The 144,179-nt window shown below is 40.0% G+C and overlaps 1 long non-coding RNA gene across 2 annotated transcripts; it reads right to left on the bottom strand.

Annotated features, from left to right (window-relative positions):
* Positions 1-55,730: 55,730 nt before the first annotated feature.
* LOC122554268 (uncharacterized) lies at positions 55,731-131,775 on the bottom strand. 2 transcript variants are annotated; one of them, XR_006312952.2, is made up of 6 exons: positions 131,641-131,775; positions 97,466-97,588; positions 77,163-77,273; positions 67,108-67,215; positions 65,091-65,258; positions 55,731-55,965 (listed from the first exon to the last, which is right to left on the bottom strand). It is a non-coding gene; the product is annotated as an uncharacterized LOC122554268 (long non-coding RNA). The 2 variants fall into 2 exon arrangements; XR_006312953.2 differs by having other exon boundaries at positions 131,601-131,692.
* Positions 131,776-144,179: the final 12,404 nt, after the last annotated feature.

The following is a 144,179-nucleotide window of genomic DNA, read 5'->3' as shown; positions in this document are numbered from 1 at the left end:
AAGCCCCACTCTCTGCAACTGGATCCTCAGTTTCCTGACCCACAGGACACTATCAGTGAAGATTGGGGACAATAGTTCATCGTCACTAACACTCAACACTGGAGTCCCCCCAGGGATGCGTACTCAGCCCCCTATTGTACTCACTGTATACACATGACTGCGTTGCCAAATACCAGACTAATGCCATTTACAAGTTTGTTGATGACACCATCATTGTTGGTCGAAGCCCAGATGGCGATGAAACTACAGACAGGAGGTGGAAGACCTGGAAAAATGGTACACTGAGAACAATGTCAGCAAAACCAAGGAACACATTATTGATTTTCGGCGGGATGTTACTCATGCCCCCCCCTACATATTAACAGCACAGAGGTGGAACGAGTGGAGAATGTCAAACTCCTGGAAGTGGTTATCCACAACAAGATTTCTTGGACTCTTCATGTGGACGCACTGGTTACAAAGGCCCAACAACATCTCTTCTTCCTCAGGCAGCTGAGGAAATATGGCATGACGGCGAATACTCTTGAAAACCTTTATAGCTGTGCCAGCGAGAGCATTCTGCCTGGATGTATCAGTATCTAGTATGGCAACTGTACCAGTCAAGATCGGAAACAGTTACAGAGAGTGGTGAACTCAGCCCAGACAATCAGAAAGGCCAACATCTCATCTATAGAATCCACCTACCAGGCCCGCTGTCAAGGAAAGGCCATCAGCATTCTCAAAGATCCATCTCACCCTGGCAATGTTTTTCTACAACCTCGACTGTTGGGAGAAGGTACAGAAGCCTGAACACACGCACCAGCCGGTTTTGTAACAGTTTCTACCCTTACTATTGTTAGAATACTGAATGGACTCAAAAATTCTTAACATTCGCCTGTACCTGTGTTTTTGTTTTTGCCGCTGTTTACCTATTATTTATTTATCTATGCTGCTTAACCCTGTGATCTGCCTGTATTGCTCGCAAGACAAAGCTTTTCACTGTGTCTCAGTACACGTGACAATAAATTTAATTCAATTCAATGTTTGTTTCCCCACATACTATTGCACAGAACTGAACTGCTTTAGGGACTATGTGTGTATATAAGGATATTTTATGAATAATGCATATATTTGACAAAAAAAAACTAGACATACAATCTGAGCAATTCAAGGCTAATTTCCTGGGCACGACAGTGTAGTGCTGGAAAAGCACAGCAGGTCAGGAGTTCCTGATAAAGGGCTGATGCCAAAAACATTGATTCTGCTGCTCCTCGGATGCTGCCTGAACTGCTGTGCTTTTCCAGCACCACATTCTCGACTCTGATCTCCAGCATCTGCAGTCCTCACTTTCTACTAATTTTCTGGGCATGTGGGTTCAAATCCTACAATATTGAAATTTGAATTTCAGAAAAATTTGAAATAAAAGATGCATTAATGGCTACCATGTAATAATTGTTGTAAAGGGCTGCACTTACAGACAACCAACAGCAGATGTATTATCAGCAATATCTTTCATAAATATATTAAAGCAAGAGTGATTAATACCTAATAATACAAAAATGTAAATAATGAGTATGTTGGATAAGAGAAATAAAGTGTTAAATGACGTAGATTTTTTTTATGATTTAAAAATTGCACAGTTGAAAATAATCAGTTGTGAGTGTATACAGTTGGCAATCATCATCTATCATCTGTGTCGGCAAGCATCTTGACTTACATCTTGACATACGAGGGAGGAGAATGAAGCAACAATGGTTGACAAGTGAAGTCAGGGACAACATAAAAGCAAAAGAAAATGTATATAATGTGGTGAAATCAGTGGGATGCTCGAAGATTGGGATTAAAAACCAGCAGAGGATAACTAAAAAAAGCAATAAGGGGAAGAAGATGAAATATGAGGATATGCTTGCGAGTAATATGACGAAGTTTGCGACAGTTTTGTTTAAAGATGTGTAAAAGGTAAGAGAGAAGGGAGTGGACATTGGACTGCTGGAAAATAAGGCTGGGGAAAGAGCAATGGGGAACAAAGAAATGACGGAAGAACTGAATAGGTACTTTGCATCAGTCTCCATAGTGGAAGATACCAGTAACACACCAGAACTTCGAGAGTCAGGGGACTCTCAAGTAGAGGTGAGCGTAGTGGCCATCACTAAGGAGAAGGTGTTGGGGAAGCTGGAAGAGCTGTAGGAATATATATCACCTGGACCAGATAGACTACACCCCAGAGTTCTGAAGGAAATAGCTGAGGAGCTAATGGAGGCATTAGCGATTATCTTTCAAGATCACCGGAGTTGGGGGTGGGTCTCAGAAGACTGGAAAATGACTAATATAACACCCCTAATTAAGAAGGGAGGGAGGCAGTAAAAAGGAAATTATGGACTTGTTAGCCTGATCTCAATAGTAAGAAAGATTTTAGAGTCCATTCTTAAGGATGAGATTGCAGAGTACTCGGAAGTGCATAGTAAAATAGGGCTGAGTCAGCATGGCTTTGTCAAGGGAAGCACATGCCTGACAAGTCTGTTAGAATTCTTTGAGGAGGTAATAAGTAAGTTAGACAAAGACGAGTCAGGTGGACATGGCTATTCCAGATGGTCTTTGACAAGGTGCCTCATAGGAGGCTACTAAATAAGATAAGGGTCCATGGTGTTAAGGGCAAGGTACTAGATGGATAGAGGATTGGCAGACTGGCAAAGGGCAGACAGTGAGGATCTTTTTCAGGATAGTAGCAGGTGGCTAGTGGGGGTTAGAAGGAGTCAAAGTTGGAACCACAACTAATTGCCTTCTGCATTAGTAATCTGGACAAAGTAACTGAGGGCATTGTTCCAATATTTGTAGATAACGCAAAGATAGGTGGAGGCATAAGTAGTGCTGAGGATGCCGGAAGGCTGCAGAAAGACTTGGATAAGCTGTGAGAGTTGGAAAAGAAGTGGTAGATGGCATACAGAGTGTGAAAGTATAAAGTTATGCACTTTGATAGGAAGATTAGAGGTTTACACTAATTTCTAAGTAGGAAAAGGAATCCAAAATTAAAAGCACAAAGGGGCTTAGGAGTTCTAGTTGAGGATACTCTTAAGGTTAGCATGCAGGTTGAGTTGGCAGTTAGGAAGGCAAATGCAATGTTAGCGCTCATTTCAAGAGGGCTAGAAGACAAGAACAGGGATGTATTGCTGAGGCTGTATCAGGCTCTGATCAGACTACATTTGGAATATTGTGAGCAGCTATGGGCCCTGTATCTAAGGATGTGCTGGCCTTGGAAGCTGTCTAAAGGAGGCTTGCAAGAATGATCCCAGGGATGAAGGGCTTGTCATTATGAGGAGTAGTTGAGGACTCTCGGTTTGTCCTGGATGGAGTTTAGAAGGAAGAGGTGGGATCTCATTGAACCTTGAAGAATTCTGAGAGACCTGAATAGAGCAGATATGAAGAAAATATTTCCACCAGTAGGAGAGAAAATGACCCAAGGGCATAGTCTCAGTGTGGAGGTGCAACCCTTTAGATCATGTCCTTTTGATATGTGGTGACCAGAACAACACACAATATGCCATCTATGGCCTGATCAATGTTTTATAAAATTGTAACAAGACTTCCTTGCTCCAATATTCTACGTACCAGCTAATGAAGTTAAATATTCCATATGCAGCCTTCACCACCCTGTCTATCTGTGCTGACACCTTAAGGGATCTGTGCATGTACACCAAGATCACCTTCTTTCTCAATACCCTCGAGGGATCTACCATTCATTGTGGATATTCTCCCTTTTTAGACTTCACAAAATTAAATTCCATCTGCCACTGCTTTGCCCAATTTACCAATTGAACAATATCAGACTGTAACCTAAGACCATCTCCTCAACAACAACTCCAGTTCATAAGGGGATCAAAGGTTACAGGGAGAAGGCAGGAAAATGAGGTTGAGAAATATATCAGCCATGATCGAATGGCAGGATAGACTCAATGTGCCAAGTGACCCAGTTCTGGTCCTATATCTGATGGTCATGTGGAATTTGAGCTTATTTACGGCATAGGCTGCTGGCACATAGTGCAGGTATGTGATTGAGTAGCACAAAGTCATTCAGGCCTCTATTAGATACCACCTTATACCTGAGATATATCTTATATACATTTCCATGTTAATTATCAGTTATAATCATTTATTGCACTTCTTTTAAGCAGTGGAGTGTTATTTTTTAATAACTCTCAATTACAGAGAGCTATATTCTGTGTTTAAAGTACTTTTTATATCCTACTTGTTAATTAGATAAATATTGTCCATGTATGTCATCATCTATGTTTTCTTTTTAGCATCCAAAAAAACCCTCTTGTATCATAAAATGTACTTTTACTGCCTTCTATATTTACTTATTTCCTTGCGGTTCCCCCACATTTCAAATTTCCTCATCTAAGGGGATGGGAGATATCCTGCTCCCAAACCACTGGAATCTAACTTTGTAACGTCAAACTTTGCAGAGAAGAGGAGGGGAATTCATAACATTGCGAACTGTGAGACGGAAATATCGTTTATGAGCATAAGACCAGAGTCTGGGCCGAACAAAAACTAATGTTTATAACCCATTCTAATTATTATTCTTTTGCTGTTCTTTTTTTTCCTTTTGTTCCCTTATTTGATCGCTACTACTGAGCATAATTATATGCTGTAGCACAGGGAACTAAAAGTTAAAGGAAATTCAACTACAGTACTATCCTAACTCAGCTGGCTAGTTGAATACCTTTTGCAGAGTTCTCACAGTAAACTCAGATGAGCAGCCCCGGAACTCCAGCCTTTCTAAAATGTTAGCCTCCCAAAAGCTTCCTTGCACCAGCTTTGAACCAAGAATAAAACAATTGTGAGCCCTTTAGTACAGGACATCATTTGTGCAAAAGTTATGTCAGCTTTTGCCTTGTAGTTTAGATTGCTTCCATTTTAGTGTGGATTAGAATGTGTGAAGACCCTTGTAGAGAGTCTCAGCAATCCAATAGTCTGTCTTCCAATAGATTACTAGAATTGCTGAGGTATTGGAACAGGGGACACACAGTGACTCCATTGAGCATGAACTTGCATTCCTTTTTCTAGGAGATATGCCCATGCTTCTTATGTCCTTATGTCACACAAGCCTTCCTTCACTATGTATTTATTCCTCCCCGTCAACCTTCCTAAATGATCACCTAGCTCTTCTTTCTTGGTATGCTTCTGTTCTTCCATAAGTCACTTACATCTGTTGTGTGGGTTAGTTAGCTTAGTTGACTGGACAGCTGGATTGCACTGTAGAGTAATTCCCATGCCAGCTGAGATCACTCAATGGTTCCTTCTTCTTGACCTCATCGCTGATCTGAGGCGTGGTGACCCTCATGTTAAACCCACCAGCAGTCATCTCTCTCTACTGAGGGAGCTATGGTGACTTTTACATCTTTGCTATTTCAATGTTTCCATTTTTTCTCCTCCTGATTGCTTCTATCTTAAAGTTTAAGACATTCACTGGAATCTGAGACATGGCCTTCCCGTTCTCCTTCACACTCAGAAACCAGTGTATTACCTGTGATTAGAATAAGCCTGGCTTCAGAATGTGAACTGGTTAAGACAACTCAGTTTCACCGAGAATCTCTCTTGTTGTGAGGGCTGAACAGAAAGCCACAATGTCTAATGAGGTAAGTTATACCAGAGAAGGCAGGGTAGGCACATAAAATTAGAAGTGACATATTCAGGCTTCTGTACAGTTTCAATTATAGTTAGGCTATGATCTCTGGTCTGGATTGCAGGAGGATCAGTCAGTCGTCTCGTTTGCATTTACTATAAATTATATTTGCTACAATAATGTAACTGTGTTTACTACAAAGCTGTACTGCAGCCAGTATTTTCAACACAGTCTAGCCAAACTTTGCAACAACTAATGTACTGGAGCCTTGACTTAACCACGAAAGTATTGCTGCAAACATTATGTTTTTTTTTGTCATATTAGATTCTATCTTAGTTGATTTTTTATAATGAATAACAGACTCTAGACTTGAAGTTTCTGAAGGAACTTCCTTCCTTATACTTTCAGCCTAGAACAGAGTCAACCCTAAGCTCTAACCTTTCTTGGATCTGGCCAATATTAGTAACTAGAGTCTTGACTGCCTTCACATTTAATTTGTTTTATTATTTTTCAAAGAGATATTGCATTCCTCATTTCTCCATGACGTTCGAGAGCCTGTTACTGGCTGTAGTGAGGAATCTGAAAGCTATATAGTGTTTTAATTAATTGTGACATGCGTTCATGTTAAAGTTGAGAGCCTCTTCAAGGATATTTGAAACATAACTAACAGTGTGAGATTGCCACCAAATAGTAACATATGTCTGTTATTGTTCATTTAGCGTGTGTGTTTTTCAGACAAGTGAGGTAATGGTAATAGCATATAGGCAATTACTTCCCTGTTTAAAGAATAATCTTTGCTGCATTAGATAGTTTCACATATTTCACAGTCTACTTTGAAAACTACCTTTAGTTGTGTATCACCTAAGTAATCCTAGCTGCGTACTCACTACTCTAAAATTTATATCTACTCTTTTAAAAAAAAATTGTTCTTGTGGTGTGAGTGTTGTTGCTGAAAATCTGTTGCTGGTAAAGCACAGCAGGTCAGGCAGCATCCAGGGAACAGGAGAATCGACGTTTCAGGCATAAGCCCTTCATCAGGAATGAGGAAAGTGTGTTCAGCAGGCTAAGATAAAAGGTAGGGAGGAGGGACTTGGGGGAGGGGCGTTGGAAATGTGATAGGTGGAAAGAGGTCAAGGTGAGGGTGATAGGTTAGAGTGGGGTGGGGGCGGAGAGGTCAGGAAGAAGATTGTAGGTTAGGAGGGCGGTGCTGAGTTCGAGGGATTTGACTGAGACAAGGTGGGGGGAGGGGAAATGAGGAAACTGATGAAATCCGAGTTCATCCCTTGTGGTTGGAGGGTTCCCAGGCAGAAGATGAGGCGCTCTTCCTCCAACCGTCGTGTTGTTGTGGTCTGGCGGTGGAGGAGTCCAAAGACCTGCATATCCTTGGTGGAGTGGGAGGGGGAGTTGAAGTGTTGGGCCACAGGGTGGTTGGGTTGGTTGGTCCGGTCCATCTCTAGTTAGTCTTGAAGAGGAGGTGGCGAGCTGTCTTCTTGAACTGCTACAATCCTTTTGATGTAAGTTGTATCAGAGAGAGAGGCCCGGCATTTTGACCCAGCAACGGAAAGTGATATAGTTCCAAATCAGGATAACATGTGACTTGCAGGGAGACATGCAGATGCTGATATTCCCATGCGCCTAATGCCCTGTCTTTCTTAGTGGTAGAGGTTGTGGATTTGGAAACTGCTGTAGAAGGAGAAAAAGTTACTGCATTGCATCTCGTAGATCATATACACTTGTGCTGCGCACTGCAGATGGAGGAAGTGACCATTTAAAATGATAGAGCAACGCCTTGATTGACACCCTATCATGGATTCTACAGAGTGTTGTTAGAGCTGCAATTGTCCAGGCATGGAGAGTGTTCCATTGTATTAGTGCTTTGTAGATGATTTGAGGTGTCAGAAGGTCAATTGCACATTGTAGAATTCCCAGCTTTTAAATTGCTGTTTTAGAAATAGCAAGGTCCATTAAGTTTCTGAATAATGGTAACCTATAGAATGTTGATGCCTTTTCTGTCATTGTAGGCCTAGTACAAATGAACAAACAGAATGCTTTCCTGACTTAAGAAGAATGGATACCATGCTATTTTAATGTAAATCTCTTCTAATAACTTCCCACCAGTTTTAGGAGACAGAACTTTAGATCATCCTAAAAAATGCTGAATGCAAGCTGTAGGTGTGGAATTGGGTCTACATTCAATTTCTCGTCTTTGATCACTCCTATTACCTGTTTCTCACTGATGGTGAGTATGCACTAGTGTTTTTTCACTGTCGATCTGAAACAAACTTGCAGAGGAGGATTAAATTAAACAAGGTCAGTGCAACAATGACTTACCTAACATCAAAAACATGAGACTGCTCATAATGCAGAGAAGCAGTAAGGATAGGAGCAGAGAAACAGGAATGTGGTATTTCCAAGTCTTTTCCACCATTCAATAACACTGTGACTGAATGAGATCACTTGCATGTACTGGAATAGGAATATGATTTGTGAAACTTCAGACACAATATCATGCTTTTAATACGTGCCGTATCTAGGAGTACTCAGATGGATAATACTCCATTTCCTCACACTGACATTCCCTACACAAACTTAATCTTGAAAGACAAATTAGTGAAAGGTTTGGACCTTTTCTTGGCATGACAGACTAGATTTTCAGTAGTTTATAGTCAGTGGGTGGAAAGTCTAGCACAACAGTGTCGAAAACAGGGACGGTGAGGTGAAATGAAAAGCATTTGTTTTCATGCAATGTTTGAGCCAAAGAATGTTTCTGTTGGCAAATAAACATATTAGAAGCCATCTGTACAGCTTACTCTTTGGCATAGTTGTGAATATGTTATATTAATTTTGCATTTTTCATTTTTAATCTCCTTCCCTTGTACATCAGCTAAACTTACTTGGAGATATTTTTTCATTACATCAAAATGAAATAAAATCACATCTTCCATGCTCTAAATAAATACAAGACATTTCTGACTATAAAGCATGGAGTTTAAACTGCAGCAGTGTAGTAGTATATGCTATGGAACTGTGCTTTATTCTTGCTGATATTTATTAATGTTGAGGGTTTTGTGGGGACTTGACTTATTATTTGCAGGTACTGTATTTGTTCCTTGATAGTAACATGAGAGAAAATCAATGTGCGCATCACTGAGATATCAACTGGCAGCACTTTTTTTCTGGTGTAACACTGGCATAAGTTATTAACATGTCAGAGACTTTTCGCACTTAATCTGCAGATACATTGTTACAGTTGTAAATTTGCAAGGTCCTTCTTTTAGACATTGCTGCACCTAAATTTGAACAGCCAAATATATAACTATCCTGAAAGATGTCATGGCACCCTTTGAATTAGCAATTGTTCAGTGGAGGAAAAAAAATTAAACTTTTAAAGAAAATGTTGCGTTAGGGCTAAGAGCTGCAGTGGATTGCTAAATTGTTTAGACCTGTGACTGATTTCTTCATTTCAATGTGACAAAAGTGCTGACAAGATTTGAGGCCCAATTTGATTTGATTTATTATTGTCAAACTGTAGGTACAGTAAAAGGTTTTGTTTTGCGTGCAGTCCAGGCAGATCATACCATACAAAGATCATAAGATGAATGAACAAAGCAAGGATTACAATGTTATGTCTGCAAAGAAGTAGCACAAAAAGCAAGATCAACATTAGATTTAAAATTTGAGAGGTCCATTTAGAAGTCTAACATGAGTGGGTAACAAGCTGTTCTTGAACCTGTTGTTACATGTGTTTAAGCTTTTGTACCTTCTGCCTGACAGAAGAGGTCCAAAGAGATTATAACTGGGGTGGGAGGAGTCCTTGATAATGTTGCATGCTTTTTCGCAGGAATACGAAGTGTAGTTGGAGTCAATGGATGGCAGGCTTCCATTAACCTTCATCAGTCTATGGCCCTTGGTTGGATGTACACTGGCTGCAGAACTGCATGTGCCATATGCAGAGCCCAAAATTGTCCCCTGCTCCAGAGCTGCCTTAGTGCACTTCCCTCGTGACCGAGATCATTTTTTGACAAAAGGTTGCCTGTTCACTGTCTCCATTGGATAAAGGATGAAGTTTTTTTTCAAAATAGCAACCATCTTTATAATGGCCCAGTAGATTACTGCACTGCCAGCATCACTATTGAATTAATTTTGAAAATAGGAAGTAGAAGCAGGAATAGGCTGCACAGTTCCTTGAGCCTGCTCCACCTCTCAATAAGATCATGGCTGATCTGATGACCCACAATAACCTTTCATGCTCTTGGTATTCCCTGCTTCCATCAACTTTAGAGAAGAGAGTTTGAAAGACTCATGATTATCTGAGAAAGAGTTTCTCCTCATTTTTGTGTTAAACGGAAAGCGTCTTTTTAAACGGTTCTAGATTCTCCTCCAAGAGGGAACAGCTGTTTCACATCCACCCTGTCAAGGCCTTGGGAATCTTAAATATTTCAGTCAAATCACCTCTTACTCTACAGAAACCAGCAGTTACAAACCTGGCCAAACTCGCCTTTCCTCATAAGAGAACGTGGAGAAAGTGAGAACTGCAAATGCTAGAGATCAGAGTTAAGAGTGTGGTGCTGGAAAAGCACAGCAGGTCAGGCAGCATCCGAGGAGCAGGAGAATCGATGTTTCAGGCATAAGCCCTTCATCATGAGGGCTACGAAAGATTCCTGACGAAGGGCTTCTGCCTGAAACGCCGATTCTCCTGCTCTTCGGATGCTGTCTGACCTGCAGTGCTTTTCCACCACCACACTCTTGACTGATAAGACAACATGCCCATTTCATGAATTCACCTGGGAGCCTTATGTGCAATGCTTGCAATGAATTGATGTACTGTACTTTCTTGAACAACCAACCTAGTACTGTACACATACTTCAGAAGTAGTCTCATCAATGCCTGATATAATTAAAGCAAAACTCCCTACTTTTGTATTCCATTCTCCTTGCAATAAATGGTAATATTAGAGTCATAGAGTCATAGAGATGTACAGCATGGAAACAGACCCTTCGGTCCAACCCGTCCATGCCGACCAGATATCCCAACCCAATGTAGTCCCACCTGCCAGTGCCCGGCCCATATCCCTCCAAACCCTTCCTATTCATATACCCAGCTGAAAATGTGTTGCTGGAAAAGCGCAGCAAGTCAGGCAGCATCCAGGGAACAGGAGAATCGACGTTTCGGGCATAAGCCCTTCTTCCTGAAGAAGGGCTTATGCCCGAAACGTCGATTCTCCTGTTCCCTGGATGCTGCCTGACCTGCTGCGCTTTTCCAGCAACACATTTTCAGTTCTGATCTCCAGCATCTGCAGATCTCACTTTCTCCTCTATTCATATACCCATCCAAATGCCTCTTAAATGTTGCAATTGTACCAGCCTCCACCACATCCTCTGGCAGCTCATTCCATATACATACCACCTTCTGCGTGAAAAAGTTACCCCTTAGGTCTCTTTATTATCTTTCCCCTCTTACCCTAAACCTATGCCCTCTAGTTCTGGACTCCCCGACCCCAGGGAAAAGACTTTGCCTATTTATTCTATTAACTTTCCTAATAACTTGCTGCACTCTATACTAATTGTCTGTGATTCACACACTAGAACATACTAATCCCTCTGCAACTCAGAACTCGGCAATATCACATCATTTAGACAAAATGTTTCTTTTTTATTCTTCCTTCCCATATCCCTTGAATGAAAACATAAGAAGACATTACAATGGTCTCAGCTTCACTCTAGTTTTCCATATTGTTCCATTTGAGGTCAAGTAAAAAGTTATGAAGACAATATAAGGAGACTACAAAAGACAAAGATCAGTAAGTGAGCAGGCAAGGATCTAGTAAATGGAGTATAAGTTGGGACAAATGGTTAGTATAGAGTTCAGCTAGTAATTAGGGAAGTTAATAGAATATTCGGGAGACTAGAACTAGGAGTAAGGATGGGCCATTTAAGAATGAGATAAGGAGAAATTTCTTCACCCAGAGAGTGGTGAGCCTGTGAAATTCTGCCACTGAAAGCAGTTCAAGCCACATCATTGAGTGTTTTCAGGAAGGAATTGGGTTTGTTAGAGCTAAAGTGATCACAGGATATGGGAGAAAGCGGGAACAGGTACCAAACTGAATGTTCAGACATGATCATCTTGAATGGTAGAGCAGCTTTGAAGGGCTGAATGGCCTACTCCTGCTCCTATTTTCTCTGTATCTATGACAAATTCAGGACAAAGCAACTTACTTGATTGGCAACCCCTATAACACTTTCAACATTCACTCTCTGTACTAGAGATGTGCTCTTCTACCACTTTTTAAATTCAGTCATTGGATATGGATGTCACTAGTTGGATCAGCATTTGTTGTCTGTCCCTATTGTCTTGAGAAGGTGGGGGTGACTGTTGGCTTGATTCACTGCAGTCCATGTGCTGTAGGTAGACCCACAATGCCATTAGGGAGGAAGTTCCAGAATTTTGACCAAGCAATACTGAAGTAACAGCGATATATTTCCAAATCAGGACAGTGACTGGCTTGGAGTGGGACTTGCGGTGGTAGTGTTCCCATATATGCACTATCTTTGTCCTACATAGAAGTGGTTGTGGGTTTAGAAGGTGCTTTCTAAAGATTTTTGGTGAATTTCCGCAGTGCATTTTGTCGATAATACACACTGCTGCAATTGAGAGTTGGCGGTAGAGGGGATGGATATTGGTAGAATTAAGTGGGCCGCTTTGTTCTGGATGGCATCAAACTTCTTGGGTGTTGTTGGAGTTATACCGATCCAGGCAAGTGGGAAGATATCACACTCCTAACTTGTGCCTTGTAGATGATGGACTGAGTTTGGGGAGTCAGGAGGTGAATTACTCACTGTAATGTTCCTACCCTTTCTCCTGCTTTTGTAGCCATTGTATTTATATGGCTAGACCAGTTGACTTTCTGGTCAATTGTAACCCCAGGATGTTGATAGTGAGTAATGGTAACTGCATTGAATATCAAGGCACAATAGCTGGTTGTCTGTTGTTGGAGATGGTCATTATCTGACATTTATATGGAATAGATGTTATTTGCCAGTTTTCAGCCCACACCTGGATATTGTCCAGATCTTGCTGCATTTGGATACAGACTGCTTCAGCATCTGAGGAGTTGTGAATGGTGCTGAACATTGTGAAATCTTCAGTGTGCACTTCAATTTCTGACCTTGTTTTGTGGGGAAGATCATTAATGTAATAAATGAAGAGGTCAAGGATGCATTGAAAGGCAAGGGCAGCAGATACATGTGGAATTTGGACTATGTGTATGAGGGGGTTTAATGAGTAACTTGTCAGTCTTTTTGGGATCATTTATTTTAAACCAGTATGAGAGGGACACCTTTGGTGCTTATGTTTCAGTGATGAACATCTCGTTAAATATAAAAAAAAGTATGATCTATGAAGCCAGATCTGAATCTGAGGTCTGACTTGTCCAGTAGAGTCATCATCTGGGATATTAACAATGAGAATACCAATATCTACAAGATCACCTCCAATCGATATGCAAGCCCAACTTGGAACAATATCACTTTTCCTTCACCATCACTAGGTTAAGATTCTGGAACTACCTCTCTAACAGCACCGTGCTCCTAATTCCCCTGGACTGCAGTGATTCAATAAGGTAGCTCACCATCTACCTTCTCAAGGGCAATGAGTGAAGGACCAGTGACACCCAAACTCCACGAATGGAAAAAAAGTTCTTAGGCAAGGCAGAGACTAAGATGTATCACAATAATGCAGGAGACCATACAATCTAAGGTAACGCTCTCTTAGCAGTGCAGTTGAAACCTCAAATCCCCAACCCAATGTCAGCCTAAGTCATGAGAACTGGCTGACTAAGTATTCCAGAGTATTGGTGAAAGCAGATCAAAATGTTCACAAGCTAAGGTGACAATCCACTTAGGATTTCTGCTTCTAATTCTTATGATTTAAAGACTGATCGAGTGAGGACAAGAACCTGCACAATTATAATGATCTTCCATGGCTGAATAACATAAATGTTTCACAAATGGCCACTTAAGCAAATGACAGGATGTTTATAGACACTTGTAGAACTGGGATAGCATTAACTGAATTTGTCTGCCAACTTTACATCTCACTCAAGTTTCCCTTGATTTCTTGTATTTCTTGATAGAATCATAGAATCCCTACAGTGTGGAAACAGCCCATTAAGCCCACATCGCCCCTCTGAACGGAATCCTACCCAGACCCACCCCATCCCTGTAACCATATATTTTCCATAGCTAATCCATCTAACCAGCACACCCTGGACACTATGGGCAATTTAGCATGGCCAATCCACCTAACCTGCACATCTTGGATTGTGGGAGGAAACCAGAGCACCCGAGGGAAACCCACACAGACATGGGGAGAATGTGCAAACTCCACACAGATAGTTGTCTGAGGGTGGAATTTAACTAGGGACCCTGGCACTGTGAAGCAGCAGTGCTAACCATTGCTGTGAAAGTGTGGGAAAATGTAAGATTTTGCACTTTGTTTGAAAGAATGGAGGCATAGATTTTTTTTCTAAATAGGGAAAGGCTTTGGAAATCTGAAGTGCAAAGGGACTTAGGAGTTCAATTTAGGATTCTCTCAAGTTGACATGCAGGTTCATTTGACAGGTAGAAAGGCAAATGCAGTATTAGAATTCATTTGGTGACGGCTAGGATCCAAGATTAGGGATGTACTACTGAGGCAGTATGAAACTCTGGTCAGACCAAATTTGCAGTATTGTGAACAGTTTTGTGCCCTGTATCTAAGGACTTATGTGCTGGTGTTGGAAGGAATCCAGAGGAGGTTGACATGAACGATCCTGAGGATGAAGAGCTTGTCATTTGAGGAGCGGTTGAGGACTCTGGATCTGTACTTGATGGAGTTTAGAAGGCTAGGGTGGGAGCTGATTGTAACTTACAGAATACTGAGAGGCCTGGATAGAGTGAAAGTGGAGAATGTGTTTCCAGTAGTAGCAGAGATAAGGACCTGAGGGCACAGTCTCAGAGTAAAGGGACAACAATTTAGAACTGGGATAAGAAGGAATTTCTTCAGCCAGAGTGTGGTGAGTCTGTGGAAGTCATTGCCGCAAAAGGTTTTGGAGGCCAAGTCACTGAGTGTATTTAAGCCAGGGATAGGTAAGTTCTTGATTTAATAAAAGGATCAGGCTTTGGGGAGAAGGTAGGAGAATGGAGTATAGAAACATATCAGCTATGATCAAACAGTGGAGCAGATTCAACGGGCTGACTGGCTTATTTCTGCTCCTACATCTTATGGTCTTATTGTCTTGATTTTGAACTAAGAGTTGTAAAAATAACTAGCAAGTTGCTGTCTCCCATTATCACATATAGTCAAAATATATTCCAATGGAATCATGTGAGAAGGGAGAGAGGGGGTGAAATTGGAAAGATAACTACAAGAAAACCCTTTACTGTAATACATTTTAAAAGTAATGCAGATGCAAGGAATCAGCTGCTTAGAATGACCATCTGTGTGAATTATAAGATATTCAAGTGTTCTGCCAGTGCTGTGAGTCACTCCGTAATTTAATAGGAAACTAGAAGTAAAAGGCTGCTTTATCTACAGCACTACAAGTAAATCCTTGAACTTGATGACAGTGTTCCTCCTTACATTTCAGAAATGTCTACAATTTCTTTTGTTAACAGAAAACACTCTAACAAAAGCTTAAAGACCAATTATCCAAATGTGCACGATTACTGGAGAGCATTGGGTCCAGGCTGAGACCGTGGGCATGTTGCCCATGCTTTTATGGGCATTTAATTGGCAGAAGACCATGGCTACAAAACATGTTATCCCTTCTATGAATGGATGGTGGGTGATACACCCTGCCAATCGCATATTTTCAGAAAACTAGCTCTTTAATATAAATTTTGTGTAATTCAATACTTAATGGGAAGTTTTGCATGCAAGTTTAGTTCCTATGAAATATGATTATGGATTTATTCTGTTTTAAAAGAAATTCATATCTGTTATTAATTCTCATACTTTATGACAAAGACCCAATCTAGGCAAATAAAATACTGTCTCCTCATTACTCAGTCATTGGTGAAACAAAGTCAGTATATATGTGTGTCAAAAATGTTTGTAACTTTGTCACCAGCTACTTGCAAGCTTCCAGTCTTTCCTTCTATGGGTGAGAGAGTTACAGATATACCACTCATCTTCAAGGTCTCCCCTTTTATGAGCTGCTCCAGTCATGGCCACCTCCAGTCTTGTTTCTTGTGTTTGCACTCTGTTCACTTACAAGGCAAATCTGGGCTGTAAGTCAAGGTTCAACAGATTGGTATAGGTGACTATCCAATACATGAATTAAATTGCATAAGAAGTGGCAATAAAGGAATTGTAAAAGGGGAGACCTGAAACACATGAGAGTGAAAGCTGAATAATTCTGAAAGTTAAATGGGTTTGAGTAATGATGTGATTCAGAATGATTATCAGGATCATGTTGTGGGATCATTTTAAGAAAAAGACAGTAGAGTCATTAAAGGAAGTATTGGCATGTTTCGTGTAATTTGGGAGTTGTGGCTGTTGGCTAACAAAGTAAGATGTGAGTAAACATGTTCCTGCATTCATGGTGTGCACATGTGTTGCGGTATAAATAACAAAAAGAACCCATACATTTGATGTTTCTGTTGGTATTCCTGTGGTTCCTATATCACTTACAGTCTAAAGGAACAAACAAAAATACAGCTGCTAAGTCATCACCTCTAACCTATTGATCCAGAAGTTGCATCTTGCATCAAAACAGGATCATCTCAAAGTAGTATAATACACCTCAGGTGAAGCCCGAGTCCAGGCCTCCTAGTTCAGAGGCAGGGCCACTACTGTTGCATTTTTGCTGTTCTTGTGCATACTTAAGGTTGAGACAGATTCTTGAGCAGCAGGGGAATCAATGATTATGGGGAAAAAGCGAAGAATGAGCCTGACCAATGTCGGGCCAATCATGATCCTATTGAATAATGGAACAGTCTCGAGAGGCTGAACAACCTATTCCTGTTGCTATTTCTTATATCTTACTACAAACGTCCTCATAACTGGGATTCCGTGTTTGCAGAAAACCGCTTCTATAAGATCAAACTCAAAATGAGATCAAAATGATATAGTAAGTAATTAAGGTGAGAATGGACATAGATGATAGCTGGATAGTTGTTAATGTCTGAATATATACATTTGGTGGGGAGAGCAGGCTCCTGTGATACAGTGGACCCAAGGCCCATGTTCAAGTCTCACCCAGAGTATATAATAACATCTCTGAAGCGGTTGATTAGAACATATCTATAAAGTGAGGGAGAACAAACTCGTTGTACGGTGGTTTCATTTTAATATCAGTAGACTGGTAATCATAAGCAAATGAATAATACCCCTGGAATGGTGAACTCTTCTGTTCTGTAGAAGGGTTACTGGACTCAAAGCTTTAACTCTGTTTTCTCTCCACAGATGCTGACAGACCTGCTGAGTTTTTCCAGCAATTTCTGTTTCAGTTTTTGATTCCCAGCATCCGCAGTTTTTTTACCAAAAAATCTTGATTGACTTAGTTTCCTTTTAGCGCAAACTGTTAATTACAGTCCAAAAGTCATTTTTATCTTGCAGGTTCCTAGTTCACAGCTCCAAACCAAAATTGATTAAAAAAATTAAAAATAATGAAAAATCAACTAGGGTTCCAACATTTGTGGTATGCAGGTGCTGTGCTACTTTGAAATGCAAAATCCACAAGTGAAAACTAAGTGGTTCAAATAATTTGAGATTCCAGAGCCTGGGTTGGTCAGTTGACCTCTGTGTTTGCTTATGCAATTTTAGCAAAACACCACCACCCTACCACACCCTGGCCAAGAGATTAATATCAAAGACAAACACCAATCCTTAGTCTTATTGCTTTATTGCAGTGTAATGGTCTTGTTGAATGTTAACTCATAGCAATGCAAATTCACTACAAAACAAAATTATAGCAGCTAAATATAACTCCCTTTCTGCTGTACACCTCCAGCAAGACCTGCTAAATAGATGGAAAATAATGAGGAATTGGCATTATTATAATAACCAGAGCAGAACGAACCATGAGAATTCAATATATGTTATATTTGCATACTTAAATTTATGCTGTGATAGATATATCCAACATGAAATCACTGACAAATATATACTTCATGCTCTAATGTAAATTGGTAGTTTTGCCTATAATATTCTTGGTCTCAGCATTCTACTAAAAAATGTTTGCAGTGTCCTTTCTGGTGTAGAATAAATTAACCTTTTTGAACAACCATTGCTGTGGTGGTTTCACAACCTTCTGTTCTCTGTTCTCAATTCCTTTGGAAGAGTTTGAAAATTTAAGCCTTGGACTCTTGGGTTCTGCTATGTTGAAGTAGAATTGATAGCTTACTCCACTTCAGCAATCAGACTGTCACTTGGATCTCTCATGAAAACAGTGTCTCTGGTCTGTTTGATTGTACTGAAGGTTATCTGAGTATGTAGAGGGTTGCCCATGTGTATATACTAGTGCATATTTATTCTGTTTCCCTTCACAATTTTCAGTCTTAATGAAGTAGGACCAAACATGTTCCTCCACTTGTCCATAATGATGTGAGTACAAACTGTCTTTCTTGATCAGAGATCTGGTAGGTTATGTGCTTTGTGATACTTGGCATAGTTCTACATCTGACTGGAATGAAATTCATCCTCCTTCTTCACTTTTACCAAGTGATTATCTTGTAAATATAACATGAGTGTATGTTGAAGAGTCCTCAGTCATGTTAGTCATCAAAAGTTCACATGGAGTGAAACTAGTTTTGGCTGGAATTTGATGATAGCTCAGAAGTACAAGTTGTACACCATTGTTCTTTTCCAGCAATGCTTTCATTGTATGCACTGATCTTTTTCTGTTTTATCATTGCTTGGTGGGTATCATAGGTGGTAAGAATGGATCCATATAATATTATGAACTCTTTAAAGTAATAATTGACAAATTGTGGTCCATTGTTTAAGATATCAGATTCCTTGTCTTGCAAAAAATGTGTTTAGTGATATATTCACTGCTTCAAACATGTAACATTGTAGTTGCTTGACTGCTATTCATCTGTAGTAGTGGTCTGCTACTATTAATAACTTTTTGCCTTACCTACCAACTGTTGTAGTGACTTGTTAATGACACTTACCTGAGCAAGAACTTTCTGATTTTGATTCCCTGGAACTCAGTCATGTTCTGATCATTTAGAAACTCCTTGATTACTCATGTCTTCTGTGGATCAACACTGACTCTCAACGTGAATACAATATCCCCTAGGAATGTGAAGTTGGCTTTGAGAATTACACATTCCTTGGAGATATTGTATTCACATCAAGAGCATTCATTGTTAATGGAAATCCCTGCTTTTTTGTAGGCATTGTAATGCACTGTTGATGTTCTACCTGAGTGGATCCTTGGTTAGAACAGTATCCATGTGATATATGACTCCATCCAATCCTTCAAGGATGCATGACATTGTGCTTTGGAAGATTTATTGCACAATTGTGTTGCTGAAGTGTAATTAGTTGAAAGAAAATGTTCCAAATCACATACATAGACTCTTCTTCATGAGGTATTTGCCTACCATCCTCCAAGGCGGACTTTAGGACAGGCAACAATGCAAAGTGGCCGAGCAGAGAATGATAGGAGGTAAAAACAATGACTGCAGATGCTGGAAACCAGATTCTGGATCAGTGGTGCTGGAAGAGCACAGCAATTCAGGCAGCATCCGAGGACAGGCAAAATCGACGTTTCGGGCAAAAGCCCTTCATCAGGAATAATGTGGATTTCAACAGTTTCCTCATTTCCCCTTCCCCCACCTCATCCTAGCTTCTAACCTCCAGCAACTTGATCCCCTGACCTGTCCGGACTTGTCCGACCTGCCCAGCTCCTTTTCCACCTATCCACTCCACCCTCTCCTCCCTGACCTATCACCTTCATCTCCTTCCCCACTGACCTATTGTACTCTATGCCACTCTCTCCCCACCCCCACCCTCCTCTAGCTTATCTCTCCATGCTTCAGGCTCTCTGCCTTTATTCCTGATGAAGGGCTTTTGCCCGAAACGTCGATTTTGCCTGTCCTCGGATGCTGCCTGAATTGCTGTGCTCTTCCAGCACCACTGATCCAGAGCAGAGAATGATAGCCAAGTTTGGTATCCATGGGGATGGCCTCAACCGGGACCTTGGGTTCATGTCACACTACAGGTGACCCCACTGCATTTTACACATGCGTGCATGCACAACACTCACACACAGACACACACACGCACACGCACACACACACTCCTACAGATCCATACACTCACGCAGAGCCTCTCTCATGCACAAGCTCTCTCTCATATGCTCACACATACACTCCCACACTCACACATGCACCTCCTCACAGACTTATACCCCTTTACACTTACACTCACACACATACATATACTCACACTCTCTCACAGACACTCATACCTCCTTGCATGCACACACCCACATGACCACGCATACATCTAAGTTTGTGAGGTGAATTTGTACTTGGAGAATTATATTTTATTTTGCTCAAAAACTGCATGAATCCATGCAAGATTCTGTAAATCCCTTTTTTAGAAATAGAATCAGTCTGAATATTGGGGCACAGACAGCCTCACACAGGGCACCTCACACTTTCAATGCATTATCTGGGCTGACGTGGCACCTATTGTTAACGTTCACTTGAGAATGTAACTTTAAGAAAGTTCTGGAATTTACATATGAAAGAACTGAAACCAACATGCCCATTCAAAAGATGAGAGACTTAACAGACAAGCCAGGTCATTTTCAATATATAATTTCAGTTATATCACACTGTAAATTTTTGCGATAAATTCTGTGTCCTATGATCTTATACTGTACTCCAGAACCACCTGATGAAGGAACGGCACTCTGAAAGCTGGTGCTTCCAAATAAACCTGTTGGACTATAACCTGGTGCTGAGTGATTTTTTAACTTTTTACATTCCAGAAACACTGGCACCTCCAAATCATAAAAAGACATTATTTGCTTTCTGAAGATTCAACTCTGTCTTGATTTGCTATCCATGCACAGCATAGGAGAACATTTCCCTTATCTAAGGGAAATCACACTAGTATATTGGAGGCAGTCCAGAGAAGACTCACTAGTTTTGACTGTGGGTATGGAGGGTGTCTTATGTATACAAGATTCTCAGGGGACTTGACAGGGTGGATGTGGAGAGGTGGTTTCCCTTTGTGGGAGACTCTTGGGCATAATCTTAGAATAAGAGTTCACACGTTTAACAGGGAGGAATTTCTTCTCTCTTTGCCAGAGGGCTGTCAAGGCTGGGCCATTAACAATATTCAAAGCTGAGATAGGTTTTTTAATCAGCAAGGTTTTCAACCTAGAAGCAAGTTTCCTTCTTTCCCTGTGACTAGAGTGATTGTTGCAAATGTTCTGGACATAAACAATAGACTGGCTTTTTATTTCAGGATGTACAGTGATGTGAGATGCTGCTTTCAGTTTTCCTAGTCTTGTGAATAGCTACACAGATTCAGCTCTGAAACACTTAAATTGATTGTCTTGGTTTTCCAGTGATAGGTACCTGCATGACAGATCAGGTTTAAAGTGAGAAAGCTTTCTTACGTAAGCATGAACAACTCTGGCTTATGATGACACATAAAATTTCAGTGATTTTCTCTCTTTTAAAGGAATGAATTTGATTGTCTTATAACCTTGAATTCTATACTTCTTGGTCCATGCAATTTTATGCATGACAGCTGAAGTGAACCCAACCATGGTTCAGCAACAGAAAGAACTGACACTGTAACATGTGTATCTAACTTAAAACTTCTCCCATTTCCCTATGAGGAAATCAACTCCAGTAACTTCCACTTGGTTCTTTGATTTTTTTCCACAGAAACATCACTCCACACCTTTTGACACCTTCTGTTTCACAGACCTTGCAATCTTTTGAGAGCTTCTCTTTTGGCTTATTGAATAAAAGCTTCCTGTAGCAAATCATAACTTGGAAATGACCCTTCACCTGGCAAAAATGGCTATCCCTATCAAAATTCACATGGTGACAATTGGGACAATATTCACATGTCTTTTTTCATCTCTACCGATAGCAATTAGCTTGGGTGATTGATGCACACCCACCACACATCCCCAACTTCTTTTCATAACTGTTCGTGAACAATGACTCCTTTTTTTTAAGCTTAACATGCTCAACTGAATTGGTCAATTTTGAAATGTTGTTCTCCCTGTCATCCTATATCATGATCAACATTGCCTCCTGACCTCAGTTTGTTTGCTAAGTTAAATTGTCTTTATTAATCTTTATTAAATGCAAATGGACCGATAATATTGTATTTAAGGTTGTCACAGATTACTTACAGTGTGGCAACAGGCACTTCGGCCCAACAAGTCCACACCAACCCTCCAACGAGCAACCCACCCAGACCCATTCCCCTTCACCTAACACTACGGGCAGTTTAGCGTGGTCAATTCACCTAACCTGCACATTTTTGGACTGTGGGAGGAAACCCATGCAGACACTGGGAAAATGTGCAAACTCCACACAAGCAGTTGCCTGAGGCAGGAATTGAACCCAGGTCTCTGGCGCTGTGAGACAGCAGTGATAACCACTATGCCACCGTGCCATGAAAGGGGAAATGGGTTTGAATTTAAATTATCATTTATTTTCCTCTTTCAAACCTGAGACAGTGAGGTATTGTTTATTTAATCAGTTCCTTTTTTGCTCCCATCTCTTATAGAGATAGACCGAAGCATGTTCGCCAAACCCCAGATTTTGGGTTCAAAATTTTTGAAATGTCACTGGAAACATAGGAACAGACATAGGCAGATCAGAACTTCAGGCCTATTCCACCATTCAATGACATCATGGCTGATCTGTGTCACTAACAATATACATGCCTTTGGCCCATATCTTTGCTTAACAAAAATGTATCTATCTCAGATTTAAAATTAACAACTGATCAGCATTCACTAACATTTGTGGAAGCAGGTTCCACATATCTGCCACCCTTTGTATGTAGAAGTGCTTCCTAACATCTCTCCTGAATTATCTTTCCTAATTCTCAGGTTATGCCCCCTTAGAATCCCCAAATAGTGGGAATAATTCATCTCCCCGTCTTTTTCTGTTAATATCTTAAAGAATTTAATCAGGTCACCCCTTAATCATCTAACTTCTAGAGAAAACAGACTTAATTTGTGTACTCTCTCCTCATAAATCCTTGAAAGTTGCCACCCAGGTTGACAGGGTTGTTAAGAAGGCATACAGTGTTTTAGCTTTTATTAATAGAGGGATCGGGTTCCGGAACCATGAGGTTATGCTGCAGCTGTACAAAACTCTGGTGTGGCCACACTTGGAGCATTGTGTACAGTTCTGGTCACTGCATTATAAGAAGGACGAGGAAGGTTTGGAAAGGGTGCAGAGGAGATTTACTAGGATGTTGCTTGGTATGGAGGGGAGGTCTTACGAGGAAAGGCTGAGGGACTTGACATTGTTTTCATTAGAGAGAAGAAGGTTGAAAGATGACTTAATAGAGACATATAAGATAATCAGAGGGTTAGATAGGATGGAGAGGGAGAGCCTTTTTCCAAGTATGGTGATGGCGAGCACGAGGGGGCATAGCTTTAAATTGAGGGGTGATAGATAGATGCCAGAGGTAGTTTTTTTACTCAGAGAGTAGTAAGGGTATGGAATGCTTTGCCTGCAATGGTAGTAGATTCGCCAACTTTAAGTACATTTAAGTTGTCATTGGACAAGCATATGGATGTATGTGGAATAGTGTAGGTTAGATAGGCTTCAGATTGGTATGACAAGTTGGTGAAACATCGAGGGCCGAAGGGCCTGTACTGCTCTGTAATGTTCTATGTTCTATAACTTAACCCCTGATGTTTGGGTATCATTCCTGTAAACCTACGATGTGCTCTCTCCAAGGCCAATATATCCTTCTTGAGGTGTTGTACCCACAGGAAATGCCTTTAAGACTAAATCAAAGATAGTCTTTATTGACAAAACATTCAAAATGGGGCAGGAGAATTGTTTCGCAATTCTATTCACACAGATAAGAACTCAGGGAATTAAGGAAGGGCAGTACCGGAGAGCAGATAAGTTATAACTTACATTTTGGATAATTCCAGAGTACTGAAAAAACATCAGGTAACATGAGTTATGATTTCCCAGAGGTCAATATCCAATAATAATTTCCTCAATGAACTGGGTCCATTAGTTTTCCTAATGGAAGATAAAGTGTAGGCTTCTTTCTGCCCAGCAACTTGGAGACAGGGGTGGAGGATCAGATCCAATCTGCCAACTCCTGCTATCTCTCTCTTTCTGTCTGGGCGTCAAACTGCAACTAATTTAGAAAGTTGGAATTATGCATGTGAACCATTCAATAAACTCCGATTGTATTCTTGTGACAAAAAAGCATTTCACATGCCGATGACCCATCTCTAGAGGCCGACTGAAATGTCATTAACCATGTAACTTTACTTCCCTATCATAGTTTCCATTGCAAGGTGTAGAGTTGACTAAAAGCATGAACACCTGATTTAACATAACGGGTTTTGATGTTTTTCTTTGTTCAGAGCTGGCTTCAAGCTGATAGCTCATCTCCAAGCCATTGGGTCAGCTTTAACTGGAATGTTCCAGATTGTCTCACAAGAGAAAACATCCTTTCCAGATTTACCTGATTAAGTCCTCTCACGATCTTTTGTGTTTCAATTATGTCACCCATGACTCTACTAAACTCCATATAACACAGGCCGAGCCTGTCTAGCCTTTTCACATAAGGTAATCCACTCATTCCAGATTTTAGTCCAGTAAACATTCTCTGAACAGCTTCCAACACATCAATATCCATCCATAAGTATAGTGATTAGTACTGTTCACAGTATTCGAGGTGTGCTGTTATCAATGCCCCTTATAACCCCTCTAGTCTTGCCTTCAATTCCTCTTGCAATAAAACATAACATTGTATGAGCTTTCCTGATAACTTGCTTTATCCACACACTAGGAGAAAGTGAGGACTGCAGATGCTGGAGATCAGAGCTGAAAATGTGTTGCCCTGAAAAGCGCAGCAGGTCAGGCAAGGAGCAGGAGAATCGACGTTTCGGGTATGAGCCCTTCTTCAGGAATTCCTGAAGAAGGGCTTATCCACACACTAACCATCTACATTTAATGCATTCAGAAACCCAGATCTCTCTACTTCTCAGAGTTCTGTAACCTCTCATCATTTAGGTAAGGTGGTGTAGAATCACAGAATCCCTATAGTGCGGAAGGAACTCATCAAGTCTCGCCAGCCCTCCAAAGAGCATTTCACCCAGATCCAGCCCCCCAACCATATCCTGTAACCCCATATTTCCCATGGCTAATCTGCCTAGCCTAACACATCCATGAACACAATGGCCAATCCATCCAATCTGTGCATATATGGATTGCTGAAGGAAACTGGAGCATCTGGACGAAACCCATGCAGACAGAGGGTGAATGCGCAAACTCTCTGTACAGAGAGTTGCCCAAGGCTGGAATCGAACGCAGGTCCCTGGCACTGTGAAGTTGCAGTGCTAACCACTGTGCCATCTTATCTTTATTCTTCCTGTCAAAATGGACAGTTTTGCACTTAACCACATTGTACTCCATTTGCAGATCTTTGCCTGCTCACTTAATTCTTCTATATCCCTCCATAGGCTCCTCACTTTCCTTCTTATCTTTATGTCATCAGTGAATTTAGCTACCATACCTTTGGTCACTTCATCCAAATTATTTGTATAAATTGTAAAGACTTAAGTCTCCAGCCCCTGCAGCACACCATATGTGACATCCTGACAGCCTGAAATCAATTTATCCGAGTATGAAATTGGAAATTGCTGTAAAATCTCAGCAGGTCTGGCAGCATCTGTAAAGAGAAAGCAGAATTTTGGGTTGTGTAACCCCTTTTCAGAATCATTTATTGTGGTTGTGAAGAAGTTATGCGATTATGATTTATTCCTAGTCTCTGCTTCCTATTAGTCAACCAAACGTCAATCAACAGGCAGCACAGTAGCTCAGTGGTAAGCATTGCTCCCTCACAGCGCCAGGGACCTGGGTTCCATTCCACCCTCAGGCAACTGTCGTCTGGCGTTTGCACATTCTCCCTGTGTCTGTGTGGGTTTCCTCAGGGTGCTCTGGTTTCCTCCCACAATCCAAAAGATGCGTACGTTTGGTGAATTGGCCATGCTAAATTGCCCATAGTGTAAGTTATTAGGCAGGGGGGAATGGGTCTGGGTGGGTTACTCTTCGGAGGCTTGGTGTGGACTTTTTGGGCCAAAGGACCTGTTTCCACACTGTAGGGATTCTAATTCAATGCTGTTGTAGGAAAAACAATCAACGAGGTTTCATAGTACAATATGTTACAACCAATACATATACTTTTGATTTCCACAATAACTTTTGGTGTGGCACCTTCTCAAATACCTTCTGGAAGTCTATGTACAATATATCCACTAGTTCCCCTTTATCTACAGTGCAACTTACTTCTTCAAAGAACTCGAAAAATTAGTTAAACATAATTTCAAGTTGATGAAATCATGTTGGCTCTAACTGATTACCTTGAACTTATTTAAATGCCCTGTAATAATGCCTTTAATCATTATTTCTAATATATTCCCAAAGACAGATATTGAGCTAATTGGACTGTAGTTTCCTGCTTTCTGTCTCACACCCTGAATAAAGGAGTTGTAATAGTTACTTTCCAATCTAAAGGAACCTCCCCAAAATCTAATGAATTTTGGAAAATGAAAACCAATGCATGAACTATCTCACTAGCTATGTTTTTTAAGACCCTAGAATGAAATTCATCAGTTCTTAGGGACTTGTCAACTCATAGTTCTAACAATTTATTCAGTGCTATTCCTTGATTATTGCAATTTTCTTGAGATTTTCCCTTCATTTCAATTCCTGATGTACAGCTATTTCTTGTTCCCTTTTCCAGCAAAATTATCAATTTTTAAAAGAAACAGAAATTTAAAATGAAAATTATAGAAGAGAATACAGTTTTTTTTTTAGTGATTTCTCTTCACAATTTCTGGCCATAATGATTCCGGCAACAATTCTGTCATTGATTTGATTAATTTTTGAGCTGCCATTGTCACAGCTTTCTGAAGGTTTGTACAGAACGTTGATAAAAGTATCATTGTTGTGGTGCCCTTATTAAATTTTGCCCACTCAACAATGGTATTTTTCACAGATTGAAGGAAACATCAAGTGTTTTATTATTGTCCCATACATAGCTTTTTCTTTTGTCAATCACTTGCCTGGCTGGAATATCGTCTGCACAGCTAACTGTTATGTTCGATAGCGTACTGACCCGCTTACTGCTTGACTTCACAGCCAGGCCAAATGCAGTGCAATACCTTCACTGCCAATTCAGCCAAACATCTGCTTGATTGGATCCTGTGAGCTGTTCAAAGCTTCTTGTAATGACAGAATCTTCCATATTTGTCTTTCACTTGCTCCCATAATATAATATTCTTGGTCTCATTGTGCAGACACAGAGTATTGATGGAGTTTGCTGAGGGGTATGAAAACCATTCACTTTGTCAAGGTGATCTTGCTGCAGTTTCATCTTGAGGCTGTAAGAGAGTGCTCTATCATGAGACCTTGTTTCATTATGCATGTAAATGAGCTCGCTGAGCTTGAAAGATTGTTTTCAGATGTTTTGTCACCATTACTAGGTAACATCATCAGTGAGAGTCTCCGGTGAAGCGCTGGTGGTATGTACTGCCTCTCTATTTATTGGTCTTTGTTTCTTAAGGTGGGTGATGTAATTTCCTGTTCCTTTTTTCGGGGAAGGTAGATAGGATCTAAATCAATGTCTTTATTGATGGAGTTCTGGTTAGAATGCCACGCCTCTATGAATGCTCGTGCGTGTCTTTGGTTCACCTGAGCTAGGATGTGTGTGTTGTCCCAGTCAAAGTGGTGTCCTTCTTTGTCTGTATATATAGAAACTAGTGATAGTGGGTCATGTCTTTTTGTGGCCAATTGGTGTTCATGTATCCTGGTGGCAAGTTTCCTGCTAGTTTGTCTGATGTAGTGTTTGTTACAGTTCTTGCGTAGTATCTTGTAAATGATGTTAGTTTTGCAGGTAGTATCTAACGGATTGTTCAGATTAATTAGTCGCTGTTTAACTATGTTGATAGGTTTGTGGGCTACCATAATACCAAGAGTAGTCTGGAAGTCATTTCTGCTATGTCTTTGAAGTAAGGTAATGTGGCTATAGTTTTTGGTTGTGTTGTATCTGCTTATTTGGGTTTGTTTCTGAGGAATCGGCAGATTGTGTTTATTGGGTACCTGTTTTTCTTGAAAACATTGTATAGATATTTTTCTTCTGCTTGTTGTAGTTCTTGGCTGCTGCAGTGTGATGTAGCTCATTGATATAACGTCTTGATGCTGTTCTGTTTGTGGATGTTGGGATGATTGCTTCTGAAGTTAAATATTTGGTCTGTGTTTGTTGTTTTTCTGTAGATACTGGTGTGAAGCTCTCTTTTAACTGTACGTTCAACTGTCACATCTAGGAATGGGAGTCTGTTGTTGTTCTCCTCCTCTTTTGTGAACTTTATGCCTGTCAGGATATTGTTAATGGTGTTGTATGTTTCTTCTAATTTGTTCCGTTTTATGATGACAAAGGTGTCATCTACGAAGTGGACCCAAAGTTTGGGTTGGATAGATGGGAGGGGAGCTTGTTCAAGTCTCTGTATTACTATTTCCACTATGAGCCCTGATATTAGTGATCCCATGGATGTTCATTTGACTTGTTATTGAATTTGAAGTGGGTGGTGATAGTTGGTCATACCTTTTGGTGGCTAGTTGGTGCTCATGTATCCTGGTGGCTAGTTTCCTGCCTGTCTGTCCAATGTAATGTTTGTTGCACTAATGTCACTAGTATCCATACACGGATGAAGAGGGACACCAGTTCGACTGGGACAACGCATCCTTCCTGGGACAGGCTAAACAAAGACACGCACGGGAATTCCTAGAGGCCTAGCGTTCAAACCATTACTCCATTAACAAACATATGAATTTGGACCCCATTTACCAACCTCTCAGAAAAAGAACCTGAAGTGATATCACGCACCACAACAGATCAAGACAGATAAATAGCAAGCGGGACAGAACACCAGCACTTCATTGGAGGCTTACTGATGATGTTACCTAGCTTAGTGACGAAATGTCTGAGAAGAAACCTACCAGCTCAGCGAGCAAACTTACAACCTGATCCACATCCTGAGCTACAAATCTTCTCCAAAATCGCAAATATCCAGGCCTGCACTGATAAGTGGCAAGTAATATTCATATCACACAAATGCTGGAGAATGACCATCTCCAATACGAGACAGTCTAACCACCACATCTTGATATTCAATGCTGTTTCCATCACTGAATCCCCTATTACCAATGCCCTGGGTGTTACCATTAACCAGAAACTCATATGTCCCCACATAAACACAATGGCAGGTCAGAGGCTAGGAATGTTGCGGCGAATAACTCATCTCCTGACTCACCAAGACCTATCTATCATCTACAAGGCATAAGTCATGAATGTGATGGAGTAATCCCCACTTGCCTGGATGAGTGCAGCTCCACAAACATTCAGGAAGCTTAACACCCATGCAGGACAAAGCAACCAAGCATTGACTCCCTCCACCTCCAACGCTCAGTAGCAGCAGTATGTACTATCCATAAGATGCACTGCAGAGATTCACCAAAAATCCATAGACAGCATTGTGGGTCTACCTACAATGGACTGAAATAGTTCAAGAAAACAGCTCGTCACCACCTTCTAAGCCCACAACCACTTCTAGCTAGAAGGAAAATGAGCAGCATATGTATGGGAACACCACCATCCCTGCAAGTTCCTTTTCAAGCTGCTCACTACCTTGACTTGGAAATTTATCATCATTTCTTCATTGTTGTTAGGTTGAAATGCTGGAATCCCCTTTCTCAGGGCATTGTGGGCTGATCTGCAGTACATGGACTGCAGCGCTTCAAGAAGGATAGTCACCATCACCTTCTCAAGGACAACTAGAGATGGACAATAAATGCTGGCCAGCCAGTGTCATTGAAGTCTTGCAAGTGAAGAAAAGAAAAGGCTGATGTACCTAAGCATTCTTTTAAATGGTCTTTATGATTTTATTTCAGTGGGTAGGCTGGTCATGATCTATCAAAGTCCACCTTAAACTAAATTGATCACCGAACAAATTCTTTGTTCAAATCATAATGTTACAGCCCACCTTGATGTTGTTTGTGCACCTTTCTAAAAGCTTTTTTTCCTTGTGATGTATTCCAGGGCCATCAAGAATGCAGTCCTTCCATTATTGACTCCTTGCAAGTTGTTGCCTGTTGAATTTAAAACAGAGTAAACCTGATTCAACATTTTAAAATATGTGCTTTTGAAGTTGGTTTCTCTAGATTTCAAAAGATGACAAACTTGACAAATATTGACGTCAATCAAACTGTGTCAGCTCCCACCAGTGTCTTTCAAATTCCAAATAAACTTTACACCATTTCAATTAATTTAATTTCTGTGGCTGTGTTTTATAATATGCCCAGATCAGACATGCTGACTCCATGTTCTTTGTATCTGGTTTCAAAACATGAAGTTTCACCAATATTTAGCTCTTCATCAAAAGCTTTTAAATATGACTGTTGGTTTCAGCCTCCTTTAATGATCTTTAGAACTATTAGTTAGATTTGCCATAGTCTGAAGTGCTGTTTTTTACATTAGTCCAGTGACGACTTACCTGTAAAAACAATTTCTGCAGATTTTTGAGACATTAAAAATTTAAAAAACCTTTTGCTGTTTGAGACGCAGACTAAGACAATTCTGACAATTTTGTAGATTTGTTTATTTTTTGGACGATAGCGTATGGTAAATAGCAATCCATTATTCACTTAAAGCACCAATGCATCTGTGTTGGATTGCTTCACTATCTCTACTCCAAATAGAGTTATAGAACCATACGGATGTACAGCATGGAAACAGACCCTTCGGTCCAACCCCTCCTTGCCGACCAGATATCCCAACCCAATCTAGACCAACCTGCCAGCACCCGGCCCATATCCCTCTAAACCCTTCCTATTCATATACCCATCTAAATGCCTCCTAAATGTTGCAATTGTACCAGCTTCCACCACTTCCTCTGGCAGCTCATTCCACCCTCTGTGAAAAGGTTGCCCTGTAGGTCTCTTTAATATCTTTCCCCTCTCATCCTAAACCTATGCCCTCTAGCTCTGGACTCCCCGACCCCAGGGAAAAGACTTTGCCTATTTACCCTATCCATGCCCCTCATAATTTTGTAAACCTCTATAAGGTCAGCCCTCAGCTTCTGACGCTCCAGGGAAAACAGCCCCAACCTGTTCAGCCTCTTCCTACAGCTCAAATCCTCCAACCCTGGCAGCATCCTTGAAAATCTTTTCTGAACCCTTTCAAGTATCACAACATCTTTCTGATGGGAAGGAGATCAGAATTGCATGCAATATTCCAACAGTGGCCTAACCAATGTCCTGTACAGCCGCAACATGACCTCACAACTCCTGTACTCAATACTCTGACCAATAAAGGAAAGCACACTAAACGCCTTCTTCACTATCCTATCTAACTGCGACTCCACTTTCAAGGAGCTATGAACCTGCACTCCAAGGTCTCTTTGTTCAGCAACACTCCCTAGGACCTTACCATTAAGTGTCTAAGTCCTGCTAAGATTTGCTTTCCCAAAATGCAGCATCTTGCATTTATTTGAATTAAACTCCATTTGCCACTTCTCAGCCCATTGACCCATCTGGTCCAGATCCTGTTGTAATCTGAGGTAACCCTCTTCGCTGTCCACTACACTTCCAATTTTGGTGTCATCTGCAAACTTACTAACTGTACCTCTTATGCTCACATCCAAATCATTTATGTAAATGAGAAAAAGTAGAGGACCCAGCACCGATCCTTGTGGCACTCTACTGGTCACAGGCCTTCAGTCTGAAAAACAACCCTCCACCACCACCCTCTGTCTTCTACCTTTGAGCCAGTTCTGCATCCAAATGGCTAGTTCTCCTTGTATTCTGAGAGATCTAACCTTGCCTCACAGTGCCAGAGACCCGAGTTCAATTCCCGCCTCAAGCAACTGTCTGTGTGGAGTTTGTACATTCTCCCTGTGTCTGCGTGGGTTTCCTCCGGGTGCTCTGGTTTCCTCCCACAGTCCAAAAAAAAAGTGCAGGATAGGTGAATTGGCCATGCTAAATTGCCCTTAGTGTTAGGTGAGGGGGTAAATTTGGGGAATGAGTCTGGGTGGGTTGCTCTTCGGAGGGTCGGTGTGGACTTGTTGGACCGAAGGGCCTGTTTCCACACTGTAAGTAATCTAATCTAATATCTAAAATAAAAACAGAAATTGCTGGAGAATCTCAGCAGATTTGGCAGCATTTGTGGAGAAAAATCAGAATCAATGTTTCAAGTCCAATGAACCTTCATCAGAGTATATGTATATGTATGTTTAGAAATTTATATTTAAAAATGTACAACAACATAGCTATAAGTATAAATTAGCACATAATTAATCACACAGGGAGGGGAATGTGACTGGTGTGAGTGGGGCAGTTATTCAAAATGCTTCAGCTTACAAGTAAAACAGAAGCTTTAAGTATTTGGCTGTGAATGTTGTAATGGCAAGAAACGGGCTGTAAATTGCAAGAACATTAGTATTGACTTTGGGGGTTACTAGCCCGCGGAGAGTGTGAGAACAAATAGCTCAGAAAGCAAGCATAATTCACTATTGAAGAAACTAAGGTTGTGATAAAAATAGATTTCCTTTATACCCAGATAACATAAGGGACAGATAAATCAACATAACACTTGTGATAGTGGCAGAATAGTGAATGAGCTGAAAGATAAAATGTTTGAGAGGCTTTCTTTGCCCTCATGTAGTGAAGAATGTATCTCTAATTGCCAAGTAGAAAACAGGGCTTAAATAATAACTGTAAAAACACTAAAAGATGTTTGGAAGGGAATGTGGAGAGTATGTCATTGCATGGAACTGCTTCTCTCATCATCAATTTGCCGATGCAAAAGGGGAAGATGATAATTTCAAGCTCCTGTTCTACCCGGGCCAATATTTTCAGTGTTGGCTGGATTAATCAGACTGCAGCTGCATGTTCCGAACCATTTCCAGCTTGATTTGATTTCCTCGGCAGCACCCTCTGTTGCTGTTGCCACTCCAGCTGAGCTGAAAGCTTGGTGCGGCCAGCTGTTGCCTTAAGCTGATTATGGAAGAATGAAAATAATAGTCAAAGATTCAACATTGAAGAACGAGAAGCTCTATGCATATCTGAAGCCATTGAGGGAGGGATTGGGGGAATGATGGAAGTGGTGAACATTGGTGTTTGAGAGGGGAAATGAAGCTTTGTGATGTACCACATGTAACTGAGTTATTAGCTACTTGTAAAGAACATCTTTATGATATTAATTTCCATTTCTTATGAAAAAAATCAGAAAAGCTGTTTTACTAGCTGTGATTGCTTTTTACAGCAAAGCTGCCAGTGTGAATTGTGAATGTCATCTGGTGTCACAGTATGTTTTAACAATAATTTAAAAATTAATTTAATTAATTTACATAAAAATGTGAATGAAATGCTAATTTTCCCTCTGAACATCATTTTTAATCCTTGTGAGTGTAGTTATGAGAGTCTCTGAAAGGAATAGAGATGGAAATGTGTTGCTGGAAAAGCGCAGCAGGTCAGGCAGCATCTAGGGAACAGGAGAATCGACGTTTCGGCCATTAGCCCTTCTTCAGCCTTTCCTGAAGAAGGGCTAATGCCCGAAACGTCGATTCTCCTGTTCCCTAGATGCTGCCTGACCTGCTGCGCTTTTCCAGCAACACATTTCCATCTCTGATCTCCAGCATCTGCAGACCTCACTTTCTCCTCTGAAAGGATTAGCTCAATACCAAAGTACCTTTAGTGTTATAAAAATAAAATACCGTGGATGCTGGAAACCTGAAAAATGCACAGCAGGATCTGGCAGCATCTGTGGAGAGAGAAATAGTTAACATTTCAAGTCCAACAGTTGGGATTTCCCCTCCGTAGATCTGAATGACATTTTACAAGGAAGGGTACTTCCCAATTATTTTATTTAAGTAGTTAGTTGGTGGATTATTTTACACTTGCATCTATTTTCATGTTTCTGTTGGTATTAGCTCAGTAGTGATTGAAGTAATTGGGGACCTCTTAGCTATTCCAGAGGAGTGAGAGAGTGGAAATCAGGTCAATTAGCTGTTTGGGCCACTATTTTAGTACATGCTGGATTTATATCTCATCTAAAATTTGACTTGAATTCATATTGGTAAAGGGCAGTGGGAAGTCTTTTGGTCATTTCCCCCCTAAACCAACCATCGCTTTTGAGACATGGCACAGCAGTTTCTAGATGCCTCTGGGAATTCTACTAATTACACTCTCTTTAGCTCTGACAACACATGATAGCTAACAGCTTGTGCTCTAAAATGAAGATTTTGCGTGCCATAAGCGGATTATCACTTCTTAGATTTCTACTGTCAGTGCCATGGTTGGGTTTGGCTTGAGCTTCTAGACGTTATTTACAGATACCTTTCCTCTGCTGTCATCATTTTATTTTCCATCAAAACTCACTGATGATAAAGGTAATCTTACTTTTGAGCATAAGAATGTATTTGATTCCCAGGCAATTTTGCAGAGCCATGACTCACAGTTAAAGGAATCTAGAATGGAATAAAATCCAAGTGATGCAGGTCTGTTTTACATTCCTAAGTTTGGGAAGGCCTACTACATCACATGCCAGTCTGGCAATTGGTGGCTGGCAGGGCTGTTGGGCAGTCAGAAGCTGGAAGCTCCTTATCTCCATCAGTGTCACCAGGGGGATGGTGGTAGCTGTGAGCAACACATCCAGCAGAAACCCAGGATCAGAGAGGGTCACGGGTCACATCTGAGGGAGGGCAAGTTGGGGATCATAGGTTGGTTTGAGGAGGAGGGATAACTAGGGCTCACAGAGAATTATTGTGTCTTTTAATCAGGTACTGAATGCCTTTGAATCGGGGAGCCCTCTGGGGAGACCAAAGGGGTTTCTGCATGGTGACTGTGCCACCCACCTGTGCTTGAAAACCAGGAGAGGTTAAATGAGTTCCTTCAGTGGACATTCATTGCCAACAAAAGGGTCTCAACTGAGGTTTTGAGTCCAACAACCCTTCTTTAGAACTCTGAAATCTTTGCACTCAAATATTGAGTTGTATCTTACGTTTGTTTTTGGCAAATTGTGAGTTCTGTCGAGTTCTTTGGTTTTTCTTTTGCTGCAAGGCCGAGCAGATTCTGGGTAATCCAAGATGGAGGATGGGTAAAATTTCTGGCTGGAACAAGCTGCTCCTTTTTTGAGCTATTTTAGATTTTGGAGGTGATTTCCTCCAACTCCAGTAGCAGCAATTACTGTTTTATATGCTGTTCATTGTTTTGGATCTTTAGACAAATAAAATCAAAACAACAGCACTTTTAAAAAGGAGAGGAACAGATAAAGAAAGCACATGGTCTGTGCAGGAGAGAGAAAGAAACCATACTGCTAACTGACAGAGCAGTGAACCTGCACAGTTACTGCCTTTGCTGTTGAATTCATGTATCGCCGGACATTGGGGTGCATCTGGGAAAATTAACAAACAGTGAAATTCACAACTGATCTTGGAGGAACCTATCTGGAGAGGTCACAGCACAGAAATAAATAAATAGCTTTAAGTGTGGTCTTGCTGTAAGTCTGCAGTAGTGAGTAGAGTGGGTTCTTTCTTGGTTGTATGTTTTATTGAGTTATGTCTCTTTATTAAACTTAAAAATATAACACACAAGTATTAAGTTAGCCTCAAACAGTGTTTTGTAGAGGAATACGATGGTGCTATTTTCTGGGTCTGCAGCTGGTAGACTGATATGCTCTTCTTGTCAAATGTGGGAGTTTAGGGAGAGTTTACGTGTTGCAGAGGATAATACCTGCAAAAAATATCATTGGTTGCGAATCCTATCAGATTGAATGTATCGGTTGGAGTGACAGTTAGAGGCAATGAGGAATTTACAAGAGCAATGGGGGTGTGATGGATAGCAGTTATAGGAAGGAAGAAAAGTTGCAGATACAGTCACATAGATGGGTTAACTCCAGAAAAGCTAAGAGATGTAGGCAGTTAGTGCAGGAGTGTTCCATGGCTATCCCCATTTCAAACAAGTATGCTGAATTCGGAAAATGAAGAGGGTGATGGATTCTCAGGGGAATGTAACATGAACAGCCAAGTTTCTGGTATTGAGACTGACTCTAATGCAATGAAGGGTACCTCGAGTTCCAAGAGATTGATTGTGTCAGGAGACTCGCTAGTCTGAGGCACAGATAGGCATTTCTGTGGCCAGCAGTGAAATATCAGAATGGTGTGTTGTCTCCCTGGTGCCAGGATCAAGGATGTCTCAGACAGAGTGTAGAATGTTCTCAAGGGGGAGAGGGACCAGCAGGAGGTCATTGTACACATTGGAACCAATTATATAGGAAGGGAAAAGGATGAGATTCTGAAGGGAGAATATAGCGAGTTGGATGGGAATTTTAAAAGGAGGTCCTCGAGAGTAGTAATATCTAGATTACTCCCAGTGCTAGTGAGGGTAGGAATAGGAGGATAGAGTAGATGAATGCGTGGCTGAGGAGCTAGTGTATGGGAGAAGAATTCACATTTTTGGATCATTGGAATCTCTTCTGGAGTAGAAGTGACTCGTACAAGAAGGACGGATTGCACCTGAATTGGAAGGGGACTAATATACTGGCAGGGAAATTTGCCAGAGCTGCTTGGGAGGATTTAAACTAGTAAGGTGGGAGACAGGGGTGGTGGTGGGGCAGGGAGATAGTGAGGAAAGAGATCAATCTGAGACTGGTCCAGTTGAGAAAACAAGTGAGTCAAACAGTCAGGGCAGGCAGGGACTAAGCAGAGAACAAGGTAGGACTGATAAATTAAATTGCATTTATTTCAATGCAAGAGGCCTAAAAGGGAAGGCAGATGAGCTCAGGGCATGGTTAGGAACATGGGACTGGGATATCATAGCAATAACAGAAGCATGGCTCAGAGATGGACAGAACTGGCAGCTTAATGTTCCAGGATACAAATGCTACAGGAAGGACAGAAAGGGAGGCAAGACAGAAGGGAGAATGGGGTTTTTGATTAGGGATAGCATTACAGCTGTACTGAGGGAGGATATTCCTGCAAATACATCTAAGGAAGTTATTTGGATGGAACTGAGAAATAAGAAATGGATGATTATCTTATTGGGATTGTATTATAGCCCCCTAATAGTCAGCGGGAAATTGAGAAACCAACTTGTAAGGAGGCTTGTAAGAATAATAGGGTGGTTATTGTTGGAGATTTTAACTTGCCAAACATAGACTGGGATTGTCATAGTGTTAGAGTTTATTAGAGTTATTAGAGTCATACAGCATGGAAACAGACCATTCGGTCCGACTAGTCTATGCAGAAAATAATCCCAAACTAAAGTAGTCCCATCTGCCTACTCCTTGCGCCATATCCTATCAAATCTTTCCCATTCACGTACTTGTCCAAATGTCTTTTAAACTACAGAGCTCCTTGCTCAAATGCCACATTCAGTCAAAAGTGGTCCTGGTATCAAGGGCAATCATTCACCTCTGGAATTCTGCTTTTTGGTCCATGTTTGAACCAAGGCTGTAATGAGGTCAGGAGCTGAGTGGCCCTGACAGCACCCATCTGGGCATCACTGAGCAAATTATTGCTGAGTTGATGCTGCTTGGTAGAATTGTTAATTACACCTTCCATCACTTTACTGATGTTTGAGAGTAGACTGATGGGGCGGTAATTGACTGGGTTGGATTTGTCATGCTTTATGTGTACAGGATATACCTGGGCAATTTTCGACATTGTCAGATAGATAGCAGCATTGCAGTTGTACTGGAACAGCTTGGTTTTGGTGCAGTAGGTTCTGGTGCACAAGTCTTCTCTTCCTTTGCTGGAATGTTGTGGATCCAGACCCTTTGCGATAACCAGTGTCTCTAACCATTTCTTGATATTACGTGGAGTGATCTGAATTAGCTGAAGACCAGCACAGATGGAAATGAATTTGTTAAGTATGCACAAGAAAATTTTCTGAATCATTATGTGGATGTACCAACTAGAAAAGGTGCAACACTTGACTTACTCTTGGGAAATAAGGCAGAGCAGGTGACTGAGGTGTCAGTGGGGCAGGACTTTGGGGCTAGTGACCATAATCCTATTAGTTTTAAAATAGTGATGGAAAAGGATAGATCACATCTAAAAATTGAAGTTCTAAGATGGTGACATCTTAAAAAATGTCCATATTACAGAGGAGGAAATACTGGATATCTTGAAATGCATAAAAGTGGATAAATCCCCAGGACCTGATCAGGTATACCTAGAACTCTATGGGAAGCTAGAGAAGTGATTGCTGGGCCTCTTGCTGAGATATTTGTATCATCGATAGTCATAGGTGAGGTGCCGGAAGACTGGAGGTTGGCTAACGTGGTGCCACTGTTTAAGAAGGGTGGTAAGGACAAGCCAAGGAACTATAGACCAGTGAGCCTAACGTCGGTGGTGGGCAAGTTGCTGGAGGGAATCCTGACGGACAGGATATACATGTATTTGGAAAAGCAAGGACTGATTAAGGATAGTCAACATGGCTTTGTGCATGGGAAATCATGTCTCACAAACTTGATTGAGATTTTTGAGGAAGTAACAAAGTAGATTGATGAGGGCAGAGCAGTAGATGTGATCTATATGAATTTCAGTAAGGCATTTGACAAGGATCCCCATGGGAGACTGGTTAGCAAGGTTAAATCTCATGGAATACAGGGAGAACTAGCCATTTGCATACAGAACTGACTCAAAGAAAGAAGACAGAAGGTGGTGGTGGAAGGTTGTTTCTCAGACTGGAGGCTTGTAACAAGGATCAGTGCTGGGTCCACTACTTTTTGTCATTTATATAAATGATTTGGATGTGAGCAGACGAGGTTTAAGTTAATAAGTTTGCAGATGACACCAAAATTGGAGGTGTAGTGGACAGCAAACAAGGCTACCTCAGATTACAACAGGATCTGGATCAAATGGGCCAATGGGCTGAGGAGTGGCAGATGGAGTTTAATTCAGATAAGTGTGAGGTGCTGCATTTTGGGAAAGCAAGTCTTAATGGTAAGGTCCTAGAGAGTGTTGCTGAACAAAGAGACCATGAAGTGCAGGTTCATAGCTCCATAAAAGTTGAGTCGCAGGTAGATAGTATAGTGAAGAAGGTGTTTGGTATGCTTTCCTTTATTGGTCAGAATATTGAATACAGGAATTGGGAGGTCACATTGCGGCTGTAAAGGACATTGGTTAGGCCACTTTTGGAATATTGGATGCAATTCTGGTTTCCTTCCTATTGGAAGGATGTTGTGAAACTTGAAAGGGTTCAGAAAAGATTTACAAGGATGTTGCCAGGGTTGGAGGATTTGAGCTACAGGGAGAGGTTGAATGGGCCTAGGGCTGTTTTCTCTGGAGCATCAGAGGCTGAGGGGTGACATTATAGAGATTTTCAAAATTATGAGGGGCATGGATAGGATAACTAAACAAGGTGTTTTCCCTGGGGTGGGGGAGTCCAGAACTAGAGGGCATAGGTTTAGAGTGAGAGAGGAAAGATATAAAAGAGACCTAAGGGGCAACTTTTTCACACAGAAGGTGGTGCGTGTGTGGGTTGCCAGAGGAAGTGGTGGAGGCTAGTGGAATTGCAATATTTAAAAGGCATCTGGATGGGTATATGAACAGGAAGGGTTTGGAGGGATATGGGCCGAGTGATGACAGGTGGGACTAGATTGGGTTGAGATATCTGGTCAGCGTGGGTAAGTTGGACCAATGGGTCTGTTTCTGTGCTGTACATCTCTATGACTCTATTATATCTTAACAAAGTCGCCTAATTAAGTGTCTTCTCCACTTCTATGGCAACCCTCACGTCTAATTCTATCCTAATCTAGCCACAGGTCATTCTGTAGCAACCCATCTCTCACCGGATATCCGCTGAAAGACCTACTTTTCTTGGTGCCTGTGCAATCTTTAAAAGCCCATCGTGCACCCAGGCAACACTGTCAGTTTGGAGCTGCTCTGCATGGTTCCTGACATGGCAGACAAGGGGAAATTCTTGCACTGTTTTATGAACAGAGACTTATAAGTTATGCTGGGTGGGATGATGTAGACACAAGAGGTCCTCTTCCCAAGGATGTGCATTGGAGGCCTTGACACCAGACCATGCCAGCTTGGTCCCAAGTTGCCACCCAGCTCAATACAGTCTCAGCCATCTAGGGGAAGGCACAGAAATGTAGGAAGAAGGTTTCTGTCCTTCTCCACTCTACCAGTGTAAATGTCACTATCATCTCTTGAAACCTCACACTATATCCACCTCTCACCAAGGCTCATGCTCTACCACACTCTGTCTATTGGCTACTAAATCAACTCTACATGCTCTCAACCACCCAAATCCTAATACCATTAGCCCTGCACACTCTTTGTGCTGCCTACTCACTCACTCAGGACACCTCCCCACTTACACCAACAGTAACAGCTGTGCTACCCACTTTCATATCCTGTAATATCAGTCTTTCTCTCAATCGAGGAGGAAAGCAGCCCAAAGTAGATCTGAAAGAACCAAGATGGGTGTTGGACTCATGGACATTTGGTTCTTCATTTCTTAAACACAGAAAGTCCTGTCTCAGATCAATTCTGAGTGGCTGACTTATTCTGTCCAAGCTCTGGACTGGTATTGGAGACTGCCCTTGATTGACTGAGCTGGGACTCCCCGAATAAATGCTATTAGCCATGACTTGACTGAAGATTGCTGACAATCATGACAAGCTTCCTGACTCTGTGTCTGAACTCAACAACATTGTAATATAGCATTCTTTCTAGTTTGGTATCTCTGGTTGAGGGGCTAGGCACAAAAAAGCAAGACAAGGCTATGAGCATCCAGCTAGGCTCTGAGTGAGTGAACAGTATAACAGCAAATAAACAGACTGGAGATGCAGCCTGATCCAATCTAGAAGTTGGAGGACCAAAGTGCAGAAGCATTCTATAAGTGGATCAGAAATGTGCCATGAATGTTTTTAGATGATGGCACATGTCAGATGTCAATGTCCATGGACACGGGTTGTATATGGAGACTGCCCTGCATTTTTGTTGCATGACATTCAACACGGAGGTCCTTTGGAGCAAGTCGAGAACTAAGTCAGCAGGTACATGCTCTGACTTCCATGTTGAGAATTCTCACCATCCAGCTTGTTTTGGAATGTTTGGTAAGATAGAAAGCTGAATATTATTGAGGCATGTTTGGCTGTTAATAGGGCATTTAACAAGCAATAATTCCTTTTAATTGGTAACTCACCACTGCCTAGAAAAAAACTCTTCTCCTTAGTGAGCAAAAATATAAAAGATGCAGTGAAATGCTCCCAACATCGACATGGGCCCTGCTAGATTCTCAACTGATTCTTCCCCAAGTCTCATCATAGCCCACCTTGCTGAGACTGCCATAAGATTCCACCCAATTATTCTGTTTCTCTCTCTAGAGATGCTGCTAGACCTAGCTGAGCTTCTCCATTATTTTCTGTTTTTATTTTGTGTTTCCAACATCTGCAATATTTTGCTTTTACTTGAGATCTCAGTTAGGGTTGAGGTACAGAGCCATTGACATTCAAAGGTGCTGCCATCACTGAATCTTCCACTATCAACACTCTGGGGTAACCATTGACCAGAAACTCAACTGGACTCACCACATACACACAATGGCTACAAGAGCAGGTCAGAGGTAGGAATACTGTGCTGAGTAACTCACCTCTTGACTCCCCAAAGCCATCTACAAGGCACTGGTCAGGACTACAAGAATACTCCCCACTTTCCAGGATGGGTGCAGTTCCAACATTACTCAGGAATGGTGACACCATCCAGAGATAAGCTTTTTCCTATGGTGATGGATTCAATAACGAGAGATCATGCTTTCAAGCTGAGAGGTGGAAAGTTTAAGGGGGATACACGTGGCAAGTACTTCACACAGAGGGTGGTGGGCATTTGGAACGTGTTGCCAGCAGAGGAGGTAGAGGCAGGCACGGTAGATTCATTTAAGGTGCATCTGGACAGATGCATGAGTAGGTGGGGAGCAGAGGGATACAGATGCTTAGGAATTGACCCACAGGTTTAGACAGTACATTTGGATCGGCTCAGGCTTGGAGGGCTGAAGGGCCTATTCCTGGGCTGTAAATTTTCTTTATTCTCTTTGTTCTAACAAAGCAGCCTGCTTGATTGATGTAAAATCCACAAACACCTGTTCCCTGCACAGCAGATGCTCAGTAGCACCGAAATGTATTATCTACAGGAGGCTGGTAGCATTTCCAGCCAGCACCTCCGTCACATTAAATATAATTTGCCCCCAACATTGAATGCCTACTTTGACTTTCTGCAAAGTAATGCAAGTCTTAGATTGCTGCTATGAAACAAATGGAACTGCTAGGGTTACACATTGCACTGCTCAGAGAAATTAAATGTTCAATGTATCAAATTTTTTAGAGGGCGGTGGTTCATATCAATTAATCAAATCAATTGGAGATTAGAGTTTGTCAATGAAGCAGATTGGTTGTAGGGCTGACTTTGTGATATTTAATATGTTGGAATGCTCTCTACAAAGGGCTGGTCCGATGCAGTGGATACCTCTGGGTTCAAGTCCCATCTACTGCTGAGGGGTGTCATAACATCTCCAAAAAGATTGATGTTTAACATAAATTGACTGAACATGAGAGGGACAAGAAGGATAGTTAGGGTTGGAAGAGGAATTAAAATTTCTTTGAGATGACCAAGATTAAGAAAATGGTTTGAACATACTCTGTCTCCAAACCATTTGCGCGGACTTTACTCTGCCTTACATATATAGTTCATGCTTGATTGTCATGATTGATAGTGATACAAGGAATAAACAATTGTAAAATGTTTTATTCTTCACTGGCAATTTCTTGGCTGCAGTGAGCACAGAATTAATCAAAAACACATAAAATTGAAGTAAGATGTTGTGATAGAGTACACAGAAACCGAGGTGCTTTTTGAGATATAAGATTGATTAAATAATAATATTTAGAGATTCAAGTGAAGAAAAGTTTTGTGAAAGCTATGAATTGGCATTAATTTTTACTTCAGCAGATGGAGTTTAATTTAGATAAGTGTGTGGTGTTGCATTTTGGTGAGGCAAATCAGGGCAGGACTTGTACAATTAATGGTAGGATGCTGGGGAGTGTCGCTGAACAAAGAGACCTAGGAGTGCAGATCATTGTTCCTTGAAGGTAGAGTCGTAGTAGACAGGGTAGTGAAGAAAACGTTTGCATACTTACCTTTATTGGTCACTGCATTGAGTAAAGGAACTGGGATGTCATGTTATGGCTTGAAAGGATATTGATGAAGCCACTTTTGGAATACTGTGTTCAGTTCTGGGCTCACTGTTATAGGAAAGATGTTATTAAATTTGAAATGGTTCAGAAAAGATTTACAAGGATGTTGCTTGTGTTGGAGCGTTTGAGGTATTGGGAGAGGCTGAGTAGGCTCGGGGTTTTCTACCCGGAGTATTGGAAGCTGAGGGTTGACCTGAAAGAGGTTAATAAAATCATGAGGGGCATGGATAGAATGAATAGCCAACGTCTTTTTCCCAGGGTAGGACAGTCTAAAATTAGATGGCATAAGTTTATGGTGAGAGGGGTAAGATTTTAAAAAGACCTAAGAGGCAAATTTTTCACACAGAGGGTGGTGTGTGTCTTGAACGAGCTGCCAGAGGAAGTGGTGGCGGCTGGTACAATTACAACACTTAAAAGACATCTGGATGTGTCCGTGAATAGAGTCATAGAGTCATAAATGGGAAGGTTTTAGAAGGATGTGGACCACATGCTGGCAAATGGAACTAGATCAGTTTAGGATATCTGGCCAGCACGGATGAGTAGGACTGATGAGTCTGTTTCTGTGCTGTATAACTCTGAATCAATTTTCATATCTATATTATACAACCAGAATCCCTGGTATCACTGCAGTTGCTGCTAGTGGCCCTCACACAAATCTTCCTCAGGAATGGATTTACCCAAAATTATTAAAGGTTGCTCTTAACGGAGAATTTTTAAATGTGCAGGTTTCAGCCTTTCTGTCAAACTGTGCTGAAATTAAGCCAAATGTACTTCATTGACCCTTTTGTAAGGTGCTTGTGGAAGATAGCTGGTGTTATCAGCACTCTGGAAAGGAAGTCTGTCTTGAGAAAGGAGGAAGGTTTTGTGGATCTGCAACAATTGAAAGGGCCAAGCTGTGCTTCTGCATCCATCATGTAGTTCTGTATCTAGAGTCGTGTTACACTGTAATATCTGAGGGCATCAAGGTCACACATTTAAATTCACGCCTGCTGAATAGACTATCTGTAATTTGGTGAATGGAGTTGGCTTTTTGACACAGATGGAAGAAAGGGAAGGAAAGGAAATGAGATGATCCTTATCAAAAAGACAGTGGCTGTGGCATTAAGTCAACCATTCACAATTATTCAAAGTTGGACCAAGTCCTGAAGAAGGGTTACACCCGAAACGCCAACTTCTCCACCTCCTGATGCTGTCTGGCTTGCTGTGTTCTTCCAGCCTCCTGCCTGTCTATTTTGGAATCCAGCATCTGCAGTTTTTTTGTCTCAGACCAAGGTCATTCAAGCATTACAAATACACATCATTCCCAATGGTCACTTGTCATTGACGCATCAAATATTATCAGGAATTTATCACCTACATGCAAGAAATGCAATAGTAGCCTTCATATCTCTTTAGACCATATGCCATATGTCATGAAGTGGGCCACTCAGCCCATCAATGCTGCTCCATCATTTAATGAGATCATGGATGCTCTGATAATCTGCAGCTCCACTTTCTTGCCTTATCCCCATGACTCTTGAATCTGTTACTGATTAAAAATCTGTCTAGGTCAACCTTGAATATGCTTGATGAGTCAGCCTCTTGGAAGTGTCCCTTTATTCATAATTTAAAATGGAGGGAAAAGGTTATATATCCACATAGAAGACAAAATGTATTTATCTCTCATGGGCAGGTTCAGTGGTTAGAAGGGCTATATGATCAAATCTGCTCAAATTCAAAGTGAAAAGGTCAACTGGGGTCCTTAAGCAATCCCTTAACAACCACTTAAAGGCCTCATCTGGCTTCTGCTAGTATTCGACTGGCTGCAGGTAAGGAACTAGGTATGCAGAGTGACCCCTGTCATATTCTGGCTTTCTGGTGGTGATTGGGGAATGAAAGGGGATGGTAAGCACATTCACAGACACTCAGACAATCCAGGTCTTGTCCTTGTTACTGAGTTTTCCATCCTCACTCATGATTTCACTCTTGGCAACCCACACACACAGTGTGGGGATCCATTGGAGAGCATTGTGCTAGATTCCCATGTGATAAATGCAGTGTTCACCATTCTTGTTGGGGAGCAGTCAGCCTCTGATTGAACAGCAGATCTCATAGACAGAATTTCAGCTCTATTATGTTTTTGACTGATATCCCCTTCATTTACTTGTGCACAGTACACTGGCTGGAGTCAGTCACTTGACCTGAGGGGTTTCCAATCTCCTGGTTAAAAAAAAATTTTCCCCAGCCCCCATGTTGTGTGTGTGCAGGTGTGAGACACAGGGAAAGACAACCGGTGCATGAATCTTTATTCAGTTTCCACCACCAGGAAGAAAGGAAACACCCGAGAGGGCCATTGACAAGCAGTGTCCTTCACATCACAGGGCAATGCTGCGTGATCAAAAAAGTGAAGGGGGGGGGGGGGCGCAGGGATTAAATCAAAATAGACTTGGAGGGGGAAATAAAACATTCCACTCCCTGCGGTGCCCACCTCTCTCTGAAAACCTCGAGGGTATTGGTAGATACCGCATGCCCCTTCTCAAGGGGCATCCGGGCTCTGATAAGGATTTCAGCTCTACTGGGGCTGAATTGACTAGGAAGACTGACATAATCCAGTTAAGTGCCTGATTGGAATGAAATACGTCAGGCCACCTGGTGAAAAGTGACTTACGGGCTCTCAGTAGTTCATGGGTGAGAATGCCTTCACGCATGTTAATTCCTGGTCAGTCAGTATTTTAGTCCCATTACACCAATTAAGAAATGAAATGCAGAAACTCTTAATGTTTTTCTCTGCTTTTTGTTTGAAATGAGAAACTGCCTAAATGCATGACACTGAATAACTAGCTCAATCCTCTTGATTTTTGCTGTTGTATGAGCAGTCAAATGCAGTTAAAAAAAACCATTAATATACTTAATTGCCTTCAAAATTTTTAATTGTATTCAAAATTCATATTTTTTAAAACTCATTTTACAAAAATTGAAAGCTATTCAATGTAACCTTTTATTATACTGCTGAAACTGCTTTGGGTTTTTTAAATCTTTATTTCTGGAGTATTGAGCTGTTTTCTTGAAAGATTTTTCAATAGGTTAATAGAAGCTGCAGAGCTGGGAAAGTGCGGTAGACAGGAATGGACAGTGTCCTGCAATTATTGACAGTGAGTAGTTGATGAAATGCACCGTAAGTGAGGAGGAAAGCGAGGTGAATATACAGCATTGGAGCTGTCCATCCGATTTCCTCTAGGATAACCTTAGGAACTGCTTAATAGTGGGAGGCTGAGGGGGTGATAAAGAGGAGTTATAGGGAGGTAGTCACACCTAAGTTACAGGATACAGGTAGCTGGGTGACTGTCAGGAGAGGAAAACGGAATAGGCAGACAGTGCAGGGAGCCTCTGTCTCTGTTCCCCTCAATAATAAGTATACCATTTTGGATACTGTTGGGGGTGGGGTGGGGAATGACCTACCAGGGGAAAGCTTCAACGGTCAGGTTTCTGGCACTGAACCTGGATCTGTGGCTCACGAGGGAACGGGAAGAATAGAGAACGATAGTGATAGGTGATTCATTGGTGAGAGGGACAGACAGGACATTTTGTGCTCGCGAACGAGATTCCTGGATGATATGGTGCCACTGTCAGGGATGTCTCGGATCAAATCTACAGGATTTTAAGGGGTAGACCTTGTGGTGGTACACATCAGTACCAATGACATAGGTAGGGAAAGGAATGAGGACCTGAAAAGTGAATATAAGGCATTATCTTGAAAGCTAGAAGGCAGGAAGAGTCGAGTAATAATCTCAAGATTACTACCAGTGCCAAGTGCAAGTGAGGCTAGGAACAGAGAGCAAGTGCAGATGAGCAGGGCTTCAGATATGTGGGTCATTGGGATAGCTCTTGGGGAAGGTGGTACCTCTACAAGAAGGGCAGGTTGCACCTGACCTGGAGGGGTACTAATATTCTGGATGGGAGGTTTGCTAGAGCTCTTCGAGAGAGTTTAAACTAATTTGGCAGGGGGGTGGGGTGGGAACTGGAGCTATGGATCAGAGGACGGAATAGCTGGTGAACAGCCAGATACAGCATGTAGAGAGTCTGTGAGGAAGGATAGAAAGTTGATAGAGCAAAGGTGCAGTCAGTGTGATGGGTTAAAGTGTGTCTATTTTAACACAAAAAGTATCAGGAATAAGAGTGACGAACTTTAACCATGAATCAGTATGTGGAACTATGATGTTGTGGCCATTATCACCAGGCAGAAATGGTTGTTGGATGTTCCAGAGTTTAGATGTTTCAAAAGTAATGGGGAAGTAGGTAAAAGAGGTGGGGGAGTGGCATTGCTAATCAGGGATAGTATCTACAGAGTCAGTATAGGTGGAAGTCAGAAACAGGAAAGAAGCAGTCACTTTATTGGGAGTTTTCTACAGACCTCCCCCCCCTCCCCAGTAGCAACAGAGGAGGAGCAGATTGGGAGGCAGATTTTGGAAAGGTGCAGAAGTACAGGGTTGTTGTCATGGGTGACTTAAACTTCCCTAATATTGATTGGAACCTCCTTAGTTCAAATACTTTGGATGGAGCAGTTTTTGTCAGGTGTGTCTAGGAAGGGTTCCTGACTCAATATGTAGGTAGGCAGACTTGAGGGGAGGCCATATTGGAATTGATGCTTGGCAACGAACCATATCAGGTTTCCAGTCTCTTGGTGGGAGACCATTTCGGTGATAGTGATCACAACTCCATGGCCTTTACTAACCTCATGGAGAGGGATAGGAGCAGACAGTATGGGAAAGTGTTTAATTGGGGGAGGGGGAATTACAATGCTGTTAGGCCGGAACTGGGGCACCTAAATTAGGAACAAATGTTCTCAGGGAAATGCATGACAGAAATGTGGAGGTTGTTCAGGGAGCACTTGCTGTTAGTGCTGGACAGGTTTGTCCCACTGAGGCAAGGAAGGGATGGTAGGTTGAAAAAACCATGGGAGATAAGGGGTGTGGAACAGCTAGTCAAGAGGAAGAAGGAAGCTTTTTAAGATTGAGGAGGCAAGGAACAGACAGGACTCTAGAGGGTGGCACAGTGGTTAGCACTGCTGCCTCACAGCGCCAGAGACCCGGGTTCAGTTCCCGACTCAGGCGACTGACTGTGTGGAGTTTGCACATTCTCCCCGTGTCTGCGTGGGTTTCCTCCGGGTGCTCCAGTTTCCTCCCACAGTCACAAAGATGTGCGGGTTAGGTGAATTGGCCATGCTAAATTGCCCGTAGTGTTAGTTATAAGGGATAAATGTAGGGATATGGGTGGGTTGCGCTTCGGCGGGTCGGTGTGGACTTGTTGGGCCGAAGGGCCTGTTTCCACACTGTAAGTAATCTAAAGTAATCTAAATCTAAATCTAAAATCTAAAGGTTCCAAGTTAGCCAGGAAGGAACCGAAGAATGAGGAGAGCTAGAAGGGGGCATGTGAAAGCTTTAGCGGGTAGAGGTAAAGAAAACCCTTATGTATTCTACACTTATGTGAAGAACAGAGAATGGCCAGAGTGAGATTAGGGCTGATCAGGGATAGTGGAGGGAACTTGTGCCTGGAGTCATAGGAGGTTGAGGAGGTCCTGACCGAATATTTTGCTTCAGTATTCATTACTGACAGGGAACTTGACATTCATGAGGACAGCATAAAAAAGACTGACATGCTCAAACAGGCTGATGTTAAGAAGGAGAATGTGCTGAAAATTTTTAAAATCATAATGATAGATAAGTCCCCTGGGCCAGATGGGATATACCCAAGGTTGCTACAGGAGATGAGGGAAGAGATTACTGCATCGTTGGTGATGATTTTGAATCCTCACTGTCCACTGGAGTAGGGCCAGATGATTGGAGGGTGGCAAATGTTATTCCCTTGTTCAGGAAAGGGAATGGGGTAATCCTGGGAACTACAGACCAGTCAGTCTTACATCCGTGGTGGGCAAATGTTTGGAGAGTATTTTGAGAGACAGGATTTATGATTACTTGGAAAACTATAGCTTTATTAGAGATAGTCAGCATGGCTTTGTGAGGAGCAGATCATGCCTCACATATCTTATTGAATTCTTTGAGGAAGTAACAAAACACATTGATTAAGGTAGAGCAGTGGATGTGGTGTACATGGGTTTTAGCAAGACGTTGATAAGGTTCCCCATGGTAGGCTCATTCAGAAAGTAAGGAGGCATGGGATCCAGGGAAATCTGGCTGTCTGGATACAGAATTGGCTGGCCCATAGAAGACAGAGAGTGGTAGTAGATGGAAAGTATTCAGCCTAGAGCTTGGTGACAAGTGATGTCCCATAGGGATTGGTTCAGGGACCTTTGCTCTTTTTGACTTTAATAAATGACTTGGATGAGGAAGTGGAAGCGTAGATTAGTAAGTTTGTAGCTGACACAAAGATTGGTGGAGTTGTGGATAGTGTGCAGGGCTATTGTAGGTTGCAACAGGACATTGACAGGATGCTGAACTGGGCTGATAAGTGGCAGTTGGATTTCAACCTGGAAATGTGTGAAGTGATTAATTTTGGAAAGTCAAATTTGAATGCATAATGCAAGGTAAAAGGCAGGATTCTTGGCAATGTAGAGGAACAGAGGGATCTTTGGGGTCCATGTTCATCGATCCTCAAAGTTGCCACCCAAGTTGATAAAGTTGTTAAAAAAGTGTACAGTGTGTTGGTTTTCATTAGCAGGTAGAATGAGTTGAAGAATTGCAAGGTTATGCTGCAGATCTATATAGCCCTGATTAAACCACATTTGGAATATTGTGTTCAGTTCTGGTTGCCTCATTATAGGAAGCATGTGGATACTTTACAGAGGGTGCAGAGAAGATTTATAGGATGTTGCCTGGATTGGAGGGTATGCCTTATGAGGTAAGGTTGAGGGAGCTAGGACTTTTCTCATTGGAGTGAAGGAGGATCAGTGGTGACTTGATAGAGGTGTACAAGAAGATGAGAGGCAAAGATAGGATGGATAGCCAGAGACTTCTTCCGAGTGCGGAAATGGCTATCACAAAGGGGAGTAATTTTAAGGTGATTGGAGGAAGGTTTAGGGGAGACCTCAGAGGTAGGTACTTTACACAGAGAGTGGTGGGTCCATGGAATGCACTGACAGTGATGGTAGTTGAGTCAGATACATTAGGGACAGTTAAGCAACTCTTGGATAGGCACATGGAAGCTAGTACAATTAAGGGTATGTAGATTAGCTTGATCTTAGAGTGAAATAAAAGGTCGGCACAACATTGACAGCCAAAGGTCCTGTCCTGTGCTGGGCTGTGCTGTGCTGTTCTATGTTCTATGAAAGTAAACAGGTATACAAAGGAAAATCCAGGCACAAGATGTCACATGAATCAAAGAGGTATGACTGCCCTCTAAATCCTTCACAAGTGCATGCACAGAAAAGCATCAAGTGCATTTAATGCGTAAATGAGATCTCCACATTTACAGCAAATACAACAATAATAACTTGCTTTTATACATCAATGACAATATGATAACATTCCCAAAGTGCTTTGCAGGGCATTATCAAATTACATTTGACATTGAGCCACTTTAATAATAGGCCAATTGACCAAACCTTAGTGAAAGAAGTAGATTTAAAGCAATGTCATCAAGGAATAAAGCAGAGTAGAGGGGCAGAGAGAATTTCAAAGCTCATGGACTGGTTAGGTGAAGACATGGCATAATAATGAAGTGATTAATACTGAAAATGCTCCACATTGGAGAAGTTCAGATGTCACAGAGGCTTGAAGGGCTGGAGCAGACCTGAGAAATAGGGGGCAGGGTGAGGCCGTGGAAGGAGTTGAGAACAAAGATGACAAATTAAAAATTCAGACATTACTCAACCAGAATTCGATGTTAGTCAGTGAGTACAGCCATGATGGATGAATGAAATGTGGTGGGAGTTAGGACGTTGTCAATAAATGGAGGTAAACTACTACAGTGACTAGAAAGCAGGGGACTAACCATTTTACATATCAAGCAACTCCTAGATCAAATCAGCAGCTACATGTAAAGGATGAAGGAAGTCAAGAAATTATTTAGCTGAATCTCCTCTTCAGTAATTACTTCTTCAAGAGTCATTGTTAACACAATTATTCTCCTTGTAGAAAATCTAATGGAAAAACACTGCTGCCATTGTGTAATACATTGTCAGATATCACAAGGGACAGTGACAGTGTCCCTCCAAATGTCTGGGAAAAGATTCTTGACAGAGTCGGAGAAAGGCAATTCCTGGATTCTGTGACCAATTCTTGGCTTCAATTTCAAACCTTAAATCTTTAGCATTTGGAGTACATTAACTGTTAAATTGATCCTAGGTTTAGCATTATGCTAGCACGCTCAGTGAAAGCCTTGACTGTTGACTTTATATTTCAGTTATAAGAAAAGGTTCTGCATCATGTATTTGCCGTGGATAAACAGAGTTCCCCATTAACACTGTGATTTTGCAAAATGATACATAATGCATTCACACCATCATGTTTAAAATCCTCAAAATACATCCTTGATCAAACTGTTATCAGTATCTTCTCTTCTTTCTGGCTATTTCACCAAGGATATCATGAACTAAACATTAGATTGACAGATGTTCCTGTAATTGAAAGGCTATGTTCAACTGGGTTTCAGCTTGAAGGCAAATTTAGCCTTGAGTGTGAGGGACATGTTTAAAGATATGCTGATATACAAGAGTTGATTTTGTAGTTGATAGTAAGGAAAAAAGATGGAGATTGCAAACGAGTATCAGCTCATTGGGCAAATAAGCCGATGGGAATTCAATCCAGAAAACTGTAAAATAATGCATTTTTGGAGAACAAGCAACTCATATGAATACACAATAAATTGTAGGATACTGAGAAGTGTAGAGGAGAAGAAAGACTTTGAAATGCATGCCTGCAGATCTCTTAACACAAGAGGACAAGAGGTTAAGGAAGTTTTTTTTTGTTTATTGGAACATGAGTACACTGAGGTAACACTAGGATTCACAAAACACAGGTTTGACTAAAGTATAAGTACTGTGTACATTATAAGGTGTAATTGCAGTACGATGGGTACAGAGGAGATTTCTGAAAATGTTGCCAGGATTCAAAAATGTTAGCCATGAGGAAAGATTGCATAGGCTGGAGTTGTTTTCTTTGAAACAGAGGTGTCTGAGAGGAGTTTTAAAAGAAGTACGTAACACTGTACAAAGTGCTTGACAGAGTATTTAGGTAAACCTAGTTTTATTTGTCGACAGATAATAATCGGGAGACAGAGATTTAAAGTAATTGGCTGAAGGATTAGAGAGTTGAGGGGTATTTATTTTAACAAGAGAGTAAGGTACTGATTCACTGCCCAAAAGGAAAGTAAAAGTTGAAAGCTACTTCTTAACTGAACATGTGCTATGCGTGAATATACATAGCAATAACAGGACCTGTGGGCTACAGTATAAAAATAGAATTTTTTTGAATTGGAAGAGATATAATTGGCCAGTTAGATGTGTATTTTTATGATTCTATAGACAAGCTTCCTCACACTATCCAATGATATCCCCAGAAGAGCTATTCATATGAATTAAAAAAAAAAGACAGTGGCGTAAAATTTCCAATAATATGTTAGGGGGAAATATAGAATTTTGTCCATTTGAATATTGGCTTATTAAGTCATGCATTGACTCAGAAGTTTCAGAAGTTTGTCTTGTTGACTTACAATTGCCCTTTTACTTATGCCTAAAGTACTACATTTAACAAACATACCCAATTCTAAATAAGCAAACAGTTAAAGAAAAGACACATTCTTTCCACATGATTTCCCTTTAACTACATCAATATTTACTGACATAAGAATTAATCTTCAAATTTAATTCAATGGCATTTCTGAACATCCATAAAAGGAAGTCTTTTGATCATAACTTTCTCACCGTATTCAGCATCTATGTTTGAGATGGTGGCCACTAGGAAGTACACAACAGCTGTTATGGAGTAACTCTCCCTACCAGTTTGGGGTGTATTTATGTTCAAATATTTTGTTGAGAATGGTAACTTACCAATTAAGGAATTGCATATGCTAATTTGGACTTTATTGCCTTCTGTCTCTGGTGCATGTGCTGTACTGCTGCAAATGCAATTAGATAGAATGTACTCGATAGAACTTTAGGATTACACTTCATTATTATCATAGAGTCGTAGAGATGTACAGCACAGAAAAAGACCCTTCGGTTCAACCCGTCCATGCCAACCAGATATCCCAACCCAATCTAGTCCCACCTGCCAGCACCCAGCCCATATCCCTCCAAACCCGCCCTATTCATATACATTTCCAAATGCCTTTTAAATGTTGCAATTGTACTAGCGTCCACCACTTCCTCTGGCAGCTTATTCCATACACGTACTACCCTCTGCATGAAAACGTTGCTCCATAGGTCCCTTTTATATCTTTCCGCTCTCACTCTAATCCTATGCCCTCTAGTCATGGGTATTTCTGAAAAAGAATACATAAGGTGCAACTGTTTTGGGGGAACCTATAGGTTTGATTGAGTGGTGTTAGAGATTAGCTACATATTACATGCACTAACTACGATGTCTTATAACTTACTACATTTTTGAAAATTAATTCAACTACAAGGTTCAGTGAGTATTTTGGAATATTGTTGTAAGTGAGATGATGGAAATAAGAGTAACCGTACTTACAAATCATAAAGGTGGTAGTCATAAAAGATCAAAGACCAAATGCTTCCTTCATTAATTTGAATCTGTGTTACTCCTCCTTCAGAGGGAAGATTGAGCTGATCATGAATCTCTGTAAGTGTTGTCAAAGGGGAACAACTTCTGTTCCTGCTGAACTGAGCCAGTGCAGTCTACATCAACTGTTATCAGCTCAGTAGGCACAGAAGATTGAGCCCGGTTGCTCCAGCTGTTGATAGTGTTTCAGATCAGTAACCGAGAAAATTCAAGCAGCATTTGCAAAGTGAAGTCACCAGCATTTTCTTGATCTGCAACTTCAGCTGCCTGGAAACATAAGGGTAGCAGGGAATGTCACCATCTCCAGGTTCCTAATCAAGCATCACACTACCTTGACTTGAAAATGTATAGTTTCTTCCTTGTCATTGGGCCAATATCCCGGAATGTCATCATAAATATGATTACATCAAATACACTGCAATGGTTCAAAATGATGGCTCATTTATACCTTAGGAAGGATAATTGTGATGAGCAATAAATTCCAGCCTTGCCAGCAATGCACACATCCCATGAACAAGTAATCAAAAAAAGTAAACTATTCGCGCTACAATCATAGGGCCTATGTCCTTCTTCATGCCAACACCATCCAACCTTGATTGAGAACTGGAGGGTTTAGTGGTGTGGAGTAACTTGAATTAGAAAAACATTTGCAGATAAACGGATGGGGGGTCCAGGTTAGAGTGGTGCTGGAAAAGCACAGCAGTTCAGGCAGCATCCGAGGAGCAGTCAAATTGACGTTTTGGGCAAAAGCCCTTAATCAGGAAGACAGGCAGACTGCCTGAAGGGTGGAGAGATAAATGAGAGGAGGGTGGCAGTGGGGAGAAAGTAGCATAGAATACAATCCTCCCTCACCTCCATCCAAGGCCCTAAAGGAGCCTTCCACATCTATCAAAGTTTTACCTGCACATCCACCAATATCATTTATTGTATCGAATGCTCCCGATGCAGTCTCCTCTACATTGGGGAGACTGGACGCCTCCTAGCAGAGCGCTTTAGGGAACATCTCCGGGACACCCGCACCAATCAACCCCACCGCCTTGTGGCCCAACATTTCAACTCCCCCTCCCACTCTGCCGAGGACATGGAGGTCCTGGGCCTCCTTCACCGCCGCTCCCTCACCACCAGACACCTGGAGTAAGAACGCATCATCTTCTGCCTCGGAACACTTCAACCCCAGGGCATCAATGTGGACTTCAACAGTTTCCTCATTTCCCCTTCCCCCACCTCACCCCAGTTCCAAACTTCCAGCTCAGCACTGTCCCCATGACTTGTCCTACCTGCCTATCTTCCTTTCCACCTATCCACTCCATCCTCCCTCCGCCCCCGACCTATCGCCTTCATCCCCTTCCCCACTCACCTATTGTACTCTATGCTACTTTCTCCCCACCCCCATCCTCCTCTCATTTATCTCTCCACCCTTCAGGCACTCTGCCTGTATTCCTGATTAAGGGCTTTTGCCCGAAACGTTGATTTTACTGCTTCTCGGATGCTGCCTGAACTGCTGTGCTTTTCCAGCACCACTCTAATCTAGATTCTGGTTTCCAGCATCTGCAGTCATTGTTTTTACCTAGATAAAGGGATGGGTGCAGGCACCACTATAACATTATCCATATCATAAGGTGCTTTATATTTGTTTTAATAGTGCTGCATCATTATGTGCCATCAGTTCAACTGTGGTGCAGTTTCTGGAGTGCATCATAAGTTGCCAACGAGGATCTTCTCTGTATTGACTGTGCTTATCTGCAACTCATGGAAGTTAATTTAGAGGACTATCGTCATCTGGTAAATTGATTTACTAATTGAGATGTAGAAGGTCAGAAATGTACTGCTAGCTGAATACAGAGTAGCACCCAGTGAGTAATATAACATTGTCTTCGATATTTGGTTTTTGAAGCTAATGCTGGGGAGAAGCACTGGGAAAATATCCAAGAAAGTATACCAGTGTAAAGACAGTTTAACAAGTTTCCTTTACTGGTAATCTTCTTTTATAGTAATCATCTCTATTAGAGCTCAGCATTAAGTAGACTCAAGCTTATTAGACACATCACTCATGTAATAGATTTGGCAGCCCTGTTTAAAAATGATCTAATGTTGTTGATGTTCCCTTCCACTTCAAGCCCAAACCCTGCTTGCTCCAGTGTTACTGAAGGATAGCCAGTCCTTACTTCCCATCTAGAAACGTTCTGCAAAATCAAAAAAAAGTTAAAGGATAGTTTCATTTGAAATGTGTAGAAAGTAGAAATATTACACTTAGAAACAATTTTGTAACAATGGACAATCATATAGAAGACTAAGTAAGAACAATAACTCCAGAAATACATATATGTTCTTCCATAACATCTAATTCTATATTGCACCTTGGATTAATAGTGACATTGAGTTATAATATTGTTACAAAATCAAATGTATGATTATGTTTTGATAAATGATTGAGTTCACGGTATGCTCCTACTGAAGGACAAATTCTTTAAAATAGTTATCTGTTTTTTTTTATCTGTACCAATATTTGTAATCTAGCTATCTTATTCCACCTCTCCATCAACCTGTGATTGATGCAATGCAATAATATTTTACATTTCTGTCTAATTTCTGTCACCTATTTAAATAGAGGTTAATATTTAAATAATCATTTTGCACAAGATAATTCCTCAGCTATTTTTCTTATGGAGGTTAAATTTTTATAGTTGGGATGTAAGTACTGGCTGTAAGGTGGGTAGCTGCTACCCATCTTTGGTTGCCCTTGGTGATATTTTGTGAAGCCTTCTTGAACTGCTGCAGTCCATATCATGTGCCTTGTGTTATTTGGGAAGGAGTTCCTGGATAAGATTAAATTAGATTAGATTAGATTTCAGTGGGACAAAAAATTAACTGACAGCTTTGTTACATAATTGAGTATATAGCACCAATCAGCAATCTTACCAATCATGGTATGCTCACATGTAAGTAGCAAAGTCTTCAGCTTACTTTTCTTTATATTTGGATTATGGTCTATTGTGTTTTTCTTTAAGTAATGTTCTTGCGTTCATTAACAGAATGTGAACAATGAGGAAAGGACCCCTTTCTTCCTATTGTCAGATACAAAGATATTTTACACATAATTACTGAAAATTACTTCAGTTTAAAAACAAATCTCTTGTGTTAATATTTTTATAAATACATCAGAAGCAAGCACTGAGACATATGGCCCAACTTCTGATCCAGAGTGAGGTGCACAGATTCAGAAAAATTTCCAATTCCTTAATTCTGACTGGTGAGAAACTTCTCCAAATGATTGGCTTTCATTCTGGGGACAGACACCAACTTGAATTAATCCTGCCACCCTTAAAAGTGAGGCACAGGCGACCAAGCAGATCCCAAGTACTGAGGTAGGCAGCTTAAAAACGCCACCTCAATTCTCTGGGATTTTATCCCCATTATAATTGAAACAATATCGTCCTCTAGCCCTCATTCCTCACAGTTTCCATGCTCCATCCATGCCAACTCATATCTCTGTACTGACCCCATACCCCTAAATAGTATCTCAGATTCTGTGCTGAATTAGCACCAACTCATGACACCCACTCACCTTCATAGCCCAATATAGTCCCTTTGCTAACTTAGTGTCAACTCATGTCAACCCATGATGCCTCACCCACTACACTTTGCTCTCACATCCTCCAGTGTCAACTCACCAAATATCTGCCCCGGACAGATCACAGGACATGCACAGTGCTATAAGGTAAAATTCAAAGTGCCTGTTGAAGACATCATCCCGAAAGTTTTTAATCCTTTGTAAAAGCAAACATGTATGCTCATAGCCTCAGGGCAAAGACATTTTATTCCATTATAATTATACAGAGCCTGCAATCAACATGTGTATTTACAGGCCCCCCACTGAGATAAGATACATTGTGAAAGCAGTAAAGAAGTATTAAAGCTCAAATCATAATTTGCAGGCTTGTATCAATAAATATTTAATGAAATTGCAAGCCACTTTTTTTCTATCACAGTAGGCATTGTTTTCTTGAAAATATAAAGGGAATGGGATTTAAACAAGTTGATAATTCCAGATAGTCTTTATACACGTCATTGTCTACTGATAATAACCCTACAGAGTTACCTTAACCACTCCAAAGGCTAGCCAAACCTCTCCAAACTTGAGAGATACCTGAGCGCCCCAAAGGATCACCTGACCTCCTCAAGACCTCTGGTAGGTTGAGAATTTTTCCTCAAATAGCTAAAGACCACAGATCATTTTTCAGAAACCTTGATGATGAAAGTTAGCTCTGAGTCAAGGCAGTTCCACATTTGAAAGTACTGTAGCCTTCAAGAACTGTAGATGTATGAAATACCTCCCACCCCAATACTCTCTTCCCCCCCCAAAAAGAATGGTGGATTTGGGGACTGGACTACTTGAATCAGCACTCTGGTTCCAATTTGACTAGAGTCCTGGACTCCTTCTAATTTGAAAAATTTCTATCATAACCTTCCTAGACAAAACAGCTATGAGCACTTCAGAACTTTTAATAATTGTTTTCACTGGGTGCAAATCCTTCTTGAAATGTTTTATTCCTCTGACAATGGATTGAGAAAAATAGAGCTACAAAAGGAGTGGTTTGGAGCATTTGATTTAAGCAGGGATGATATCCAATTCAACTGCCACATAGTACTTACTGTTATTAAGTGAAATAATTATTAGTAATGCACACTTGCTGGGATCTGTCAGTCATCTTTGTTGCTGTGTTTTCAATATTTAGAATTTTATTATATTTCATGTTCAGATACTCCAAACAAAACAAGCACTCACAGAGATAAAAACAAATTACAGAAGCTGGTTTCAAAGTATATTTCAGAAGTATGCAATCCATTATTAAATCAAAAAATCTCTTATTACAGTTATAAATAAATAACAGCTTGTGCAGCCTCTAAGTGCCCAGTGTGAGCCTAAGTAATGACTGTCATCCTATCAATCAAAGGATACTTATAATACCCCAGGAATAATTTACTGTGCCAAATGCATGTCAAAAGAGACTTAGAGCTTCTGAATGATTCTTCCTTTGTGAAATGCAAGTAAGGTATGCCCTGTGCTGTATGGTTGGAGTGGTCAGCAAGCTCGGGGTAGACATATTCAGCAGCACCTTATCTCCAGTTACATCATCAAGTTCTACTTCATTGCTACCACAATTGAGAGCTATAGGTAACAACCCAGAGAGCAGAAAATAACACCTCAACCACAATCCCCACCTTGACTCTAAAAAAACATTTTGAAAGCTCAAAACTAGAAACAACAAATGACAACATAAATATGCTTTCATATTTTGGGGACATTTCATCTTCATCAACATGGGGATTGTTAGCTCTCAGGTGTGGATTACTTTCCCACTTCCAACAAGTTGCCTGAGAATTTTACAAGCTTTAACTATCAGTGAGTGAGAAAATGGTTTATCATCAAGTAGAGTGCAACAAATCATTAGTTTGACAAATCTTGTGGTGCAAAAGGCTGTGAAAACAAACAACACGAACGGGATTCAAGTCAAAATAATGCATTAGGAAGCTCATACTATTAGTTGTGAACATGATATCTTGCTTGCCTCCTTCACTTTTAGAAACATAAGCAAGCAGCGTTTTGAAAATATTAAATTTATGAGGAAGATTTCTCACTTTAAAACATCAGTGACTTTAGTTTTTGGAATGGCTTGATAATCTTGAGTGAGACTTCTAATGGAATAATTATGAACTATGGACATAAGATTTCTAGCAAGCTAGTGGAACAATTGAAATGTGTTTTTTCAGGTTAGGTTCTACAGAACTACTGAAGAAATGAATTTCTGTTGTTCATGGCACAGTTCAAGCCTTGATCATGAATATGAAAGGGACTGACAGGTTTGCATGAAGCACAAATGGATCTATTTAGTGGATTGCCCTGTGTGCGTGCTGTAAATACTCATGAAAATCAAATGTGATAATAACTAAACATTTCACTTAAAAATACAGTTATATGGTGAAGTTCAGCCCTCCTGTTTCCCTGAATTTACCAAATAGAGCAAAAATTAAACACTGCAAACACTGGTGATCTAAAATAAAGACAGAAAGAGCTGGAGAAACTGCGGTTGTGCTAACATCTGTTGAAATATAAAAAGAGTAAATGCTTCAAATCCAATGTAATTCTTCTTTGGAACCGAAAACACATGGAAAGTAACTTTTTTTATTCTGTAGAATCAGGAAGAGCAACTAGAAGGCATGGGGAGGTCAGGGATAGGTTAGAGGTTGAGGGAGATTAGAAATCAAAGGTATCACTGAACAAAAGTGGTAATGATTGTAGAGAAAATATAAACCATACATCCTGAGTAGGTGGTAAGAGCAGAATAAAGGTCAATTTTGTCTGAAAGCAAAAACATGGGTTGAAATCTGAGTGAAGTAGGCTATGGCAAGACATGTGGCACAATCAGAGAAGTCTGGCAAGACCCATCTCCGGATTGGGATCATCTTGTTCAATATTTCATGTTTTCTTAACTATTATGTTGAGTTCCTCACTAGGCAGCAGCAAGTTGCATATTAAAGGGGACTCTGGCTTGCTCTGGCAGTTTCCTATTTTACTAAACTCACCTAACATTGTACGCATGTAGAGTGAAGGTGCTTAGGGGTCAGATGCAGCTCAAAGGTGGTCTGCAACAAGCCATTGGTTCTTGCAAATTGAACTTTGGCACCTTAAGATTTTGATGTTTGCAACAAGAATGTTACAAAAGGCCAATGCTGGCTGAAGGGGAACCAGTATTCATGCTACTGTGTGAGCGACACGATGTTAACACATCATCTGTCACATAAATATGACAATAATCTGGACTGAATGCAGTGTGATATTGAGCATTTGATACAAAGGGTGTCGGATTGTTGCAGTCATTTCCTTCTTAGTGAAGTTGATTGGCACCCTCACCAAGCTGCTGTACAAGCTGAGTCTGAATGTGGGTGGGTGATAGAGGAATGTTTCTATTCTCAGGGTACAGCATGTCTCACTGTATAGAGGGGTGTGCTCAGCCCTTATCTGCACGGTGTGCCATCTATAACTTCTTTACATTCTGAGAACCTCTTCAGAGGTCCTTCTTTTACTATTTTCACCAGGCCCTGCCACTGTTCGCATATTGGTTACTTTGGTTGCTTACCTACAAGTGTGAAGATGGATGTAGGAAGACCAGGGCTGATTGTAAACCTAGCACCATCAGACTGGTGTGGAGGATTAGGAGCTCAAACAGAGTTTGCAAAGGTAAGGCCCCTCAGAATGTGTGCAGTATACAAGAAGCCCAGAGTTTTATTGGCTTCAACTCTATTTGCAGGGAAGAAGGGAAGCGCAGTGCTGATGCGAGCTCTGTAAGTCAGGGGACACTGTAACAGAACTTTGGATGCTGGATGCTGCAGAGGAACCTGAAGGCTGCAGCAGTGACAGGCCATCCTCTCCCAGCCTGTGAAGGTGAGGGCAGCTTTGAATCTCTATGCAACTGGTTCCTTCCAGGGAGCTGTGTGGGATCTCTTAGTCATACATCCACAAATACATCTGAACAGTGACTGATGCCATCTGGGTAACATCACATCAGTTCATTTAGCTTCCCAATAAAGAGGTTAGTGCTGGAGCTCAGGCATTAGGATTCTGAAACATGGATGGCTTCTTCCAGTTTACAGAGTGCCATTGACTGTATCACAACACTGTGGGATTCATCAACAGGAAGGCGTTCTATTAGATTAATGTCCAGGTGATCTGTAATCACTACCCACTTCTTGGCGGTGTGAGCCTGTTACCCTGGCAGCTGCCATAATTCCAAACATCCTGGAGCACTCTTGTGGACCTGTGTGTGTTAAAGGGTGCAGGGTGTTTACAAAGCTGGTTACTGAAAGACCAAGGCTGCAAATATGGATGATGACACCACCGGAAAACCCCCTGACTGAAGTGGAACACAAATATTATGGCATCCATTCCTCAGCCAGGACCATGGTGGAGCAAGTGATGGGGCTGATGAAGATGTAGTTCCATTGTTTGGCCTTCCAGTATAGTTCATCCCTCCTTGTGGAGGTGTTGAGCAGTACAAGCCAGACAGGACCTCACTGACTGGTTCCAGTGGGTGAGAGTTGGATGCATCTGACCATCATGGAATGTTCAATATTCTTTGGTGATGATGCTAAAATGTGGTTTGCATTGTTGGAGCAAACATCAGTCTCTATTACTGAGTTTCTTCAGCAACTTCTGTTTTTGTTTTGGCTTCTATTGATTTTGTTTGTGTTCCCTTTTAGCTTAGTTTGCAAATAATAGTTCATGTTTATATTTGTCCATTTGACTGTCCGTGATGGTCCACAAGTGGGCAATGACATTCAGTGGATCTTATGTGGGCATTGGGACAAGGCTAATGTTGACCTGAGGAAGATGTTTCCACAGGATGTAGCTATAAGCTGATAAACTGCCGGGCTGGGGGTTAAACAGTGAACGGTCTGAGAGACTGGGTTTGTATATGTGTAGGAGTGACAACTATGCCAGCTACATACTGTGAGCAGAGTGGCTTTGTGGCTACTGTATCATGAGGTTGCTAATGAAGGGCAATTCAGTGGATATTCCTCCAAAAATCTCGATGCAACTGAGATGTAGCCAAAAAGGCATAAGTTTCAGCCTATGGAACCCAGCGAGGGTGGGTTGGTACATCAAAACTATCGGATCATGAACTCTGCCCACCATTTTTATGTCCAGTATCTGCACCTTAAAATCATAGTCTCCTTACAGTGCAGAAAGCAACCATTCTGTCCATTGACTCTCCATCCATCCCCATAGCTAACCCTTTTAACCTGCACTGTGGGAGGTACCCGCAAAGACAGAGGCAGAACATGCAAACTCCACACAGACAGTCACTAAACCTGGAACTGAACCCAGGTCCCAGTTGCTTTGAAGCAGTAGTGCTAACCACTGAGCCACTTTGCCACCCTTGTTTTCAGGTCTTTGCTTTCTGTCAGTGCTGACCTTTATTCTATCGTGAACATCCACTCTAGATCAATGCCTTCCCTTTTCTGAGATTTTCCAGCACTTTCATTTGATGAAATAAAAAAACAATGTATATTTCTAGCAGACCCAGAAATGGAACATTCCTTTAATATCAAACATAATTATCCTGTGGGACCCAGCATTGAAAGAGTTGTAAAGGTAATTTAACAGTGATGTACCGTTATTGAAGTAGCTTACATGGTGAAGCAAGGTTAAAGTTCACATAATAGTATTCTGTGAGTGGAAAGTTGTTTCAGGTAAGTCTTGTTCTCAGGCTGGTACAAACTTTTAAGATATTTTATGGCATTTAATGATGTCTGAGCATGGTTCGTTCTCTTTGCATTCACATGTTTTTTTTCATACATTTATCCTGACATACTCCTGCTTTACTTGATGTCTATTTAAATAGGTGACGAGGAATTTTCCAGACTCTTTGGAGCCAGATCGAATGTAATGCAAGTGTATTTAAGAGAATTATTTTTACAATATTTCTCAGGATTAAAAATAACACAATTTAAAGATGCCTGGACCTGCCCTTATAAGACGAAATTCTGATTTTATTTTCTTGTCACCCTCCTTTATTGCTGGAGTTGCCCACAAGATACTTTACTTCTCCTTCCATACAAATACATCTTGTTCCCACTACAATTTTATGTGTTTTGTAGTCACTTGTTCTCACATCAACTGTGCTCCCATTCCATTTCAATTGCCATTCTTGTTGATTCGAAGATTGCTCACCAACACATTGCTGTCAATTCACACTCTACAACATTCTTTTAATCCTGCAACTTCAGTCCACAAATGAAACAACTGTGACCTCTCAAATTTGAGAGTTCTACTCTTCTTAGTCTATTGTTTAATGGCAAGTGGAACAATGACCCTCTGTGTGGCTGAAGTTGCCCACAAGATGCTTTGTTCCTTCTTTCATACTCAATACATCTTTTCCCCAGCACAACTTTAGGTACCATCTAAAGCTCGTATCCATTCAACACTGATTACAAATGCTGGGAGTTTCCTCTCATCCCTCTCATACGCTACTGGATTGGGTATGAGACCAAGGAATACTCTCATTGATGTCAAATCCCCCAAACTCTCTCCTCATTATATTCCCCTTGACCTGCTTTGTCAGTGATTATAAATTTCCTCCTCTTGCACCTCTGTAGCTCCAACTCTAACATGTCCTCCCAACTCTCAGATGTTAAAATTTATTGACTTTCACCCCACTTAATTCTTTTACAGGATCTCAATACTGCAGAATTATTTACTTCCCTTCCTTCTTTAGATCTAAGAGTTCAAGGTACCATTTTGGCTCTCGATTGCTGCATGCTGATTCATCTCATACTCCCATCGCTAATCTGTGCTATTAGCTGAACTTTCCTGAGGCTTTGGGACCCCCATTGTCAAGAGCAAGTTGAGATTCCAAGTCTGCATTTGCCAGCTGTGCCCAGTATGGAGCATTTCACTGTGCCATTCAGGTCAGTAGGTTGGGTCTGAATGCTACAGAACCAAATAGAACACCTGGATTAATAGCCAAGAGAGGTGGGTGCCACTGAAGCAGGTTGGAGACCTCCATAGGAAACATGAATGCACATAAAACATTCTGATTTATGAAACTCAGGCCTTCAGAGTAGAGAGGAACTGCTGCTGAATGATGAGTAGTTTGGGTCATAGGCAGAGCTTCTCCTCCCTAGGCTCTGTCACTAGAGCATGGAGCCTCCAATTAGGGCCTGCCCTCAGCCTTTGAAGGGAGACTCCTTCATTGTGCCCTCCCACATCACTACGATGCCACAGTGCTGCTGGCAAAAGACTGGCTAGGCTGCAAAATCACTCCTAATTGGAGTTTTAGTAACTTTAATTGGCTGCTGCTGAAAGCAGGAATGCAATGGGTATCGGCCCACAGGGAATTTTCCCCAGCTTCCTGGCTTGCACTTTGCCTTCAAACTTTTCACTGTTGCTAAGCACATTCCGCCTCATGTATCATAGCCCATCGCTTAAATTTCACAGGGAAGTTATGAAAAAGCATTTATTTCTGAATCTTACTTAAAACATCATAAGATACCATGTCAGAAATCTGGACCTCCTCTTCCACTTACAATCATTATATTGAAAGCCCACACATGCTCATGAGTTTCCAGATGGCATTCTATTTTGACTATATTGGTAAAAAATTTCAGTTATTGATTGCTGGTGAAAGCACAAAAATGTGATTACCAATTTAAAAATGTTTACTTATTGAGATACAATAGATAATTGATAGGAAATTATTATACTGGGTGAGTTGGGGGAGGTGTGGTGTAGATACCATAGCATTACCATTTTGTTGGAACGTGCCAACACGTCCATGGCCTGAGTTTGAATCCAGGAAACTAACTCTTCTCCATGTGCTGGTCACAAGAGTTCCAAAATCCGGAATAGTCACAACTTGCATTGTAGTACAAAGGGGGAACATGTGTTAACAAATAATTCATGATGTTTCCAGGGCTGCGTAACATAAAGAAAGCATGTGATTAAGAGAATGATATAAATCCGATCAAAGGCATGTGCACCTGATGCTTTTGAAACCTTTGGAGAGGTGAGATCTGAGAAAATAAAACATATTGAATATTTGGATAGTGTCTCCCTCTGTCTAGCATGCGGTTTTAATCATCCCATTGAATTCATTCTGGGAAATGTTACACTGAATCACCCAACACAAAAAGGATAATTAGTACTAACACGACCTGTGGACTGATTGACATAAGCCTGCAGTGACATATGAACTGCAAATGGTAGCCCGGAAATCCTTTTGAGTTTGACCCCCTGAGGTGCGGAACTTAGCCACTGTGAACATGAAGGCATTCAAAAATCTGTTCACAGAGTTAGCTAAGTCCTTCACCGCACAAGGCTCATGGAAAAAGAAAATCCCTCCTCCAGGGCTCCCTTTGTATTTCCACGTGGGTATGCACTTCATAATCTGAAGCAGCTGATGCTGAGTAGCCAGAAATCATTGCACGCTAGGGACTCACTCCCTTGCATCAAAACAAAAAACTGAATTTTTAGTCTTTTTCAATGGAAGGTAATACCTTACACTGGAATCAAACACATTCTCAGCTTCTTATCTTAAAGAGAAAGGAAGAATGTACAGTGAGCAACTGAATATTTTTTGAGTTATTATTTTCCTTGATTTACAGAGGATAATTCTACTGGTTGGAAAATTATAAGCAATGCACATCCAATTTGTACTGGCAGTGGGTGGGATTCCAAATCAGCAGAGTAGATTTGTTGTGGAGTTACCCTCATAAACTCTCACCATGTTCACCACTTCTTCAGAGTGAGTGATAATTGTTGCGCTGTGGAATCATAGAACAATTAGCACTGTAAATAGACTTTTCACATTAACAAATGGCCCGCCCAAATAAATTGATTTTGATAAAAGGTGAATTCAAAACAAAATTCTCAAGCATAATTTTTATAATTTGAGTTCAATAATAGTATATAATGCACAATATTGGCCATCTATTAAAACAGCTCTTCAGTTCTAATAACTCCGGTAGATGTTTACGGAGTGGGCAAATACATTCTACACTATTATTGGGGGTCAAAATGCTTTCTCTATCTGCTCAAATGCTTTATAACAAGGGGAACATCACACAGGTTAGGGCGACATTCACTCTTAGTGTGTGACCAACAGAAGCTGCTCTGATGCATCATGCTGTCAATGGAATGGCAGATGTCAGACTCTGAAGGTTTCTCCTCCAGCAGTTCCAATGTTTGCAATGAGGTGGACAGGGTTTACCATTCCCAACTGTCCCCAGTGGCAAGATGCATTTTTCTTCTAGAAACGGTCGGTAATAGCTGGTGACAGGTTGGTAATCCCTGGCAATGTGATTTTACATTATTAAATCAAATCACTCTGCCAGGAACCCAACCAGCCACAGCAGGCAATATCTCACAGCCCTCAGGAATCGCTGATTTGTACCTAAAGCCAAGCTGAGACCCAACAATAGTTTTTTTTAAGATGTAGCTGATCCAGGTGAGTTATTAATTGTTATTCTGGGTGATGGTGCGAAGTTCAGTCCCTTCACTAAACAGCCAACATTTTTGAATCCAAAGTATGACAAAAATATTGAAAGTAACTGGGCTGCTGTTGAACAAAAACAAAAATAACAAAAATAGGTTGTGATATTAGAAATTAAACATGTTTAAAAGCTTCAACAGAAGTAAAACTGGTCTCTTTGAGTAAAGTAATTAAAAGAAAAAAACATCTGTTGGTCATTGAAGTAAAATATGTAGCTTCCAGAGGGATGAAAAGAATGTATATCAGAGACTAAAGGAAGTTAATACATGTTACCTCTTCAAAATGTAACCATCTCGTACAAGGCCACAATGTCAGTTACTACAGCAGTGAAATGGATAAAGTTTTCCTATGTCCAAGTCCTGTTACAGACTGGATATCTATCTGTAAAACAAAATGAATATGAATATTATTTATGCCGGCTGTGGTTCAGTGACTAGCACTCTTACCTCTATCACAAGGTCCTGGGCTCAACTCTTATTTTAGGACATGAGCACAAAAATCCAGTTCAGTGCTGAATAGCATTAGCTTTAAGATGTGATGTTAAACTGAGGCCCCATTTGCATTGCTTGTATGGGTTGAAGAAGAGTTATCTCATGGGCCCTGGCCAATATTTATTCCTCAACCAGTATCATAAAATCAGGTTATCTGATCATGATTGGATAGCTGTTTGTGGGAGTTTGCTGGTATAAATTGGCTGCTATGTTTCCCACATCACAGCAATGTCTACATTTAAAAAAAAGCTCATTCAATATAAAAATGTAAGTCTTCCTTTATCTTTTAGAATACTTGTCTTTCATCTTAGTGAATCAAGCACATTTACGGTGTGAAAGCTTTTTCTATCAGTTATGGAAGCTTAGAGAAATTAGTACTGGCAAACATAATTAAATGGGCATTAACCCACAATAAAACAAACTGTGCCATTCAGTATTATTGGTTAGTGAAATGGCAATCTCACACAGGGAGACTACAAAGATGGTTAGTGGGGCAGGATAGGATCTTATACTGGTACAAATCAAAGATTGATACATAAAAGAAGGCCACTTGGTCCTTTGTGTTTGTTTGTTCTTTGGTGGTTGCAGTTATACTGCAATTTTTTTCCCTTTAAGTATTTTTACAAATCTCATTTGAAAATTACCATTGATGCTGCTTCCAACACCCTCTTGGAGTGCATAAAAATTCACTGTGTAAAAAGATGTCTCATGTTGTCATCTCAGGTTCTGTTGCCAACCATCTTAAATCTGGCTCTTTTGCTGACTTTTCTGTTGCCAGTGGAAATAATTCATCTTTATTTATTTCACTATTACTTGCTTTAAGGAGAGCAATCCAGATTCTCAAATCTCTCTGAGTCCCCCATCTCTAGTACCACTTGAATAAATCTCTTCTGCAGTCTTTCTAAGACCCCTAACATCTCTCTAAGTCGTGGCTCTTAGAATTCCACACAATACTCCAGTTAAAGTTTTCAACAGTTTCGCATAACTCCTTTAGTTTAGCCCCCTATTCTATTAATGAATCCTATTTGCTTTCGTTAATGGCCTTCTCAAATTATCTTGTCACGTTCAAAAATTTGAATACACCCCATTGTGAAGTTATAGTATACAGAATATTAATCCTTAATTCCATTGATTGACTTACAACCAACTTTATTATGAATGAAAACAAATGAGCCAGAACATTGTGTTTTAAAATGGCTGCAAGGGTCATCTAATCTATAAGAGCAAACAATTTTCTAAAAACATTTGACATGGATTAATGATAGATATGCCTGAGCTGTTCCCCTGAAGAAGTTTATGCTTGCCATTATGCAAACTATCTTGAGATATCCTAAGGGCCATAAGCAACCTTGTCTGTAGAAGCTGCTAGAAACAAAGTAAATCTACCGAAACTCTAAATACAATACAATTCAAAAATATTAATAAAAGGGGTTCTGCAGACTCTCCTATTTGTTTAATGGCATTTTGGTTTCATTAACAATTGGAGATAATCTCCTTCATTAGCATGGTTTGTCCCCATTTTGTTCCAATAGTCAGCTATCACTTGACCAACACTGCCCTTTATGAAAAGCTGATTATGAGCTTTTCTATTTGTAACAGAAAAGAAGTACATACTGTGTTAAATAACAACAGCTCCTTATCCCGACAGTTTCTTAAAGCTCTGTAACAAGTTGGAATACATAACTTAGACAGTGAATTTATAAATAAAAGGAACTTCAAGTGCCATAACACCCACTCTGGAAAAGAACTGAGTGCAGTTTGAAAGAACCATCTCCAGAAGAACAAGAACAAGCTTAAATTGGCTGCAACCTCACTGGAACTTCAACTCTACCAAGAAACATTGAAACATAAGATTATTTCTACTTATAGATTTTAATTTATTTCCAATTACACCTCCCCCATTCTATAACATATTTTGTTCTGCGTGCTAGTGTGTTATATGTGTGTGTGTTGCTGCATTTAGGATGCGATTTACATTTTTCAAATATATTTTATATTTTACTTGCATCCGTTTATAATAAAACTAACCCCTTAATTGTGGTATCCCAAGATAGAAAGGGTCCAGTACATATTGAATGAAAAAAAAGCTCAAAAAACACTGTTATAAAACAAAGTTCAGGAATGAAAAGTGAGGAGTTTATTTGTCTGTCCAGACTTGGATGATACTTGGTCCTGTGACAATGCTGTAGCTTTAAGAAGTTATTTTGCCCCGGTTTTATTTTGAAGGGAGGTTTTAGTCTCTTTTAAAAATGATTTAATTTGGTTTACATTATTTCATCCCAATCAGTAATCAAATCATACTTGGCATTATATTTCATCCACCATGTGTCTGCTCATTTTATCGTTGCAACTGTAATCTCTTCAGACCTCAATATTTACAAATTTCTAAGTTTTGTGCCATCTGCAAACAATAATATTATTATAAATCTAGTAATTCACACTGTCACTATCCTTTAATCCTAAGAGCTTTACTTTTGCTGTCATATTTATAGTTAGCATATTGATTAATGACTTTTGAAAGTTCAAATATACATCAATTGCTCTATCATCATTATTCCACCTAATTACTTCATACAGAACTGGATACGTTAGTTAAACACAATTTGCATTTCACAAACTCATGTTGAGTTTGTCTATTAGCCTATGCTTGTCCAAATGTCAGCTCATTTTTCCTCAGTTTTTTCATCTGAGTCTCAACTCAAAAAACAGGTTTATGTCAAAGATCAAATTAATCTGGAACAGGAAGTGAATCTGCCTTGTACTCTCCCACTTCCAGTTTGAATGAATGTAGGTTCAGGAGTAGATGAGCAATCTGATCACATTTTTTATAATGAGACTATGTGTCGTAATTTTAATCTCCCACCATGATCAGTCTGCTGCCCATCAAAGCCACTGTCAGACCCTCCCTTGCAACCACGATCCTTCTCTTGTAATCAGCCATCCTAAGACCTAGACCTAAATCTCACCATCTGGATCCCTCATGATCCTATTAGGCTAATTGGCCTGTAGCTGCCAGATTTAATCTTTATTTTAAATTAGGGTATAGACAGTCTCTGGGTTACAAACAAGTTCCATTCTGCAGTCTGTTCGCAAGTCAAATTATACACAATTCGAACACAATGCCGCACAATGGAAAGCAGCTGTAAGCACAGGAAGTGTTCATATATTGGATATTTAAAATAACATTCCTGTATGGGATTGCGTTTGTATGTACAAATGTTTGGAACGCAAGGGACCCCTTACATTAACATTTGTAATGCAACATTACAGTTCCAAAATCAAAGAAGGATCGAAGATAAAGGCAAAGTCTTTTATTTTTCCAGGCTTATGTTTTTACCTTACACCAATGTCTGCACTTTATTGTGTATAAAATACTACAGGACATCCAGTGGTTTTAGGTGGAAATACAAGACCCTGATTCTTGTCCCTGGGTTAGAGCACAGGGACAGGAAAAATCCCAGTCCCTTGAAGCTAATATTTGAAATGGTCACCTCGATTTCCCACTTTCAGTCTGGTGGTCTGAGCTAGCTTAGGGTCAGGCTGGGCAACCTAAGAACAAAATAAGTTGCCAGTTCCTGAGGTGGGCTGGGGTAAAGGTCTGACTGGAGGCACCAACATTAGGTTCAACATTTAAAAACAAATGTTGAATAATTCCTCATCCTCTCACCCCTTTATCCCCCTCACTCTCTATGTACCATCTATGATGTTCCATACAACCTAATGCCCTTAACCTATCCTCTCTGGCCCCTCACACCCCAATGGCAACTAGTGCCCACTTTATCCCTTTCCTCCTTCACTTACCATGCCAACTCATTGAGTATTCACATATACAGGAGAAAAAAAATAGTTCTGTTGCTTATTCTTTATATTGCAGACCATACTTTATTGACAAAAGCAATCTTGTTCATTAAGACACGCTTTGACACTTCTTGTCAGGTCTACTCTTAGAGTCATAGAGTCATAGAGATGTACAGCATAAAAACAGACCTTTCAGTCCAACTCATCCATGTCAACCAGACATACTAAAAAATCCAGTCTCATTTGCCAGCACAGGGCCATTCCTCTGAACCTTTCCTATTTATATACCCATTCAGATGCCTTTTAAAAGTCGTAATTGTACCAGCCTCCATGACTTTCTCAGGCAGCTTATTCCATACATGCATTACCATCTGTGTGAAAAAGTTGCCCCTAAGGACCCTTTTAAATCTTTCCTCACTCACCTTAATCATACGCCCTCTAGTTCTGGACTCCCCTCCATCCCAGAGAAAAGACCTTATCTATTTACCCTATCCATGTCCCTCATGATTTTGTAAATCTCTATAAGGTCACCCTTCAGCCTCTGATGCTCTAGCGAAAACAGCCCCAGCCTATTCAGCGTCACCTTATATCTCTAACCCTCCAACTTTAGCAGCATCCTCATAAATCTTTTCTGAAGCTTTTACATGAGACACCTCTTGACAAGTCTTAATAAGTTTAACAGTTCCAAAGGGCATAGACACTTGAATGCACAGCCTTCTCCACAGTTAAGTCCAAGATGCCTCCCCACCTCCAGTTGGGAGCTGTGATGAAAATGGAGAAAATGTTGAAAATCTTGATCTACAGTGTTGTATTCCTACTTCCGACCTACCCCTCTTTCCTGTTTGACTCCCTGTTGTAAGCATGAGATGTTCAAATTTGCTTTACTGGAGAACAGTCATTAAATTTTAAATTAAAAACAATCTCATCTTTACATCATTATTTTATATATTTTATTTCTGTATAAAGTATCGATAAATAGAATATCACTTCTCAGAGATGTATGTGAAGAGGTAAAAAGAAAGAAACCTATTGACGGTCCATTGCTGTCAGTCTTGGTTATGTGCTCAATTGTAAGCTATTGTACACTTCTCCTCAAATCTCCTCACATTCCTCTTTTGATGTTACTGAAGTGGAATGTCCTAATTTGGATTTCGACAGATTTAATCATGCTAGTCTTCAGGCAGTTTTACATTAAGAAGCACATGAACGTTTTAATGATACTCTCCTCATGGGGCCTTAGGGCTTCAGAATGCCAAGTTGTCTGTTAGTGAGAAGTCTGTACATGAATATGACAGGTTTAACCAGTTTTCATAGCAGCTATCTGAATCATTGGACTTGCACATTTATTCCATAAATCTCTCTCTCTCTCTTTCTCTGGGCAACTGATTGCGCATATATCTTTCCTGGGATATTCTCCATTTTCCTGGATGGGTTCAGTTCCAACAGTCAAAAGTTTAACACTCTCCAGAACAAAGCAAATTTCTTGATTAGAGCCCTACCTACCACCTTCAACATTGACTCATTCAACCTTACCCTTCTAAGCCATACACCATCCCAGCTTAGAATTATATTGCTGTACCTTCACTATTGCTCATTCAAAATCCTTCCAATCAGCACGAGGGTATACCTACTATCGGCAGCAGCAGCACTGCCAGTCCTCCCCTCCCCACCCCTTCCCAAGAATTGCAGTAGTTCAGAGAGATGGTTCGATACCATCTTCTTCTTCAGGACAATTATGAATGGACAATACATTTTTGGCCCAGTAGCGATGTTCATATCTCATTAGTGAATAAAAACCATATTATTATCTCACAAGGCCAAGGTTCAGTAATGGGTGAAATAAGTGTATGCATCCATGTTTGTGAAAGAATAGATAGAATGTAACCAAAAAAGACTTTTGAGAAACTGTATCAGTCTTTGATCAGACATTGCTTACTTGGAAACAGGAGTTTTCAGGGTTAGTCACTTCCCAGAACGGCAGCTGTGAAACCTCTGTTGTTACCGCTATGTCAGTTTGCCACAGCTGGCAAAGCTCTGTATTCCACTGCATTCTGTTATCTCTTACACTGCAAGGTTTTGCCTTCTCAAAGTATTAACTTTTCTTGATGTTATGGAAAAGGATTGAGTTGTATGTCATATAAATGTGGCACCAAAGATCACAAGAAGGCTGTAATTATGTGTGCTTTTTAGGTAACATAGGGCAGTTTGGAAAATAAATATAGTGTCAAGACTGTAATAACATTGGCAGCTCAAGGCATTAAAAAAAGGAATCATTTGGAATGTAGGAGGATCTTTTTGTTTACATTAATTAATTTGTGTAAGATAATATGGCTGAAATCTCATCTTTTATTGCTTCAGAAAGCAACTTCCTTCAGAAAGACCTGACCACGTTATTGAACAGTTCAGAGTCGACCACGTTGGTTTGTCACAGGAGTCAAATATGGACCAGATCAAGTCATAGTGATGCATTTCTTTCACTGATGGATAAGAATGAGCTGTGCTTTGGTGGCAATCCGACAGCTTCATTGTCACTTGTACCATTATCAGGTTGTAGTGTCCAGATACAACAGGAAAGCAATCTGGGTAATACAATCACAAAGTTCCTCGCTGCAATCCCTGACAAGCTGCTGGTAAAATATGTATAAACTGACTTTCCTGGGTCCTTTTCCCCTCGACATTCAAGCATTGAAGTTTAATGCATTGGATTTCTACTAACAGTGCAAATATACACTGAAAATTTCTGAACCACTGGACTTTACATTGATAGATAGGACAAAAGGATGCAATTGTCGCTTTTTTCCTTGCTAGAAAACACTTTCTGTAAGTGGGGTACAACTCTTCTGGGTGCATTACACATTATCACATTTCTGATCCCTCACGAAGGGTTTTTGCCCGAAACGTCGATTTTCCTGCTCCTAGGATGCTGCTTGACCAGCTGTGCTTTTCCAGCACCACTGTAATCTTGACATTATCACATACTAATGCTGAGCTATGTATCCACCTAATAAAATGTTTTGCATTTGTATGAATGATCTTATTCAAAATCTGCATGGTCTTCCATTGGCTAATCAGATTGTAAAACCAAAGACAGAAAATGGCCATGGCAGTATCTATGATACATATGATGCACATGGTTTTCCCCAATCATCTTCAGTGACTTTAAAGATTAAAGTAAAAGATTAAGGGAATGAAATAAATGTTGTTTATGTTCTTTGGGGTTTTTACTGATCTTTTATCTTATTACAACTGATAATCAAGAAAACCCCATCGATGATGCTAACTTGTGGATAATGCAGAACAACGTTATATATCTTAGAGATATCAAGATGATTATGAAAAGCAGGCAAATACTTATCTCCAGATATGATTATAACAGTATTTTCAAGGTTGTCAGTCCTTGACTGGAATTCAATCTGCATGTTTCACAATGTGTAACACAATGTAAATTCTGAATTCAGGTCCTGAATTCACCTGCCATTTTAAACAAAATCAAATCCTTATTGTTGCAAAAAATGAGAAATTATGGTTTTTGTCCTGTTATCATCACAATCTTAATTCACTTCCCTTCTCCCAGTCGGCTGCTCCTTTGCTGCATACTGCCTAACAGAGCTGGTGGGCTGGTAGATGATGTGACCTCGTACATTTCCCTACATCTTTGTCTTTTACCACTGATCTGATTAATCCCATGAAATGAAGAACCAGGTCGCAGTATAATTTACCATCTTGGAGAGGCTGAGATCTTAACAAGTGGCCTTATTAATTCTTTGGCGAACATTATTCTTACGTGATCTTTGGGTTAGCTCATCACCCCTCCCAGCAGCTCCACCTTCGTTCTATGTACTGGAGCAGTGCCTTTGCATGACCATTTTTTATTTAAATTCACTTGTGAACATGGATATCATTAACTGGTCAGATGTTTTATTGCCCATCTCTAGCTGTCCTTGAACTGAGTGGCTTACTAGGCCATTTCAGATGGTGGATAAGAGACAACCATACTGCTGTGGGTCTGGAATCACATGTAGGCCAAACCAAGTAAAGACAATAAAGTCCCTTCCCTGAAGGTCATTCGTGAGCCAGACAGGTTTTTGCCAACAATTGGCAACTGTTTCATAATTATCAGAAGTTTCTTAATTCCAGATTCTCCATTTTTATTGAATTCAAATTCCACCATCTGCCATGGTGGGATTTGAACCTGGGTCTCCAGTCCTGCAGCAGCAGGTTGTCGTTCTGTAGCAAAGATCACACTGGCAGACAGCCCTGTTAACCTAATGGCTGAGAAAAATCAATCAGAATAAAGGCAAGGTCAAGAAGAGGTTCTATCCAGATGCAGTATCACCAATGGATGGGAATTTCTTTAATTCTTAGCCATAGCGTATGATGCTCCTTCATATTTTATATTCCAGCTGTAGGCTATAAACATATGAAAACTGTGATCCTGTAGCTGGTAAAGTATCCAACATTGCAGCATCTTCTATTCATTTATGGTATTCCTACTTAAGCCAATGGCTCGTGAATGTTCTTGGCAAAATTGTTAGAAACATCAGCTGTCAGAAACAATTTCCACTGGCTCTATCCTCAGATGGCCTCCAGAACTTTCCATAGCGGAACATATCAGCATGTGAGTTGTGAAACAAACTTGATGGAAACTCAGCAGAGAAAAAGTAAAACAAAACAAAAATGTTAAGTTGACTTTTTTTGCCATGACTGATATGGAAGTGGCAAAGTGTTCCTCACAACCAGTGATCTTCACTGTTTCTCAACATTTCTTCAGTGTGTAATAGCACAGAAATACCCTGTAGGGCAGCTACATATGAATGCTTAACAGATTCACTTGAAGTTATCTCTGTTATCTGAAATAGATTAAAATTTGCTACTAAAGCAACTGAGAAAAGCATTTTAATCTAACAAACAATTAACCCACCGTACAAATTCCAGGGAGTGTGTTTCTGTCCTTTTTGCTATATTGTACTCACTTCTTAGCTTCCAAAATGGCTTCCTCACTATTTGTCTTTGTTACTTTGGGCCAGCATAAAACAAATATATTTTTGTCGGTTGCTATTGAGTTTTGTACTCAAGGTGATATCGCAGAAGAATGGAATCTACTGGCACTATGTCAAAGTCAAATGCCCCAAGTTTAGGGATAGCAAACTTTAACATCATGACAATGCCCCCTGCGTTCCTTTGCTGTACAGCGTAGAATTAAGCTGTATAAGATTGTCATTGTAGTGTCAGATTATGGATTTATTTTGATTTCAGACTTTTTATCAATTAAAACAGGGCTGAGGCAAAAAAAAGTATTTCATCCCATTAATCCAGGCGGAGTCTCCACCTATAAGTAAATGTAATCTATTTATATTCATGATGAGAACATTAATTATACGGTGAGCTTTAATAAAAATAATCTTCCAAGAGTGACTGGCCAGGCTAACATTTATTGTCCATTCTAGCCCCAGTGAAGGGACTGATGAGCTGCTTTCCTGAACCACTGCAACCCACCTGGTGTTGGTACACTCACATTGATCTTAAAAAGGGAGCTCTAGGCTTTTGACTCAACAACAAGGAAACTCAGCGTGACTTGGAGGGGGACTTGAAGGTGCTGGTATCCCTTCCAGTTGACTGCTGCCCTGTCCTGCTGGGTGCTGGAGATCACTGGTTTGGAAGGACCTGATGAAGTAAGCTTGTTAGAAAAGCATAAGAACATAGAAAATAGGAGGAAGAATAGGCCATTCAGTCCCTTTGAGCTGTTCATTATGGTTGATTATCCAATTTAACAGTCTCTTCCTGTTTTCCCACCATATCCTTTGATCCATTTAGCCCTATATGCTATATCCTAACTCTATTTGAAATCATCAGTGTTTTGGCCTTGACTGGTTTCAATGGTAACAAATTCCACAGGCACAGCCACCACTCTCTGGGTGAAGAAATTTCTCCTCATCTCAGTCCTAAACGTTTTACCCCATATCCTTAAACTGTGATCCCTGACTCTGGACTGCCCCATATAGTCGCACGTCATATAAATGAAAAACATACAGTACTCACTTTATGATTGTCACCTCGAGAATTCTGGGGATGCTGCTGATTATGGCTTATGGAAATTCAGTCTCCACGCTTTTCCTCTAATTTACATTTTATTCTTTCATCATGCAGGATCTGAAAATAACATATGCTTTGTGTAAATAATAAGCACCGTTCTTTCTGCCATGTGCTGGCACTGACAACTAAAGAAGGCTTTGTGAATATTGAAAGCAAGAGGAGCTAATTTCTACTTCAGTAAGCACAGGAGCGGCCTGCTTTATAGGAATCTGCTTTCATGGGAATCAATTCATTTGCAGCAAAGTCAATACTTTCTACTTTCCTCTCTGTCTCCACTCCTCTCATGCCTCACTCCATTATTGTTGCTGTCATCTACATCAGAGCTCACCAGTTAAGTGGATCCTTCTACTGAATGGATCACACCTTGCTTATAACCTGTTTTCATATCTAATGATCAGTCAGCAGCCTGTTCTCATGTTCATTTATTTCATACCCAACATGAACCTTCAGTGTTTGCGATTAATATTGGGGAAAGGATGTGAGGATTAAGGGAGGCATGTTACAGCAGGACTTTGCTTGGATATGGGTTTGTTCCTCTGTCATTCTGCTGATCTCCTTCATAGTAAATCTCTTCTAAAGTACACGGAAAAGGGATGGGATTTGTTTTAAATCAGTATTGTTGACAGTAGAGTCATTAATGTTTAAATTCTATCACCATTAATCTGCCAAATATACTTTTGTTAACTATTAATTCAATGCAGAGAGAGGTTGCAGTTACCATTGGAAAGGCTGTCATTTGCAGTGTGTGCACAGCTGAGTAAATTAAAGCTCTGGCTGTCTACTTCAAACAAAGTTAACAACCATAGACATCGGGGCATGGGGAGGAAAGAGGAGAACTCTTGTCAAAATAGACAATGGTGGCTTCTGTTCACTCTTTATTTCTCAAGGCAGTGGCATCTAGTGGTCATACTATGTGAGAACACCACACTTGAAATGCCGTGGAGTCTGCTTTGTCCACTGTTTGAGTTTAGAGTCTTTAGGGAATGGCTTTCGTCAAACCTTCTTTAAGATCTAAGAAAAAGAAAACTTTGGATGGAAAAACCTGGCAACAATTTGAGAACAGAGTTAGTCTCGGCAGCTCAGACGGCCTCCCAGAGTCACTGCCATCATCGCTTTAAAATCTTAGCAAAGCATCAACAGTATGAAAGAAAACAGCATGACAGAAAGCTGCATGAGGCAGGTGAGGAATGGGGGCTAAAAAATTTAAGTAAAAGCTGATATGCATTGAGTTTATTAATTTGGTTCAATTTGATATTTGATTTTTCTCCAGCAGTGTTAGAATGGTTTGTAGAATGCCACTAAAAGACTCATACACCCCTTTTTGTTTCCACTTTTGTACCACAGCACCAAGGACTTTGTAATATTCAATTGTCAATAACTTAAGAATGATTTTCCCCTGGGCCATGTAGCTGGATCAGATGACATAGAAAGCACTGGATTTGTGGGGATCTAATGGATCCTTTTTGATACCTGTGCAGGTTTGAGCTGCTTTCCATATGAGATATGCAGTCAATTCTTTCCATAGTTTTTTACTGTGCCCTTGAATTTGTAATGATAAGACATATTTAAAAAAATGAATGTGTGGCAGGGCAGAAATTTTGACATATAATTTACCAGTGGAGGAGTTAATAATATGCCAGACCTGATTGCTTGATTAAAAATGAGAACAAAATGACAGAAGGATGTTGTGAAACTTGAAAAGGATTCAGAAAGGATTGACAAGGATGTTGCCAGGGTTGGGGGATTTGAGCTACAGGGAGAGGCTGAATAGGCTGGGGCTGTTTTCCCTGGAACGTTGGAAGCTGAGGGGTGACCTCATAGAGCTTTATAAAATCATGAGGGACATGGATAGGATAAATGGACAAGGTCTTTTCTCTGGGGTGGGGGAGTCCAGAACTAGAAGGTATAGGTTTAGGGTGAGAGGGGAAACGTTTTCACATAGATGGTGCTGCATGTGTGGAATGGGCTGCCAGAGGAAGTGGTGGAGGCTAGTACAATTGCAACATTTAAAAGGCATCTGGGTGGGTATATGAATAGGAAGAGTTTAGAGGGATATGAGCCGGGTGCTGGCAGATGGGACTAGATTGGGTTGGGATACCTAGTCGACATGGATGAGTTGGACTGAAGGGTCTGTTTCCGTGCTGTCCATCTCTGTTTTTTGTCACCCAAAAATTGAAGCGATCACTCACTGAAGGAGACTGGCCTGTTAGGCTCATGGAATGCAGTTCAAACAAACTGGTCAGACCTTTGTCTGGAGAATTGTATCCAGTTTTGGGTACTACAGCACAGATATGTGGGGGTAAGATTCAGCTTGTCAGTGGATTAAAGGATTAACTATACCTCTAAGAATAGTATAAGGTGCTATGTCATTGTGACTTTGAATCAGATGAAATTAGAGTCTGAGTCTGTAGAGTTCCAGAAGATGTCTTACTATCCATTGTACATAACAATGCTAAATCAAGTCTATTAATGTTCACTTACAGGAGTATGGATCTGATCTTACCGCATGGTAGTGGTGGTGACCTGATCCCTGGAATGCAAGGTAAGGGGCACTTGACATGAAACCTAGAGATAACATGGTGTTGTAGACAAAGATAACGCCAGCCCAACAATCTGACCCCAGTGGTGAGGAAGTCTGAAGGGGCTTTGATTTGTTTGCAGAGCTGATGCAGGCACAATGGGCTGAATAACTTTTTTCCGCACTGTAAAGCATCTGTGTTTCTGTGGAACTCAGCAGTGACAGTAAGCAATAAGTGACAGGCTTCAAGACCCACCCAGTCACCAAACTGCAGAGAGGGAAAGCCCACAATGTGACCAAAAAAAAAGCCGATACGCCACAGTGAGTAATAATCTCTAGTAGATCAGATTTTCTTTAGAAAGGGATAACTGGAGAGGAGGTAACCCACGCAATGTTAAAAATGAAAGTAAGCATTTTGGTGACCCTAGCTTAGATAGCAAATACAGTGATGATGGAAACTGCCATGCCTTTGTTTGATCCTTTAGAGGGCCCAGATCAGGCTGTGTGTTGGGTAAATTAGCACCAATAGGTTTAGCAGATGCCATACTACTTCAGGTCTTGATAAAAAGTGATTTAAGACCTGGTTAGTGTACTATTATTCATGATCAACACCAGTACCAGCACCAATGCTGCCAGACAAGGCATAATAGAAGAAACTGGAATATACAATGGAGTAATTAAAGGTTTTTAATTCTATTTCAGTTTAATGAAACCCCCATCCCAGATTAAGCAAAATGTAATCAGCACGGTCAAGAGCTAGGGAAAGTCATTTTACAAACAATTTATATTATTTGTGAATATTTGCTGGTATGCAACTTTTAAAAAAAACTCATGCAGTACTGGATAATAGTGAAAATACTAGATGAAGCCATATCAGAATGGTTGCAGTCTAAAGAAGACCTTACAAGCAATAGAATGCATTAGGCACATTGAGCTTTGCAAGCAAAACAGACTTCAATGTCCAAGGGTATATAGTATTTCACTGGGGTCAGTTTACGGACTCTGATCCAGTCCACTCTGTTAATCAGAAGGCTACTAATAAAATACTAAATAAAGAACCCCCACTTTCTTTTCATATGTCATTTCATATGATCTGGATGTTTACATCAAAGAGATAAATGTAACTTGTAAGCAGCTATGCTGTTTGAAGATTTCTAAGTGTTTTTAAAGTAGATATCTACATGGTGGTGTTTCGTGGGAGCATGGATTTTGAAGATGTGACTGAGCAGAATATTTAACCCTCATTCTTTCACATGGAGCAAGAAGAAAGGAGCTGGTGTGAAAGTGAAACATATATCAAGACTCATTCTGTAAAAAGAGTCTGTATCATTCTAAACCATCAACAGTGCATACCAAATGGCATCAAGACAATATCCACAAATTTTCTAGCCAGGCTATAAAAGATAATGAAGGTAACTGGATCATTTACACACAAATGAGCAATATGGTGAACAGTAAAGAACATGAGCCCTTGACACCATCAGATTATATACCCAAAGATCAAGGGTCATCTAATGATGATGACGATGACGATGACACAACAAACCAACATCGAACCCAATGTGTGCCATGAGTTTAGATTCCAAACCTGGGATCCATTACACAGAACTTTATTCTATTATCTCACCCTGGTTACTCAAGTTTCATTGTGGGTTTGATGAGTTCCTTGCTTGCAGACATATTGACATGCAAGTGTGTATTAAGACATTTTACGACCATGAAAAACAGTGGCAGTCAAGTGTGGGCAAAACTCCCCATCATCAGTCATTGATACTCTTGGGAGAGCATGATGTACTCCGTGGACAACAGGGAAAAATGAAAGCTGCCCAAGACCAGCAGGTAAGAAATTTTGAGTACAACATCTGGAATTTCTCAGAAATCCTTGGGATATTCCCAGAGCCAAGCTTACTTCAAGTGTAAATACCAAGTATCATGATATTGTGATGAAACAGATGCAAAATCAGAACAACACCACAAAGAGAAACTTTAAATAACCTTATTGTGATGAAGGCAACATAAACAAAGCAACCATAACTAACATTCTGAAAATGTATAGAATCTCTGACAAAGTTCATCGTAACCAAAGCTGGATGGAGAAGCAAACTACCAATGCATTTTGGAGGATTGTACATTTATTGCTCCTGTGTTAAAGTTAATTCAGGCACAAGTTATTTTTCCTTTTTTTCTAAGCAGCTGGATTTATTTTAAGGGCAATCATTTGGTTTTGAAGTCAGCATGATGCTTTAATTTAATGTACATAATGTCTTTAAGAGGAAATACCTTAAAATATAGTCTATCATCAGCTGGTTCAGCAGAATATGGTATTAGTCCCATTATTAACTCCATGAATAGTGGTGATAGAAATTAGATGTACCATACTCAGCTCATAGTGAATATTATCTGTATACAGTCTCATCTTCAAATAAGAACCCACATTATTTGTTTCACCAATCCTTGTTTATTATTAGTATGTTAATATCAAAGAAAATAATGTAGCATCATTGAGCCAAAATTGCTACAGAATGTCTCTGAAATTGGTAAAAAGCAAAAGTAAAAGAAATAGAGCAATAAGAAACAGGGAGGGTTCTCAGGATTTCAGGAAGCATTAGTACAGTCGGTGAGAGGGCAAGGGATGTTTCTACATACAGCAAGGAGGCTAACAAGGCAATCTTGAAAAGGAAATGTGGGTGGAAAGGTGACCAGGAGCATCAGTAACTAGAGTCTGACCCTAGGACATGGCACCAGTGCTGCAAGGAGTTCAATGAGGTAGGTTTTAATAACCTCAAAGTATATAGGAAATAGTGATCATAACATGATAAAGTTTAATTTAAGTTTGAGAGTGAGAGACTTGGGTCAGAAACAACTGTGTCTAACTTAATAAAGGGAATTACAATGAAATGAGGTTAAAGTTGGCTGCAGTGAACAGGACAGATAGATGAGCAGGACTGACAGTAAGCAAGCTGTGGCAGACATTTAAAGAGGTAATCAATGGCTCTCAGCAAAAATACATTCCAGCAAGGAAGAAAAATTCTAAGCATGGTATAAACCATGACCCAACTATGGCTAACTAAAGAAGTTAGAGAGAATATTAAATTGAAAGACAAAGGATTTAAGGAGCCAAAAATAATGATAGCCCTGAAGACTGGAACAATTCAAAATCCAGCAAAGAAGGACTAGAAGATATAAAGTCAGAGAAAATAAAGTACAAGGTGAAACTAGAGAGGAATATAAAGAACTACAATAAGAGCTTCTTTACATTATGTATAAAGGAAGAGAGAAGGCAAAGTGAATATAGGCCACTTAGAAAATGAAACTGGGGAGATGGTTTCAGGAAACAAAAGAATGGCAGATGAGTTAAACTTGAATCATTCATTATGGTGGAAGATACTTCAAACATCCCATTAATTCTAAAAGATATAGGGGAGAAACTAAGTAGGAGAAAGTGAAGATTGCAGATGCTGAACATCAGAGTCAAGAGTATGGTGCTGTCTGGAAAAGCACAGCGGGTCAGGTAGCATCTGAGGAGCAGGAGAATCGACATTTCAGGCATAAACCCTTCATTGGGAATCAAGAGCTTATACTCAAAATGTCAGTTCTCCTGCTCTTCGGATACTTCCTGACCTGCTGTGCTTTTCCAGCATCACACTGAGGAACTAAATACCATTACCATCATTGAGAAGTAGTATTGACAAACTAATTGGGCTAAAGGCAGATAGGACTCCTTGCCCTATGGTTTGTATCATAAGATCCTAAAAGACGTAGCTACATGGATAATGAATGCTTTGCCAGTAAGTTTCCAAAAAATCCTTGGATTGTGGAGAAGTGTTGGAGGCCTTGTGAAACTGCCAACGTGACATCCTATTCAAAAAGAGGGAGAGGCAAATAGCGGGCACCTATGGGCTGATTAGTCTAATAGCTATTGTTGGAATCAGATCTTAAGTAGGTAATAGCAGAATAATAATCTGATTAAGCAGAGTCAGCATGGTTTCAAGAAAAGGAAATCATGCTTGACTAATTTATCAGGTGTTTTTCAAGGAAATCTCAACTAGAGTAGAGAGAAGGGAACCAGCAGATATGTTGTATTTGGACATCCAGAGGCATTCAACAAGGTCCCTCACAAAAGATTAACTCATAAGATAAGAGCTCATGTGTTGGAGGTAGTATGTTAGTAAAGATAGAGAAGTGACTAGTGGGCAGGAAACAGCTGTGAGTGAGGTCAGTGAATGCACTGTTCACTAAACTTTCTTGCAGCTCCCCAATGCACAGAACAGCTCTATTACACACCCATCATCAATCTCTGCAATTGGAACTCAGGTCTATCATTCAGATACTCCACCTCACATTCACACAAGCAATACTGCCACCTGCTTCATATCCAATTCCTAGTGATTCCACATAGGTTAATCTACGTGGAGATGGTGCTGTGTAGCATGCAGCCAGCTGGGACAGAAACCAATATATGCAGCAATGCTGAACACATGCAGGGTGACTGTTTTTGCTTTATGTCTCTTCTCAACTCCCATCTCACCCCACATCCTGCTGTCTGGCATGAAGTGTAGTTTGATTGTTACCATCTGCTATCTCAACCCCTCACCCAAACCCTACCCTTCTGTATTTCTGCTTTCAGCTGTCTAATGGCAGCTGGCTAGACAGCAACTGCAGCCTCCTGAGAAAGCCATGAGGAACAGCTGACATGTGACGGTGAGGTAGTGCCACTTCATCTGACAGCCCTCAGCTCTGATACAGGTGAGGGTCACGTTGTGATCATTCGTCATTGAGTACATGAAAGGCTGGGAAAGACTAATTTGTGTGATAACTGTGTGCAAGGTTGCAGATGGATTCTGCTCCAGGAGACGCAGGTGAGGACTTTAATGGGGAGAGACACATGGGAAGATGCTAATGGTCATTCCTATTAAGATGCCTACTGGACAGCCTACATCACTGTCAATGAAATGAGCATGGGTGGTTCAAATGCAGTGCAGAGCTTCACATTCTGCTTGGAGTCCAACCTTTCGAGGTGGACCTGATGGCTAACTCTACGACAGCATTTGCAGACTCTGCTGTGATGATGTGTCTTGTGACCAATGTGTCAGTTTTCACTCCAGAAGCCAAAGTGTCTCAGTGCTGTAATGGAATCTCAGACATGTGCTGTGTACCAGTTGCCACGCAGTTTCAAACTGCTGCCTGTCAGGTACCAGTGCTCAAAGAGACTCGTTGGTTTTCACATCAGCCAAGCAGCCTGTGTTCCAGCATATTACACAAGGATTGGTGAGTGACCAATGCTGGTGGTATGACAGGGGCTCCATTGTGCAAAAACAGAGTTGATCTCTCTCTCAGGATGAATGCACTCATTCTGCTACCACTGCTATTCCACCAATTGCAGTTGCCCCTCAGCCAAACAGCTCAAACTGCTGCTGCCACCTGTCCCACACAGTGCAAAGCCAATGTTGTTTGTTTATCCTGCTATTGGTCATCCGCAGCCACCCAGTGAAAATCAGCAGCCATCCGCTAACCTTGCTACAGCAGTAGGCTTAGCACAATGCCGGGGAATTTCAATGGTTTTGTATGTGCAATTGGAGGTTTTTATTGAAAAAGTAGTTGGAATGGTTACGCGTTGGAAAATTTTATTTTACACTTTTGGCCAAGAGGATGCTGTGATGCTATGTAGCAAATGAATTGAAAGATGGTAACATTTACAGTAGTTGTGATATTGGGATTACATCTTAGGAGAACTGAAGTCTAGTTATCTGCTCACACATAACTTGTCCATGGCATATGGATTACAGATGCTTCCTCCTCCTTTTAAATACTGCTCCATCTTTCTGTTCCCTCTGTCTACTACCCATGATGCTTTTCCAAATTATGCATCAGTCCATGAGGAACTACAACAATATATTACTGAAGCAGACATATTCCTTGACAGTCCAGCCAACTTCTCTTACCTTACATTTAGATCCACCACGACTCTCTTGAAAATTCAAAATATCTGTTCTCCAGCACTGCAAAAAATGCCACAGGGCAGTAAACTTCAAAAAATGACTTGATTCACTGTACTATACTTTGGAAAGTCCTGAGGTTGTCACAGTTCAATGCTTCCTCAGTGCCTATATGATTTAAATTAATTGTCAGTAGTCATAGGGCATTTGGCCCAAGATTGTAGTTAATGCTTTGCAAGTCTGTGAGCATGGAAATAACTGAATGAAAGTTGCAGGAACAAGGGGGAAGCAAGAAGGTGAACTGAAGATCAAGTCTTGGAAAGAACTTAGAATAAAAGATTGCCCGATACAAAGAGCAGAAAGCAATAATACACCAGAGTGCCTGAGAAAAACATAATTTCCCTCATGACTTTGCTCCACCTTATCTTTGTAATCTCCTATAATTTCACGATATCTGAGCTCCTCCAATCCTATCCTCCTGCACATTCCTGACTATAACCAGGCCATCTTACGGCACTTTCAAAGATTCTACACACAGAATTTCCTTTCTTGACTCTGCCCACCTCATTTTGTCTTTTAAAAGATGCTCAATAGCTCCTATTTGATCCAGGGTCTAGTTATCTGCCCCAATATTGACTACTTCATGACAATGTCTCAAATTCTGTTTTATAATACTTATGCGAAGTGTATCAGAAATGAAAGACAAATTATAAATGACAAATGTTATAATTATAAATGTTATTGTTACCAGGACACTGCATAATAATTGAAATATGTGAGGTTTGTAAACTTCCTATTTCACTTACATACAGTACAAAACCCTGCAACTGCAATCTTTACCAATGCTGTCAGCAATGAGGTATGGTTTACAGAATAAGCTTGGACTGAGGCTAAAAGCAGTAAAATGATGAATGAAGTCATGGAACTGTCATTTCTGCAGGATGCAGCCTTTTATGAACATTGCCCCTGACTGATGCAATAAGCTGAAGACAAAAAGCAATTGCGTTACTGTTTAAGCCAGACAGGAAGAGCTTGACAGACATTATCGTCAATTTGTATCAGAGAGGAAACATGATTCAATAACCACAGAATCAGAACTTTTTAGTAATGGGTGGGTGATGAGGGGAGAGTTTCCTGAAGCAATAATGTCATCAGTTAAAAATAAAGTATCACGATATTATCAGACATGCAGTGAATAGATTTGAAATGATCCTTTTGAGGAAAAATTGGCATGTTAAAACTCTCAGTCAACACAGCCAAAAATGGTCATTACTTGGTACACACAACAATTGTGAATGCATTTCAGCTTTTGCAAAGATTTTCAAAAAAAAGATCATTTTTAAAAGAATGTTTATTTTTGGAAACAACTTTAAAAGCTGTTAATGCCAGATGTCTTCGTCAGTGCTGGTTTCTTGATTGTAGAGTCCCAGTGACTGTAGGAACGCACGAATGCACAACCCCTTTCAACTCAATTCCTAATGTTGCAATTGGAAGGCAGAGAGTGGGATAAAGATACTGCCTCACAAAGAATGAGAAGCATTGGAGTGGGTGAGAATCTTTACTGGGTTAATTCTGTTTACTTCCTAGAACAAAACACAAATCTGGAGATGCTCAACTCGACGTAATCAAGAGACAGCTCATTGCCTGAGCGCTGAAGTAGCTGCTTTTCTGATATCAGGTTTTGGAAGTGCAGCAACTTAGTGCTCAATGAAAGAGTTGACTTGTCAGTCATGATGCTGAGTGCCTGTTGCTGAATATCCTGCTTCTTCTCCACTCCAGCATTTTATCAAGCTCTGATAATAGAACTCTCTACTCCTCCACATCTCCTGTTGTTACAGCGTCTGTAGATACTACCAGCAGAATCAATGAATTGGCATAAACTTCAACCTTTTCACATTATTCATTGAAGAAAATAAACCTTGTTGAAAGGATGTGACTGAATTCTTAATAGCACTTTAAACGTTATTATTGAGGAACAACTCCTTGGCCCTGTAAACTTAATTTTGTAAATGTGGATTCTCATTCTCTCAGAGGAATATGTAAAAATTCATGATTTATTGAAAAATATATTTTAAAGCATTTTTATTGTAATTTTGGCTTCCATTTTATAGTCTTGTCTCAAATTTATTCTCTGTGAGAGGATTAAAATACAAATTATGATCCATACTTCCAACTTCTTGTTTTGTTGTCTGTGAGAATTATCCTGTCTAATTGGCTGATTTCAATCTGAATGCTGCTTTCACTATTGCTGGATGCTACAGGTAGTGCCCAATTCAAAGGCACATTGGGAAAGAGAAAATCCATTCTCTAAGCCTGCTACATCTTTGTTGGTAACTTTCCACAAGGTCACTGCCCCTTTGCCACTGGTTTTAAATTCTGGGAAAATGTCTCGGCTGGATCTTAATAATATTGCTGAAAATTATACGTTTTGTCAAAGCTTTTCATTTTCCACTCATCAAGACAATTTCCAAGAAATACCAAAGTAAAGGGAAAACAACATTTATAATGGAAGGATAGGATTGAAATGAAATAAAAAAGGATAGTTCTGATTGATTAGCAAATGGACTCTGATTTGTAGAAGCATTGTCAGGAGAATGCATCAGTAATTAATAGTGGTGGGTGTGGGTTTGTGGGGTTACTTGTTGTGTACCCTGTATTGTGAGCCCCCTTCCCCTGCCAAATCCATTATCAGTTGAATACTGTTGGCTATGGGAAAAGGGCCTCAAATGGGCAATTATTGCTTGCAAAGTGGAAAGATGGTCCATGACCTCCCTGCCATGGACTTAGTCAGGATGGAGATTGGGAAATGATAAGGTCCCAACTGTCACCGCATGATTAAATATCCCCCTCCCCACAGGCCATCAAGCAGGAAGGACATTTTGTCCATTGACTCTCCAATGTGGAGGAGATGAAGTGCAGAGCTGTAAGCTTTCACTTGTCGACTGAGAAAGAAAGTGATTTTTATTTTTTAAAAAGAACTTCCATTTAGCAAACTAAAAGGGGAGGTGTATTAGCCTGTAGCACTGATTTGAAAATCAATGCGTTATGTAAACAGAATTCCAACTCTTTTCACTGAAAAACTAAAACTGGAGAACTAGGAGTAAATTTTTCTGATAATTGCTCTCTTTGATACTTGATTGGCCTCCAGGTATCTTGCTAACAATTAAAAACTCCTAGACAATATGATTTTCTGATAGATATTGAATGTGATTGATAGTAATAGTTGTCATTCCAAATATTGGATATTTAGGCAATGATCCAAGCTTTTAAGGTTAGTTGCTCTAATTGGTCAAAAACTCGATTGTCATGTGATTACAAGGATGATGGAAGTTGATCTGGAAGGGTCTTGGTCTTTTTTATCCAGCATTTTCTTTGGTTTAAATCAGTGGAAGGCTATTGAAAAGGTTTCTGAAGATGGACCATGTGAAGTTAGCTTGGGGAAATGATTATACCAAGTTCAACTGGGCGCATAAGGCACACAAAGTGAAGTGACCATTTAGTTGTATTATGGACAGATAGTATCAAGTCTTGACTGTTGGAAGGGTTAAACAGCATCAGGTAAATTCATCAGTCTTGGAAGGAGAATCAGACTTGTAATGTGTTTTTCCCATCTCCATGGTAACAAAGAGCTTTCAGTGCTCCAGATTTCCTGCCTGACAAAGACCACAATCTTTCGCTGCAATTCAAACAAGTCAGAACCATTTATTTTTGTGATGATCAAGGTTTCATCAAATGTGAGCTTCTTATCAGTGGTATTTCTCAAGAAGAGTTGGAGAAAGTAAAGAGTACTTCTTTAATCAATAAAAAAATCACTGTGGCAAGACAAATATTTTTCAGAGGAAATTAGAAGCAGCAATGAAGTCAGCAATTTTGGCAAACTCGACTTCTGTCCGTGTATGTTTAGCCTGGAAGGTAGTTTTTCTGGATGACTTTTTGTTTAGTTTTTGAGAGAATCCAAAGATAACATAGGGTATTTCCAAGATGGACCTACTTCTGCTATGACTTCAATTTATAAAGCTAAGTAGGTCTGAAATGGTGATGAATGACACACAAAAAGCTCTCCACTTTTTCCATAAACTATTGTCTGTTGAAGGGGAGGAGACAAAAGTAACAAGGAAAAGGAGAGTATAATGCTCCATCACCACCCCCACAATCCCCAAATGTCTGCTTCTTGATTCAACTCTGGACTGAAATTACGCTGTAATGTAAAAGAGGAAGAGAATGTTCTTCTCTCCTTGTCTTTGCATTGTTGAGAAATACCGCAGGCTTAAATAAGATGGATGGAAACTTCTTAACAGCGCACAACTGGAGTAAAATTGTGTTGAGACGAGGATTTAAGAAGAAGGGCAGCTCGAAAGAGGCTTCACAGACCGTTCTGAATGCTTAAAGAGCAAGTCTGTAAAAATTGTAAAAGTGAACCTTACTTTTATTTCTCAAGGAAATGAGTCAAGGGATGGCAACTGTTCCTCCTCCCATGTCAATAACTATCCCTAAGGGGTGTGTGCCTATTGCAGCTGCAGACTGAAGTCTGCCCTCAAAAGTACCCGGGCAAAATGTAGAATAGGTACTGAGCCAACCAGGCAACTGGCTGCTGGGTGTTGTGCAATGAAATTTGCCCTTAAATGTCAAATCAAAAACCAACTGAACCCATAGTTTTAGCTTACCAATATGTTCCTAGGTCTACCATTTTGCAAAAGGGGCTCCAATTGTGTTACAACAAAATAGAGATCTAGCTCTCAGAGGGTATAGATGCCTCATGATGAAATCCTTCTTTGAAGTGTAAAACATCTGGGAAAGAGAAAATTGCATGGTATGCATTTGTCTACATTGTGCTTTATTGCCAAAATAGTACATCTAGTGAATTATTTTAAATGGTGCAAGTTAATTATCCATATTCAGGAGCAAATGTGATCAAATCTAGATGGCATTTTATGAAAGTTGATACACACAGTGCAGTGAGTTACATTCCTGGATTTGAATCCAGCTCATGTTGAAGGGCAGAATTTTTTTCTTTTGATGTGGAGTCCTTACAAACTTCAATGAATTTAGGCAAATGCAATTTTTGGGCATGAAACAGCAATGGTGATCTGAATAATAGTACAAACTAATACATTTTTGTACTTGTGAATGCAAAAAGTGAGTGACAGAGATATGGAAATACCACATCTCAAGAAATGCACATTTGAGGTTAGTGTTAAGTAACGTTATTTTTATTTATTCTTCAGAAAGATGTGTGCATTGCTGGCTAGGCCTACATTTATTGACATCCTTAATTGTCCTTGCATGTTTAACTGGATGACACTATTTTGTGTCTACAGTGGATCCAGTTGGCAAGAAAGAACAATATGCAAACATAAGGGAACATTAATATTTAATTTCAGTATTTTCATGCTCTCCATTGTTTCTTATATATAGTGAATGACTTGTTAGAAAAACTGAAGCCTGTGGTATTAAAGCACCATGATTGTTTGCACCAGTGGTTAGGTATTGAGACCTTTGCTTTTTTTTGGTCTTGATTAGTGACCATGAATTGGATAGGTCATTGTTTCAATGTTTGCAGAAAACATGAAACTCAGAAAGGTAAACACCAATAAGGTGCAAGTGACGTACCGAGAAAGATATCTGCACATCATAAAATGAGCAGACACATGGCAGATGAAATTTAGCACAAGTAACTCTGATGTGATCTATTTTGGTCAGGACAATGGGGAGAGGTGAAAAGTTGAAACAAAATACTTTTAAAGAGCTGCAGAAGCAGAGAGACCAGGTCAATTATGTAGCCAAATCTTTGAAGGTAGTATGGCATATTAATAGGTTGTTGAGAAATATCCAAATTCCTAAGCTTTCCCAGACAGAAAGAAAAGCAGTAAAATAAAGCAATACTTGCAAATTAATGTATTGGTTATGATGGACCTCCATTTTGAGGAATACAAGGTGAGTCAGCTCAGTATGTGTAATTTACACATTTTACTGTTTTTTCCTTTTGGATTATTCGTGGTATGGGCTGAATTGGATCATTAAAATATTTACAGGTTTGTGTTGGGTGTGGAGGACTAAATGGTCAGATATTTATTCTCCAACCCATACCCACCTTCAGTGCACATATTTCCAATTGTTACTGAGATTAGAACATAGTGGGCCACCAACTTGATCCAAGTAGGTGGCTACCATTTTAAACATGAAAATAAGGGTTTGAACCTCAATGTCATTTTACTTTTCAACTTTAACTGTTGTTGACCAGGTTTTCTGACCCAGCAACTTATTCCCTCCAGATGCGGACTTGGTGGATTTAAGATAAATGTGCTATCATATCTCCTTGTTCCAGTTGCTTGCCTTTGAGGCCTTGTGATTTGGTAGCCCCATCCTACGACTCTCTCCCTAAGGCCACTAACCTTAAACCTCCCAAACGGTTTACAAAATAAGCAAAAACAAGGAACATATTGGTAAACGTTTGTACCCGACTTAATCTTAAGTGTTGTGTTTAATGCAAGGAACCAAATTTTAGGAAGAGCATTAAGTTCTCAGGCAGAGTCTTAATTGTATTATACCAGGGATGAAGGATTTCAACTATGTGCAGAGAGTGGGGAAACAGAGAAAGTTAAAATGAGATTTTTTTTCAGGAATTGTTCAAATTCATGAACATTTTTATTATTTGTGTTGCTGACTAGGCCAACATTTATTTCTCATCCTTAATTGCCTCTGAGAAGGTAATGGTGAGCTACATCCTTGAACCACGGGGGGTGTTGGGACATGCACAATGCTTTCGGAAGGGGATTGCAGGATTTTGAGACCAGTGACAATGAAGGAATGACGATATAGTTTCAAGTCAGGTTAGTGTGCAACTTGGAGGGGAACCAGCTTGCAATAGTGTCCTTGTGTATCAACTGCCTTTGTCCTTCTAGAAGGGAGAGGTTGCTGTTTAGAAGATGCTATCCAAAGAGCCTTGATGGTTACTGCTGAGCACCTTGTAGATGGTGTTTGCTGCTGCCACTGTGCTTCAATGATGGAGGGAAGGAATGTATGAGGATGTGGTGCCAATTAAAGTAAGTTGTTTTGTTCTGAGTGATGTCGAGCTTCTAATGTGTTGTTAGAGTGTTAAGTGAAGACTATTCCAGCACCCTCCTCACTTCTCCTTGTAGATGGTGGACAGGCTTTGTGGAGGGTCGAAAGTAAGCTACATACCACAGAATTCTCAGCCTCTGACCAGCTCTTGCAGCCACATTGTTTATATGACTGATCAAATTCAGTTTCTGGTCAATTTTAATGATAGTGGGTGAATACGTGATGGTAATGCCAAGAGTTTCTGGTTAGATTCTCTCTTGTCAGGCACTTGTATGGTGTGTAAGTTGTCACTCAACAGCCCAAGCTTGATTTTCATCCATATCTTGTTTCATATGGACGTGGACTGCTTCTGTATCCGAGGAGTCTGAATGGTGATGAACATTGTGCAATCATCAGTGAATATAGCTACTTCTCTACTTATGTTCATGTGCAGGTCATTGATTAAGCACTAAAGGTGGTTGGGCCAAGGAATTATGCTGAGGAACTCCTGCAGAGACATCCTGGGACTGAGATGATTTATATTCAACAACTGCGACCATCTTCTTTTCTGTTTGTGTGACTTAGAACAGTGGAGTGATTTCCACTCAATATGAATTGCCTGCAGTTTTGTTAGAGCTACTCAATGCCACACTGGGGTCCAATACTGTCATGATATCAAAAGCAGTTACTAACACCTCACTGAAGTAATTGAACGTAAAGTTTCTCCAGCAGCAGTATGGTCAGTAACTATTGGACACAGGTTTAAGGTTATTGGTAAAAAAAAACAGAAATGGCATCGAAAACATTTCTTTCTACTCCACAGGTATTTTTGATCTGGAATGCACAGCCTGAAATGGTGGTGGAAGCAGGTTCAATCATTACTTCCAAATGAGATTTGGATAAACATATGCTGGGAAAAATTGTCAGGGCTATGGGAAAAGTACAGGTAAGTGGGACAAGTTGAATAGCTCTACCAATGGATTAAATGCCTTCCCTCTGTCTTGTGTCATTCTGTGATTCTGTCGTTCTCTGGTTCTAGGATAAAGGCTTCCAGAAGTCCAACTTTTTAAAAAATTTACCAAATTTGGAAGAGAATAAACTCAGGTCAGAAACAGTAATCATTGATATTCATACTTCTACCAATCAGCCAAATCAGCATTTGAACCCCCGAACACAAAAGACTCCAATGCTTTGCCTAGTTGATTATTCCAAACATTTATCAACCCTTGAGTACACATTCTTTCCAATATATGGGTTACACTTAAGTTCCATTCATTTAAATTTATGGCAACTCAAAATAATATTTAGGCTTAGGTTATCCATCTCATTCCTTCTTCATTTGTCTTATTTGGATTTTCCATTAATCTGCTCTAGCCTCTAGAATTTGAGTTTGTCTAATCTTTCCAACTCTCCCTCCTATTACACCTCAGATTATTCTTGGTGTTTGATCTCTCACATTGCTCCCTCTGTAATGCATCTATACCTTCACTGAAGCACAATAACTAAAATTGCTCTGAGTACTCAGCAAGATTTCTCTCACCAATCCATTACAAAGCCTCAACAGACTCTCCACAGTCATTTAACACACCCTTACTGGTTGTGTATTCCACTACTTATCTTGTAATTGACTATTAACATTACAGTGATATCAAAAATTCTGTCTATTGTTACTTAAATTTTATGTGCTAATTCTATCACTTTCATTATATCACTCATATTTTTATTCATCATGCATATATTCATTTGGCAGTTCTGAATTGTATTTGTCTGCTTGATTATATAATTTTTCTGAAAAACTTTATAAATTATTGAAAGTCATCTTAGATCTCCAGTCGTTCAAGACCCTACTTAAAAATTACATTTGTGACTCGAGTTTTCGGTTACCTGTGCTAATCAACTTTTTAAAATCTATGCTTTCATCAGATGTGGGCATTGCTTTTGTTGTCTGTTTCTCATTGTCATTAAAGCGAATGGCTTACTTGGACATTTCAGAGAATGGTTATAAGTCAATACAGCAAATCTGGAATCACATATAGGCCAAATCAAGATCAGACAAAAGGACTTTAATGAACCATATAAGTTTATGAAGAAGATCAATGATAGTTTTATGATCGCCATTAGTAAAACCAGCTTGACATTTTAGATTTTATTAATTTCATCATTTAATGTGATGGAATTTGAACTCTTACCCCAGATCTTAAGCCTGAGCTTTTGAGTTAGTGGGATTCTGGATTAGTGGTGCTGGAAGAGTTAGTGGTGCAGTGACTTTACCATGATGCATCATCATGTGGTTCAGTGTCAAATTTTGTTTGATAATACTCTGGTGCATATTCCTGTGAAACACCTTGAAAACCTTATGTTGAAGGTGCTACATAAGTACAATCTGTTGCTATTGCAGTCCCCTCTAGTTGATTTTATAGAGTCTTCTGTGGCCAGCAGTTCCTGAGACATAGTTCTCCTGCAGTCATTTCCTGCAGTCATTTCATATAACTTGCAATCAGGAAGTCCCTAGAAGAAGGTGAGGACTGCAGATGCTGGCAATCAGAGTCGAGACTGTGGTGCTGGATAAGCACAGCAGGTCAGGCAGCATCTGAGCAGCAGGAGAATCGACATTTTGGGCATGATTCCTGATGAAGGCCTTATGCCTGAAACGTTGATTCTCCTGCCCCTTGGTTGCTATCTGACCTGCTGTACTTATTCAGCACCACAATCAGGAAGTCCCACTTTGTTTTCAACATAGGCCTGGAGTTTCCTTGAAGCTGCTTATGCGCTTTTTGTTAACTTTGCCAGGGATAGAGAGTAAACATCATCATATAAATGCAAGTTTCGCCAAAAAGAATGGTAGTAAAAGCTATTCGAGTTCATGGTTTTCTACAGTGCAATTCCCTTCAGGAAACATCATGGTCTAAATATAGCCATTTCATACTGGAGACCCTGCTGTTAACTCCTCCATGTTGGACACCTGTCACCATCCTTATAATGATGGATATATTAACTTCTTGTAGCACCTAGATGCCACAAGGTGCGTTTCTTAGTAGTCAGGAAACTTAGCACATTGTCTTCCAGATGGAGTAGCATCACTCTTCCCAGCTCCTGAATGGAACATTTCAGCCTCCTCCACTCCTGACCACCTGCCTCCTTATGGAATTCTCAATCAGCAGCTTCCTTACTCCAGGCACACCTCCAGCTCTCCAGTCCCTCCTGATCTCAGGCCTCTCATTAACCTCACCCTCAGACCCTGATCCCAGGCCTCACCTGCTGCTAAACCCAAACATTGCCCACCACTACCCCCCCCACAATGACAGGCCTATTTGCCCCGTCATGCCTGGCCCAGTCATAGGCCTATCCCTCCATCATGGTTGACAGTCTCCCCCTCTCCCTCCAAATGTAGACTGCTCCCCCTCCCCACTCCCTGCAGTCCCAAGAGTAGCCTATTCCCCAACATGACAGTTGATACCTCTTGCCGGCATTCAGATCAACCTCATTGCAGCACCAATTCCTGACTTCTCCTCCCACACTGATTTCAAGCCTTCCATACACTGACCACCAACAGCAGATGCACCTCTCTTTCCAGCACTCATCTCAGCAGCCCCGATCCAGTCCCAATTATCAAACTCACCCCATCAATTGGAGACTTCCTATCAGCTCCAATTAATTCCTGTAACCCTACTTTGCCACCTTCTCCTCGTCTCCTCCTGCATGTCAGGGATGGTACCCAAGAATAATCCTTGGCTGCAGCCCATGAAGCTGCAATTCCCTCAATCCACTGGTAAGGGTGTGAATAAGATGAGCTGCTGGGCAGGCACTGGAGCTTTAAGGTGTTAAGGAGGCCCTCCCTGCCATCTCATATAGCCTTTCTGCTTCTCTGTAAACACTGCAGCCATAATTTGACTATTCAGGGCGCACTAGCCTAGTAGTCACAATCAATTTGTGTATCTATGTACTACATGCTGCAACTCAGCTGTCGACAATGATTTATATGGGGACTGTCCACACTATTCAAGGCACGAAAGAGAGAGCAGTGTACTTAGGCCATTCCTCTGAGATCTAGACAGCAACATAAAAGCAACTTCTATTTCCCTTTTTTGTCATCGCTTGGATTCCCATGTTTTTAATTTTATTTATCGTCTTTAACTTTTGAAGTAATCAAAGTCTAATTTGGAAAAATATTAACTTGCATTCACATGGCACCTCATTGCATCCTCAGGAAATGCTTAAGTGCTTTACTCTCAATTAATAGTGAGTGCAGCCACAGTTGCAGGCAAGTAAGGGAGCTACTTCAAGGTCCTATTAACAGTCACTCAATGACTGGCCAGCTGGTTGACAGAAAGATACTGACCAGATACTCATCAATTGCCTGCTCTGAACAATGTCATAGAATCTATCACAGCTATGTGAATAAACAGTTAAAGATATGGTTTAACACTTCATCTGAAAAAATTGACATCTTTAAACAGTATGAAACTCCCTGTATGCTGCACTGAACAGTCAGTTCACATTACCAAACATGCCCAGTACTGGGTTTGAACCCACACTAAGTAACCAGTGAATTTCACCAAACATACTCCTCATAAAATCCACAAAGAAGTTCACCATTTGGGTGTTTGTTTGCTAACAGGCAGGAGACGATCCCTCCGAATCCGTACCAGAAATGTGCAGTTTGCAAATATTAGAGTCATGCTTCAACACTCAAAATATTTTCCTGTTTCCGGAATTAATAGCATTGAATTCAACTTGATTGTAGAAGTACTTACCATTAATGCAAAATAATCGACCAGTCTGTCATACAGTTTATTTCAGTCTCAACATGGAAAATTAGGCAGTTTAAACTGTGGCACCCAAATTTCGACATCCCCGCTGTTCATCCCACTGATCAACTGGAAGATGAAAGGCAGTCATGTTAGTACATATTTCTAAGCTGCACTCCTTCTAATTCATCCTGTTAATGCCAGCTCAGAGCTAACCAGACTTGAAAGTACATGTTCTTTAATTAGATCATCCCATCACCCCTTCCAACCAATGAGCTTAAATTGACATTTTTATTGACAGCTTCACTAAATATATTCAGTGCTTGAATCAAGTGTCAGAAAAATATGGGGTCAATGCTTTGGACCCAACAGCCACATGTAGATGTACAACGTAATATGTTACAAAGTAGAAACAAAAACAATATAAAATTATCAGCAATGTCCCTAATTGATTCAAAACATTAAATGGGAAAATGGCACATCAATAATTTATAAAATATTGATCCAGTCAAAGGATTTAAGTGACATCAAACCCAGCCAGGAAAGCACGATGATTTATTCTGGTCATCTGATCCTGCCAATGATGTACTAGGTATTAATTGCAGCATGTGCTTAGATAGTAAATCTTCATTTTAAAGTATTCTTGCTGATTTGATCAATGGTGATTTTGTGGTATGATTGAATTTACAATTGCACTGTAGTACATAGTTAGAAGGGACGTAATACTGATTTAGGATGCAGGGCCTAATCATGTGATTTGACTGGACAAAGAGTCTTTTTTACTTTTTCCAGATTAGGAGAACATTTGTTGAGATGTATTATATTAATAATTAACTGCTGTTTGCTTCAGTTTACTCACTCAGGCTGTCGCTAAGTCAGCTGTCTTATTTCAGGTTTGAGGTACTGCTTTGATACAAGTTCTTTGAGAGAACTAGAGAACTCTGTCGACTCTATTTATAAGTGCAGTAATGCAAATTTTTGTTTGTGTAGTCTACTATATACTTGCCAACTTCTAAAGCATCTTAGAGGTCCTGTATTTTGTGCGGATGTTATCAACATTGATGATCAGCTAGACTGTTGCCGTCTTTGAAGCCTCTATTTTGGCTTTCGGTATTATAGTCTAAATGTCATTTTTCAACCATTGTAAAGGGGTTTATAATCTGTACCATTGTCGATTGAAGAGCTGGGTGCATGGATAGAAAGCCCATCTGATGAAAACATCTATCATCACTGGTTGTAAATCTTTTATGTTTATCTGTACACAGACCAGCACAGAACAATGATACTGAACTGCAAGTTTTAGTATTCTGAACATGGGAGGTGAAAGCTGGGTGGGAGATGAGCAAAAGATTCAATGTCATAGCTTTTCCCTATCTGCATAGTAGCCAATGGTTGCATGATAAAAGTATGCATGAGGTACTGCTTGAATCATTTCTGACTTCGAACCAAAGGCACATTTATTGGAAGTATTCCAAACTGACACGAAATGTTACACTCAGTTGTAATGGAATCACTAAAGAATATCACTGCCAACTTAGACTAAATATTCATGGGGCTGGGTAGTGGATTAAACCATTGTTCTTTCACACCTCAGAAGAATAATTCAACTAAAACTAAGGAAAGTAAGTTCTTTTTGAGAATTCGACATCCAATGAGTTTGAAATATTTTACCTCAGGTCCCATTAGATTCATGGGCACACTGTACAATTCATTGAAAACAGTGAAAAAAGTAAACATGCTGTTTTAAATTGTTGGCTCAACTTATCTGAGCAAATTTTCATTACCAATTAGGCCCACTAAATCTAATTTTCATCTGCTGCACCTTCATTTTTTCTTTCAACATTCAATGGCCCCTGCTTTGACACATGATGGCTGCATCCACAACCTATTGCAACAACTCACCAATGTTTCTTCAACAATATCTCTCAAATCTGTAAACTGTACCATCCAGGTGGTCACGGGCAGCTGAATACAAACATCCGGACGCTCCTCTCCAGGCCACACACCGTTCAACTTGTAAATATATCACCATTCCTTCATTGTCACTGGGTCAATTTCCTGAAACCTCCCTTCATGACAGCACTGTGACTGTATCTACACCTCAAGAACTGCAAGAATTCAAGAAGACAGCTCGCTGCCACATTCTGGAGGGCAATTAAAATGGGCAGTAAAAGCTTGCTTTGTTAGCTCATGAGCCAATAAAGGTTCTGGATTGTCAGCATATTTGTGTTAAGTGCAGTTCTACTCACAATCACAGCTGCAAAACAAGCAAATACCCATCCATGTGTTCTCTCTTCACTTTGGATCAAACTTATTGAAGAATATTATAACATTAAAAAACTGTAGCGTATTGCATTTTATCTAGAACCAGGAGCAAGAATGAATAGTTGGCTGATATATCAAAAATTGTGTTTGGACAGACATAACTATCTTTACTAAATTAGATCCTGAAATCACACTGTGGGAACGGACAAAATAATGCTTAACCAAATTGTCTCAGATTACATTTTGCAATATTTTAATGACAGCAATAAATCACTTAAAATATTGTGTTTGATGTGCCATGGTATTATTTCACGTTCCTTGTTTAGGCTTTTAATTAGCTTTGGCATTTTGTGAATTCTGTCACCCTCTAGTCAAAGACTTTGCTGCTTCCATTCGAGGAGTTTACAAAGGCCAAAGTGTACATTAAATCATTTTTCAACCTACAGCTGGAGTAATATCCTCCCAAAGAGATAACATACTCACTCCTCCTGTGCTCTCCAGTGGTATAAGGAAACAAGTATTAATCCTTCATCAACTGACTGTCAACATTGCTTCTGTGATTATTGGGTCTCAAAGAAGATAGCTCTTTTTGCTGTCATGTGATGTAAATGATATGTTCATTCTTCTAGTTTATCACCAACTGTCAAAGGATAATTATACTTCCCTTCTCTTCAAATGAGAGCAGCAACACTGCCCAGGGGAGGGTTAGCTTTCTCACCTTCAGGTAGCCCCAAGCTTTTTTGATAATCAAGCTTCCTTTAAATCCAGTCCCTGTCAACTGTTGAATAAAAGGATCCCGTAAATAATTTGTCATTGAGGCTGAGCCTTTCAGAGATCCTCACTAATTAAAAATTTTATTCATGCCATTAGCAAGCAAGTGCAGGAAGGGAGAAAAAGTTTCAAGTTCTCTTTGAGGGGAAAAAAAGGGAGGCATTTCCTGCTGTTTGATAATTTATGAGCGTGCTGATTTTTACAAAGCTCCAGATGCAGACAATGCACATCTTTTTCTATCTGTTAGCAATTAGTAGCTAACACATTTTATTGATTTTTCACATGAATTAAATTACCTCAAGGTCTATTTTTGAAGTAAATACAGTATATATACATACATAGTTTACAAGACATGTAGGAACCAATGTTACTTAAAAGCTGTTGGGTAGATTCTTGACACTTCACAACAGCCCCAGTTTTGGAAATTCAGTGTAGCTGAATCTGCAGTGAAGCTTCACTTCCAGTAAAATCACTATTTTTATCTAAAGGCACCATTTTGTATTCAGTTACCTATGAGCAAAAGTGAAAAGTTAAGAGTGTAATTTATTTTCTTGCCTCTTGGGTCATTTATTTTCTTGCCTCTCAGACCAACCATGACATTTATAGAAAAAGTAATTTGCTCCCCCCCCCCCGTCACTTTGATGATTTTGAAAAGAAAATAAAAGCTTGATGTGGAATCGCCTCTACTTAAATTCGTCCAGCTCAGTGTTCCTTGTAAAATGGTCTGTGACATTTCTTTATATGAAGGTGCTGTAAAAGTGCAAATTGTTACTCCTTGTACTCTGTTTCCCTGTGTGCAGTGATGTGGGTTTTTATAGATGGAGCATTTCAGTCTCCACTTCAGGATGCAATGACGCTATATAAAAGAGCAAAATAATGTTGCATACGCCTTTCAACCTACTCTGCTACAGTATGGTAGGCCAAGAGTTGATAACATTAACTTGCATTTTTATATATCCTTTCATGCAGAAAATGTCACAAGGTAGTTCACAGAAATGTGAGGGGGGTAAATGGATACCAAGCCACGCAAGGAGATATTAGAATAAATGCTCAAAATGTCAATCAAAATGGTAAATTTTAAGCAAAACTTTAAAGGGCAAAGGTCAACAGAGAGTTATAGGATTAGGGACCAACTTCCTGGTTACCAGTAACAGGGAAAAAAATAAACAAGAGACATAGGATGCTAGTTGAATGGAAAGTTCTATGGTAGGTAAAAGTGAGTGTTGTACTGGGGAAGGCAATAAATACAGGGAGAAGCATGACCATTACAGGGTTTAAACACAAGGATAAATATTTCAAATTTTACAGATTGAGGAAACATGTCTAAAGATAAAGTTTCAATTGTCCTATTCTCTTATGAGGCAGAGGTGCTGGAGGTGGTTTAACCTGAGGGTCATCATGTCTCAGGTGAGGGGAGAGGTCAAGAAGGAGAGACCTTCATTGTCAGCCAATGCAGGGATTGAACCTACACTGGTAGCCTTACTCTGTAGTGCAAAGACCAGCCATCCAGTCAACTGAGTTATGGGAGCTATTAAAAAGGAAGTTTCACCTGAAACAATCTGTAATAACAAGCAGGAGAACTGAAGTGAAAAACTGTGAAATCAAGTCTCTTCGTAGAAGGCCACTAGCCAACCAACTAATTTGTGAAGGAAATCTCAAGAAAATGTTACTACTGCAATATCAAGTACTTCTGACTCCAACAAATACCCTTTTTCAGAAACATAACTCGACGTGATGTCAAGAAACAACTGAAGATACTGGACACTGCAAAATCTATGTGCCTTGACAACATTCCAACAGTAGTACGGTAGGCAACTGCTCCACAACTAGCCATGCCCCTTGCCAACACATGCCAGTGCAGCTATAATACTGGTATCCACTCAGCAATGTGGAAAATTGACAGATAGCATCCTGTCCACAAAAAGGACAAATCCAAGCTGGCCAATTGCCACCTATCAGCAATTACTCTCCATAATCAGCAAAGTGGTGGAAGCGATCAGAAACAGTGCTGTCTAACAAAGTTCCCAGCAATAAACTGCTCACTGACATGAGTTTAGGTTCACTAAGCTCCTGATTACATTATAACCTTAGTCCAAACATGGACAAAAGAGCTGAATTCCAGAAATGAGGCGACTGCTCTGAAATAAAGCAATATTAACTGAGTGTGGCTTCAAAGGATCCCTGGGAAAAACTGGAGTCAATGGAAATCATGGGGAAAAGTCTCTGCTGGTTGTGTTAGGTTTATGGTTGTTGGAGGCCAATCATCCCAGCTCAGAATATGTCTGCAAGAGTTCATCAGGGGAGTATCCTAGTCCCAAATATCTTTATCTGTTCCATTCACCACTCCTCAGATACTGAAGATGTCTGTGTCCATTTGGAGCAAGACTTGGACAACATCCAGTCTTGGGAAGATAACTGGCAAGTAGAATTTGCACTATCTATGTGCCAGCCAATTATATAAACCCTTATGGTTAAAAGATCAGGTCAGAGGCTAGAAATTTTGCAGTGTGTAACTCGCTTTCTGCTTCCCAGTGCCTGGCCACTATCTACAAGGATTGATGGAATAGTCCTCACATGCCAGGATGGATGCAATTCCAACAATACTCAAGAAGGTCTACACCATTTAGGACAAAACAGCCTGTATGATTGCCACCCCAATGATCATTTTCAATATTCACTCCCTCTGCTGCTGACACACACAAGCAACATTGTGTATCAATTTCAAAATGTTCAGCAGAAATTCATGCAAGATCCTCTGACAGCACCTTCCAAACCTATGACCTCTGGAAGGATGAGGACAGCAGAGAATTGGCAACACTATCACCTGCACATTTCCCCTTTAAGGCACACACCATCCTGATTTGGAACTGTATCACCATTTCTTCACTGTCATGGCATGAAGATCTTCAAACTCCCTTGCTAACAGAACTGTGGGTATCCTTACACCTCCAAGGCTTGCAATAGTTCATGAAGGCAGCTCACCATCCCTTCTTGAGGACAATTAACCGTGCAAAGTAAATGCTGGGTCAGCCGATGATTCCCATGTTCCATTAATGAATGAAAAAAATGCTCACATAAGCAGGATGCTGATTTTATGTAGATTGGTGCTATGTTGGGTACTGAGCTGAGCCCAAGGTGGTGAAACCCAATTTGGAATCTGATTTTAATAAATAAAAAGTTCTGCTCAAGCCTGAGGTACCATGTCAATTAAAATCAAAGACAAAAAGTGGAGAGCTCGGACCTCCTGTTGCCTGCTTGATTTTACACACCAAAGTGTTATCTCCAGAAGGACATTGTTAGAAATGTACTCAGAGTCTATCAATACATGCCAACTGCTGACTATTCATTCATATTGGCTATTTAGAATTGGTAAGGGCATATGTTGCCTGCTTTTCATGAACAATGCCATAAACACATGGCACCATGTTACACAGGTCAGGTGAGATTTTGAGTATGTCCTTTTACTTAATACTGATTGATCCAGTGAAATACTGGCAATGTACACAAGTAATAAATATGCTTGAGGACCAGTATAGTAGAATGAAAAAAAGGAAAACCTGGACTGCTGTATTTGAGTACAATTGATGACTGATTATAATGACTCACAAGTGTAGCTGGGAATGAATTCACTTGGTCAAGCTTCTGTAAACAAGTTACTTCAAGCTGTTTTGAGGCCTGGGTCTCATTTGTATGCAGCTGACAAGCTCCACATGTACCGAACTGTTCCCTTGAGGCAGACTGACTGTTGTGGGGGATTGGTGATGGTGCGTGTTTGATGGAAGATGGATTAGGGGCTTGCTCGTAATGTCCAGCATCAAAATGGAGCCAGCTGACAGTCCAAGCCTGGTTCGAACTGGGCAGTCAGTAAAGGGCCATGTTGCTCTATGAGGCCTGAAAGAGCACCTAATTGTTCCCTAGCCTCTAAATGTTAAATTAAAAACTTGTTCTTTGGGGTTTTTTTTCATTTTTCTCCTGTGTATACCTCAAAATCACAATTAGGGCCCTATGTGTGTTATAGGGCTCCAATGTTCACACTACAAATGGCTTCCCTCAAAGAAAAAGATTAGCACATTGTCTGCCCTTATATCTGGAGCCTTCCTGGGGGAGACAGAGGTGTAATGGGACTAGTAATCCACATATCAATGCTAGGGACATGTTGGCACATGATAGAACTTAAAATTGATTAATGACAAAAACATTGGAATTGAAAGCTAAAGTCAGTAATGAAACTTGCATAGGTTCTTGTAAAAACTAATATTCTTTTGCGAGGGATATCTGGCTTGGCCTGTTCTTACTCCAGATTGACAATAATGTGGTTGACTCTTAACTGTCTGTTGAAATGGCCCAGTAAGCCATTCAGTTCAAGGGGATGGGCAACAAATCTTGGACTTGCCAGCAACACCCATCTCCCCTGAAAGAATAAAGTAAAGTGGCAAATACAAAATTCTGCAGTGGTGAGCAAATAGAAGAATGGGTCCATAGAATCATGGAATCATGATGAAGGGCTTATGCCTGAAACGTTGATTCTCCCGCTCCTCAGATGCTGTCTAACCTGCTGTGCTTTTCCAGCACCACACTATCGACCATAGAATCATTTCTGATCTGACTATTCTCGGACTGAAGGCCAGAAATGCTAAACCAGTACTGCTTCTTGGGTCACTGACCTTCCCTTGTCTACAGCGTGAGACAGCTAACAGGAAAAAAAGGCAATGGATGAATAGGTCCGATTGCTCGTGACAGACAGCACTTGGGTCTGCTACACACTGAATGAAATGATGCGCTGATTCACAACGTCATTTGCAACCTCATGCAGATCGCCACCCGTGCCTTATTTTATGAAAGAAGGCAGTTCTGTATTTCTGAGATGAGATTCTGTTCAGTGCTCATTCACAAATCCAGAACTGTACTTCTATTCTTCCAGTCCTTTCGTGGTGTCGAGCTATCAGAAGGAGGCAAACCACACCATCCTTTCATTGCATTCTGCTGCTGCATTCTGACATTTCAAGGTCCAGACAACTATTTTGAGAGCTGTGGGCAAACCATCTGTACATAAAGTAAGCGTCTGATGGTGTGTTGGGAGGATTAGGTGCCAGATGGGTCTGGGGTGTAGTTGCCTGGCGAGTAGGGTGCCAAGTGGGTAGGGTGTCACTTAGGGATGCAAGAGTCAGGTAAGTGTTTCTAGAAAGTTGGGGTGGGCTGGAGAAATTGGGAGGTGGGCAGAGTAGATGTCGGGTCTGGGGGTAGGTGGGTGCTGTGTTTCAGGTTTGGCTGTGGGGATTTTGGGTTGGGTGCAGAGGAAGAGGGGATCCAGATCAACTCCAGTCCATCAGGCAGAAGGGAATGAATGGTCAGGTCTGGTAGCCGGGCAGCAGGGAAAAAGTGACAGCAGCACGGGGCTGGTGAGGGGGCGCAGGGTGTTGAGTTGGGTCTGGGTAGGGGGTGTGGGGAAGGAAGAGGGCATCGATTTGACAGGGAGGAGTTCTGGTGTGGATTGGAGTTGGTACTGGCGGGAGGGCTGTAGTTATTGGCTCCCCAAGGATTGTTGGGTCAGAATCTGAGGTGTGTAAGGAATCTGGAAGATGTGAGTAAGCTAAGTGTGAGGTCTGTTTAATAGTTACTTAGGAGTTTGACAATGTATTTAACAGTGTAACCTTTCCTAAGTAAATATTTCACTTCATTTCATCTGAACCATCTTAATTCTCTAATTGTTATGAAGACTTTTGTAGGGTTGAGATGTAGTGGAAATCCCAGTGGAACATTCAAGTTCCCAGGCAGTTCCTTCAGAGAGTGAGCCAATGGAGATGCCACGGGGTCTTGATGCACATCTCCCATCTACAGCCACTTAACAACTGGCTGGCATGCAGAACATTCAGTGGGCATCATGAAGTTGAACTCGAGCAAGAATACCACAGATACGAAAAAAATTGTACAAGAGAAAAGCCAAGAAGCACATTTCCACAATACCTATGCTATTATTTTCAACAAATTCACAACACATCACTGTCAATATATGAAGTTAATAGTTTCTGCTTTAATGGTGCTGCAGAGGAATGAAAGTAACATAACAGCATATCCAAATAGAATCTGTCAAGAGCAAGAACGTGTTAGCACGTCTGTTGTAACCACTTGTCAGAACTGTAACACGTAGGATCTGGGAAACAACACTTGTTCGCCTTTCTAATGGTTATATTGTACAGTATGTAACACACCACCCGAGCATTCAGCCAATCTTTTCAGGACTTTATTGTAGAACGTTCCCACAGTGATGCAAACAGCTCAAGCATTGTTTGAGTACATCAGTTGTTTGCTCAATGATGCTCTTGTTTCCCTAGAGTTTTGCACTGCATGCTTTTTTGTTGGGAAACATGAATATTTTGTAGCAATGTCATGGGCCATGTTTTGAGAGAGCAACCCCATATTTTGAGGAGCCAATCATTCAATTTGCCTTCTTATTTTTCCTGGAAGCAGTAGGGAATCGATGATTCCTTTATGCGATGGACAGAAAGGCTCTCCCCAGAAACTTATTAATTATTCATAGGCGCAAATATTTAGTGATGGGTGCAAATGGTGTGGATTTTCATAAATTGAGAATGAATAAAATCAAACATTGCTGTTTTGTGGTTGCAGTCAATGGCACTATAATCCCAGGGAGGGTAGCATCAACACTCTACCCTGGACTGATTCTAATATCAACATGTCACCTGCTGCTTGGATAACAATCTGAAGATATCTTGAAACAATTATTGCCTTTCTACCTCTGGTGTCTGCCAAGAATCAATCCTTATGAGTTTTTACTTGTTTTCATCCGGATGCAATCCCATGGTGATATCCAAAAGCATGACATCAGTTTCCACATCTACATCAACTTATGTACTTTGCTCCAATGGCACCTCCCCTAACTCCTCACTGTCTCTCAATTGGCACACAGCTTATATGATAGCTAGCACTGGAGGAGCAGAAATGGCTTCTTATTAAATACTGGGAATACTGAAATCATTGCTTTCAGTCCCTGCCATGAACTCTGATTCCTTGACACCATCTTTATCCCTGGTAACAGGCTAGGGCTGAACCAGACTATCTGTATCTTTAGTGTCATTTTTGATGCTGAGATGAGCTTTCAACCATACACCTAAGACCACCCAAGCCTCACTAAGACCATCTAACTTCACTGCTGTCAGATCACTGCATCTGCACTCCAGCCTCAGCTCTTTTACTGCTGAAAACGCCTACTTGCACCTTTATTTCATCTACATCTGACTATCATAACATGCTGTTGGCTAATTTCACACTGTACTATCTGTTAACTTGATATCACCCAAGACGCTATTCCTATATCCTAACTTGCATAAAATATGGTTCTCCTATTACCCTGTGCTTGCTTTTCTACACTGGGTCCCAAATAAGTAATGCCTCAATTTTAACATTCTCACTGCTGTTTTCAAAATCTTCCCATTGGCCTCGTTCCTCCCTATTTTCATAATGTTCTTCAACTCTATAACCTTCAAAGATGTATTCATCTAATTCTTGCCCATGTCAGGAGAATTTAATTGAAATTATAACTGAAAAGCTTGGCACTACCCTGTCCCTCTCACTTACACAAACGGTGGTAGAAGTTCAGGAGGTTCGATGTAAGTTGCAGAATGCAATAAAACAAAGTTGCCATGAACACAGCCTGTCTGTATCAGTTCAAATGGTTCCTCTGTTAATAGTTGCTATAGGAAACTGAGCACACTGGTTTACTGTTGGAATAATCTTTGATATGACCAGTTCATTGCATTAACTGTTACAGTTATGTGAGATATGGCAGATTTAGAATTTTATTCCTCCTGTAGTAATGTGGTGTTTGTTCTGCATTTCTTGCCCAGCACAGAGTTCATTCACCTCTCCAATGATGGCCATACTGTATTTAGGAATGTGCCTCACTACTACCTTTAAAGATAATTAGTTATGGACAACAAATGCTGATATTTCCAGAGAACAGACAGATCTTATGAAGGAAAACAATTAAATGACCAACTGGCTTCAGTGAAATTGAACAAAGCTGTGCAAAACACATGAATGCCTGGACAAAATGCAAATGGATACAATGATCACATCCTTTAGTATTATCTAAGTATACACAGAGCAATATGATTCAGCTCAATAAAAACATATTCTGGATCAGTGGTGCTGGAAGAGCACAGCAATTCAGGCAGCATCCGACGAGCAGCAAAATCGACGTTTTGGGCAAAAGCCCTTCATCAGGAATAAAGGCAGAGAGCCTGAAGCATGGAGAGATAAGCTAGAGGAGGGTGGGGGTGGGGAGAAAGTAGCATATAGCATCTGCAGTCATTGTTTTTACCTCGTTGATTTTAACCCTACTGCGAATCCTCTTGCAAGGATGCCTGCCTTGAAGAAGTTTTCCTCCTCTCTCTACAAGAATCTCAGGGAGTCCCTCTCCCACTGCAACTCCCAGGACATTTCCTCTGCCCTGAAGCTCTTCAACCATGTCATGACACCTATTGTACTCTATGCGAGGTAAAAACAATGACTGCAGATGCTATATGCTACTTTCTCCCCACCCCCACCCTCCTCTAGCTTATCTCTCCATGCTTCAGGCTCTCTGCTTTTATTCCTGATGAAGGGCTTTTGCCCGAAACGTCGATTTTGCTGCTCGTCGGATGCTGCCTGAATTGCTGTGCTCTTCCAGCACCACTGATCCAGAATCTGGTTTCCAGCATCTGCAAGTCATTGTTTTTACCTCAATAAAAACATAGGCTGCTTCAGCAAGAGTCTGAAGCCAATTCACCTGGAAAGATATATAGGTCTCAAATTTCCAATGATTATAAATAAGGAAAAAAGTGCAGAACACAGTAGAGTAAAACATCTCCATCAACTGTGGGCCTTCTTTCTAAGATGGGAGCTGAGCTCACTATGAAAATCAAAACATGACACAAGATGTAATTCCTGCATATATTTTGCTACATTTTAGTGAAAAATAGCAATTACTCTCTGTCATCTCCCATTTTGGATATAGCTTATTGGAACTCCTATCAGTTTCAGGAAAGGCCATTTCACTGTCTAGATTGAAGCCTACCCAAAAGTTACCTCAGGCAGGCCTCGGGTAGAGTGTTGGTACCAAGATTTAAAAAGAAATTTTTGATCCACTCAATACATGGTACAGAGAAAAAAAGGCACAGTACATGACTGAAAACCAGACCCAATAGTTTTGCAGTTCTTAAAGACATCCTCACATCTTCACATCTTATTTTCATTACTTATTTCCCTCATACACTTTGTTCACTTCAGACTGGACTTTTCTCAAATACTCTCTTCACATCATTATGGATTTTTCAACTAATTTGTTTTTTGTTTTATTAACAGCCAGAGGAATAAAGTAGACGCATTTACTCTTCATAGTTTCAAGTTTAGATTTTCTCTGGAACAAATTTGAAATGGAAATCGGTATTGACTGAAAACCAACTTTATCCTTCTTCCTCCAAGCACAAAGTGCTGTGTGTCTCTCATTTCTAATTTAATTGGCAAAAAAATCAATTTATAATGCATAATATTTTGGCCCTTTTAAATATTTCTTGCTCCTTTAACTAATATATTTGCAATATTATTGGATATACCTCGATATAAGATAATTCATGTCTTAACACCTTTATTGTGATATTATATGAACTTCCTGCATTACTAGGTCTGTATGAATGCACAATTTACAGCATTACTTATACTAACTCTAGAAAGTCCCCATTTATTCTGAAGGGTAAAAGTTAAACATGAGTCACTGTATTTATTCTGCAAACTATGTTCCTCCTTATTAAGTAAGGAAAAGAGTAAAGGGTCAGCTACATATCTTTTACTTAACTAATTCCAGGTCTTAACCATTCAGTAGAGTCAAACTTTATATACCATTCACTGTGTTTGTTGTATAATGACTAGGCTTCCTGTTTATTTGCTAGGGACGGGATTAAGCATCAGTCAGCATTCTGTGTGCTTAGAAGCCTCAGCTTTCTATTTATCCAGCAGGATAAAGGTTACTGCATGTAAGTTAAAATGTAGAATCAATGAGATTCAGATCATAAGCAAAGTAAGATAAATCTCATTCTGATACAAGTGTTTCAGTTTCTGAATGATGATCAGAGTCATTTGTTTAATAGTACCCAATTATGACAACGATTTTCATTTTAATATTGCCTTTAATGTGATAATATTTCCAACTTTATTTTAGAGCAGAGAGAAATGAACGTCAAGGAGTATTTAGGAAAAGGATTAGGTGAGGTGATTCAAGAAGTGGTAAAAGAAATGGGTTTTGAGGAGATTTTTAAAGTTGGGCACAGATGCAACAAGATGAAAACGTTTCAGAGGAGAGCAGGGTGGCAGTGGTATAGTGATGATTTCACTGTACTAATAATCCAGCATCCTCTGCCAATGCTCTGGGCACATGGGTTCAAATCCCTCTCGGCCAGAGAATGAAATTTGAACTGAATAAAAATCTGGAATAATGAGCTGGCCTAATTGTGTAATGTAACCACTGTTGGTTGTTATCACAAACCCATCTGGTTCTGAAATCAATTACATCAAGGTCAACAGGCAGGTGGGATTGGCATTGGGTATCATACTCAAATGAAACTTTGGATGAATTGACATTTGTGTTGTCTGTGGCTTGGGAAATTAGACAGAAAAGTGTAATAAGCAGTTGAATCTGCAGATAGCAGAAGTGCAGATGGCAGTTTCAGTAGCAATGGTGATAAGGTAGTAGCGAAGGATACAACAGCAGAGGTAGGAGCAATTTGGTGATAGTTAGGCTTAACTCAAGATACATATTTCAACAAAGTGAAATTATATTTTAAGAATTATAGTTCAAAATTGGATTGAAACGCAAATGCATGGATTTTTGTTTTAGATTTTACACTACTTTGGCAATCTGTAAGAAAAAAGAGCAAGGTAGGCCATTCAGCCTCTCAAGCCTGCTCCACCAATCAATAAGATCATGGTTAACCTGATGTCTCACTCCCATTCCCCTCAATGACTCAGCCTCTCCTGCTTCTTGGGTAAAGAACTCCAAAGGTTAATGATATTCTGAGAGAAAAACTTGTCCTCAGTTCCTAGTTCCTTGATTACCTCACAAGGGGAAGCATTCCCTCAACATTTGCCCTGTAAATGGGAATCACGAAACAAAAGCCTTTTTACCAAATTAATCCAAGCAAATTTCTCGAGCTGAATTTTCCCACATGCTGTTAATGTGTAGTGGTGAGTGAAAGACATCCTATACAGCAAAGCCAGGGATGAGATTTCTCATGTGATTTTGAACTTATCAGTTATGCAACTGTGTGTTTTCTTTTCTTTCATTCGTTCATGAGATTTGGGCACTGTTTGCTGGGCCAGGATTTATTGCCCACCGCCAGTTGCCCTTGAGATGGTGGTGGTGAGCTGACTTCTTGAATCACAGCAGTCCCTTTTCTGTAAATGTACCCATATAGTTCTCAGGGAATCATGTAATGAGCAAGGCAGAATTGTTCGACACTGGCTTCTCTGTTATTTAAAGCCCACTTCAGACACTGCAAATGCAAACCCTCAAAACTGTGGTGCTCAATCCTGAAAATGTCTCGGAGGAAGAACAAGCTAACCTCCCCACCTCCAGGACAGAGATGTGCAGCTGCTACTTGTTGGAGCAGTGTTGAGAAGGACAGCTGTTTTCTCCGTCTGCCACTAAAGGAGACAATGCAAATAGATGCAGCCTGTACTGAGTAGTGACTGCAGTACATGTCAGTGCTATAACTTGAGTGAAACGGAAAGCCCAGCAGTGCAGCAAGAAGTAAATGATCTTCTGTGCACTGAATGGATAAGTATCATTATCTCCTCTCTGCCACTTAACACACAAAGGCTAGCACTCACTCCAACTTTGTCACTCTCCATACATCTCACAAAGCCTGGCGGCCTGCAAATCAACATGAAATTCATGAGCACTAGGAATGAAAGCGCAGCCCCATAAGATGAGTGTATTAATGTTTGAGCAAAAGCATCCTGTGTAAATGCATGAGATGCATAGTTGTCCCTGTCCGCAAAGACACCTGGCAGAAACATGCAAATTATAGGTGTCTGTCAGCTCCAAAGTAGACTGTTGTACGGCTGACGTGTCAGCCTGGTGGTTTTCTAATGGGGGTTCTGTGGATGAAGTTTTGTTATCTATGTGGCTCCCCAACTATCTTTGTGGAACTCCTCAGACTTGTTGCACTGGACTCACAGGGCTCACTGCAGCTCATTCCCCAGCCTGTACAGGTACAGATTCCCTGACCTTAACCACTTCATGTGCTCAACTGACTGTATCCAATCCCCTGGACCAATATTGGAGGCTGCCCTTTACTAACCATGCTGGGAGATCCTGCATATATGGTGTCTACCTGGACTTCACTGAGGACTACTCCCCTTCGACATGAAGACATGACTGCCTTGTTGAAACACATGCAGTATCTTTGGAATGTACATAGCTGGCACATAGTGTACGTGTAACATTGATGTGGCAAAAAGCAACCCATCTACCCCATTGAGTGATGACTGCTGAGAAAAGACAAGCTGCCTGAATTTGTGTCTGTGCTAAAGGGTGCCTTTAAGGTGTGGCTAAGGGAGCAAATTGCCAAAAGGCAAAGCAGGGCAAAGCAAGGCACTGTGAGCATCCACATAGACAGATATCCAGTAAGTGCTAAGAGGTGGGAAAACAGCCCTGAGATGCAGCCTAGTTTAATCCATGAGCTGAATGCCTATCCCAGTTCACAAAGTATCCTTGCAACGTCATTGCAATGAGACCTGCTGGTGTGGTCCAACGTTGAAGTGCAGATGTGTACTAAAGTGATTCTGAGATGTGCCATAATGATGTGTTGGGACTTGTATGTGTTCGACGGCAATTCTCATGGACATGGGGTGCATGTGACCACTGCCCCTGGGGTCTACCCTGAAATGTTAGAGCCAGATGTCCAAGATAAAGGTGCAGAAGAGAAGGTAGCATGCTGGACTGACCAGATACCCGCTCTGACTTTCAGGACAGGAATCCCCAGGATGGGAAACTGCATATTAATTAGGTAATAATAAAAGTGATAATGAGTAATATTCCATACAAGTAGTCTTCTTACTATGGAGAATCTTGCTATGAAAATGCAGCTTTTATTCTTCACATTGAGAAAGTCCTCATTTGACATCTCACCTGATGTTTCCAAATTTTTCACCCTAACCAAAATCTCAACCTTAATGTGTGGTAGCACAGAACTTAAACATTGCTAAAAGGAGACTAGAAGTTGAAGATTTTCATCTTACAATCATCAGAGCTGGCACACAAGAAATAGGCTTGAAATAGAAACAAAACACGATTTTATGCAGAATGAGAAGAGGGTTCTGTTTGACTAGACCATAATTAGCATGGAGATTGTTGCACATGTTCTCATAAAAGTTGTCATGGAGATGCTCAAACTTTGCTGCATCCAGATGGCAATGCCCTAACCAATCAAAGTCTCTGGCTTGGTCTGAGAATTATGATTAATGGTTCTCAGTTCTTACTGCATCTCCAGGCCAATTATGGCCGAGCTAATCAGCACCCTCTTTCCACATTACAAAATGGTGTCTTTTTCCTTTAGTCAGTTTCTTGTGTCCCAGTTCAGATGAGCACCAGAAGAAAAGCTTCCACTTTCAGTCTTCTCTTAGCAATGACATAGCCCAAGTTGTTAAGAGAATAGGAAGTTTCCACCCTCCGATTTTCTTTTAATTCTCATCCTATTTTGTCACAATACATACCATAGTTCTCACCAGACCATGAAGGAGACAACACCCCTCATTGTGTATAATAAGGTGCTGTCAGCTCACTTTCCACATTAGAATGGGTATTAATGCTGTCAATGTGGGACGAAGTGATTTTCGAAGTAAGCAATGTATAACTCAAAGCTTTGGCAAGAATGATCCTAGTGATGAGAGAGCTGGTCTTATTTTGAGAAGATGCTTCACCTCTTCAGCCTTTCCTCATTGTCAGTGCCACATACCCCTCATTCATCCTATCTACATGAGATTATAAAAGAGGTTTTATCAGGGGTTAGAAGTTCATGCTACTGCACTAATGGCCACATTCAGTTATTTTTATAATAAATCTGACTTTCTCTGCACTCCCAAACCTGCACCGTTTTCCTCTGGCCTTTTCAAGTGTCAGGAATGCCAAGTACACAAAATGCACACCCATGTCTACTGAGGTCAAGTTCTCCATTTAAAATGAGCAACGAGAACTGGATTTCCTCCTGCGTACAATTTTCATCTGGTGGTGTAAGAGTTTGGAAGCCCATTAAGAGCATCCTAGACTTGGAAAGGAAATGAAACACCTGCCATGGAATTTGAGACATATTGAAACACCTTCATATCTTTCTGTTCCTACCAGGTGTTATGCTGACCATTACATTGACCAGCCTTGTATACTTGAAAATCCTATTAATATACTTTTCCAAAGGATAAATGCAGTGGAAAATATTTAAAAATATCCTATTAATCTGTGCTGCCTTCAGTGATTTAAATGGCTCTGGCTGAAAGCAAAACTGGTTTTGCAAGTTAAAAATATACATATGAAAGAAAACCCTAATTATCTGTTCTCTATGTTATTGACAGACATTTGGCTTTCAAATTGGAAAGAACACCTGATGTTCCTTCCTTCTCAGAGAGAAGCCTGTTGTTTGGACAGCTGTGGTCATTATCAATGCTTGACTGAACTTTAAGTTCTAATGGGTTTGAGCACAGTAGGTGATCCAATGTTTGGAGAATGAATGACAGTTTCAAGAAGCTGTATTAACAGATTGTGCTTTAATATGGTTTCTGATTTGTTTTCACAAGCTAACAGGATTACAACTATTGCAAAATGTTTCACATACCAGAATGCATTTTTTCCAGTAGAATGATTGATATGGGGGGTTTTATTAGATGGTGAGAAGCTTATTTCTTCCCTAAGGAATGTAAAATATTTTTACTGATATTACATGGAATCTGAGGTCTGTAGATACTGTGTGGATGGCGATGGAGGATACATGAGACCATAGAGGTAAAATGGATGGCATGGCTTTCTGAAGGAACATGGAGAATATATTGGGGTGAGAGAGTTGGCATGAGGTGACAAAGGAGTTGTATGATAATGGGTGAGGAAGCAGAGGGCTGAACTTTAAATATTGTTTGGAACAGGGTGCTATGTGGGAAAGCTGAGGGGAATAAATTGAATAACCTTGCACTCACAGCCCTCACACGGGTTTATGACTTGCAAACCAATCCCCAGTACAAAAAGTCAAAAAAGTACAACGTAAAGTCGCACATGGAATGGATGTACAGTTTGTGAGCCAACAGAGTGCACAGGGTGGGTTTTTTTCAGGGCCAGAAGATGTGACCCTATGCATACAAATTTGATGGTGACTGATTTTGGTCTTTTGAATGACTTTATTTATAAGTCACATGAAATGAAAACAGTAATGACTGAAAATACTTATCAGGTCAGACTGTATCAATGGAAAGAGAAATGTTTTAGCATGCTGATAAAAAAAATCAACAACCATAATAGTTAACCCTGTTTCTCTCATCAGTGATGATGCTAGTCCTTGGGAGCATTTCCAGCATGTTTGGTTTTATTTCAGATTTCCAGTATCTGCTGTATTTTCCTCTTGTTAGTATCTTGCTGACTGTGTTAGTTATATGCATCTGATAGATGCTCACTTGATGCACCTATCATTGCAATGTCTCGATCATCACTTTTTCAGTATGGATGTCATCACATGCCAACTTAACCAGGACCATTTGTTGTTGGGATATCCACCATGGCGACAATCTATGCCAAAGCATGAGGTACCAAAATGAAACTAAGCATTTGTTGAAACCCATTACCTGGATTCAGGAGGAGAATATTGCTTTTGTTAGGGGTTGATTAGTTCTGCTAGCTGGATAACTGGTTTGCTATGCAGAGTGACACCAACAGCATGGTTCAATTCCTGTACCAGCTGAGGTTACCGGGAAGGTGCAACTTTCTCAACTCACCCCTTTTACCTATTTCTTCAGTTAATCAACAATTTTTGGGATATTAATTTTCAGAAACTTGGAATAACTCGATAAATATATTGTTAAGCTTTGTTAAAAGAAATTTCTTTGAATTTACACATTGTTGACAAATCACAGGAAGCTAGTTGTGTACAGCTGTCAGATTCTTTGTTTGGTTTTTCATTCATCAATGCCTTGGTGAACACATTTGATGTCACAGAAATTCTGAATTAAATATAGTTTCCAGGGACGCAAAATGTCGGCTATGAGAACATAGACTGAACAGTTCTTTGCCCAGTTTTGCCACCAGTCAGATAAAAATGATGTTACCGACTTTGTATTAATGCGACCTACATGTTTCCCTTATCAGTAAAATATATGTTGTCCAATGTAAATAACTGCAGTATACCAATGTACTGTTAATGTTGCTCGTATAGCAATCCAGAAGTGTGGATTTGATGACACATGTATTTCAATCCGGGCGCTTTAAGAACTTAAATTCAGTTTTTAAAAATCTCAGAAAGACAAGTAACACAAAATTCAGAATTGTAGTACTACCCCAAATCTCGAAAAGGAAACAGTCCTGCTATCCTTATCCAGTCAAGTCTATATATAGCCCCCATCCCATATTAATTAATTTAACTCTGAACTTGCCTAACCTACTCAGTTGTTTCAAACAAAGGCAACTAGGGGTGAGCAATACATGCCATCCTTGCCAGTGGAAGCCACACCCTGAAACTAAGAACAAAAATAGTCAGACATCAGGCATCTCTGAACAGGAAGATCAATGCACTATTGGCAGTGATTTGGAAATCAGATAGCTTGTGACTAAGTCTCAAGAGACCCAAAACAATGGACAGGAGAGAGGAAATACCTTCCCCATCTCTCCCTTCGAAATAATGATTAACGAAGCCTCTTTCTCTGCTAAAATAAGTAGAGCTCATTAATTGGTACAATGTTAATAAATGAGGGTCGTCAATAGGATCAGGATCTCACAAAGTAAAAAAAAAACATTTAAAGCATGATTTCAACAGTAAATAAAACATTATTGAAAAGGGCTAGTGCCAGAAAAGGGAAATGTTAATATTTGAAATATTGTCTTGTCAGTATTTTCTGAAATATACAAGCTTTCCTGTTTATTGGGAGGTGGTTGATATGCTTCAGTGAGTCAGAGAATTCACTTTTCTCATCAAAAGTCTGGGAATAAGAGTAACATACTGTTTGATAGTGATATGGCAGACACAGAGGTTGTGTTCAAAAACTATCGCACACTCTGATCAAACAGTTTCTACTTTAATGCAATCCAGCTTTCCCACAAAGATCCTGCTCTTTTAAAATCTGTTTTGCCCCTTTTCAGGCCCTCTTCATTTCAGCTGTTATTGTGGATATGGAATCACTAATGTGCTGTGAAGTTGTATTTATAGGGGGTTGTTTCTGGCCAAATGTCTATAAATCTCTCAGTGGGCATATTAAATACAGAGTTCTGGCATCATGAATCCTTTTAAAGGGAGAATTTTTAAAAAAGGAATTTCTTTACAAGAAGGAGTCTCACTGTTAGGAATCTTCATCCATAGGTACCTTTCTAATGAAGCACATCTTTATCTGCAATTCTAATCAGATAAAGAGGGTTACCCCCTCCTTAAAATTGGTTTCATGCAAATTTTCTTTTTAAAAGCTTTGACTCACAAATGTAAAGCAGCAAATCACCAGAAGCAAATGAAACATATGAAAAAACAATAAGTGCCATCAAAAATATTGTAACAAAGAGCAAGAAATGATATAAATCATCAGTAGCCTTAAAAAAAAATCACAGCAATGTTGGCCAAAAGTAAGTTGCGCTCATCAAAAATCAACTGAACATTCTCCAAAAACTCTAAATTACACTGTGGGATACTACCAGATGATTTTTTTTATTTGTTCATGGGAATTAGGTGTTGTTGGCTAGGACGGCATTTATTGCCTGTTTATAATTACCCTGGAGAAGGTAGTGGTGAGTTGGCTTGTTTGCTGTCGTCCTTGGGATACAGTGACACACACAGTGCTGTTAGGAAGGGCGTTACATGATATTAACCCAGTGACAGTTTAGGAATGGCAGTAGAGTTCATAGGATGATGTGTGGCTTGGCAAGAAACTTCCTAATTGTGATGTTCGCATGTATCTGCTGCCTGTGTCTTTATAAATGGTAGAGGTTGAGAATTTGGAATTTGTCATCTATGGAACTTTGGTGAGTCACTATAATGCTTCTGATAGATGCTATGCAGTACTGCCACTGTCAGTGGTGAAGGGAGTGAATGTTAGATATGGTGAGTAATGCGGACTAGAGGCTAGGTGCCAGTGTAATCTAGGTTGAAAGGACTGTTGTTCTGAACTTTTTATTTCACTATTTTCTAATTTATTCCTATGATCTGTAATGTTGGACATTTTATTTCTTTATTTTTCAAATTTTGTTTTCCCTAAGAACTTGTACTGAAGAATCTGTATTCAGGTACCTTGCACCTAAGGTGGCACTAAAGGTGGACACATAAGTTTTTCACTGTACTCATTTGAGTACATGTGACAATAAAGCTAATTCAATTCAATTCAAACAAGCGGTTGATGAGCTGCACTCATCCAGGCAAGTGGGGAGTATTCCATCAGTGCTATTGCCAGAATGTCAGGGTCCACTGCTTTTGCAGTTTTCAGTGTCTTTTTTGATAACACATGGAGTGAACTGAGTTGGTGCCCCAGGATAAGGTCAAAATGGGTCATCTATTCACCACATCTGACCGAAAATGGATGCAAATACTTCATCCTTGACATGCTTGGCTATCTGACTGATGAGGATGGGAATATTTGTGGAACCTCCAGCCCCTGTTAGTTGTTTAACTGTCCACTGCTATTCATGACTGGGTTGGCAGGACTACAAATCTTAGATCTGGTCCATGGATGTTGGATTGTTTAGGCCCAGCTATTGCATGTTGTTTCTCCTATTTGGCATGCAAGTAGTCCTGTGCTGTAGCTTTCACTAGGTTGATACCTCATTTTACAAAATGTGCCTGGTCCTGACATGCCCTCCTGCACTCTTCATTGGACTACTGAATAGTTGATGTGTTTGGCTGGAATTCCTCATTACACTATATGAACAGAAACAGTGAGTTGGATTTTAGCTCCAGAGCCTCCAACCCAATGGCACGCTGAATTTTGGTGACAACCAGGAGTTTCTGTGTTGGAACCCTCTAAGAAGATTTTGAGTTGAAAGCCAGTGAAGAAGCACACTTTGGGAGCCCTGTAGAATTAAGGATGGTGGGCTAGCCAATGGAAGATTTAGGTGTGTGGTAGCCCCACTGGGAAAGGTGTGTGTTGTCACTGAAGGAGGAGACAGCAAGGTCTGAAGACTTTAGAAAGTTGAAAAGTTGAAAATGGAAGTGTAATCAAGGCTGCCACATCAAGAGAAGCTAACATCATCAAGTGGAATCCATTCACAGGATGGTGGCCAACTACAATATTCTGGCTTTCTGGTACCTACCAATGTCAAGGAAGGGGATGTGAAAGGAGGCCTCAATGATTCCCCCGATTTGTCACAGGGAAATTGCCTCCTTCAGTCTGCCTCAGCAGGGCCTGTATACCTTCGGGAAAAAGCGAAAGTGAGGTCTGCAAATGCTGGCGATTACAGTTGAGAGTGTATCCTCCTGCTCCTCTGATGCTGCTTGACCTGCTATGCTTTTCCCGCACCACACTCTCGACTCTGCCTTCTGGAAAAGTCCAGACATTTTGTAATTGGCCATAATGGATACCCAATGACACAATACTTGGGAACTCAAAATGGCCACCAGACTTCTTTTAAACCTGCCACCGTTACAGGATTGAAATACAGCCCATTAATTAATTTTACTTGAATGAACTAGTCCACTAAAATAGGGATGAAAATAATTTCTAACAAATGGGTTGTATTGTCATACCTCATTTAGGTACTGTTATCAGTGAAATTTATAACCAATCCATGAAACTTCACCCATTTAAAGACAAAATCATTTCTACTTAACATAGTTGCTGATTTAATACACACAAATTCCAGTATTTGAACAATAAAATGCTGCCGTACTGAACTATTTTATATTAACATTCCTCATGTTTTGACCCCGGCAACCAATAACTAACTTAAAATGAAAATTTTGTTTAAGAAATATATTTCATTTGAAATGTTAAAAAAGAGTTGTCTTATAAGTGTCTTACATAAAAAAATTACACATCCTTTTCAATTAATTCAAAATATTTATTAACATTCATCATCATTGTGAAGTGATGTTTGAAACTTAGGTCCCTCTTTATTTTGTAATAACTGATAATGTTCCTCTACCTACTTTAGGGACAAAATTCATTGTCAATTGAGACAAGCAAATCATCAATTGAGACAATTGAGGCAAATCATGTTGCTAGTCAGTTGCTAGTCATACACTTATAGAATATATCATTGATTCCTTTTGAATCAATGGAAGGAGCGTTTGGGCGTACAACAGGCAGTTGGTCCATGTCTATATGATTTATTTCCCAGTTGGATTTAATTCCCAGAATGTTTTCACAGGTGTGGCAATCCATGCGCGATGGAACGGGGAGGCAAGAATGTAAACAGATAGCTAACCTATAGACTCAATGTCAATAAATAAATGCACAATATTTATTGGCTGACTATATCAGCAGTAACTGTTTCTATGAAATTTAAAGCAAACATATGCAGATAATTAATCCCCTTATTTAAACACAAGAATTTAGGAGTAGCTGATTTTGGATATACGCACAGATGGATCACTGCTAGAACAAAAGCAGAAATATCCACAGTTCAAAAATATAAAAGTAAACATATTAAAATTGATTATCAGGATATATTTTCAAAGGTAATAATATTGTGTGAGTTCAGATGATATTTACAAATCATGATAGCTGCACCAAAGCTAATTGATAAAATATTTGCCTTGTAATTGCTCCTAATGCTCTTCCTTTCTGTCGTGATCTTTAAACTACTGATTAATTATAGACGATAATTTTGCTCAGAGTAGAGTTTGTGTTTGAAGCTGAGAAAAGAATGGAAAAATCCGGGAGGTAGTCTTTATTGTCTCTGTAGGCAAAACCAGGCACTAGAATTCTAAAAAAAATCAACGCTTAACCCCTACCTATTCATTCTTTCATTCAATATACCTCTATTTCCTAAACTCGTAAAAATGAACAGGCAGAGAGCATGTTTCAGGTACTTCCCTCATTAATGTAGCAAAGCAAGGTCCTTTGTTATTCACTAAGAATTTCTGAGATTCCCCATACAATTTTCAGACACCATTGATAGAGTAACCTAACCAATGTCCTTAAATGAATCACTATAGCCATCTCACAAATCGTGTGAACTTAGATAATTTATGTGATCTTGAAGTGGAACAGCTATTTCTTTGATTTTTCTTGTTTTGTGCTGTTTTTTACCTCTTTTTAATGAATGACAGGTACTTGTGAGTCTAACACTGATGGTGTGTAAGTTGTTGAAGGTGATTCTGAAAAATAGGATTTACATGCATTTGGAGAGCTGAAAATGTGTTGCTGGAAAAGCGCAGCAGGTCAGGCAGCATCCAAGGAGCAGGAGAATCCACGTTTTGGGCATGAGCCCTTCTTCAGGAATCAGGATTCCTGAAGAAGGGCTCATGCCCGAAACGTCGATTCTCCTGCTCCTTGGATGCTGCCTGACCTGCTGCGCTTTTCCAGCAACACATTTTCAGCTCTGATCTCCAGCATCTGCAGTCCTCACTTTCTCCTCATGCATTTGGAGAGGGCAAGGAATGATTAGGGATAGTCAGAAAGTTTAATGCAAGGAAAATTATGTCTCACAAACTTGAGCTTTTTGAGGAAGTGACCAAAAAGGAGGCCTTCGATGAGGAAAGAGTGATAGATGTTGTTTACTTGGACTTTAGTAAAGCCTTTGATAAGGTTCCACATGGTAGACTGATTAGTAAAGTTAGATCACATAGATTTCAGGGTAAGCTTGACAATTGGATGCAAAATTAGCTTTAAGGTAGGAAACAGAGGGTGGCGAAGGAGAGTTGCTTTTCGGACTGGAGGCCTGTGACCAGTGGTGTTCCAAAAAAAATCGGTACTTTTGTCTGTCGTTTATATAAATGCTTTGGATGAGAATATAGGAGGCATGGTTAGTAAATTTGCAGATGACACCAATATTTTTAGAATTCTAGTGCCTGGTTTTGCCTACAGAGACAATAAAGACCACCTCCCAGATTTTTCCATTTTTTTCTCAGCTTCAAATACCAAAAGTGGATAGTGAAAAACGGTTACCTATTTTACAAAAGGATCTTGATCATTTGGGTCAATGGGCAACGGGGTTAAATTTGGATAAATACGAGTTATTGCATTTTGGAAAACAAACACGAGCAGGACTGATACAATTAATGGTAGGACACTTTTCACTGTATATTTATTGTAAAAATACACATGACAATAAATTCTAAACTCTAAATGCTTGGTAGTGTTGTAGAACAGAGAGACCTAGGGGTTCAGAGACAATTCTTTGAAATTTGTGTCACAGGTTAAGAAGGCACTTAACACGCTTGCCTTCATTACTCTAATCTTTGAGTATAGGAGTTGAGAAGTCATGTTGCGGTTGTACAGAATGTTGGTGAGACCTCTTCTGGAGTACCGTGTGCAGTTCTGGTTGCCCTGCTATAGGAAGGATATTGTTCAAGCATATTATTAAATTGAAGAGTGTTCAGAAAAGATTTTAGCAGCTTGTTGCCAGGAATGGAGAGTTTGAGTTATAAAAATACACTGGATTTGCTGGGACTTCTTACACCAGAGCATAGATAGTTGAGGGGTCACCTTAAAGAGGTTTATAAAATCATGAGGGGCATAGATAAGGTGGATAGCAAAGTGCTTATTTTTAAGGTGGGGGAGTTCGAAACTAGGGGACATATTCTTAAGGTAAGAGGAGAAAAGATTTAAAAAGAATGAGGGGTAATTTTTGAAAACAAAAGTGTCTGATTTTTGAACCCCTTCAGTTTAAGGGTTTTTTTTACATGTATTATTGTCTGTGCAGCTTGTTTTTTTTTTGCCATTGTTTTTGCTCTGGTAATCTGCTACTGGTTAAAACATTCATACAAAGAACATTGTTATCATGACCATTTGGTTCTCCAGCTCCGCTCTACTATATGGCTAAGGGAATGTATGAAGTTTGATTCTTGTCTGCCTACTGACCTGCCTGACACTGTCTCTGATGACCCATGCATAAACTTGTCCATTTGACATGTTCATTCTTAAGAATTATGATTTTAGAGTAAGCTTTTACAAGCATTTTTATAATGTAGATGCACAGAAGATACTTCCATCTTGTGAGATCAGAAATGGAAGCCATAAATATAAAATAGTCACCAATAAATATGTTAAGATATTCCAGAGAAGTATTCAGCATTACTCTTACTCCTAAACATTGTTTATTTCTGCCAGAATAGTTTTTACGTGTGAAGTTATGTCACTAATTAAACACATTTCCTGATTAGAAGCATTGTATTTTATTTCTACCTAAAAGTATTTACATGGAACTGATTTTGCTACTTTTTGGGTCCTGGATTAAGCAGAAAAATGAAATGGCTTCTAATTCTGCATGTCCCTACATATTTGTTACCACGTTGGTCGGCACTCAGCCTCGTTATTGTGTGCATTATTTTTGCTGAATGATCTACTCAGTTATTTAGTTTTATTGCTTTATTCATACTTTTTGTCCAACGTTTGCATAATTAATGCATCTCATGGAAAACAAATATGGGATGTTCCACAATTCAGTGCTTTCAGCTAAAAGACCACTCACAGCTAGTACACCTCAATGGAATAGTATGTCAATTTCTTCACAAGCTGCACAGCTGCTACCATACGAACGAGAATGATTCCCTCATACTAAATATGCACTAGACATGTATGTTAAGACATTCCGGGCAGGGCTGAGTTTTCACCAGCTTCCTAGTATGTTTTTTTCTCCCTAGTATAAATGTGATATTTGTCATCTAGCACTTTGGAGTGGTTAATAATTTTTTAAAAAGTTGCCTTTCTTCTTACCTTGTGAAAGGAACACTTGGTTTCACTGGATCACTTTCTAAAATGTACATGTTGCCTATGTATGTACCAGACAGGTTAGCGCAATATGAATTAAGCACATTTGAAAGCTTCAAGGTCAGAAACAAATTTTTAAAAACACGATTATTTTAGTAATTTGCTAATGAAAATCTTCTCTGATCTAATGCCAGGAAAAACTCCAATTAGCAACGCACTCGGAACAGCTCCGTGTCAGTGAAGTAATTCAAATAGTAGGTTTTCCTAATTGTTGTTTTAATCACATTACTAATATGCACATTTAAAGTGCATCTATAATTTACATAATATAGGAGCTGGTAACAAAACAGAGAAGAATTGTATAATGCCTGACAACGAACTTTTCCCTTGTACCTCTTACATTCAATACGTGTACAAGGGTCAGCACAAAGGTGCTGTGAGATATGTGGAGTTATCTGTATCAGACAGGTCTCGAAAATGACCGGTTGAATAGAAAAGACTACTGGGACACATCAGGAGCAAATCTTTCCGTCCCTAACTACATGCTTGGAAAATAGGACGACAACTTGCAAAAATAATAATTGATGGAATTCTAATCTTAAAGAATCAATGAAGAAACAACTGTTTAATTCCTAATCTCTAGTTCTAAACATTACAATGAAAAATATTCAGCTTCTATAATAAGAATTATTATTGCTTTTTAAAATGTGTTGACACCCAGTTCAGGGAGGTTACATGGCAGGCTTGAAGCTGAGATCCATTTATATGAAGTTACACTAAATTCAGTCCGATATCCATTAAGACAATATAAAACACACAAGGTTAAAAAATGGCATCCGTTAACATAATACAACAACTAAAATTATAATGGAAAAAGACATTTTAGAAATACCAGAGACACAAGTACTGACAACTGGAACTCATAAACAAAATAAATTTTCTGCAACTTCAATTTCAAAGTTATTATATTATTTGACATTTTTATAGAGAATTGCATGCAGTTCGGTATAAATCACATTCTGCTCATTCAAAAATGTGGCAATATTTTCATAGTGTTTAGTGTTTCCTTATATTACATTATATGATTGATCTGTAAACATATCCATCTCAAAAACTATTTTCTTTAATTGGTATATTTTGTTGGCTTTTTGCAAGCATTTCAGAAATCAGAATAGTTGAATTTGCTAAATATATCTGTTCTTATCTATATAATATTGATAAAATTGAATCTCACCTAAATATCAAAGAATACTGTGGCGTGTATGTGTTGCAGGTTTCCTTTAGGGAATCGAGGTTTGGAGCATGACTGTGTGGCTTTTCTGGTGCAGTTCTGTTGGAACCAGTGAAAGCCTTGCAAATCGTACAGAATCGAAGGGACTTGACAGAGTAGATGAGGAAAATCTGAAGAGTCAAGATTCAGAGGCCATTGATATAAAGTGAATGGCAAATAAACCAAAAGCAACATGAACAAAACAGTTTTACACAGTGAGGGGTGAGGATCCGGAAAGCCCTATCTGAGGTTGTGACGATGGAAGATTTAAGCATAGCTTTTAAAGAAAATTGAATAATTATCTGAAGAGAAAAGATTTGCAGGACTATGGGAAAAAGGTTTGGAAGTGAGACTAGCTGGGTTGTCCTTGCAGATAGCCAACTCAGAACCAATGGGCTGAATGGTCTTCTTCTGTACTAGAACAATTCTATGATTCCAATAGCACTGAATTGATGTTCAGCAATGGAAGCCTGTTGCGCCACGTTGCTGCAAGCGTTACCAACAAATCAGCAGTTAAAATTTTCCCTTCAATATCTCAAATTGGAAGTTTAAGTTGAAGGTCATTAAAATTTATCTAAAATATATAATTAAAATAAATCTGTAAGTAAGATGCATCACAACATTCTAAACTGAGCCATAAATCAACAAAAGAAGTCTTTCTTCAGCATACTATCCATACAGTGGATATAAATTGGAAGGTGTATCCTCATTTTGCAGATAAATTGGGATTGTTAATGCTATTTCAGTGATGGTGTGAACAGTTGTTGATCTACAGAGCAATGTTGATTGTATTCTCTTTTTGCTGCCATATCCACCCAGAATGATCCTGGCTGAAATCATTCCCTGGCCTTCAAAGCTGGTACAAAATTGATGTCTGCTAATATTGCTTCAGTTTTTAAACCAGGGAGTGGTTCTTTCTGTACCTTAATGTGGAGCTGCTGTAAACATTCAACCAACCAGCAATGTCCATTCAGCATTTTAACTTATGTTTCTTTTTCTTAATTTGGATTTCAGTTTATTTAAAATACTTCACCAGAGAAAATAAATTATGAGGGATGTATCGCAGGATGTCAATTAGCTATGCCTCAACTTAAACTATCTCACAAAGTCAAATGAACTGTGAACACACATCAATACTGAGTACACATATAGTATTCCAGGTATTGAATAGTGAATGGAGATTGTGAGTGTGGAATATCCCAGAGTGTGAGGCTTCAAGACGGCATTTTACATTATATTTGACATTTTGAACAATGCTGGATTTGAACTATGTTAAGCAGAATCATAGAAGAAGGTTATTCAGTCTGTACTTGTTCATTAAATGAACATCAGTACCTGGTGTTAATCCTCTGCCTTTTCTACACCCTTTTCATATTATTTTGTTCAAAACATTATCCAATATCCTCTTGAATGATGCAGTTAAACATGTTACCATCACACATCCATGGAAATGCATTCTGTACCCTAGCTACACGCTGAATGAAAAGATTTTTGCTCACTTCACATTTGCTTCTTTTGCAGATCACTTTAAATCAATGCCCCCTTGGTTCCTGTTGCTTTCATGAGAGGAACAGTTTCTCTCAATCTAACACGAGTTTGACAATGTGCTAAAAAGGCAAGTATTACTGGAGGGTGATATCACCACCAAGTTAGAAACAAGTAAGGACTCGATAAGCATTTTTGAGCTCAGATTTGCAACAGCTAAATGTTAATAAGTCATGGAAGCATGGATGTGGAGTAAGATTTTGTTTCTACCATTTTGGGAGCAATCATGTTTCTGCAATAATCTGAAACTTAGACATGTGAGTTGTGTGGCTCCAGGGATCATTATCGTTGTGCTTATAATTTCCCTCATGATCGTGTGGCCTTTTGGAGCTCTGACGCGTAGAATTTAAATGGTACAAACTTGTTGCAGATGGAGGCTGGTCACTGAAAATTCATAGTTCTATCATGTTTACTCTAAATTCCGCCTTCTTCTATACCTCCTCCGCAGGAGCCATTTTACAACCCTGTGGGGTATGGGTGTCTGCTTCCTTTACTGGAACAATTACAGCTGCGTTTCCCTTTTGCTATAATCTATTTACTGAGTTAAGGCTAATTACATACATTCAGAAGTCACCAACCAGTGATCCCTATAGGCTCATTCAGACTGGAGTTTTACTTAATTGGTTTAGACAAAGTCCTAACGACTAGTGAATAAATAGGCATTGTTATAATAAAAGTGATGAAAATTCATGTCCTCTGCAGGTTTAACCTTTCAAAGAATTTCCTTTATCTATCATCGCTTCCAGCCATGTCATATGCTCTTTGCTGTTTTGGAGTGGGAACACACCCATTCCTAATATGCAAATCGTGATGTTGGACTGCTTTTGCGAGGCATCTGAAGTCATTAAATTTTTCCCATCTTTTGTGGACTGTGCTGAATTTGGAATTCATTATACAGGGGTGGGGAAATCTGCTGATTGTGCCACGCTGTGGCACAGCGAGTTAGCACACAAGTGCCACATTTCACCAGGCCTTTGGTTTGTTTTCATATGATTCAACAAAGGCCCAGCAAGGATTCAGTTAAAAATAACTAAAACAAGATGGAACACTGGCTTTTTCAGTCATCAAGCATTGGAAAGAACAGAAATATATTTTCAAATCCATGAATGAAGGCCTTTCTTAGGATTAACATTGTCACATGCGGTAGTAACATTTCTTCAATGTCAATGTCAATGTCAATCAGGTATTCAAAGTATAAACAGCAAAGAAAGCACTTTTCATAATTCCCTGATCTACTTTAGGGTGTTGTACCTTGGAAATTCTCAAAAGAAGATAATTGTCTGACATCCATATCAATGTTTGAAGGATTTAATGACACACTCAAATGCTTCAGGGCGATTAATTTGAATTTGTTTGTTTGAGAAGGGCAATGAGTTTATTGGGCTGTCTGTGATATGTTTAAATGAGTTGTTCCTTTAGCAAGACAGCATATTTGGAATCCCATATGTTTGTAACCCCTTTGAATTTTTTTTAAGGAGAAATCAGAAGCAGAGAATCTACTTTCCTCCACCAAAGGACAGTAGATTTGAAAATGCAGAGTGTACAAGCAAAACCATATTGCATATTTAAAAAAGGTCACAATTGTTCTCCAGGAAACCCCTAATATTGATGTATAAAATGTAGCACCAAAACAGCGTTAATTATTTATAACAAATAGCTGTACTAGAGAGGAACAGGACCCATAAGCTGATCTGCATTAATAATAAGTTTCTGAAAACATAATGTCAAAGCCCCCAGGTTGAACCCCATTCCCAAAGAAGTCTACGTAATGGCAACAATCTAAATACATTATTTAATAGCTACTTCATTGCATCTGGTACTGGTCACAGTGAACAACGGCATGTGTATGTTTTTTCAGGAATTACTCTGTGTCTCCCTTTATCTCTTGATTGTATAAAGTTCATAAGTGAATATATTTGGTCGACACAGGCACTACATTAGCAAATACACCTCCACTCAGATAGGCCCCTATGTAGTTATATCTATTGTAACGATACTACTATGTTCTGCGTACATCTAACTTTGTACACGTGGAACACCGCGCAGATGCCAATTCACTCATACAATTACAGAATGAATAAATGACTTACTAAACATTGGAATCTGTACCTTTCTGGAGGTCAACAGACTGAACATAGTTCTTCTCTCACATAAACCTGTCAGTACACATATATACAAGTCTACAGTAAGTGGAGACTCACGATAGACATGTTTTTAAAAAATCCAAATACCAGTTTCTTCCGAGGGTGGAGTACCTCCCCTCCAGGCCCATCTGATTTTACTGAATATACTTGATGAGAATGCCTTAAACCTGTGCATATCTAAAAATAAATGAACTATTTATTTAATTTTTAATTTAAAAAACACTGAGATTTTAGGACCAAAAGGCAGCTTTCATATTAATAATATTATATCAGTAAGTAGCAGTGATGTTGAGAGGAAAGGGATCAATAATTACAGATACAAGTTATGGAGCTCCAAAAGTCAAAGCAAAACTTGAAGATACAAGGTGTTATATCAATAATCTTTTCCTATCCTGAACTTGAATCACAAGAAAATGACCATGCAAAAATGCAGCTCAGCTCAGGATGTTCTAATTATGGGTGAAAGGTTGTAGGGTTTGGCCAACAAGAAGCTCTTTGAAGGAAAAGATACTTTTAACCCCCATTATAAGTAAATTCAGAGAATATTTTATTATTTTCCTCAAGATTTTCTTCAGTGCATTTTGTATCAGAATTCCTGTCTTTCTTTTCTCAAGTTTTATAATGTGCTTATCTTTTTCTCCCATACTGTCTATCTTCTTGTCTCATGCGCTCACTCATTTTTCTTTTAAGTGGAAATAAAATAGAAATAAGCAAATTACAGTGAGAACCTTGTTACAACAAACATCGCATTATACCATCCTGTTTTATTACAGTCTTTGCTGAAACTGAATATCAATCCAATCCTCTCTTCCAGAACTAATTTCTTCACCGTGATCATAAATTTATAATAGTAACATTAGGCTGTAAGTTCCAACAAAAGAGGGAAAAACCATCATCAAAGCAGAACAAAGTTTTCAAAAATCAATCAGAAGGCTTCTAAAAGTGCATTGGTAGAGTTGGTTTCATTGCACTTAAGAGTTCAGTCATTGATAACTTCTTCAGGAAAACCACACTGGTTGGAGTAAGAACACCATTTATTTTATCAATATTGCACAATAAATTGATGTTCCTTCTATACCTTAAATGCTAACGGCAAAATCTCATCAATTTCACTGCAGTCAGAATAATTTAATTAGGTAGACGTCGTAAGCTCGGGAAAATATAATTTGCAAGCATTTAAACCTGAAAAAAGAGTTTACTCCATTTAACTGGAGCAGTGACGATGACTAGTGTTTGGTTTTTTGATCATGTCTAACTGGAAGTCATTCTAATTCCAGCCAATCTTAGCAAATTTTACCTTTAAATGTACCACAAACCTATGCTTTCTGTCTTCCTTAACTTTTTGAAAATGAAAATGTAATCATTCATTTGGTGAATTAATGATGTGGACCAGAATATGAAGTTTCAATAAGATAATGTTGATACTTTTTCAATTAAGAGAAACAGAATTTAGTGGTAGCTTCTGCGGATTACAGATTAATAACATGAAAACTCAACAATGCAATAAAGGTGTCTATGCAGACAAGACTAGTCATGGAAAGAGTTAAAAAAAAGGAGACATTAAGGAAAGGTAAAACTTTGTTGCGGGCAGATACATTTTCAGGCTCATTTCCCTCCTGTAAATTTTGCAGTTCACTCCAGCCATGTTTGAAAAGACAAAGGTAGTTGCTTCACATATACTAAAGCTACCCCATCAGCCACGTACACATCTCATTTGGCACAAATGAACTGCTGCCTTCAGAATCTGTCTCACTGTCGTGCCAAAATGGACCATTCAATGCTATTTCTTATAATAAATACGTCATGACAAAGAATTTTTGATCAAAAGATTTGCCAGGATAAAGGACTATTGTGAACTAAATTTAGCAACAAGTGCAATTTTATTTGTACAGAAACCCACACCCCTTCAAAACGAGTCAAAGGCAAACATTATAGACAGCAGCAGCCTGCTTTTAACTGAACATTTTTCAGAAGTAACTTACTCGTAGACACAGTAAGCCTGAGCTGTACATGCGTGTCTCAAAATGAGAAAGATTAAAGTGAAAGGACTTACATGTAGGAAGACTTTAAGAGAGTTTTGAATTGTTACTCACAATCAAGCCGGTCTTCCCCTCAGACGACTCATGTTCAACAGGAACATATTTCAACATCATTACTTCATTGCTACAACATCCCATCTGGTGGTCAATTGCATTCAACTTTCTTCCGAAGAAAAAAATGACTTTGTTTTATAAAGGACAGCCCCCTGAAACTCCTCCTTCCTCCTTTTTAGGGCAGGGACATGGTTAGTGGCTGGAAATAATAAGCCTTCTCAGATCATTCATGGCTTCTTAAAAAAATCAGAACTCCACCCTGGTGCAGTGTAGCCAGAGGATAAGGGACAAGAAGGAAAGGGGGTGGGATAATGGAAGGGGAGAATTAATTGCTGTCAATAAATAGTTTCTCTGAGACAGAATCACAGCAGAGTCTGCAAACTCCCACCTTGCTCTTGAACCGGCTTACTGAGCTGTGAAGTTCAGCAGGCTATGTAACTTTCACCTGCTGTGTGGGGAATTCTTATCGATGATAATGCTTATGAGTCAGCTAGAGGAACCCCACCCAGTGTGGGCGGCTTGAACTGTTATTTAAGTCTTATATTGCCAGCATAAACAGACAATGTCTATCTTTTGATGACCTATATAGACAAGGATTTTCATTTTCTTCAGTTTTTTTTCTTATAACTCAACTTTCAAAACATTTTATCACTAATCGTTCAGTGTGCTGTAAAGTCCAATTCATCACCAACCTCATTTTAGACACTTAAGCAGCTAAGCAAACCTAATGGCTACTTGCATGTCTATAAATAGATTCAAATCTTTTCATTGATTTATGTCTGCCTTAAGTCTTGTGTGGCTTATTTCGGACTGTACAGATCTGAAGATCTCCCTCATCTGGATCTGCTGTCCCCTACCTCTATCATGTGACATTCCACTTCCCTTCAACTAACTTTCGTTCCCTGATTTCATGTTTATTTTCACCTTAGTGACTCCATTTAAACAATATTGACTTCCCATTTTAGGAATGTAATCTTGTTTCCTTTCTTTTAATATCTTTCATGAATTGGTCAGCCCGTTGACGGTGAGGAATCTTTCAGGGATAATAATCTGCAGTGAAAGTAGTTGGGTTTTGGAAATGAATGGACTGAAAACTAAAAATCAGCACAGATGTTTTGAAGGCAAATCATGTTTAAATAAGTTGACTGAACTTGCTGATGAACTAATGGAGTGGGTTGGTAGAGACTGATATGCATATAGATTTTCAAAAGACATTTGACAAATGACACATAATAAACTTTAGTGAAATTAAAGCATAGAGAATTAAAGGGTCAATGCCAGTGTGGATGCAAAATTGGCCAAGGAACAGAAAGCAAAGCGTGGAGGTTAGATTAGATTAGAGATAGACAGATTTTCGATTGACGAAAGAGTGAAGGATTATAGGGTTCAGGCAGAAAAGTTAAGATCAAAATCAGATTAGCCACAGTCTTATTGAATTCTACCTCTTACATTCTAATTCCAGGGAACATTTGGCCAAACAAGTCCACACCGACCCTCTGAAGAGTAACCCACCCACACCCATTACCCTACACCAATGTATCTAACACTATGGGCAATTCACCTGACCTGCACATCTTTGGATTGTGGGAGGAAATAGGAGCACCCAGAGGAAACCCACACAGACACGGAGAAAATGCAAACTCCATACAGACAGTCACCCAAAGCAGGAATCATACTCGAGTCCCTGGTGCTATGAGGCAGCAGTGCTAACCACAGAGCTGTCGTGCCACCCCCTGAATGGTTGTTTTATAGACTGAAGGGAAGTTTTCAATCATGTTCTCTAGAAGTTGATATTAGAACTATTGCTCTCTTTGATCTATATTAATGATCTGGACTTGGGTATATAAGGTTTATAGATAACATGACAGGAAATTCTGAAATGTACTACATAATGACATGGATGCAGATTTAAGTATATAAATGTTTAATAGTGGCAACATAAATTGAGAAGGCCATTAACATTGTATGTGCGACTCTTTGCTTCATTAATAGATGCATAGAATATACGCCCAAATTTGGGAAGAAGTGACGGTTGCTAGATAGACGTGAATAAGCTATTCAGGAAGTGACTTATAAAGGCCTTGATTTGGAGTGTTGTTCTGTATGGATGTGAAACTCGGGCTCTTCAAAAAATGAGAACAAATTGCTAAGTCACTTTCAAGTGTGAGTTTACAGGAAAATAGAAAGGGTCAGTTGGACGGAGTGGCAAAAAAAATAATGAAATGTGTGGAGAGTGAATGAGCAGAGAAATTTGTTGAATGTGATAGGAACAGAGAGAGAACCTGGATGGAGCTCATTTTAGGAAGAAATAACATTGTAAGTGATGTGATAGAAGGAAGAATTCAAGGCAAGAAAGGAAGGAGAGGGGAGAGAGTATCCATGTTGGATTAATTGACAATGTAAGGAAATTAATGGCAAATGAAAAGGTTGCCACAGGATAGAGAAAGACATGGGAAGGCTATAATAAGGCAAGAACCCGCTAATAGGCACAACGCGTATGATCATCATGAGGATGCAAGAGCATCAAAAGTTTGCAAAACCACTGAAAAACATGAATTGACTTTAGCTAAATCCAATTCACTTTTGGTCACCACACTTTAGGAAAGATATCAAAATCTTAGAAAGGTTGTGAAGGAGATTTACTATAGTGGTACCAGAGATGGTGAACATCTGTCATTTGGAGTCATTATGTTGAGTTATAGTCCTTAAAGCAGAGAAGATTAATACACGGAGCAGTGAGTGAAGTGCTCAAAGTTTTATACAATTTGAGTAAATAAGTAGAAAAGGTTTCTGGTTGCAAAAGGTTTGGTAACCAGAGGATCTGGGTTTAGGATGATAGGGAAGAATGTTAGATACTGTCATTGAATTCTTCAAAGCTGGGATAGACAGATTTTTGATTGACAAAGGAGTGAAGGATTATAGGGTTCAGGCAGAAAAAAAAGTAAGTTCACAATCAGATTAGCCACAGTCTTGTTGAATTCTATCTTTTACATTCTAATTCCAGGGAACATTAAAAAAATAAGTTTTATGCAGCAAGTTGTTGTAATTTGGAATAAAAAGATGGTGGAAGCAAATTTGACAGCACCAAGGAAATTAGATAAATACCACAAGGGGAAAAACTTAGAGGAGTGTTGAGAGTGACACCATAGAATTCAAACAAAATAGCATGAGAAATAGGAGCAACAGTGGGACATTCAGCTTCTTGAACTTGCTTTGCGACTCCTTAAATCTTGGTTGATCTGATTGCGCCTTCACTTCACTTCTCTGCTTGCCCCAAAGTTGTTAACTCCCTGTCAATCAATAATCTCTCCAGCTCAACCTTGAATATATCCAATGACCCAGCTCACCGGGGAATGAGAATTACAAACAAGGGACGTATTATATTGAAGAAATTCTTAATCTCAGTTTTAATTGGAAGATTCCTAATTTTAAAACTATGTCTCCTTGGAAAGGGAACATCTTCCCTGCATCAATCTTGTCAAACTCCTTCCGAATCTCATACATTTCAAAAAGATCATCTCTTATTCTTCTAAACTGCAATCAGTACAGGCCCAACCTTCCTGTACATAAAATTCAAACCCCTTCATCCCAGCAATCAGGCAGGCAAAAGTGAGGACTGCAGAATGCTGGAAACCAGAGTTTAGATCTAAGTGGTGCTGGAAAAGCACAGCAGGTTAGGCAGCATCCGAGGAGCAGGAAAATCGACGTTTCGGGCAAATCAATCTAGTGAACCTCCTCTAAACTGCTTAATTATATCCCTCTTGAAGTAAGGAGACCAAAATTATATACAATGCTCCAGGAGTACAGTTGGAACAAGTCTTGCTCATTGGAATAAAGACATTCCATTTGACTTCCTAAACCCTTGTTGTATCTGAATGTTGACTATTTCTTTGTGATTCATGTAGAAGGAGACACAGAATGCTTTTGTACAACTGCATTCTACAATCTCTGCATTTAAGTAATATTATGTTTTTTTCTGTTCTTCCTCCCATTTTCCTACATTCCATCTGCTCAGATTTTTTAGTCCAATTAATTGAGTTGGTTTCCTGAAGAGTCAGCATGGAGGTGACAGGTTCTTTTATGACCAATGAGCCTTCTAGGGAGTGCAGTGCACTGTCCCCCTGGAATAATGTTTTAATTTGAGTTTGAAAAGTTTTCATTAACTCTTTTGTTTCTTTTTGTCATAGTGCCCCACCCGGAGCCTCCTAATCCATTTAATATTTTCTTTAAAGAGTAGAGGTGTCAGGCTGAATAGTCTTCTGTGTTGTATCATCCATGTTTCTTCAATTCTACAATAACAGGAGGAAGTTTTAAGGCATCAGACTATCCTCTAAGGGCTTTGATCAGAGTGAGTTCCACAACTAATGTTATAATTATTTAAAGGTTTCTTTCCGAATCTGTGAACACCAAGATAGGCTCTGATCAAATCATCTTTAAGAATGTAAAATTGCAGAGACGAAGCAGTGTGGATCCTGATGCTGAAAAGAGTCTGGGAGCATTCAAAGAGTTAAGTTGTTACACTAGCCCATTATTCCACGCACTCCAGTGGATTTTACTGACCATGTCCACATAAAATTTGCCATCTGTTATCAACTAGCTCAGGGTATCAGTTAAAGCTTCAAGTGATGATAATATAATGTTAATTTATTTTCGTTTGAATAGTTGACCAACAGTTAGTTTGAATGCTGTTTTACTATCTTAACTGTTTCCAACCTATTTCAGGATTACTTGTTATTCCTTTCAACAGGTTTTACATTCTCACAAAGACAGCATCACAAGGATTGTACCAGAGAATCCTCACTGTACATATTGCCAACTGGAAGGTATCACATGATATATTATGAATTCTCCTTGCATTACTGACTTCAGCAGTGAGAAACTACTAGCCCACTAGTGACAGATCAGAAGGAGGTGTGAGGGGTGGGGGTGAAGGTAAAATGTCACGGAGGCAGGCTGGAACAATGCCCTGGCACAATCTGCAGAAGGGAAATTACCCTGCCGTTTTCTGTTGGTGGAGTGCCTTCCCTTCCAATCCCACAGTGGAAGGACTGGGATTCTGATTGGGCCAGGAGTGTGGAGAGCCAAATTGTTTTCGTTAGTTAGATAGCAGGCATTTATAAAAATTTGTATTTGTTCATGGGAATCGGGTATCGCTGGCTCGGCCAGCATTTATTGCCTATCCCTAATAATCGAGAGGGCATTTAAGAGTCTATCATATTGCTGTGGATCTGGAGTCGCATGTAGGCCAGACCAGGTAAAAATGGCAGATTTCCACCCCTAAGAATATTACTGAACGAGATGGATTTTACAACAATTGACAGTGGTTACATAGTCATCATCAGACTTGCTTTTAATTCAAAATTCTTTTAATTAAATTCAAACTTCACTGTTTGCTATGGTGGGGATTGAACTCATGTCCTCCAAGCATTAGTTTAGGATTCTGGATTAATAGTACCTGACATTACCATTACACCATCAGCTTCCCGTTAAGAAGTCAACTTCAGGAAGATTCCTGCTGTGATCCCTCTGCCCCACCATACAGAAACAAGACCCACATGTGATCCCAATGTCACAACCTTTGAGAAAATTCTGAGTAGTCAAATGTCCAGTAAGTTGTTATTTACTTAATATATGAATGAACAGTGCACTGTTTAACAGACTGAGGCTTGATTGTCCCCCACAGCCTGTTGATTAACAATGATTTGCTTTCTCTTGAAAGTTAGGCCTGAAAACAGAAGATACATAAAGTGCTGCTACATGCTGAACAGAGAATCCATAATAAATTCTGAATCATAGTCTGAGGTTTCTGCAGCATTTCCTGTGATGATCTGTACAGCTAAATGCACCTCTGACAAAATGCTTTCTTCTGTGTAATGTACCAAAAGAATGCTAAATTCACTGATTCATTTTTTTTATTAAATAGGTCACATTGGATCTGCTGCCTATTAGACATAGGCTAGGCCATCAGACTGAACAAACTCAAACCAATATTTGTGCTCCACTCACAACAGCTCCCATCTTTTGTCATCTAATCCTACCATTATAAGCAATTATTCCCTCTCATAAGTTTGTCTAGTGTCCCTTTGATTAATAGATCCCTTGGCTTTGCTTTACATTGTCTTCATTATGATCAAATTTCATTTTGATTCAGTGCTAACATTTCATCTTGAGTAAGAAGGAAAGCTAACAGTAACTGAGTAGTTCTATTACTGGAGTAGTAATTGAGAGGCCTGGACTAATACTCTGGAGATGTTAGACAACGTTGTTACTGAGCTGACTTGTGGAGAACCAATTGATCAGAAATGTTTTTAAAAAGCCATTAAAGAAGATGTCCCTGGTGTTATGGACCAGGCCAGATGCCCTCAGAACATTTCAAGAATGTAGCCTGGACCCTAACTTTGACGTTGTTTAAGCAGGCGTATAGTGGATATTCTAGGAGCGATGGAGCTGGCCCAACCACTTAGTTTTAAACAAACCAGAATTCATTTGCAAGATTAGTGAAAAAAACACAAACAAAAGAGAGCAGAATATAGAATAACCGTACTTATCTGAAAACCCAACAGATCATCGCAACTTAATGATGTTGCTCCAAATACTTGCAACAATCCCCATAAAGGTCTCTTTGCATAAAAAGGAAAAATCCAACTCAGGTTCTTACAGGAGAGATGTCAGAGAGAGAGGATCACCATGGATCTGCTTCTTTGGGTCTAGCTGTTTCACAACGACTGACTGCTTTCACTGAACAGCCAGACTGCTAAAACCAAACCAAACCAAACCAAACCAGAGTGAAGCTGAGCTGGGAGAACTGGCCACTGCCCTTTCATCGTACAAGTTTTTTTTTAAAACTTGAAAGTCACTTCCTGAGGCAGTATCTGTTAGCTACAATCAAACTGACCCTAAACCCTTCAAACCTAGACCTCTGGGCAACTCTTGTTTATGACCTCTCTGAAAAAGAAACCAAGGACAGCATAAACTTGTTAAAGGAGCAGCAAAAAAAACTGGTTAAGTTAACATTCATTACCAAATCCTTAGTGCCTTTAAAAGCTGGTGAGCTGCCTTCTTAGTCCAGGTTATGTAGTTACATACTAGGATTTTGACCCAGCGACAGAAATATATTTCCAGTCTGGGATGGTGTATGGATTAAAGGAGAACCAGCAGGTGATGTTATATTCCAGTCATGATTTGGAGGTGCCGGTGTTGGACTGGGGTGCAGTTCCTTTATCAGGTGGTTGTGGAGTATAAGATCGTAGGACAAAGAATTTATACAGTCAAAGTCATACAGCTTGGAAACATACCTTTCAGTCCAACCAGTCCATGCCGAATATAATGCCAAATTAAACTAGTCCCACCTGCCTGCTCCTGGTCCATATCCCTCCAAACTTTCCTATTCATGTATTTATCCAAATTTCTTTTATATATTGTAATTATGCTCATATCCACCACTTCCTCAGGAAGTTCATTCCCTATGTGAACTGCCCTGTGTAGCAGAACTTTACAGTGTGAAGTAACGGAAATTATGTATTGAAAAAGACCTGGTTCGTTTGTTAAGTCTTTCGTCTTTTAGAATGGGCATGTTGGTTTCAGTTCTTTCATATGTAAATTCCAGAACTTTCTTAATGTTACATTCTCATTCCTATTGTTAAAGTTCACTTGAGAATGTAACGTCAAGAAAGTTCTGGAATTTACTTACGAAAGAACTGAAACCAACACGCCCGTTCTAAAAGATGAGAGACTTAATAAACAATCCAGGTCTTTTTCAATATATAATTTCAGTTACATCACACTGTAAACTTTTGCTATAAATTCAGTTTCCTGCGATCTTATACTCCACAACCACCTGATGAGGGAGTGGCATCCGAAAGCTAGTGCATCCAAAAAACACTGTTGGACTATAATCTGGTGTTGTGTGATTTTTAACTTTGTATATTCCAATGGTTTTCAAGTGGGCTGCTTTGCGTTGGAATGATGTTGAACTTCTTGAGTGGTGTTGAGTGGAGAATTTTCCATCATGTTCCTGATTTAAAGTCATGAGCAAATGTAACAAGGGTGATGCAGGCAAAAACTTTATCACACAGTGGGTAGTCAGGGTATGGAATGCATTGCCTGTGAATGAGGTAGATTCAATTAAGGCATTCAAGAGGGTAGTGGATGATTATTAGGATAGAAATAGTGTACATGGATATGGAGAAAGGGCAGGAGATTGGTTTGGGTAGTTGAACCGAAGCAGGCACAGAATGTTGAATGGCTTTGTTCTGTGCTATAGCAATTCTGTGATTCCGTGATTCTGTGACTTGTGGATGGTTGACAGACTTTGAGAAGACAGAAGGTGAATTCCCAGTATCTGATCTGCTCTTGTAGCCACAGTATTTAAATGTCTAGTCCAACTTGGCTTCTGGTTAAATGTCACCTCCATATCCATGGGCCAACATCCAATGTAGGAGCAGAAGGAAACAATTTGGTCCTTGAGGCCGCTCCACCATTCAATAAGACCATGGCTGATCAGTTTATGTTTTGCCCCCAATAATCTTTGATTATCTTGCCTAACAAGAATCTGTCCTCCACTAGCTTTGAGAGCGCCGCTCCTTCATCAGGTGGTTGTAGAGTATAAGATCGTAGGACACAGAATTTATAGCAAAAGTTTACAGTGTGATGTAACCGAAATTATGACCGTGCCTCCACCGGCTTCTGAGGCAGAGATTTGCAAAGATGCAAAACACCTTGAAAGAAAATGTATTGTCCCTATCTGTCCTAAAGAGATATCCTCTAATTTTAAAATAATTGTGGACTCCCCCATGACAGGAAACATCCTTTTCACATCCAACTTGTCAAGACAATAGGAGATCTCGTACATTCAAGTCACCTCTCACTTTTCTATGATCATGCCCAGCCTGTCAAAACTTTCCTGATAAGACAACCTATGCATTGAAGATATCAATCTTAGTAATCCTCTTCTGATCAGCCTCCAATACAATTATATTTTTGTCATTCAATCTTAGTACTGAAATAACTAACCTCCAACAACCATAACCATCATCCTTTGTGACCGCTTTTCTCTTGATATCTTCTCCAAATGTTTGTTCATTTATTTTCATGCTCCACCCAGGTGGTTCTTCATTGCTAATATATTGGGAGATGGATAGCCACTAATTTTCCACTGAAGACACTTGGGATAACCAAGACGAACGACAATAAGGGGTTCTGAGGAGGGGTCACTGAACATGGAAGTTAACTATGATTCCTCTCCACAGGTGCTGCCAGATCTGTGGAGCTTTTCCAGCAATTTCTGTTTTTGTTTGTAACAAAACAGGAACCCAGCCATTGACATTTCATCTACGGATATTTGAACTTGTCTTTGGCCGGAACTGAGTGTCCAGCGGGCTGAAAGATTGGTATGCTGTCAGCCCAGGAGAAGATATGATATTCACTCTCAGGGAGCTGTCCATGTTCTGTGGAAGAACAGAATGCAGATGAACTGAAAGGCTCTCGAAACCCTTTGCTCACACACTTGCTCCACCTTTGTAATCCAGACCCCCATAACCAAGAACACAGCTGCAACCAGAGTCAGACCTGTTAACAGAAATTCTGTTGCTCTGAAGCTTCACAAACATCACCAAGCATTCCATGTTTAGCTGCATGGTCTCAATGTCATGCATAAAGATGTTACTCATTTGGAATTGGACCTCTCTGAGGTTGTGTACAAGTTCACTAGCAGGCAGTCCAGATCATTTTGTTGGTTTCTGTAGATTGCTGTCAGTTTTCACATTTATCTCTATCAGAGATATGATTCCAGAGCTCTCTGCAGCAATCTGCACTATCCTACTTCTTTGTTATTGATTCATGAGATATTAGCATTACTGACAAGGTCTGTCTTTAATGCCCATCCTTCATTTCTCCTGAGGGTATTGTTTTGAACAATCTTCTTGAACCATTGTAGTCTACAAAAGGGAAATGCATCCTTAGTTGTTCTAGGGAGGAGGTTCTAGAGTTTTGTCACAGTAGAGTGAAAGAACAACAAAGTCAGGAAGCGAAGTGTCTTGGATGGGAGCTTTCAGGAGGTCGGGTGAAGGTTGTGCATCTTTTCCTATGTCACTGAAATCGTGGGTTTTCAATATCTTGCCAAAGCAGCATTGGTGATTTACTGAAATGCATCTTGTATATGCTCAACAATGCTATGACTTCCCACCAGTGGTGGAGGCAATGAGTGCTCAAACTGATGGATGGGGTAACAATCTCTCACTGGTGTGCTCATCTGCTGGATGAAGCTACATGTACATAATTCTCTGACCTACCCTCGAGATTATGCATAATGCTAATCTCTAAGATTGTTTCTTCAAATATAAGGTTGAGTGAGGCCACCTCTGCACTACAACAGTTCTCTTTAAAAGGTGTCAACTGTCTTCGAACCATATCAGAAGCATGATGGATGGTCTAGCCCATCAGGTGAATTGCCAATAAACATTGCGGGTTTAATACAGCATGCCATTTTAAAAAAAAATTAGTAGCATGATTCGGGGTCTTCTTTCACGTAATCAGATTTGCCCTCAAAAACACAACCTGGAAAATTTCTTTCAAATTCCCCTTTCCATAGAATCATCGAATCCCTACAGTGTTGAAAAAGGCCATTAGGCCCAAAAGATCCACGCCAACCCTCTGAAGAGTAACCCTCCCAAGCCCCTTCCCCTACCCTTTTACGCTACATTTACCCCTGACTAATGCGTCTAACCCAACACATCCCTGAACACTATGGGCAACTGTCAATTCACCTAACCTGCACATCTTTGCACTTTGGGAGGGAACCGGAGCACCTGGAGGAAGCCCACGTAGTCACAGGGAGAATGTCTGTGTGGAGTTTGCACAGTTGCCTGGAATCAAACTCCCTGGTATTGTGAGGCAGCAGTGAGCCACCGTGCCGCCAGTAGGGACATCTGTGTGATATTATTCTTCTTAGCAACGTCACTGTGATTGTCAAGGATCCCAGGAGAAAGGTGGAAGTCAGTGATTCAAGTTCACTGACCACACACCTCTAACATGAAAATTTGAATAACCTCAAAACAGATGTTGCTGGGAAGCATTTTGGGCTAAGACAAGTTACAACTAAAAATGGAGGAGATTTAAAGACTTCAAGTCCTATAGTTTTAAAATTCCTTAATCAAAAGTTTTAGACCCAATAAAAGTGCATGTACCTTTTTTAATGTACCTCCTTTTACAAAAGGAATCAATTTAAAATTATAAAATTGAACACAATTCCTGCCTCTTCTCATTGATTTAATTTCTATATCAGGAATGTCACATGGTTAACACCCCAGTGTTACAGCAGGATACCTCTGTCCTGCTGAATTACAGCACACAGTGAGCATGATGTACTGTGATTTGTCTTTTAACCCTTGTCCTGCTGAATAAACAAAAATCCCATGTGATTACATGCAGCAATGAGGACTTTAACCCCAGGTATGTTGAACAAACAGAAACTATGAAAGTTACTGAATACATTGAATGCTTAACACATGCAATAATCCCTTGCTCTGATTTATGAATGATTACTTAATTCACCTTATTCATTGCTTATTCAATGTCGCACATACATGCAAATGTCACTATTATTTTTTGTGTACAAAATTAAAAATCACACAACATCAGGTTGTAGTCCAACAGGTTTATTTGGAAGCACAAGCTTTTGGAGCGCTGCTCCTTCATCTGGTGCCTATAACCTGGTGTTGCGTGATTTTTAACTTTGTACACCCCAGTCCAACACCGGTATCTCCAAATCATTTTTGTGTAGGAAGAGTATGAACTTTCTGATGCACTTATGTTCATTGCTCACTTTCAATACTCTGTATTGAAGCTCAATAATCTTTCAATACTGAAGCACCAACAGTTTGGCTATATAGTTACACTGAAGGGACTGTCCTGGTCTATGCAAAATATGGCAGTCCCTGTAGATTGAGCAGACCTGGGTCGTGTCATAGCTCTATTGTTTCAGGGAGGAAAAAGTGAGGACTGCAGGTGCTGGAGATCGGAATTGAGAGTGCGGTGCTGGAAAAGCACAGCAGGTCAGGCAGTTATCTATTGCTTTCTCAGCTACCTTCCCCCCCAACCCCACCTACGTCCCATTTTTCTCTCAGCTCCCTGGCCCACAAGCCTCATTCCTGATGAAAGGCTTATCCTGAAATGCTTTTTGGATGCTGCCTGACCTGCTGTGCTTTTCCAGCACCACACACTCAGCTCCACTGTTTCAGCTAATTTCCACATTTCCCTGTAAGGGGCAAGACTTCCTAGGCCAGAAGATCCTTCCACTGAGCCTTACTTGGGATCCAATATTGCAGTGGCAAGCTGATGAGATGTAATGACTTCCACAACAGCAGTGTGTATCCTATTGATTGAAGCCAGACCTGGTCAAGGTACCTGGAGCATTGGAGAGGGCAGCTGCTTTCTGGATTATTTAATCACTTGGTGACCCAGAAAGAATGGTGGCTAAGGTCAGATGGGAACCTGGACAACTCTCCCATGGGTAAGCAGTCACCTATTTTCCTGGACTGACT

This window comes from Chiloscyllium plagiosum, unplaced genomic scaffold (genome assembly GCF_037043375.1).
Source record: "Chiloscyllium plagiosum isolate Xiang-an unplaced genomic scaffold, Cpla_swu_hap1 HiC_scaffold_9, whole genome shotgun sequence".
Classification (NCBI taxonomy): domain Eukaryota; kingdom Metazoa; phylum Chordata; class Chondrichthyes; order Orectolobiformes; family Hemiscylliidae; genus Chiloscyllium; species Chiloscyllium plagiosum.
The sequence above is the reverse complement of the archived record's forward strand: the minus strand, read 5'-3'. Positions and strand labels throughout refer to the sequence as shown.